Source organism: Camelus dromedarius, chromosome 14 (assembly GCF_036321535.1).
Source record: "Camelus dromedarius isolate mCamDro1 chromosome 14, mCamDro1.pat, whole genome shotgun sequence".
NCBI classification, from domain to species: domain Eukaryota; kingdom Metazoa; phylum Chordata; class Mammalia; order Artiodactyla; family Camelidae; genus Camelus; species Camelus dromedarius.
Window position 1 is genome coordinate 48,224,371 of NC_087449.1, and position 127,527 is coordinate 48,351,897.

Here is a 127,527-nt window from a genome sequence, read left to right on the forward strand (position 1 = left end):
CCTTGCCAGGAAGACTGGGTCAGCTCTCATTTCTGGCACCTTAGGCTCATCTCTAGGCTGGGGATTGCCTCTTTGTTTCCATAGTAACAGTGAACAGAGGGGCCTCCTGAATCAGTGCAGGGATACTGCACGGGTACCTGCAGGTACACATGTGCCCTGAGAATCCCTGGGCTGGACAGCCCTTAGGTATGTGCACACATCTACCCACACACACTCACTCACACCCTTGCACATGAGTACACACCCATGCATGTGTGTGCACATCCATGCCCTCTTGCACGTGAAAGCACATGCACAATATGCCTGCTAACCAAGAAGAGGGCCAGAACATCACCCTGCCTGACGTGATCCACTCCCACAGCCACCCTGGCCCATTCAGGTGCAGGGAGGGTCTTGGGAAAATGAGGGACTTCACTTTATAATAACATAGTTATAGATACTTACTATGTGCCCAGGACTGCATTTTCCTTTTCACATATAACATCTCTTAGATTCCCCACAATGCCACTTTGAGACAGGTACCTGGTGAGGAAACAGGCTCAGAAAGGTAGAGTGATTTCCCTGAGGTCACACAGTAGCCAAGATTTGAGCTCAGGACTGTTTGGACCTCACCCTCCCAACAGACCCCTTGGTGCCAGACCTAAGAGCATTTGCCCTGGGACTACAAATACAGATAAGTGTGCATGGCAGCAGGTGGGACCAGAGCTGAGGACTCCAACTAGAATGCCAGAGTTCCTGCGCTGTGGCTCTGGGTCATCGGATTCCCTCTCTGGCCTCTTAGCCATTCTTGAGTCTGAAGAGTGAAGGGAGATCCAGGGGACCGCAAGGGGTCTCCTCCCACTTTTCCCAGTCAGCAGAAAAGGAATTTGAACAGCAAGAGCAAGACCCACTGGGAATCTCCTGCCAGTGAAGGCACCCGGGTTCGTTTGTGAGCTCCCTGCCCTCCTGCCAAGGCAGGAATCCAGCTGCCAGGGTCCTGGTCCCCCAGTCTCTCAGGCTGCTCAGGCAGAACTTGGAGAAAAGAGGAGGCCTAAGGCCAGAGGCTAAACCAGCCAGGTCATCCCAAGCAGGGAGCTGGGTGGTGGGATGCTTTCCAGGAGGCAGCTGTCAGCAAAAGGATGATCTGACAGTGAAAATAGGCTGCTGGGGAGGGAGTGAGTTCCCTGTCACCAGAGGCATCCCAGGTTGGTAGGCACTGAATGCTCCCCGGTTAGGAAATTGAAGATAAACCATGACTGAGTCCTACATCATTCTCCTCATCTTTGCCCTCAGAGCACCACTGATTGGATACCATTTGCATCAGGCACTTTAAGATACAGTACACCTGCCACCACTGCTAATATAAATAGCAGCTGCTGTGTATTTAGCCCTTGTGTGGTTGGTCTTCATTGAGTCCTAACAGATGGCTGGGACGTAGGGCTGCCTATTGTTAGGCCCATTTAGGGACAAGGAAACTGAGGCTCAAAGAGGTTCAGTGATTTGTGCACAGTGCACGGCAGCAACATTCAGCCTCTGCCTGGTTCTTGAGTCTGTGGTCTGCCCACCTGGGAGCTGGCCTCCTGGCACCAGGGCGGAGTGAGCAAAACCAGAGGCAGGGCAACCTCGCTCGCTAGGGCTCGGGGACCAGACGGAGACTTTCCGGTTCTGGGCCGCACAAGATTCATTATGGCCAGGGCGGGCGCCCTCTGCTGGCCATGCTCAGGTTTTGCAGAACCACGTTCTTTCAGGCTGAGGGAGACCTTCCTGTACCTGGGTGGTGAGAGGGTTCTTGAGCCTTGGACCGTCACTTCAGATAGTGGTACCTGAGGTCACCCAGCCAGTCAGGGGCTAAGCTGAGGTTTGGATCTAAGGGGTGTCTGATTCTCAGGCTCCTGTCTTTCCACCCCTCCTGGGGAAGGGTTTTTACTCCAGCAGCCTTCACTTCCTGCCATCCCCAACCCACATCTGGGCCCCCTAAAATAGGGCCTCTAGCCTCATTGCTCCTGAGGGATCTCAGTGACTGTGGTTTGTAGCTAAGAATCTGTCTCCAAAGGTAAATCTGGGGCCTATGGTTTCAGGCAACTTGAGGCATGGAGATGCCACTGACTGGCTGTGTCACGTTGGGCAAGATTCCCAACCTCTCTGAGCACTGTCAGATGGGGATCAGTTCCTTTATAGCCTCTAAATGACTGAAGAAATTTGAGGAAGTTTCCTTGACCGAATTAGAAGGACTTTACTCAGATATCTTCTCTTCCTCCTCCCTCCTGCCCCGCCCACCCCACCCCCTTTCTTTCTCTCTTCCTCCTCTTTTCCACCCCCTACTATCGCTTCCACTCTGTGCTGTGGATATTATCATCTTTTTTTTTTTCAAGAGGAGGTATTTGAGGCTCAGAGAGGTGGAGTAACTGGCCTGGCAACACCCAGCCAAGTGTTTTGGCTTAGAATCCAGACTTTAGAGAACTGACCCCTTCCCTGTTCTCTCTTCATCTCCTCTCTCCTTACTCATCACATCTTGTCCAACAGAAAGTGTCCCCAAATCCTCCATCAGCTTCTCTCCCTGTCCCTTGTCACCACTCAGGCCAAGAACCATCATTTCTGGCCTGTGACTGCAGCAGCCTACTTGCCTCCCCACAGATCATCTGGCCCTGATTTCTGCAGCCTGGTTTACACACTGAAGCAGGTAAAATGACCCTTTTAAAATGTAAGTCAGATCACATCACATCTTTCTTTGACAGTTTCCATTGCAAGTAGAATTAAACTCCCTTCCACACCCTCAGCCCTGTGTTTTCAATCCTAGCCACCTTCATTTCCTAATTCTTCCTCATGAAGCCCCAGTCTCACTGGCTTCTTTAAGTTTCCTGACCATGCCAAGCTTGCTCCTACCCCCGGACCTTTGCACCTGCATTTTCCGTGGCTAGAACACCCCCAGTATGTGTTATGCCTGCCTTGTTTTCCTTCTTAGTTCAGATGTCACCCCCTCAGACCACACTACTTAACATTCCCCCACCCAGCCATTCTCAACCACATTCCTCCTTTTTTTTCACAGCCCTGTGGGTCTCTGAAGATACTTAGTCATTAGCTCACTTGTTTATTGCCTGTCTCTCCCACTGGAATGTGAGATCCATGGAGGCAGGGACCTTGTCATCCTGTTCACAGCTGTGTCCCCAGGACCTAGCATAAGACCTAGCACTTAGGAGCTCAGTATGTGTTTGTTGAATGTATAAAGCCCTCCCCAGCCCTGACTTCTCTTGCAAACTCAGAGCAGTCCTTCAAATCCAATCCTATTTTTCCTGCTCCCACTGTCACAGCTCAGCGCTTGTAGCAACCCCTCCCACTCCTCCCCGCCACCCTATTCTGCCTCCCTTGCTTCCTCTCCAGAGACACAATGCTCTCCTAGGCCTCAAGGACCAACAATACCTTTTTCCCTCTGTCCCCTTCCCCTCATTTGACTAATTCTCACCTGACGGTTGGTACTAATTAACTCAGGTGTCATCTCATCCCAGAAGCCCTCTCTGCTTTCCTTTTAAGTTCATGCTCTCTCCTGGCCCCTGCAGATTCTTGGTAGGGACCTGGTCCAGAAAGCAGTCCTCTCATTGTATTTTAAGAGTATCTTTCTCCTTAAGGAGCTCCACAAGAACTTGGACCAATCTGGTTCATCACGATGTCTTTGGCACCCAGCCCCAGGCTGGCCTGGCACAGGCATTCAGGAAACATTGAGCTGGGCTGGCCTCATCGTTGCTGTGATGGGGACTCTGGGGATTAGACAGGCCAGATCTTCTTCTCTTTAAGACTCAGTGTCCTCATCTGTAATACGAGTATAACAATCCCAACTTCTCAGGGTTGTACGGATTCAAGAGAAGCTCCTCTCTGGTATGTAATTTGCTGGTACGTGGAAACTGTTGGGTGACGAGTGGGTCCCTTTGCTGGTAATGGTCTTGGGCCTCTGTAAGCAGCAAACTCCCTCAAGTCCTCCAGGGAAGGAAAAGGTATATCCTCTACTGAGCCCAGGCCCCAGATCCCTGCCCTGAGGAGCCCTAGAGTTGAAGGGAGGATATAGGCAGACTGGATCAAGCCCTGGACTTGAAGCCACATGTCTGAATTTGAGGCATGACTCCATAATTCACTGGCTGTGTGACCCTGGGTGAGTCCTCATACCTCTCTGAGCTCAGCTTCCTACCTGGAACAGGAGCCGATAACACTTACCAGACTAAGACTCAAAATAACACGGACAAGAAGCCAAGTTCTTGGTAGGTGCTTGATTATTGTATCCCTAAAGCAATCTCCTGCCCTTCTCTTGACTCTTCTTGCGATTTGAGGGTGTATCAAGGGGGCCCCCCAGACAGAGCCATGACCGGTCTAAGTGGCAAAGAAGAGCTTTCCCATTCAAAATGGTGACCTGGGATGTGGCTGGGGCACCTGCAGCCTAGGCTAAGGACTGGGACTCTGGACAGCTCTGGACACTCAGGGGGATCCAAATGCTTGTGACCTCACCAGGTACCAATGTGTAAGTGACCAGCCCCCTAGGAGATGTCTGTGGTGCCCTCCAAATGCAACTTTGGAGGACAGAGGATCCACCCCTCATCCCCTCTCCAGATCCCCATTCATGCATTCATTCATTCTTACACTGCTATGTTTCCAAGAATATTGCACAGAGCCTAGTACATAATAGGTCTCAATAAATACATTGGAAGAACAAGCTTTTACATTCAACACACATTTATTGAATGTCTACTGCTCTTAGCCCTGTGCTAAGAGATGGTGTACAGATGGTGCACATAAAGGAACTGGTCCTGAAAGCTCCTTCCCAAGATCACCCAGGGGGCCTCTAAATCCTCCCAGCTCTTCCCATCCAGAACCCCACTTCCACTGGTTGCCAGGCTCTAGACATCAGGACTTTTCCCAGAATTGAGGTAATGCCCAAGCACCCCTATGCATCACGGGGCCTGGGAAGGTAGCAGCCCCACAACCACAACTTTCCAAATCCTCTCTGCCTTTCCTGCCGGGTCCTCCAGCCACGCTTTCCCATCCCTCTCAAACCCTCAGACACAGTCATCTCCCCCCTCCCAGTGCCCTACATCTACCTGGGTTATACCTGACTCGGCCAGCAGGTGGCGCTGAGATTCTCTTTTCCCCGGCGCTGAACTGGACTCCAGACCCCACCAGGACCCTGCCCCTCCCTCCTTTTCTCCCCAGAAGGGACAGAAGTGCACTCTGTGACCTCTAACCAACCCCTCTCCTTCCTGCTGGCTCCTGCGATGGGGCCTAAGGAGACTCCAGTTTCTCCTACAGGCCCCGAGTTGTCTTTTCCAGCCTTGTGGGTGAGGAGGGTCCCTGGGGGCAAGCTGCAGCTGGTGGGGCGGGGCTGCGCGGGGTGGGGCTGAAAGCAGCTGCCGGGAGAGAGAAAGAGAAAGAAGAAAGGAGAGAAAAAGAGAGAAGAGAGAAAGGAGAGGGAGAGAGAGGTACTCTGGTTCCCTGTCTCCTATCCCAAACAGGTGCAGGTCCCAACTGAGGCTCATCCCAGGATAAGGTATGTGGCTGAGGGAACAGAAGGGGTTGTGGAGCAGGCCAGGGGGTACAAGGTGGGGGGGGGGGGGCTAGCCAGTTAGATCCCACTGCTCAGCAAGAACCTCTGAGCCCCCTCCCATCTCACCCCTTCCAAGGTGACCAAATAGAAACCTGAGGGGCCGTACAAGGAGTCCCAGGGTGGGCATTAGATGATGAAGGCTCTACTGCAGCTCTTGACTTACTGTGTGAATTTGCACCCAGCTCTTTCCACCTCTAGACCTCAATTTCTTAATCTAAAATGGAGGCAGGCCCGGGGTGGGCTGGGGGGGATCTTGAAGGCATTCTGTGGGATAGCTTTGCAAGAAGTCCCCTTTTCCAAAAGAATTAGCCCTTCCAGGGGCTTCTCAAAGACCGGAGGGCCTTTAAGACACAGAGGAATGCCCCTCTAATGGTGGAATTTCAGATAGAGGGGAAGGGGGCTCATTTGGAGGATGGGTGGCCCCTCCATGTCAGGGCCCTGGGGCCCTGGTCTATGCCTATCTCTTCAGCCTTGTTTCCCTGACTGGGATTCAGGGTGGAGAGTGACACAGGGGTTGGAGGGAGGGCTTCCCCAGCTGTCTGGCACTCCAGAGGTCCTCTCATTAGGGAGAGGGTGGTGGGTGCAGGGTGAGGGCATTTCTCTGCCACTCCAAGATCAGAAAAAGAGTGAATTGGGCAGAAGGGCATGTGGGACCAAGATGGGGATAGTGGTAGGCATATGGATGTCTCCAGGGTAATGAGGGAGGGGTCACCCAAGCCCTTCCTGAACTGTTGGCTGCTGGCCACATCTCTAAATCCCCCTGCACTTTAGAGTCCTTAGTTCAGTCACTGCTCACAGCCTTCAGCCCAGCCAGAGGTGGGGATGGGGCTAGAGCCACTCCTCCCTCACCCTGCTGTTGGGAAGAGATTTTTCCAGATTGTTCTCTGTCTGGGAAGGAGCGGGCACAGGCAAGTTCTAGGATCTCAGGGATCCCAGGGTGAGAAACAATGTGGTCAAGCACACGATGGGGAGTCAGATCAGCCTGTGTTTAAATCCTGGCTCTGCTGTGGGTCCTTGGGCAAGTCAGGAGTCCAGGCTGCAGTCTCCTCCTATGCAAAGAGGGGACATTAGAGCCTTACAGTGCTGTAGTGAGAAGTAAGCGACATGATGCAAGCAAAGCCCCTAGCAAGAATCTGGCACCTCGAGATGATCGCTGTTACTCTCATGATGGAGAGAAAAAAGGAGACCCAAGAAGGGGAAGGACTGGCCTGGGGTCACAGAGCCTTTAAGCCCTCCAGTGAGTCAGAGCACCCTCTTCTCGGCCCCATGGTAAACACTGAGCACCTACAGCACCTACTCAGCACCCCCATCCCCACTAGGATTGTTCCCCTCTGCTCACTCCTGCCCCAGCCTGCAAGGCCTTGGATCGGTGTGGAGTGAGGGGTGGGGACCCTCAGGCCAGGGAGGGGACCCCCAGGCCAGGGAGGGGAGGTCATTTTTGGGGTGGAGTGCGGTGAGAGCACAGAGGAGCATCTCCGTGGCACTTGCCCTCCCTCTCCCTCGGGAAAGGGCTGAGGTGGGGGCCAGGTCAGGACTGCGTAGCGGGGAGAGGGGCTGCGAGGCTGGGACTGAGCACAGTGGCGCGCGGAGAACCCGGCGCAGGCTCCCGCACAGGCGAGAGGGTGGGATCGCTAGTTCGGGAAGCCAGGCGGGCCAGGTCGCGGGCGAGCGGGGTGGGGGCGGCGTGGGGGCGCCCTCCGCCCCTCACCCCGCCCCCGCGCCTCTCCCCGCAGCGGGGGCGCCCCGCCCCCCGGGCGCCCGACGTGGACGCGGCCGCCGCCGCCGCCACCGCCGCCGCCACCGCCGCCGCCGCGCGGGAGTCGCTGTCCGCGGAGCCGGCATGCAGGGGGCGCGGGGCGGCGCGGGGCGGCCGGGCCAGGCGGGCCGCGGGCCGGAGCGCCAGCGCGAGCGGCCGCCGGCAGCCGGAGCCGCGTCCCCCTGCGCCGCCCCGGGCCGGCCGGCCGGAGGAGCCGCCATGCACCCCGGGCCGCCCCGCGCCGCGCTTCGCCTGTGGCTGGGCTGCGTCTGCCTCGCGCTGGTGCAGGCGGGTAAGGGGGCCCGGGCGGGGGGCGCGGGCGGGCGGCTGGGCTCCTCTGCCGCCCCAGCCGCGGGAGTCCTAGGGCCCCTTCCCTGCTCCCTGAGGACCCTGTCTCTGGCACGCTCACGGCTCCCTTCGCCCCACCCCCAGCCGCTTCCCTGCCTTCTTGACCCCCAGACCCGACCTCTGGCGTCCCAACCCCTTCCCACCACACTTGCCCTGGGGTCCAGGGTCTTGGGATTCCCAGTGCCCGCATCCCATGGCCCTGGCCCCAGGCCTTTCCTTCAGGAGCCCAAGCTCCTTTTTCTGGGCCAGGGAGCAGCTGAGGACACCGGTCCCCCCACCTTGGGCCTCTGTCCCTGTCCCCAGAGCACTGCAGGCCAACTTTGCAGGTCGGAGCGGGATGGGGTCCTGGTGTGAGGGGGATGGAAGTCTGCATAAGAGGGTGCTGGGGCACGGACCCCGAGCCTGGAGTTTGGCCTGCCCCCTGGGGCCTGGCCTCCTCCTTGCCCAGCCTCTCCTGATGCCCTGTAGCTGTCCCTCCTGGCTGTCGCCACCTTGCTCATGTCCTCCTACCAGGCTCTCCTTGGCTCAGTGCTCTCTCTCTGCTTCCGTCCTGTCTCTGATACCCACTTGATATCCTACTGTCCTGTCCTTCTGTCTGCCACCCCTGTCTGTGTCTTTTTCTCACACCATGTCTGGCTTTGTCTCCCCAGGCCCCAGGCTCAGTCCTTTGGGGGTCCACTCGTCTGTGGGGTGAGGGGTGCGGCTCAGGCTCAGGTCTTCTTCCCCGTCCAGCACTTGCCCCTTGGGGGATATAGAGGCTGTGTGACTCCACTGTCCCTCTCCTAGAAGGTTCCTCCTTCCCTGACCCCCACCATCTCCATCACTGCCTTCTCAGCTGATCCCTTTCTTCCTCTCCCCCCATCCAGAAGGCCCTCCCTATACGCTTGACTCCACTGAAGGGGCCCTGCTCTGAGTGACCCCATCTTCCCCTGCTGCCTGCCCATCTGCCTCTTGGGGATGGCAGGGTTGGAGGAGAGGCCCTTCCCCAGGCTTCATCCTGCCTGGGTCTCCACAATACTGGGGCTTCCTTTCCTGATCCTCACTCCCATCCCACGGCTCACTCAGCTTGGCTCTTCTCAACCTCTGGGTCTTTCTCCTTCCCTCAAGGTCACTCACTTGACAGTGCTGTTCTGTAGAAAGAGCACTAGACTGGGAGGCTTTTCATCAGACTAACCTTCAGCTCCTCCAACCCCAGCCATCTATGTCCCCCCTTACCTGTCCGCCCAACCTCTCACCACCCTCCTCCATTAGACGTGGCCCATCAATTTTAGCTTAAGCCTTAGTGGGGCCACTTGTGGCCAGCAGGGCCTCCTGCCCGGGGTACCGGCAGCCTGGGGCCTCTCAGGCCCAGCTCTTCAGCCACTAAGGCACTGAGCCCCAGGTGCCAATCCCGCTGGAGGCCTGGGTTTCTTCTTTCCCTCACCACAGAGCCTTCCTCAGGTTTCCCTTTCACACTTATAAGACAGTGAGCCTGGGCCTCACAGCAGGGGTGCTCAGGCTCCCGTGCCTCCCCACCCCAGACAGCCCCTCGGCCCCAGTGAATGTCACTGTCAGGCATCTCAAGGCCAACTCTGCGGTGGTCAGCTGGGACGTCTTAGAGGATGAGGTGGTCATTGGATTTGCCATCTCTCAGCAGGTAACCGTTGAGGCTCCCTGGGAGGAAAGAACACATCAAGATAGAAGTGGAGAGTGGGGGAGGAAGGGATGCAGAAAGAGCAAGGAAAAAGGAATGAGGAGCAACAGAGACTGGTGGAAAGCTGCACCCATAGCTGAGAAGGGAGGCCCCAGAAAGGGATCAGTGAGGGAGGGCTCAGGAGCCTCTGATTGGAACCTGGGCATGAAGAGCATGATTTTGATCTTAAACAGACCTGAGTTTGGGAGCTGGCTCCAGTTCTCGCTAGATGTATGGCCTTGAGCAACTTCCCTGACCTCTCTGAACCTGTCTCCATATCTGTAAAATGGAGATGATGGAATGCTTAGTCAGGTTGTGGATGTTAGGGATTTAGCCTGGTAGCCAGGTGGGGCTTCATGACACTGGAGAGGTGGGCAGAAGTGGGGTTGGGGCCTGTACCCTGAAAACAGGGGGCCTGGCTTTTGCTTCTGCAGAAGAAGGATGTGCGGATGCTGCGCTTCATTCAGGAGGTGAACACCACCACCCGCTCGTGCGCGCTCTGGGACCTGGAGGAGGACACCGAGTACATCGTGCACGTGCAGGCCATCTCCATTCAGGGCCAGAGTCCGGCTAGCGAGCCGGTGCTCTTCAAGACGCCACGCGAGGCTGAGAAGATGGCCTCCAAGAACAAAGGCAGGCCTGGGTGGCTGTCAGGAAGGACAGGGGTGCGGTGAGGGGTGGTCGGGGTCAGAGCAGGGGGCAGCTTGAGGAAAGCTTGTTCGCCCCCATCCCTCCCCCAGCCCCTGCTGCCTAGTACAGTGGTCCCCGAGAAGAGGAGAGGTTCACTCTGGTCCCAAGACAATGGGATACAAACTCAGTTTTATATTAAGTCCAGTCACTGCCACCAGAGTAGCCGTCAGCATGTTCTTGAATCTCTTTTTGTTAGGTGTGTGGGCTCCTGTAGAAATAAGCCCTTAATATCTTAGGCTTGGCCCTAGAAGGGCTGCTGGGGGAGAAAGGGAGCCCTGGACTTAGTGTCTCTCACCTCACAGATGAGGTGACCATGAAGGAGATGGGGAGAAACCAGCAGCTGCGGACGGGCGAGGTGCTGATCATTGTCGTGGTCCTGTTCATGTGGGCCGGTGAGTCTGGCCCCAGGCCCTTCTTCACTTAACCTCGGGGAAGTGGAGGACCCTGACCAGACCCTTCTCTCAGAGAAACAGAAGGTGAGGGGCTTGTAGGCAGGGAGAGAAAAGGACTGAGGAGCCCACGTCCTGCTTTGGGGACCAGATCTGATCCCTTCTCTAACTCACCCCTCACCAAAAAAAAACAGCATCTCGGTAGCTGTCTTGTAGGAGTATGTGAGTGCTTGCCCTCCCCTTCCCTCATGAGCGGCTCAGGCTCCGGGGGGTGGACACAGCCACAGCCTTTGCCTTCCAGCGGCTACAGCAGCCTCTCCTTCCTCCCCTGGGTTGCTGTGCCTCCAGGTGTTTCAGGCCTCGGCAGACAGCTCAGGCTTGGGACACCCTCTTAACTCACTCATCCTTCTAGACCGGGCTCTGAGACCACCTCTGTAAAACTCCCCAATCCATCCATGAGAATGTCCCTCCTGCCTCGCTGCTCCCATAGCACACGGTGTGACCCTCTCTAAATGTAACCCTTCCTAGATAAGTCTTTCTCTTTTCCCACTTGTCTGTAAGCTCCCTGAGGATAAAGGCCATCATCTTTGTACTCAACTCAACCAGAATTTTCTGAACAGCCACTCCTTTCCAGTGAGTAATGCTGAAGTCGTGACTAAGAAGAGCCAGGTGCTTGTAAGGAACTCTGTCGGGGAGACACCAGGCTCATACTTAACTAGGATTCAGTGTGATGAGTGCTCTAATGGTACCATGTAGGGGAGCAGAGGACAGGGAATTGATTCTGGGGCTAGGAGGAGAAATCAAGAAAAACACAGAGAGGAGGTAAATGGGAGTTGAGCTTTAAAGAATCAGTAAGAGTTCACCAGGCAGCCAAAAAAGGGGCAGGTATTCTGGGCATGGTGTGTTCAAGAAGCGAATTAAGCCCAGTCTGACTCAGTGCAGCTGCGACCCGGGGAAGGTAGAAAGTGGGATAGTTAAGGGATGGCGAGGCTGTCAGGTGGACTGCAGTCCTTTCTGAGGGAATCAAACACCACATCAAAGCTGTATTAGCATTGTGGTTGAGGGGGCAGGTTCTGTTGTAGAAGCATATGGAAAAAAATGTTCTGTAGGCACACAGAAAAACAGGCACTTGGAAAAAAAAAATGCAGGAAAAACAAAGGATTGTACAAAAGGAGAGGTTTGCTTAGGGTGCATTGTTAGACTCGGCCAGACAGTATTCGTATAACCATAACAATATAAACGTAGTGAGTTAACCCCAAATTGTGACGTAATTCTGTTAGGATGATGAGGAGGGAAGTAGAGGGAGTTGTTAGGCTTCGTCTACTGTGGTGGGACATCAACAGATAATCTCTAAAACAGATACATCAGTAAATGGCCCTATAAATCAGGTATGCAGGCAATAATGGGGAAAACACCCACAAGAATCGGGGTTGGCTTCCTTAATACTACTGACTTTCAAAAAGTATTACTGGTTTGATAGCAATAAACATTTAGCAGAGTGCAGGCTATGGAGTGCACAGCCCCAGCTCCACTGTGTGAGCTTGAGTGGGTTATCTAGGCTCTGCCTCAGTGTCCTCACTCGTCACCTGGGGATGGTAGGACCAGGTGCCCTCAGAGACTGAGCTTCAGTGGGATGGGCTGTCGGCGCACAGCACAGGGCCTGGTCCATGCTAGACAGGTGCTACTGGTTTGGTTTCCCCTGGAGGAAAAGGGGAGCCCTCTGAGGTTTAAAAGAAGGGAAGGGAGGAGACACAATCAGAAATATATTGTAGGAAGATCAATCCTGCAGCAATGAAAGGGATGGCTGGTAGGGGGACAGGTGGACATAGGAGCCAGGGGACAGAAGCAGACTTTTGTGGAAGTACAGGTGAGAGGCCACCTGGAGCCCAGTACCCACAGGAGCTCAGCAAGGTCTAGTGGGAGTGAAGTGGCTTTGGCTTTTGACTGCTCTCCCTTGTCCACTGTAGGTGTCATCGCCCTTTTCTGCCGCCAGTATGACATTATCAAGGACAATGAACCCAATAACAACAAGGAAAAAACCAAGAGTGCATCAGAAACCAGCACACCAGAGCACCAAGGCGGGGGTCTTCTCCGCAGCAAGGTGAGGGCAGGACCTGGGCCCGGGTGGGTGGCCCTGTGGCTTGCGTGCTGGTTGTCCCTGGGCTGCAGAAGGGGTCAGCTCAGGGCCTGGCATGGCTGCAGCTGGGCAGAGCCAAGCTTGGCCGCTGCCTGTGTGACACAGGGGACACTGCAAATTGATTCTGGATCCTCTCCTTTTGCAGGGTGCCAGGGGCCAGTAGGGGTTTAAAAAAAGGCAACGAACGGGGAGGGCAGAGTTCTTGGTTGATGCGGGACAGCACGAGGAGGGGTTCTGGGCTCATTCCTGCTCCCGCTGTGCTGAGTGACCTTGGGCAGGTGCTTCACCTCTTTGTACCTTCATTTCCTCTTCTGTAAAACAGATATGAGAACCTTTCAGTGCTTGCTCTGAAGAAAGACATTGAGGATGGGAGAGGATCTCATGGTTCTGACGTTGATTATCCAACAAACATCTGACCCTCCTCCCTCCATCTCCTTACACCCTTTGGCTTACTGTCCTCTCTCAGCTTCTCTCTTTCTGGCGCACTTTCCTGAAGCCTCTTACTAGCCCCCATCTCCAGAAGCACCTCAACAATGTCAGTGTCTGGGGCTGCGCTCAGAGGCAGATCTGCAGGATGTGAGAGAACCAGCCAGCGGGATGGCTCTGCTGGGGGTGGACTGGGTACCAGGGGCTGTGGGCCCAGGATCCAGTCCTGGCCATTCAGCTGAGTGAGGCCGAAGGCCGGGTTTGAGAAGGCAGAGAGACAAGACATCCAGGGAGGGCTTCTCCTTTCCTTCCTCCTGAGACAAGAGCCTGGCTTTTTAGGCTGCAGCCCTGCTGCCCCCTTCCATCTTGTGTCTTCTTTCTGTTTCCAACCTTGTGAGGAGTCTATTCAATTAGCCCTGGCCGCTTCTCTCATTTTTTTCCTCCCAGTTTCCAAACAAGCCCTCGGTGAACATCATCGAAGCATGACTGCCTGTCTGCAGGGAGAAGGATTTCATTTTTCTTCTCTGCTGGTCCCCAGGTCCATGGGCACGGGGAGAGAGAGGACTGCCGGGCAGGGGGGAGGCACAGCTAGCTGCACAGGTCTCCCTCTGCTCCCCCATCCTAGTCCGGTGAAGAAGGCTGAACTACCAACCCAAATTCTGCAAAAAATAAACAAGCCACAAAACTATAAGGCCTGGCCCCATTCTGGAAAAGGCAAAGCTGCATGAGACACAGCCTTCTTTCTGCCTCCTCGCCTCTCCTGGACTGGCCTCTTTGAGAAAATGCACAGAGCTCCTGGGAGATGACAAGCACCTAGACTGACAGAAGCTGTGTCTTTCAGGGAAGCCGTGGGGCTGCCTGCCGGGCAGGGTCCTGGCTGCCATCAAGCCTTTGCTGGATCCAGCCATCAAGGACTTGTTTGTGGTGCAAAGCACAACTTGACGAGTGTGTAGGGTGTTATCTGTTCTCTCTCTTTTGGAAAACACAATCGAAGGGCTTCACTCCATAGGGCAAGATTCCCCAAGCTGGTTGCCTGCATATTCTGTCTTCTTTGGCCCTTATTTTGACTGTGAGATCATCAGTCTGGGGTCTGAAGAAGACAAAGTGGGAAAGAGACCTGGAAGAAATTGGCCCCGTTTCTTTAGGAAGAGTCTCTTGGAGTTGCAACAGTGCTGGCTTGCACAACTGAAAAGGTACGTCCACGTGGGACAGACATCCTGGGGGCTGCTAAATCACACCCTCTGGGATGGAAGCTGCTGGAAGGCAGGCCTGAGCCATTCACCACGGACAGTCAGAGCAGTCCTGGCCTCTGGGGTCTCCATATCTTGCCATCTCATCCAGGGTTCTGTGAAAGCTACCCGGGGTCCTCATGTCCTTCCCTAGAGCCTGAGTGGTGTGAGGTGACAGGTCTCTCTCTCCACTGCCTCTTTCTGGTTTAAAAAACAAATGGTGCTTGCTAAGGGAAGGCAGACCCTTCCCTCGGACTGACAAGCTATGACTGTTGAATGCCTGCGTGGGAAGAGATGGACCTCTCCATCTTCCGTTGGTGGCTGAGGACGGGAGTGTGGGAGGACTGCACCTGGCACACAGTAGGTGCCCAGTGCATACCTGTTGAACTGAATGATAAGAGCAATGGCCCCCAAGCCAGAGAGCTGAAAGCCATTACCCAATGACCGCCCCTTCCTTCCGGTCTATAAGAGCTCTCGGGGCTGGGTCAGCTACCACTCTGCTTTGCCCGAGCGTGGAGCACAGGGAGGGAGGAGAGACAGGGTAAAAGGCAGATGTCAGCAGTACTAAGGGCTTCCTCATGGGAGGGCATGAGGTTCCACTCATTGTCTTGTGACTTCCATCCCTGCTGAACGGGGCTGCAAGGCCAAGGCTCCTTAGGGGAGAGGTCCTTACCTCTGATTCAGTTAGAGCAATAACCACTTTTTAAATGTAAAATAAAAACACAAATGAAAAGGCACATCCTTGTCTTCTGGTAAATGCCCAAATGTTGCCCTCTTTTTCTGGCAGTTGGCAGCAAGTCAGGATGTGTGGAGGAGGGAGTCAGTTCTCTCTCTCCATTTTGGCCTGCAGCTTCTTAGGGACAAGCCTGCCAGGCAAGCTGGAGTTGGAAGGGAAATCTCAAACAGATGGGGGTGCACGTGTAGGAGGAGAAAATAGCTATTACTGAGCACCCCCCCCCCCCCACAAGCCAAGCTTGGGCTGCCTCACCGCATAGGTATGCAGGCTGGAGCTCAGTTTTTAAAACAATGGGTTTTCCTCTCTGGATGGGGTTGGTGTTTTCCCTGGCCTGAGGAATGCAGTCCTGCTTCTCCCCGGGGGAGGGGGAGGGGGGCTGAGGGGGGAGAGAAGAGGAACCATGGAAGCTGCTTGCTGCGGCTCAGAATTCACAGCATGCCATTCGGGGCTGTTAAAGGAACATCATTATGATCCCGCAGCAGGCTGAAAGGTAGAGTAATGGTGCCGGTAGCCAATGAGAAAATCAGTAAATGGGGCACCTTGAACATTCTGTCCAGAGCTGGGAGGAGCTTAGAGAGAAAATGTCAGGTGAGCGGGGCTTAGGGCAGGCTGTTCTGGAAGGTTCTGAGAGCTGAGGGAAGCGGGTCTTAGAAGCTGAGTGGGAAAGTGGGAAGTGGATTAGCACACAGAACTCTAAGCCAGACCTCAGAGAGGTCCTTCCCAGGCCCTCTGTCCCTGTCTAGTGCCTGCCGACGGAGAAGCCCCAGGTCAGCATCAGGTGTAGACAAATGTCAGTGGGGTCCAGGGAGCCCCGCTGATGGGACTTTCCTGTTTTCACCTTATCTGTGCCCGTGGCACATCCTCTGAGGGTGTGAGGGGAAAGGAGTGAACAACACTCCTGGCTAACTAAACTCCATTCCCTTTCATCCCCTCCCTAAACCCCCAAGTTCTACAACAATTGAGCTTTTCCTGAATCAGCTGCAGTTGCACTGTAGAACCCTGCAGCTGTGACCTGGGCTGTGGTCCTTTCTTCACCCCTCACTTAGAGCTGCAGATTCATCACAGCTTGGGAAGGGCCCAGGCCAAGTTCTCTGAGACTAATAAGAGAATGGACTTGCAGACCGCAGCAGGCCCACGAGAGGAACGCTGGACTGAGAGGCAGGAGACCCTGCATCGTCATCACACCTTAGGTCAGTTACTTCTCTGACGGAGCCTTGGTTTCCTGTCTGTCAAAGCCAAAGGGGTAAGACCCAGAGGACTCCCAGACCCCACCCACCAAGGCGGGTAGGAGCCAAGGGGCTTCCTCATAGGAGCAAGAGGGCGACCCCAGGGTCTGAGGAGAGGAAGGGGGACTGCTGTTTGCAGGGGCAGGAGTCCTTTTTTTCTCTCTAGTCTTGTCCCAACCTCAGCTTTTCAGTATGGACCTCTAGAATCCATTTTTAAGACTTCCAGTTCAGCCTTTTACAGAAATATGTAACATCTCACCATTCCAGTCATGTGATGTTTCAGACTTCTACTTTTATTTCTCATCTTCTTTAAACCTATTTGACAGTTTCTGGATTTTGCTTTTTAAAAAGTAGCCTTTAAGAAAAAAACGCTTCTGTAAATGGGACACTGCCCTAGCTCCAGCCCCACCAGGCTCTATTGGCCCAAACCCTCAAATGTGATATGAAGCTAAATGGAAGGACGTCTTCATATACAAATAATTCCTTAATGATACAGCTTTTCAGGACTATTATACAGACAGCTTTAAAGGTCATCCAAAAGATTACATTCTACCTCTTCTCAACGGCTGCTGGGAGGGCCAGATTTTCTGTCTGTGTCATGTTCCAGTTGTCGTAGGGGGAGGACAGGTGGGGAAGATTGACAAGACAGGAGCTTGCTCGTTGAGGAATTCCACCACTGACCAGCTGATACTTCCTGTGACAAGTGGACATTTTTCTCCTGACAGGTGCTCTGGCCTATAAAGCAAGCATACCCTAGAACCAGCTTAGGAATGATTGCTTTCTCTTAAAAAAGCAGGACAGCACTAAGCAAAGCAGGGAATTCTGCTTTCTAGTTTTAGGTGGTTGGGACTTTTTCTTCCTGTAAAATCTCACAACAGGCTGGTCAGAGAATGAGCTTTTAGAGAAGTTAAAATTCTCCTCACTTCTCTGCAATGTCAAACAAACTGAGGGTAAGGGACACCACCATCTCAGAGAATTTCAGCCTGGTTGGTCTCTGAAACTTTTGCTGCCTACAGTAACACATTGCTAAAAAGAAAATAAGCAATTGCTGGACAAAGGAACATCTGTTCCTGACAGGACAAAATGGATACCACCTATAGGTCAAGAGAAGCTCAGATTCAGACAATACCAAATAGCTGAGTATTCAGCAACATTTATGTTAAGCCTTTTGCCTGGACTGTAGAATACATACTCAACAAAACTTACAGAACAGCAGGACAGAGAGCCTGTCCAAACATGTTACTATGTATTTACTCAGCACGAGTTCACATTTTCAAGCACTGGCTAATGCAGGTGACAAGCTATTACTGCCTCCCATTTCATCCTTGCTCCTGGGGCAAGTATAAGAAGCTTAGGTTCACAAAAGGGATCGTAGGAACGCTGTGTCTCCCACATCTGCCCACTCTTATTCCAACCTTCACCCCAGGTTCTAGTAGCAACTTCTGGAGAAGTTGGGTTAAGAACAATTATCAGTTCTGGTTTCTCAAATCCTTCTCAAAGGGAGAATGCCCCCAGGTAGCTCAGTTCTTCCTTGATCAGTGCTGGCTCTGGAGAGGCAGAGGGACACTGGGGTCAGCCTCACAGCCACGGGAAAGAGTGCGAGGCAATGCGTGGGTGATGGAGCTGAGCCCTCCTCCCTCTCTGCAAAAACAGCAGTGCAGTGGTATTTCAGGCTCTCCCTATGTCAGGCTCCTGACATGCACTATATGTAGCTGCAAATCCCAATCAACTTCAACATTTCTTACCTGCTAGAACGCTTTTCTCAACACTGTAATTTACCCTCAAAAGAACAGGGAGCACGCACCCTCGCCTCCCCAGAACCACATTCTACTAACTACCGCCCCCTCCCACCACCCACTAACCTACCTACGCAAAGAAGGAAGGAACCCTCTTCCTTTAAAGCCCGCAACAGACGGCCACAGTACATAAGCCACTGACAAGAACTTTTATTTCTTTTTAATGACATTAAACACAACTGCTTCAAGGGGAAAAACATGATAAAGAGGAGGCACCAAACTTCAGTTTCATAATTGATCCTGACAACAACTCAAGTAAATTGGGGTCTGCCTTAGATGCAAAACTATAGGTTATTTCAGGCTCTATACTTACAAGTCAACTATGTAAACAGCCAGTTTCTCGTCTGCTTTAAGACCCCTGTGGTGAGAATGTCATCATGGATGAAGAAAAGCTAGGCAGGCAGTTAAATGCACACAACCAATACTAAAATAAAACAACATGGCAAGAATTCTACGTGAGACTTAGCGGCCAACACCAAATGTATGTAGCTTTAAAAACAGATTAAAACTCCAGATTCTACCCACTACCATCTTTAAGGCGAACATGCCTAATAATAAGTTTTCTTTGGCTTTTTCTTCTTAAAGAATACCATGTTAACCGCTAGGGAACAGTTCTCTCCTCCCCCAGTCCAACAGATTTAATTAAGCTGCTAAAGCTTTAGAAAAACAGAATTATTTGAGCAAAGAGGAAATGTGATTGTCACATTTTCTAGTTAACCCGTCACTCATTTGATTTGGCAAAGGCGATGCTCCCATTACACATCAGACTTAAACCCTCCTGTACTAGGAAGGCAGGAACACAAGTCTTAGTCTTTTGGCTAAGTAAAAGGCTGTCCCTTTACTTCTTGGTTATCTGTAGGGAACAAGATAACCGCAATGCTAGTTACCCAGCTACAATTAATTCTAACTATGCTATAGTTCCAAAGACAGATGCTTGCTTGTCTTACTTCATCAGGCTAATTTAGGGAAACCTGGAAAAGTGTTATGATAAATACCAATTGAAATAATAGATTCTGACTCTTGCTTTTGAACAGAACTTCTCCTTTGCATTTTGGTCCCAGACTCTAAACAAATGTTCAAGGAAGAGAGAATCCTTGACCAGATAGAAATAGTTTACATCCATCTAAATTTACTGGAAACTATGACCGAGCTTTTCCCAAGTCAGTTTCTGAAGCAGGGTAGGATGTTTAAGATGGGTTACTTGCATACAAAGATGGAGCTGACTGAACAACGAAACCAGACAGAGGCAGCGAGCTCAGTACCACAGGCTGTGCCACAGCAGCTGGGTACCACCTTGACAGAGAGTGAACAATAACAGCACAAATGCCGACTGCAAAATCTCCCAAGAGATGTCTAGAGCTGTCTGTAAAGAGAATAACGAACTCCTAGGACATCCAGTAAGGTGGCTGCACAGAACCTGTCAACTTGGGTCAGAATACCAATCCTTAAGATCAGGTAATACTTTGTACACAGGCTTAATCAAAACTATATTAGATCCACTTTAGTAGTTTTGTAAAATTGTACATCAGAGGTTTGACCAAGTGAGGAAATGGTAGCATCCAGGATCAAAAGGCACCTCCTGTTAACTAATAATACAGACAAAAGACTGCCTCTCCAGAGTCTCTCCCATAGGATGGAGGCTCACTGATTAACACAACAACTCATACTTGAAGCTGGGGTTCAGCAGATGAAACTGAAGACCAACTGTCACCTCTCAATAGCACTGGCTTTCTGGCCTATTATAGAGTCAAGACTCCAGTTGGGCACCTCTTCAGTAAAGAGCACAGGGATGCTGTTCTTAAGAGGCATATCTGTGTCTAACAGGATATAGGAATATGCCGGTAGAGCCCAAAGGTCACTGAGGAAAAAAGAAAGGCAGAGAAGGCGACTAGTAACAAGACCACAAACCAGCACAAGCTATTTGTTAGTCATCGGTCTTCTGTCAGTTAAAATGTGTCAGATTTGTAAACACTATTGTGCAAAACAAATTTAATGAAGAATGAAAAAAAGCTAAAAAAAAAAAAAAGGCAGCTAGTAGGTACACAAAAGAGGTTTATACTTTTAATTTGTCTTTTCAACTACTTCAGAAGTCCTGGATTACTAACTTTAAAACACTGACAGATACTTAGAGATTCAAATAGAAAAGTAGGAGGGATTGTTTAAAGTGACTTGTATCCATTTTATAAGTCATCAGCAATAACTAACACTGGCTTGCAGCCTGATAAAGAATCCCTTCCTCACAGGAGATTAAAGGATGACTTTTTTTGGGCACTAGAAGCAGACTTCACCTCTCTGCAGAGGTGGGTGTTTTGCTTGAGCCTGGGTGTTTTGGCTCAATGCTGGCTTTTAGGGAGGCAGCCACCTTCAATGTAAATTTAAAAATTAAAACTGTATCAACTCAACATTGCCTAAATGCATGCACACACACAAACAGAAAGGACCTTATACAAAAAACTTCAAGTCAGCAATGGGTATTTCCAAAAGGTAACAGATTCTTTAAATAAAAATGTTGTGAAAAATAAAATTCAAAATCTACAGAGCATGAAACAGTAGAAGATAAGATGCTGCTCTGAACAGGAACCTTGATAGGGACCTTCACTGCTGACGGGAGGAGGCAAAAGGACTATGGAAAATCCTGTAGACACTGGAATCGGTGGTGGCTTCGCATGTTCCTGTCAACCCACTGAGTCAGACTGTATCTTTGCAGAGACTTCTGTCGGAACCGGGCGTAGTTCCTATCAGGAGAGAGGGAAAGTGAAGAGGACAGATGAGACTTCAGCTGTATTGGCTATTTGCACACAAAAATGGCCAAGGCAACTATTTAAAGAATATTGTTACTTTTGGAAATTGGACATTCATTTTACTTCAATTCTCTTAATTTTAGAATTTGATACTATTTATATGAAAGTCACACAATAAGTGCTATTTCCTTCCAACTTTCAAAGCTACCCAATTCCCATACAGGCATTATGGTGATATAGTCCAAATATACACATGTTCCAAGAAAACTCAATGTATAATGTATAATAATATTTAAGCAGGAAAAAACATGTTATCTTTCTGGAAACATTTAGAGGATCTATATTTCACTGCTTGTATCAGATCTGTACCTCCAGCAGGACCTCACTGTCTGACACAGCTCAAGGTTGCTCAGAACACAGCAGTTAAAATTAGAATAAAATTCCCAGAGAAGGTAAGTCATCACGTGAGTATCACATTGCAAGCTTAGAGACTGAACAGACTCAAAGTTTCTTAAGAGTCTCCTTTACTCATGTGCTGGGCTGAGGTTCTGAACAGGACCCTCTGAGATAATTTCATCCCATTCTCAACTCCAGCTGTTCCAAATAACCACCTGGAAAGCTTTTTTTTTTTCTTTCTTCCCTAAGATATACATTCTTGGCCCCTCTCTCCACCCCTAGACCCTTGGACATCTGTATTTTTAGACATCTCCATAGGTGATTATAGGGAGCAGCCCAGGTTGAAAATAATTTTAACAGTACTTGACATTTATCTAGTCCTATCTGCAAATCCTTGATGACTTCTTTAAACATCCCATTGCATTCAATGCTAATGACAATCCTACCAGAAGAGTTCTCTCATTAACTCTTTGTATAGGTTAGGAAACTGAGCCTTAGGTAAAATAACTTGCCCAAGGTCATATAATGGAATAAGAGCCTGGATTTGAATTCACATCTGACTCCAGAATTTAATAACCATTACACAACACTGCCTTTCTGAGAACTGCTGTCATTTTGGCAACTACAGAGGAAACACTAAATTTAAAGGCCTTGATTTGGAAGTACGTCTGACATATCTGAAAAACAGCAAAGAAGTCAGTGTGACTAGAGCAGAATAAGCAAGGCCAAATAATAGCAGGAGATGAGGTCAGTAAGCTAACCAAGTCAGCCTAGACCAAAGCACATAGGCCCTTATAAGGGATCATGGAGATGGGAAGCCACTGGAAGATTCTGAACAAAGAAGAGAATCTGACTTATACTTTAAAAGAATCCCTTTGGCTTCTGAGTTGAGAACAGTAGACAGGCAAAGGCAGAACCAGGGAGACCATTTAGGAGACTTGCAACAATCCAGGTGAAAATGATTGAGAAGTGGTCACGTTTTGGATGTATTTATTTGGATATATGTAGAGCTTATAGGATTTGCTAAAAGGCTGGCTATGGAGTGAGAGAGAAAGGAGCTACAGATGAGTAATTGGATTTCTAAGTAATTGGATCAAAGCAGCTGAGTAAATCTAAAACTACACTGCATCAAGAATCCAGAAGATGTCAGGACTAGAAAAGCCCTTTGACATCAGTTAGTCCAATATCTTAACTTTATTGTTGTGAGGTCCAGAGAAGTGACTTGATTAGATCAAAATCATACAGGTAGTTACAAAATACAAAGCACTTAGAACCCAGGTTTCCTGAATTTCAGTCCAACTCTTATTCCATCATACTACATCAATTCTTTTTCCATTTCCAGAATTAAACAACAATTACAACCCCCAACCCTACCACGTTTCTCCTGCAGCCAAATTCCACCCTTTTCCTCCTCCTTCTAATCACCCACTCACCGCCTGGTGAGGTCCGAAGGATGCTGCCATTTTTGGTTATGCATGTGATGAACCTGATCCATCAAGGCACACAGCTCCCCCAAGGTACCTGTGATACAGAGGGATCAGTGGTTAGGAAGCAGCTCAGCGAACTACCACATCAGCCTAAGTCAAAATGTGTGCTTTCATGGAAAGAGAAAACAGGCATTGGTCTTAATACTGTTTATGATTACCACAAGTAGTCAGCACAAAAACTATAAGCCAGAGAGGGAAGCTTGCTCTCAGATGATGATGATGATGAAGGAGCAATAATGACAGCCACTATTCATTCATTCAACATTTATTAGGTCCTACAATGTAAGAGGAACTTTACTGGTCTCTACAATACGGTGCAGATAAGACACCGTACCTGCCCTCAATGTAGTTTATACAGGAGACAGGCAATTCCAAAAGTTGTGGTAAGGGCAGCGACAGGAGAAATACATGCTGTTATGGTGAGCACAGAGACTGGGAAGTGAGGGTCGGAGAATGCTCTCTCCAGGGGAAGTAAATCATAAGCAGGACTCTAAAGGAGGTATAGGAATTAGTGAGGTGAAGGGGTGGGAAGTGAGGCTGTCCAAGAGAAATAGCTAATACAAAGGTGCAGAGACACAAGACAGCAAAATACATTCAAGAAACAATAGAAGTTGAGAACAGAAGGCAGGTGGGGGCTTTCTGCTTAAGAAAAATCACTGGAGGCAATTTCTCAAATGCCTGGGAGCCTGGCAAGGTGCAAGGCACTTTACATATTATCTTACTAATTCTGAAAAAATATCTTGTATGGAGATACAGTTTATTGACATTGTTTTAGAGACAGGAAACTGTGGCTCAGGGAGGTAAACCTGCCTTCAACACTTATCAAACTGGATTCAAAACTGGCTCCTGTTTGATTCCATGCTTTTGCTACTATTTGCTTTTTTTTGGCTTATATTTGCTATTTTGCTTCTAATGGTTATTTTGCACTTACAAGCTAAGACTTAGGCTGAAGCTCACAAAAGCAAAAATTATGGTTAGAGAGAATAAAATAATTTCCCTGGACCAGTGGCTCTCAAATTTTAACATGCATCATAATCAGCTGGCAGTATAAAACAGGTTGCTAGGCCCCAACCCCAGTTTCTGATTCCATAGGTGTGGAGTGGGACCTGAGAACTTGCTTTTTTAACAAACGCCCAAGTGATGCTGCTGCTGCTGGTCTGGGAACCACACTCTGAAAACCACTGCCCTAGACAGTGGAGACCTTTCTTTCAGCTGGTTTACGTACTTCTCATTACCTCATCTACCCTCAGGAACTAAGAGTCATCTAACTAGGCTACAGGCTATCTTTTCAAGTTCTGGTAAAATATATTTACTTTTAGGACCAATTTAATTTAAGTTTGTAGGGAAAAAGTATATATTTTGGAGGTAAGGCAGACTTGGGTTAAAATTCCAATCTAGCCGCTAACTAGTTCTGTGACCCTGAGCAAATCATTCCACTTATCTATGACATGTGAATAATAATAATATTTAGGTTGAAGTTGAGTATGAGGAATATAGTACATAAAAGACGTGGCATACTGCCTGGCACACAGGCAGTGTGCAGTAAATGGTAGCTACTGTTATAATAGTGTTACAGCCTCAGGACAATATTAGTTTACAAAGACTTTTCAAAATCCTGTGCAAATCATTCATTTGTTTGTAAGAAAATAAATGCTTCTTAAATGGATCAGTCTACACAAAAACTATGACATGTTTTATAACACACAGCAGAAATTCTCTAACCATAATGAGATGACACTTTTCAGGCATAAGTTATAGATTTATTATATTAAAAGTTTCTATGCAGTTAAAAGAAAAAAGCACAACCAAGGGCAAAAGACAACTGAGAAAATGAAAAATATATCTGAAACACAGTTGCAAGGGTTTAATGTTCTTATTCTACAAAAATAAGTCTCATCAAACAAATCAAATAAAAGAAGTCAAGGACATGAATAGGTAATTCACAAAAGTAATATAAGTAATCAATAAACATAATAAAAAGATGGTCAATCTCACTAATCTGGAAATAAAACATTAATTTTACTTCTTGAGAAGGAAATACAAATCAGAAATTAGTTTTCCCTTTAAGAGGGAAATAGCTTTTGATTAGAAAATCCCTTGCCTGTTTGATTTTAGCTAAAATCGAAGCTCTCTATTCAAACTGTCTCTCCTTTACCATACTTTCATGTCACTCGTGCCCCACTCCCTCTAGCTCCCACAAAAATGACATCTCAGTTGTGGGGCGGAAATGAGCTTTGTAATAATTTCAAGATACACTTTTCCTGCTAAAGCATCACCAAAGGAGGGCTGGTGAGATATGAAAAGTCCAGCGTCCAGTCTCAAAATGGAACAAGATTATCTGCAGACCATGTCCTTCAGCTCACTCATCTCTTACCACCTAGATTCAGTAAAACTATCCTGACAATGGAGACTAAAGATATACTATAAACTTCCTACAAAAAAACCTATTCACTTTAAACCAAAAGAAGAAAAAGACTGATCAATTAGTCCCAAAGAGCCTTCAAGTATTCAACTGCTAGGAGTCATAATCTAGCAGCAGCAACTTACCTATAGTATTTATCATGCATCTATCAGGCACTATCCGATGTGCTTTACATATATTAACTCGTTACACATTCCTTACAACAACCGTATTAGGTATTTCCTGCATTTTACAGATGAAGAAACTGAGGCACAGAGAAGTAACTGGCTCAAGGTCACATAGGTAGTGACTGAGCCTAAATTCCAACAATACAATACCATCCTAGGGTTGAGTTTCCTTAAAAATGTTCTAGGACTGATATTTCATTGTAGGAATTAGAAAGCAAGAATCACACTGCAATATCTCTTGTATACCCAGTTAGTACCTAGCACAGCGCTGAGTAAACAAAGGCTCAATAATTAGGTCTCAGCTAATACACCAAGAAGTGTTAGTTTTCATTAGCACAAAGAACTTACTGATGTACCAGGGTAACCTTTATTATTAATAAGGCTTAATGATCTAGAGATAATGGGAGCTAATATTTATTAAGCATTTATTATATGCCAGGCATTTTACTAACTGCTTTGCATGTATCCTATCATTTAATCGTAACAATCACATGAGGCAAATACTATAATCTCCATTTTATTCACGAATAAACTGAAGCTTAGAAAAGATACTCATCTATCTATCATCTAGTAAATGGGAAAGCCAGGATTTAAACCCATGTGGGGCTATTAATCCAAAAACCTTATTTCAGCTCATAGCTTCAATCTCTTCTTCCTCCAAATTTAGAGATGCTAACAAGAATGGAAATATCTGAATTTTCTCTTCTCTTCATAGTTTTAACAGATGGGCTTTCTTGGACCAACAATCAGTACCATGGATTTATTTTAAGTTGTGGCTAAAAGGTGGTGAAGATAGTCCTTTATTTTGTGGCTAGGGATGAGATTAAGAGGGAAAAAAAACCCTCAACATTTCAGGAATGAGATCACTTCATATAAACCATAATCTAGAAATATGTAGCTGACTGATTTGGGAGAAAATTTGGCCTAATAACTCTCCTTAGTAGCTTAAAAGTGAATCAGTTTTTCTAAAGGAGGAGATAATGCTGAGTGCTTGCTATGCCAATGGACCTCTGACAGGTTTTATACATCACTTCACTTTGTACCACATGACCCAAGAACAGGGAAACTCTCCACTGGCTAATGACCTAACAGCTGGCCTGGCACCAAGAGGTGATTAAGTGAATCAGTCAGATACTCTCCTTTGGAATGTGAATGTGAACTTTAGTAATGAGAACAAGAGAGAGAATCACACACACAGGCAGGGCTCTAGGAGAGAACGGACACTTGAGATTGCTGACTGAGAGCAGCAGAAGCACTAGTCATAGAGACAGATGACTAGGAGTATCAGAACCACTAGCTCAGCTGGGGAAAACCTATTGAATAGGGAACAAAGGCCCCCATTTCTGAGGGGGCCTGGCTCTACGGCTGACTCTTTTTACTGTGAGGCCTAGCTATGCTGTTGAGCCTCCAATCTTCATCTTTTCCTGTAAATCCTTAAACTCAGTTACTTAAAGGCAATCACAATATCTCTATTCAATGCAATCAAAAAATACCTAATACAGGGGAGGGGATGAAGAGAGAAGGAAAGAGAATAATGTGCTACAGGAATAGAGGCTACTGCTTCTACAGATTGATAAAAGTAGGAATAAAAAGGAAAAAAATTAAGTAGAAAGCAAGAATGCAAATGTGTCAACTTTAGGTCAACAAACTGCGATGATCTAGTATAAACCTTGATTAACTTTCTGTGCATACAAGGCAAAAAACAAAAGAAACAAAAATTATTACATAACTCATTTCTGAACTGTTATATTATATAGAGGATACTGAGTGATATATGAATGTCCTGAACAGTAATGGCAATTGCAGAATCAGAATTTACACAACCATTGCTGTTTATGATCTTCAGTAAAAAAGCAGAGACTTCCACTTCTAATCATAATGAATGGCTTACCTCCATTGTAAACAACTAGAGACTGGGCAAAAATGTATGAAACAACTGTTTTCAGACTTCTTAGAATTGTGATCCCTAAGGGAAGGGAAACAACTGAGGTAACCCTTGAAACTTGAGTCTATAATTTTTCAAAATTAAAAGTTTTTTTTTTTAATGAAGGCAAAACAAACATTTCGTAAATTAGTAAACAAAAGCATAGAGACTTCACCAGCAGACTTGTGCTGTAAGAAACTAAAAGGAGTTTATGAGGAAAGAAGAAAATATGAGATGAAAAGGAATCAGGAACACTGGAAATGGTAAATATGTGAGTAAATATAAAAGGCCTTTTCTCATTAAAAAAGTCTTTAAAAGATATAATGTATTATAAAAGCAATAATGTATTAAAGACTTTAAAATATATGTATATGTGAAATGTGGGAAAATAAAAACAAAAAAATGGCGATTTGGAAGAGCACTGTTGTTAGGGCCTTATATTTTATGTTAAGCGGTATGTTATTTGAAGGTAGACTGATTAAAGTTAAAGATCTATAGAGTAAACTAGAGTGACAGTTCTCAAAGTATGTCCCAGGATCCCTGGGAGTCCTCAACACTCTTCTGAGGCTTCACATGGTCAAAATTATTCTCAAAACAACATGAAGATGTTACTTGTTCTTATTACTTGCATCCTCTCAAAAGTGTACTGTGGAGTTTTCAAGAGGCTACATGATATCATATGGAATACAGAACCACATATGAGAATCTGGTAGTCCTTTATTAAGCCAGACTTTAAAAAAATGTAAATTAGTAAATTCCTCTCCCTAAAGTTTTGGTTTTGTTTTGAAAAATAGTTATTTTAATAAAAACATTATGCTAATATGCAATGAATTTATTGTCTTAAAATATACTAATAAATATTTTAATAATTTATCAGTTATAACTTTTAATATGGTTGGGTATAGATATAACCCACACACTCTGAGGTCCTCAATTTTTAAGAGAATGAATAAACTGTAAGAGGGCAAATGAATCCTGAGACCAAAAATTTTGAGAACTACTACCCTGGAACAACCAATGAAAATAAAAGAGGTACAGGCAATAATAAGTCAAGCATGGAGATAGTGGAATACTAAAAAATACTCAAAAAAAAGGGAAAAGATGAAAGAAGAAACAAAGAACAGGTAGACAAATAGAAAACAACTAGTAAGATGGTAGACTTAAATCCAATCATACTGATAATTTCATTACATGTGACTGGACTAACATGCAAATTAAAAGGCAGATTGTGAGACTGGAAGGAAAAAAGCAAGACCCAACTATATGCTGTCTACAAGACATCCACTTTAAAAATAAAGATATGGATAGGTTAAAAGTGAACGGATGAAAAAAATACGCAAACATAAGTCAAAAGAAAGCTGGAATGGCTATATTAATATCAGACAAATTAGACTCCTAAACAAAGAGTAATAGTAAAAAGAGACAGTTCATAATGATAAAGGGGTCAATTTATCACAAGGACATAATCTCCATAAACGTTTATGCATCCAATGGCAGAGTTTTGAAATACATGAGGCAAAAATAATAGAATTGAAAGGAGGAACAGAAAAATCTACAACTAGAGTTGGAGATATGAATACTTCTCTTTTAATAAGACAATCTGTAAGGATAAGAATTGAACATCACCATCAACCAACAAAACCTCACTGAAATTTATAGAACACTCCACCAACATCAGAATGTATGTTTTCAAGGACATACTGAACATTCACCACTATAACAACATATGCTGGCCTATAAAGTAAGCCTCAGTATATTTAAAAGGACTGTAATCACACCAAGTATATTCTCTGACCACAACAGAACTAAACTAGACATAAATAATAGAAAGATAGCAAAATACTCCCAAATATTAGGAAATCATGCAACACACTTTAAATAATCCATAGGCCAAAGAAGAAATCACAAGGGACATTAGAAATTGCTTTGAACAAAATTAAAATGAAAAATAACATATCAAAATTTATGAGATGCAGCTAAGCAGCACTTAAAGGGAAATCTGAGACTTTAAATGCTTACAGAAATTAGAAAAATCTCAAATCAGTGATCTAAGCTTCCATATTAAAAAGCTACAGAACAAGAGCAAATTAAACCCAAAGTAAGTGGAAAAGACATAATAAAGTGAAAAGAAAACAGCCAAAAACAGTATAGAAATATGAAACTAAGAACTTACTCTGGGGAAAAAATTAATAAAATTGATAAACCTTTAATTAGATTTGTTTAAGGAAAAAAGACAAATTACCAATATTAGAAATGAAACACTGAACATCAGTACAGGTCTTATAGTAATTAAAGGAATAATAAGGAAATATTATGAATAATTTTATGTCAATAAATTAATCAACTTAGATAAAATGGACAAATTCCTTGTAAGACCCAAATCACCTAAATGGACTCAAGAACATAAAGAAATCCTGAAAAGCCCTATATCTATTACATCTATAGTGAAGAACTCCACCAAAAAGAAAACTCCAGGCTCAGATAATTTTATTGATAAATTCTATCAAACATTTAAAGGAAGAAACAATACCAATTCTGCACAAATTAAAAAAACAAAGGAGAAAACAATTTCTAACTAATTTTATAAAGCCAGCATCAGCATGACACTTCAACCAGAGGTGGACAATTTATACAAGAAAAATTAAAGACCAATATTCCTGTATGAACAAGACAAAAAAACCATTAAAAATATTACAAATTGACTAAAGGATAATTCACCAAGACTAGTGAGTTTATCCCAGGAATGCAAGTTGGCCTAACAGGAAAAAAAAAAAAAAATCAATAAATGTAATACACCATATTACAGAATAAAGGAGAAACACCATATGGCCCAAATGCAGAAAATTCACTTGATAAAATCGATCATTCATTCACGATAAAAACTCCTACCAAACTACAAATACAAGGGGAACCTCCTCCCGTCATAAAGGGTATCCATGATAAATCTACATCTAATATCACACTTAATGTACTAGAGGCCCAGCCAGCACTGAAAGACAAGAAATAAAAGGCTTATAGATTGGGAAGAAATAAACTGCCTTTATTTGCATATAATATCATGTTAACATAGAAACTTCTAAGGAATCTATCAAAAAGTTCCAAAAGTAATAGAAAAATTTAGCATGGTTATAGGACAAGATATCAACATAAAAAATCAATTGTATATCTATATGCTAGCAATGACCAGCTGGAAACTGAAAACTAAAATTTTTCATTTGCAACCACCATGAAAAAGCGTAAGATACTTATGAATGAATTTAACAAAATTCATACACAATCTGTACCAAAACCTACTGAGAAAGAAAGAAATAAATGGAGAAATATATCCTGTTCATGGATTGGAAGACTCAATTACTAAGTTATGATGTCAACTTTCTCCAAACTGTTCTATAGTCAACACATCCCAGTGAAATACCCAACAGGTATACTATAATCAAGACAGTATAATGCTGACATAAGAAAAAACACGTATCAATGGAATAGAGAATTCAGAAATAAACCCCATGGAAAGGATAATCTTTTCAACAAATGATGCTAGAACAACTAGATATCCATATGAGGTGGGGGGCAAAGGTGGAGGAAAAAGAACCTAAGCCTTTGCCTTACAAAGACCATAAAACAGTATAATCGCTTTGGAGAACTTTTTTTTCTTTGGGTGGGGGAGGTAATTAGGTTTTTATTTATTTATTTTAATGGAGGTACTGGGGATTGAACCTGGGACCTTGTGCATGCTAAGCATGCATTCTGCTACTGAGCTATACCCTCCCCCCCAGAGAATGGTTTTTGACTCAGCAATTCCACCCCTGATTATTTAACCTAGAGAAATGAAAACACATGTTCACAGAGAAACCCATATATGAATGTTCAAAGATGCTTTATTCATAAAAGCCAAAATCTAGAAACAGAAATGTCCATCAACAAATGACCAAACTGGTATATTCATACAAAGAAAAATTCAGCAGTATAAGCACAGAACTACTAACACATGTAACAACATGGATGCCTATTTAAAGAAATTACTCCAAGTAAAAGAAATCAAACACAAAAGAGCAACTACTGCTGGTTCCATTTATATGAAATTCTAGAAAAGACTTATCTATAATGACCAAAAAGAAATCAGTGCTTTCCCAGAGCTGGAGTCAGGCCAAGGACAGACTGACTGGGTTAGAGCACAAGGGAAATTTTGGGGGTGGTGGGAATGTTCTATCAATCTTGATAGTTATATTATCTCACAAGTGCATACATCTGTTAAAATTCACCAAAATGTATTGCATGTAAAGCATACCACAATAAAGCTGATTTAAAAAGAGAAAAAAAGTTAAGGCATACTTCCAGATAAACATAGCAGGGTGAGTTTATCTCCTCTTTCTCCCTCACTAAATTAGAAGTCTTAAATCAATGATCTTAGCAACCATTTAAGAAACTACAAAAGAGCAAATGAAACTCAAAGCAAGCAGAAAAAAGGAAGTAATAAATATCAGAATGGAAATTAATGAAACAGAGAAATCAATGAAACAAAAGCTGTTTTTTAAGAATAATAATGTTGATAAAGTTTTTTCCAGACTAATTAGAAGAAAACGGAAAACACAAATTAATACTAAAAATTGGAAAGATCATCACAGATACTATACAAAAGGACAATAAGGGAATATTATTGACTGTATATCAATAAATTTAACAACTTAGATGAAATAAACAAATTCTTTGAAAAATGACCAAAGCTCACCCCCAAAAGATACTAATTCTATACAAATTCTTCCAGAAAATTGAAGAGGCGGGAATACTTCCCAGTTCATTCTGTGAGGCCATCATTACTCTGATACCAAGACCACACAAAAAGATTAGAAGAAAAGTACAGACCATTGTCTCTTGTGAAGATAGATTTATAACAAAATTTTAGCAAATCAACCCAACACATTATTACAAGGATAATACTTTAAGACCAAGTGCAGAATGCATGAGACCAGGAATGTAAGATTAGTTTAACATTAGAAAATCAAATAATTCTCTAACACTATATGATTATCTCAATAGATGCAGAGAAAGTATTTAATAAAACCCAATAGCCGTCTCTCTTTTTTTTAATAGCCATCTCTTAATAAAAACTCTAACCAAATTATAAATATGAGGAAATGTCCTCAAGTTGATAAAGGGTATCCAAAAGAAACATACAGCTAACATAATAGTTAATGGTGAAAGACCAAATATTTTCCTCCTAAGATCAGCAACAAGTTACTTGTATTACTTGTATTCAACATTGTACTGGAGCTTCTAGTCAGTGCAATAGGGCAAGAAAAGTAAATAAAAGGCATCCAAATTGGAAATGAACAAGCAAGTGCATCTGCTGATGACATGATCATATATGTAGAAACTAGAATCTTCAAAATAGGTACTAAAATTAGTAAGTGAATTTAGCAAGGCTGTACAATATAAGATCAATGTTCAAAAATCAATTGAATTTCTATATACTAGCAATGAACAATCTTAGTAAGGATGAGAGTAATTGAAATTCATACACTGTTGGTGGATATATAAAATGGTACCACCACTTTGGAAGACAGTTTGATAGTTTCTTAAAAAGTTAAACATATACTTACTATATGACCCAGTCATTTTACTCTTAGATAGTTACTCAAGAGAAATGAAAGCATATCCATACAAAGATATGTACATGAATGTTCATAACAGCTTTATTTAAATAGCCAAAAATTGGAAATAATCCAAATGCTCATCAATAGGTGAATGGATAAACAAAATGTGTTATATCTGCATAATGGAATATTACTCAGCAATAAAAGGAATAAACTTCCAAGAAAATGATGAATTTCAAAGTATTTATCTTTTGAGAAAGCAGCCAGGCTCAAAAAGAGTATATACTATGTAATTCCATTTTTATAGAACTCTAGAAATTATAAACTAATCTATAGTGACAGCAGATCAGTGGTTGCTCAGGGACTGGAGGGGGCAAGGAAAGGCAGGAGGAAGAATTACAAAAGAAACTTTTGGATGTTATAGTATGTTTATCTTAATTGTAGTGATAGTTTCATGGGCATTTCTATATGTCAAAATTCAACAAATTGTATACTTGGAAAACTTGTGCAGTTTATTTTATTTTAGTAACTCATAAGAAGAAAAAATCTTGAGAAATAAGAAATTAATTCATAAAATAAGAACATGGTAAGAAAAGGGAATAAAACAGAAAAGAACTCTTAGAAATCGTAAATGTAAAAATAAAAAATTCAAAAGAATAGAAAACAGAAAGAGACAGAGGCAGAAAAAGGAAAGAAAAGATAACAGACTTAGAAGATCAATTCTTGAAAGTTCAATGTCTAACTATTAGGAATTTCTTAGAGAATAGATTATACAGGGAGGAAACAATCATCAATTAACATAATAAATTCTCAGAACCGAGAGATATATATCCAAATTAAAAAGGCCCACTGAGTATCTAGTATAAAGAATGGAAGGAAAAAGAAAAAGAAAGACCTGCACTAAGATCTCAATAATTGGTACAAATTATCAGAATGCAATGGACAGATAAAACTTTAAGAACTTTCAGAGAGAAAAAGACACATATCGAAGAATAAAAATTAAACTCAAACCAGACTTCTTAACAGCAACACTAGATGCATGCCTTCAAAGTTCTGAGGAAAAATGACTTTTCAATTTAGAATTCTCTATCAAATCATCAGTCAAGTATGAAGACAGAATAAAGACATTTTCAGATATGGAGGAGCTCCCAAAATTTATCTCCTGTGCACCCTTACTTAGAAATTCTCAGAGGATGTGCTCCACTGAGACACAGATCAAGAAAGAGGAAGAAATGGAATCTAGGAAACAAAATTTAAACCAGGAGAGCAAAGGGATGATAGCTCTGTAGCAGGTCTGGAGAACAAACAGTACAGATTGGAGCAAAAGAACAGAAGGCTCTAGGAAGGTCTCCAGAAAAAAAATAAAAAATGAATTGATAGATTACTGGATATGTTACTGAGCATTCTGTGGGGGTGGGGGGGGTGGAAGAGGGAACATTGATAGGGATGTAAGTCACATTTGTAAAAAAAAATTAAAGATAAATTCATTTGCAGTTTTAAAAAAAATGAGGTAATTAACAACTTCAGAAAAACAAATAATTCAAGAAAGAAAAATGAAGCGATAGTACTATACTACCTGGCTTTGCAGTGAACAATATTTACTTAGTTGTAATACAAGCAATGAATACTAATCTAACAATCATTTGGATAGCTACTACCAGAAAACAGAAAATAACAAGCATCCATGGGGATGTAGAGAAACTGAAACATTTATGCACTATTGGTGAGATTGTAAAATAGTGCACTATGTTAAACAGTACGGAGGTTCCTCAAAAAATTAAAAATAGAACTACAATATGACCCAGCAATCCCACTTCTGGGTACATATTCAAAAGAATTGAAAGCAGGGTCTCAAAGAGATATCTGCATACCCATATTCACAGCAGCATTATTCACAATAGCCAAGAAATGGAAGCAACTCAAATGTTCACTGCGGGAGGAATAAATACACAAAATGTGGTATATACATACAATGGAATATTATTCAGTCATAAGAAGGAAAGAAATTCTGGCGCAAGCTATACCTTGGACGAACCTTGAGGACATTATGCTAAGTGAAATAAACCAGTCACAGAAAGACAAGCAACTGTATGACTCCACATTTATGAGGTATCTAAAGTAGTCAAATTCATAGAAACAGAAAGTAGAATGGTGGTTATCAGGGGCTTCTGCAGGATAAGTGGGGGAAGGCTAGTTATTTCTAGTTATTTTTTAATGGGTAGAGTTTGAGATTTGTAAGATAAAAGAGTTCTAGAGATCTTTTTCACAACAATGTGAATAAACGTACTACTGAACTGTATACTTAAAATGGCTAAGATGGCAAATTTTGTTACTTTTTTTCTTTAATCACAATTTAAAAAAAAAATAGATGAATGGGGTCATGTCAGAAGACAGGGGACCACATGAAGGAATTCTCATTGGTTAAGTGTGGGACAAATTGAGCATCAAAAAGAATAATGACCTATAATTGATTAGAACATATTGATTTTTAATTCATGAGGTAATTGTGATAATAAAAACATTAAAATGTTTATACAAAAATGCTAGCTAATAATTATAGAAAAAATGATTTATAAAATGAACATTTTCTACACAACTCTGTGTGATGGCTGATTAAGGCAAAGATCATCAATGAATGCTCAAACCATTAGGTGAACAATTGTTGTGGAACATGATATTCATATGATACCAAGGCATCACCCCGCAGATGATTTACTAATTACAAAGGGGAAAATGTACCTTCCAATGGAAATGTGGCAGTTAACATTTTAACAAAGTGATCAAACCTAGCATGACTATTAGTAGAACAATCTGTCATTAGGTGCTGCTTCCTAATTTGATACAGGATGAATATACAATGGTACTTATGAATTATTCCAGCAAAAAATGCTTAATCTGAATCTCACACCTCCTCCAGACCCAACTTCCAGTTTACAGGAAATACAGGGGGTGGAAGAACAAGTTAAACACCACCACAAGGAAACAGTAAGACACAATTCAGAATGTGGGACAATCTACAAAACGAGTGACCTAGATTAAGAGAGACTAAGGAGACAATAAGTAACACATGAACCTTGACTAGATCCTGTTTGAACAATTCACAAGAAGACATTTTTGGGAAAACTGAGGAAATTGGAATATAGATTAGATAATAGATAATTTTAAGAAATTATGATTAAATATAAATTGCCAATAAACATGAGAAATGGTTAACCTAATTATTAAAACAAAATGTTAAAATTTACCTATCAAATTGGTGACAAAAATTAATACAATTTTTTGGGGGCAGGACAATCTGGAAACATGTAACAAAGTTTTAAAAATGTTTATATACTTTACCCAGCAATTCCACTTCTAGGCATTCATCCTACAGAAATAAGAGTTGTACATAAACATTTATGGACCAGAACGTTCACTGCAGCATTATTAATGAAAATGGACATAGCCTAATTATCCAAGATGAAGTAATAAATTATGATACTCTGTATTAATTAAAAACCTTAATTTGAGATCTTTAACATGGAAAGGTCCTTAAAATACATTAAGTAAATGGAAGAGAGTAGTTATTTTTTGTGATCTTAGAGGGCAGAACTAGGAACTACCACTAGAAACTACAAGCAAGCAGAGTTTGGCTCAGTGTAAGGACTAACGCTCAACAATGAGAATTTTCTAAAAAATGAATGGCCTGCTTTATGAGGTAATGAGGTTTGCACTATTAGAACTCTAAGGAAAAGCTGAATAGTCATTTGGCAAAGATACACAGAACAGACTGATATGTTAGGCGATTAATGAGAAGATCTTAATGGTCCTTTTCTACTCTAACAACTTACAATCCCATATAAAGTTTTCTCTTAGGTGGGATGTCAGGAAGAAAGTGGTTGGTACTTCTTTGTAAATGCTTAATTAAAGACCCATGTGGCACTAAACCAAAAAGAGATTATATTAGAATGATGCAGTTGAAGGATGATTTACAATATTGTATTCTGTATTAAAAATATACACATTATTGATAAAATGAAAGATGATTAACTTAATGGAGAGGGTTCGAACTAAATTGACAGAAACTAATTTTGAACATGCCCTCTATTAATTTCTGTGTCTAATAAGGAACCTGAAAAGTTATACTTTTCCAAGGTAAATAGCACTAAACATCTCAAAAAGAAAGACAGGAAGCACAATGCTTCTGGCTGCCCTGTGAATTCATATATAAAGAGCGAGAGGAAGAATATGCCCACATTCCCCCTGCAATATGGTATAAAATATCTTTAAGTTTTGGATGTATGAATACTGGGCAGTGGAAAGTGACACACAACTTAGTATCACACTGGGTTCCTGGAAGGCAGGAGCAAGGCCTATAACATTTTTAGAGTAATTGGTAATGTTGAAAATTCTTAGATGCCAAAAAGGAATCCCCTAAAAGATGCACTTTTATTATGGAAATTTTCAAATATACACAAAAGTAGGGGATAGTAAAATGAGCTTCCCGGTCCCTTAATACCCATCACTCAGCTTCATTAACAGTATTTTTGTAAGGCTGTTTTCTCTAATTTTCCAGGTTGGGATTTTTTGTTTTGTTTTGTTTTTAGATTTAAAAACAAACATCTGACATTAAAGTATTTCACCTATAAAAACTTCAGTATGAGAAGATACACTTTCTTGCTAATACTAAATAATTCAATAAATGTTAATTGCTATGGTTAGGTACTGTTCTATGCATTAAACTACTAACATGTATAATTTTCACATAAACTAAGCCTCATTATTATCTCCACTTTATAAATGAGAAAACCAATTTCATACTGGCTCAAGGTCACAAGCCAGTAAGCAATAGTGCTAGGATAAGAACCCAGAGTTAACTCTAGACCAGACTTTGTTCTCCCAACCACTAAAGTAGGCTGACTTTTCTCTACACTAGTTATTCTAGCTGTTTCTTATGGGATACAGATTGTTGTGAGAAAATTGAAGAGGGACTGCTGAATGAGGAAGGGATTAGAAAAGATGCAGAAATATGAGCAGCTACTCAATGCTTATCTTGTGAAATTTTCTTTTCTAAATGTCCCAAATGAGAAAGGAAAATGTGACCAGGTATCATCTGTGTCAACTGCCTAGTATATAAAAGAAAGTAAGTCACCTTACACAGGGAAAGCAATGATCAAATCTCTTCCACAGAGGTTGAATATAGACAAACTTCTTTTAATTTGCCCCTCCAATGACAGCGGGGGTGGGAGCAGGGGGAGAGTGTGTCTAGTTCCACAAGACCTTTAAAATAGTTCAAGCAAAGAGATCTCACAAGCAGAGGCCTGAGCAATCAGTATGAGTAGCATCTGATTGCTTAATGAAATCTTTGACCAAAAAGAAAAAGAAAAAAGGACATGGAATAAAAACCTGGCTGATATCTAAGAGTTCTAAACCCTTCATTCATAGCCTTATACAACAAAAAAGAAAAAAATTACTAAATAATTCAAAATTTGTCAAAGAAAGGGGAGTTCTCCTTCAATCTTTGGCCAAAAATTCTTCTAAAACTCTCCCTACTGATTTACAATAGATCTCAGAGTAAGTGAACTAAATTATCTCTGTGGAGCCTGTCAAAGGCATCCTCCGTCCCCATCTTCTGCTCTGCCCAAACGCAAACAGAAGGGCTCCTTCCCTGCTCCTACTGCACTTTATAACATAATTCTACTAGAGCACTAGTCAATATTGCAGTGTAATTATCTTTTCCTCTCTGGACTATCAGTTCCCAGGGATCCAAGTCTCTACCTTACTCCTGCTTACGTTTCCAATCCCTAATCTTCAAACCGAGCACCACTGAAAGTTTTGCTGAATGAATAGAGACAGAAGCTAAAGATGACAGAATATGGAGTGATTTTTATGAGAACGAATTCTTTTATCAGTATTTTCTAACCTCTTTACCTTCAGTACAGCTCACGAGTTTTTCCCTTTGGGAGTTATCCCATCAGCCAATAGTTCAGGATGAATGATAACATGGTCTATAGTCTCCTGAGGGCTGGAGAAAGAATCTAGCCATTTTGGTTTGCAATAGCTTTTAATGAACTAGGGAGAACTCAGACTGAAGGATCTGGAAGGTAATCAAAGTCTTTCAAGAGCTTTTATTCAGATGCCAAGATGCAAGATGGCATTTGAAATGCCTACTTTTTACATTTAAATGCTGAAGGCAACAGGGAAAATAATCCCAAATGAAAAACTAATGATTACTAAGCAGTGCCTGGTCATCTACTTCTATTTTTCAGGCAAATAACATCCCTAGCTTTTGGTTATAGCCTTTACCATTCAGGAGACACACTTCATGTACTGGCATGAGTCTCCTTGGACCATCCCCCTAATATTGGCTACCCAGACCACTTTAAGGATTACCTGGATCAGGCAGTCCCTTTAAGTGAAAAATCTTTGGGTAAGGAAATTATCTTTCTCACCAACTTAAGATAATTCAAGACACTCTCCCAGTTTAAGCTATATTTCACTGGGGGAAAAAGTCCCATTGCATCTTTTCACATGCTATTCTTTGGTTACCATGTTACCTTGGTTAGAATCCACTGGGTCTTCTATATGAGCGATAACATTCCTGAGATAACTTTGCTTCTGCTCTTCTAGATCTGACGGTGAAAACGTTGAAACATGAGTCCTTGAACAAAATAAAACCAGAAGGAAGAAAAACAATTATTAGAACCATGAGTATAGTGCTTTCTTTGACAGAGAATTCACATACTGTAGACAGGTCACAACAACTAACTCAGAGGCAAAAGAAAGTGTTAGTCATGTAGTAAGAAGTTGAAATCAAGTATGGAGTTGAGAGAAAAAAGAAGAAATAGATACATCCTCCTATTAACAAGGCATAGCAAAATGAAGACAATCTACTCCATATAGAAAGAAAGCATTTGTAGAGTAATTCAAGGTTAGTCAGGAAATAGCTAACTTCACAGAGCTTCAGAAAAACTGAATAAGGTAAAAACCAGAAAGAACCAGCTGGATCTGGCAATTAAAACATTGGTGACCTTGACAATAACGATTTCTGGCCCTTGCTCATACTGATTACACTGTACAGAGGAGTCTGTGGATGAGAAAGTTTATTTATTACTGTTCTAAGCAGCCTGACTTGTGTACTTTGGTACAATTTTCATTGTAAGCAATTCACAAAGTTCCCTCAAGTAAACAAAATATAAGGAAAAAAAACCACAAAAAACAAAAAAAACCCCAGAAAACTGGAATTGGGGGTGGTAGTCAAAGGGGACCTTAGCCTTATTTGTAATATTGAAAAAATTTTAAGCAGAATAAATTTAGTATGTTATCAAAACTTTAAAAAAAAGTCATTGTAAGGAAGCTAATCTGTCTCAACCTAAAAAAACAGCTTTGTTAATTGGAAAGGCCCATAAAGAGACACTGCCATCTTCTAGCAACAAGAGAACCAACTGAAAAGGTGACCCAAATCTGCAACCTCTATAAAATTTTTTCCCTAAGGACAGTTATATGCAAGTTGGGAGAGATGACTAAATGATTTTTACATAGTTATGTTTAACATTTTTGTTAAAATTATTCTAACTTTCTATCGTATCTGTGACCAGGCTTACACACACACAGGGAAAAAAAATCTTACATTTATATAGTGGTTTCACTAATTTTTTTTTTTACTCTTCAAAATAACCTTGTGAGGCAGCAGAGAAGGCATCTCAGCCTCATTTTATTGACAAAGAAACAGAGGTCAGAGAGTATTTGACTTGTTAATATTTGACAGTTATTGATAGTCCCAGAACTTCGAAGTATGCTTACTCTTGGCTACAGTTTTTCCCCCACATTAAGGACAAACTTAGAAGAGGAAGAAAGCAACCAAAGAGAGCCAACAGAAATCAAAATATTTCACTATACCTTGTTTTGGCTTGTAGAACAGGAATGACTTTGCCTAGTCTTTTCTCACGGACTTTCAGCTTCCCAGAATCCTTGTCAGGAACATCCTGCTTCTTTTCAGAGCATAAGGAATGAAGAAGTAAAGACGGCCCTTAGAAAACAACTGAAAACATTACTTTTGGAAATATTCTTGAACTAAAGTCTACATAGGCACATTCTTGAGCCTTACTGTGTACCAGGCACTAAGATGCGTGCTTTAAATGAAACAGTGACGGTAATCTCAAGGGCAGGGGACAAAAAAAGAAACCTTAAGTGGTATGGATTATTATACCTATTTGGCAGATTGGGAATCAGGCTCAAAGAGGTTAGGTAAACTGCCCAAGATTTTTCAGCTCTTCAGTGGCTGACTCAGAGCTGGTTTATCTAATATGTATAGCATGGCAACCAAAGATTGAGACTTAGGCCAAAACCCAAAGAAAGGAAAAATAGTAAAATCATCATCATCTTAGTTTATTCAATGTTTAATAATATGTACCAGTTACTGTAAATATATTCATTAACCTTTACTATACTATATAGTATAAAATATAAAGTAATATTTACTCCAATTTATAGATATAAAGGAATTGTAAGGAAACAGAGAGGCTAAATAAGTTGCCTAGGGTCACAGTGCTCGTCAGTATTCAAATTCCAATTTATCTGATACAAATCTCTGCTATACAGCTTCTGAATGAAAATATTTTATTCCTCTCTTCACTTTGAAAAATATACTTACTTTGTTTGATGAACTGGAAACAACTGGAAACCTCATTTCACAACTTGATTTATGTGATCCATTTCTCCATGATGACCCTATATTAGAAGAAGTCTCTGAATGGTCCAAGATTTGAGAGAATCTGAGAAGTGCAGGTTTCTTACTGTCAGACATATTTTTATTGGAGACAGTTTGTTGAAAGTTATTGTTTGAAGAAGGGAGTGGGGGCCTATCATAGACAGAGTTACTGGGGCCGATCCCTTCAGATTCTGTGCAAAGTGTGCTCTCATTTGGGCTAAGCTCATCTTCTCTCAACTCTTCTCCAAGGGAGGAGGGTTTTCCAATGTCTTTGGATGTATCAGTCTTGTCCTTATCAAGTACAGCATCACAAACTGTTGGATCAAATGGTGCAACAATTGTTATTTTTATAAGATTATTTTCTAGTGCAAAGCGTCTATTCAATGGTTTTGTAGGAGTTGGTCCATGACCAACTGATGTACTTAGTTGAGGTAGTTTGAAGAGGCCAGGGGTCTCAGCTACTGGTCCCAAGCTGTACAATGATTTTTCCTCTTGGGGAGCATCAAGTAGAATTTCATTCCTCCCTTCCTTCTCAACATTCCTGCTGTCATCTTTAAGCAACTTTCCTCCCCAAGACAAGTGCTCATTTGATAGGTCATCATCCTTTAAGAGCTCCTGAATCTCTTCCTCCGTGAAACTGAAATGGCCATCATCTTCTCCATCAGACAGCTCCAGCAGGGAGTCATCCAGTCCATCCTCATCCAAGGAACCCCAAGAAAATGGGGCATTGTCTTTAGGCAAGAGAGAGGTACCAGAAGATTGTTTAGAGGGCACTAGTGAGCACGTCATATCTGGAGAAACAAGAGGCAGTTTCACTCATGAATAGGAAATACACGCACACCAACGCCAATCTGCTCTAAAGAGTGGTAGTGTCTAAGTGTTTCAAATTCTTTGCACTGTGACTTGTAACATGAAAAACAGTTTTAAGGTATTTAACCTTACCAGAATCATGGAAATATTCATCAGAACAATGGGATTTTTTTTTTTCCTATCAAAGTGGTAAAACTTAAAATGACACAATAATCTAGTTTGGTGAGAATATGAAAAACAAAGACCCTCACTAAAGATGATAAAGATGACTATCAGTGAGAGTATAAGTCAGCATAATAGTTTTGGAGAGTAATTTGGCAGTAGCATTTGACCCAGCAATCTTACTTCTGGAAATTTATCCTGCAGAAGTAATTATACAAAGGTACATGGATACATTTACAAGGATGTTCAAAGGAGAATTATTCATAACATCCAAATATCAGAAACCACCTAAATGTCCATCACCAGATTGCTCCAGTAAAATCATGGTACATTCATGCTGTGGAACACTTTACAACTATTTAAAAACACAAAGAAGTAGATTTGTATATACTATCATGGAATAATATCTACAACATACAAACAAAAGAAATATATATGCAAAATGTAGACTTCCACAGTTTATACTTTTTAAAAAACAAACATGTATTACTTTTGAAATTAAAAAAAAACTTTAACCATACAAGAAGATAAAGAATTGTCTTCCATACTGTGTGGAGCTGCTGGCGTGATCTCTGCCTTTGCCACGAGACCAAATGGAAAAGGTTTCAGCTCCTGTTAGATGTTCCTTTCGGGAGACTTGTCAAAATGATTGACTCCCACCTTCCTGCAGGCACAAAGAAAATTAGAGGATCTTCTCATCACTTTCAACTCTAATTACAAAGTCAACTGCATTATGCTTTAAGGTGTTCCATCTATTAATTTTGATCTTGATTTTTTTTTAAATACCAGAAAGTTGGATTTTGAGTCAAGAACATCAAAGAAAAATCTTTAGAGGAAAAATTATGCAACTAAGGAACTACTTTTGTTCCTCCCAATAATTTATACTTTCTTAAGAATATCATTTGCTCCAGTAAGATGAATACAGGCTTGGGAGTCCAAAGACCTGGGTTGTAGTCCTGGTTCTGTCACCAACCAGCTGCAATAATTTGGGCAAGCCTCAACCATCTGTACTTGTTCCTCTTTTATAAAATGGGGAAGGGATGGAGAATGGAATTTAGGTGATAGTCTAAGATTCCATCAAGGTCTAAAAGTTGTAATCATGACCATACATACAAAAGTCTTGTTTTCAACACATATATAAATACAAAGAACAGGTCTCAATCAATACAATACAAAATTGATGGCTGTTACAACCTGCAGGGGGGAAGGGAGTTCAGAGAGGACAAGGGGACACTCCAGTATTTTACTTTTTTACTTGAATATCTGCATATTACTTGTATAATTAAAACCTAGTGCTTAGATAGCTGATGATAGACCTAATCTCTAATTATTTTCTAGATGGGAAAGGTGATAAAAAGTTGATACTCATATATCACATGTCAACATCTGAGAAGCTGTAAGAAACACTTAATAAACACTGAACTCAATAATATGGAAAAATTTTTGTAGCCTTTTAACTGTGAATTTCCCCCCACCCCACTTCCTTCCATACCACACCCTGAATTTTAGCTTTGGTTCATGCATTCTTTCGAAAAACATTTTCTGAGCTACTATCATCATCACACAGCCCTGCATTAGATTTTATGTCTCTATACGTTTTCTAAGAAATAAAGATTTGGTTTCCACCCTCAAAGAATATATAATCTTCCCAGGGAAACAACACTATAAGTTATGCACCAATATGAGAAAATACAAAATGGCATAGACAATAAAGTACTAGAGAAAGCGTTAGAAAGAAATGGCAAGGATTACAGAATTTTAGAATTAGAAGGGACCTAAGTAATGTATAGCATGGTGACTATAGTTAGCAAAACTGTATGTTTTATTTTAAAGTTGCTGAGAGACATCTTAAAAGTTCTCACCACTAGAAAAGAATTTCTAACTATGGAAGTGATGTATATTTATTAAACTTACTGTGGCAATCATTTTGCATCTTGTACATATATCAAATCATTATGCTGCACACTTTAAACTAATACAATGTTATATGGCAATTATACCTCAATAAAACTGGGGGGTGTAAGTTAAAAAAAAAGATTTGCTCATCTTAGAAATGAGGTGGGACAGAAAGGGAAGAAATATTAAGTACTTATTATAAACTAGGCACTGTAAGATACGTTTTAGAACTCTAATCCCTCAATATAACTCTGTAACACAGATCTTATCAAAAAAAAAAGTTTTCTGTTATATTTAACTTAGTGCTGCTATGCTATTATTTTTTTTTAAATCTTATTTTACCAATATTCCTGCAATTGTTGTGAGGGAGTTCTAGGCACTGAAGCAGGTTCCCTGTGAAGTGAAAATTAATTTCTCTGCCCAGTGACTAGTTTATTTTATAGAGTAAAGTTATTCTTTAGGCAACAGTAGAAAAAAATAAGTTTACTTCTGGAAAAGTTTTTTTCAAGTATGTGGTTGTCAAGCACAAGAATCACAGGCACTGGGATTAAGCAGCCACATTTCTGAGAAGCTCTTTCTGAGCCACTTGGGCAACTATCCAACTCCTTCCAAAAGGTCTAGTCCAAACACTTGCTTGTTCAAATGAAGAGTTCAATAGACTTTTCACTCTTGGGAAACTAAAGTTCAGAGGTATTCAGTAACCTAACCAAGTATACAGAGCAGCTATGCTAGAAAAGGATCTAAACCAAAGTCTAATTTCAAAAGCAATGTCTTCTCTTCTATTTTTTCTACCACCCTTGTGACAGACTTGCCCAGAGTCGGTCAGCAAATGGCAGAGCCTTCTAAATTCAGTACACTCCCTAATATACTATGAAGGATGCAGACAACAAAGAACGCAAAAGTCCCTTAGCAAAAATAATTTAAGCCACTTTATAATGCACAGGCTTCTCCTGATTTCCCAGATGGAATGGAAGAACGAGAAGTACTCTTGAATGCGGCCAAATCTCACTGGAAGAAAAATATCATTACTTGCAAACTTTACTATGCAACAGGACCAATTTTCTTCACAACCACTGAAAGCATCAATTCCTATGCCATATGACATCCAGAGGCACAGAAATGGCTCTTCTGAGCTTCTCTCAATGAAGGTTCCAACAGGTCTAGAAGCAAATCATGCAAAAAAAATACCACGTACATAATTTTTAACTTGCACAAATCATTCTCTTCACAATCTTATTTCCTCATTAAAAAAAAACTTTTTATAATAATTTAAAACATATACAAAAATAACATAATAGTATAATGAATCACCACATACCCACCATCTAGCCCCAACAACTATCAACCCACAGCTAATCTTGCCCCATCCACTGCCCCCTTTACCATATTATTCTGAAGCAAATCTCAGGCTTCACATCATTTCATCTGTAAATAACAAGAATTCCTTATCACAGAATATATGGCTCAGATTTCCAGTTATTTCATAAATGTCATTTTTTTAAATTAAAAAACTCAATATCCAAATATCGTCCATACATTGCAATCGGCTGATATGTCTTGTGAGTATTTTAATCTATAGACTCCCCATCTTTTTTTCCCTTGCAATTTATTTGTTAAAGAAACTATAACATAAATTGTGTATGGATACATACATATTGCCATTAAATTATAAAAACATGCACAGGAATAAAACATCAAATTTAGAATGAAGTTGCCTGTGGTGGTGGGGAGGGAAGAGGAATGGTAAAGGGGCATGAATAGCTTCAATTCTATCTGTAATGCTTTATTTCTTTAAAAAACACTAATAAGACCTAAAACAAAAATGGCAACATAAGATAAAGCTGGGTGGTGGGTATAACGGTATTCATTATTATGTTACTTCCTGTAACTTTATATGCTTGAAATATTTAATAATAAAAACATTTTAAAATTAAGAAGTCAGTAGGGAAAGATACAATGATTACACTCTGAAGTTTCAAATCTCCTCCCCTGTAAAATAAGGACCATCACAGTACCTACCTCATAAGGATGTTGCAAGAACTAAGTGAGTTCATGAACATAAGGCACTTAGTATGCTACAGGCACAATGTAAAAGCTAAAAAAGTAGTGGCTATAGTTATTATTTTACCCCATCATCATCACCTTCCCGACATCTAAAGAGACAGTCTTAAGGGAAGCATAGGAATGGTAGGAAAAGAGAGCTAAACAGATAGGAAACTTGCCCTGGTCCTTGCCTGTTGGGAAATTATCCAGTATGCTACAATCTCTTGTAATTTAACCCAGCATATTGTCAACCATCTTGTCACACTAAATTGATTGAGCACGTGGCTGTATGGACATTTGAAATATCAGGCAAATTCTGCAAATCTGTGGTTAACGAAGTATTTTGTATAGAGAGGCACTAGACTAAAATTCACAGACTTCCGTAATTCACTTGAAGTCTCTGAATCTCAGTACAGATGAGAACTTCTATCTGAAAAATGGGGGATTGTTACTCACTGTTAACTTCAAATAGATTATCATGAGAATCAAATGAGGGGATGTTTATGAAAACACTCTAAACCTAAAAGCCTTATACTAATGAAAGTTGATATTTAATGAACTTGCAACAGAGAAAAAAACCCCTAAAACTGAAGTGCTAAAGTGAAGTTCCATGAGACAGTCTTAGTACTTCTCTGCCATTCTACCATCACTTTCCTTTCTTGGCATTTGCTTTGTAGTGATCTAAAATATCAAGATCTCTTTATTCTTAAGGGAAAAATATTCTTCCCATCTCCCAAGTCTATCTCTTAATTCTTCTGCTCCCCATCCCTTCTGTGACCCTATTCTGTCCTTCCACGTTTCACTCACCTGTCCACCCCCTTCTTCACACTTCAGTTTACCACCCCCTCGCTCTGTTCTCTAACCTCCTGGTTGCAACCTCAGAAACTGGTTTCCTTTCTATTTTTATCATACCTAAGAAAACCTACTGCCTTAAAGCACAAAGCCTTATTTTATTTAGACACAACCCCATATCTTTCAGGGCTCTAAAACCAAGACCATTACTAAGTTGGATCTGACAGGTAAGGGCAAGGATTATTTCCAGAGACCTCCCTATTAGCCTTTGATTTCAAATCTTTCTTATATACCTGGGTGACACACAGCACCAAAGGCACTCAGGAGACTTGATCACTCCATAAAACGGGCAAACGTTTAAACAAAATCAAAGTGAACTGAAACTATCCGTAAGAATTCTGCAACTTCCTTTGAAGTAACTGTGAACATTGCAAGACAGATAAACAACCCGGGGCGGGAAATCTATGCTTTAAGTTACGTTTCACTTGGCTAAGAGTGCCAGGACTCTCCTCCCACATGGGCATAGAAACCAAATATTACTCAGCTACAGCAACAGGTTTCCTTTAAAAAAAAAATGTTTTTGAAATGATTTAGACAGGTTTTGCTAAAGCCTGGAGCCTCTCACAAATCCACAAGAAACTGGAAATCAAGTTGGGACAGCCGGCGGGCAATTCAATCACTCCGTCTCCAGGACCCACCTTGAGGTACCAACTGCCTGCCCTCCTACCCAGGAAGGAACTGGTGGCGCCTCCGGCTCTCGAGAGTTAGGAGGAAAGAGGGGAGGCCCAGTCCACCCTTTGTGGGATACGGCTCGGCCTCCTCCAGCTCTCCTTTAGAAGTACTACGGCCGCGGCACGCATCACCCTCGGGGCATGGCCTTCGTACTTCCCTCCTCCCGCTCCCCTCCTCCAAAAAGATGGAGAATTCCCGCCTCCCCGCGGAAGGCGGGAGAAGCGCGGGGTTGGCTCCCCACCCTTCAGCCAGCAGGGGCCAAAACGCCCCCCTGGCAGGCCTCACCCTTCGGATGGCCGCCCACCCACACCTCCGCTGGACCAGGCCCCCGCCTTCCCCGTGAGCGGGTCAGCCTCTTCCTCCCCCGCCCGTAAGGCGCGGCCAGAAAGACCGCGATCTTCTGCCTGGCAACACCCTCCCCCGCCCTGGTGTAGGGGGCAGAGGCATCCCCCCACATCCACCTCCATCTCCACCCCGCAACTCCCACTGGGCTAGGAGCACTAACGTCGCTCCCCCCTTTCAGGTAACCAGACCGCCTCCCTTTGCCTCGGCAAGGTGAGGAGCATCTATCGCCTGCCGACGTGGAGGTGGGGGCAGAGACACTCCCCCCTCCCGCCGCCATCACCTCAGTAACGAGAAAGAGCCTTCTCCCAGCAGGGCGAGGGCCTCTCAACCCCTCAGCGGGGCCAACGGCGTGCGCGACCCTCTGGAAAAGCAACAGGAGGCCCCATCCCCCTCCCAGCCGAGGAACGCCGACCCCCTCGTCCCTTCGGCTATTCACCTCCAGAAGCCGGGTCGAAGCTTAGGTGAACAGCTGCGCCTCACTCCGCCCCCTGCGCCATTTTAGAGCCCCCTCCCCGACTTTCTCCACCCCGAGGCAGCCGGGCAATCGCCAGGGGGAGGGCAAACAGTCAGTGATTGGCAGGAAGCCGCCCCGCCTCTCGGAGGGTTGCGCCCCGCGTAGGCGCCACAACCCCGCCCTCCGCACCGCCTACCCCACCTACTGGCTCCACCCCTTTTCATCTCATCGACCCGCTCCACTCTCCGCTGCTCCTGACTCTTTTCTGGCCTTTGGTAGGAGGAGGAGGGTCCAGGCCGAGCAAGCCGAGCGACGAGCTCAGCTGATGCAACCTAACCGGCCCCGCGTGACAGTTCCGGGCAGGCGGCGGCGGCGGCGGCTACGGTGACCGAGGAAGGGGAGGGGGTGCCGTGCTGAGCGAGGGAGTCGAGGGCGACAGAGCCATGGGGGACGCTCTGAGCCCTGAAGAGAAGCTGCACCTTATCACCCGGAACCTGCAGGTCGGACCTCGGGGTTGGAAGTGAGCCACTGGGGACAGGGGCCCAAGGCCCAGTGATCCTGAGCCTCGCTACGGGGTCGTAAGTGTGTGGGGCCGGGGACTCCGCACCGAGGCATCTCTGAGAGATTGTAGTCCTCACTGCCGGTCAGTCAGTACAGGTGCGATTATCTGGATACCACAGAAATCACAGTGGGCTCACCTGTGTGTAGTTACTTGTGTCAAGCCAGGGTTTGAATCCAGGGCTCCCACGCTACCTACCCTATTATGTGCCAGGCGCGGTGCTGGGGGCTGGGGACACGTCAGGGCCATCCCCTCCCGGAGCTTGTCTGGTGGAAATCAAACGTTTAAAATGAGCCATAACCCAAACACTTAATTACAGTCGAAACAAGTGCTGGAAGGTACTTTACGTGGAGATCTTTCTTGAAAGGAGAGGGCTGAGGGGGAGTGTCAGGGAAAGCTGAGGAAGTGACCTCTAAACTGCGCCCAAAAGGATGCAGATCACCTCTTCACTCTACATATGTTCCTGCTGTTTCCAGGAACTGCAGGAGTAGAAGTTAACCGGAATAGTCAGGGGTAAAAACATGTCAGGTAAAAGGAACCCAGATCAAGACCCAGAAGGGAGAAAGAACCCTGAGGTTCAGAGAGAAGGTTACCTTGGCTGGAGTAGAGGAAGCAAAATGAAGATCAAGATTTAATAAGTATTTATATTGCTCATTCCCTTGCCTCTTTCAGGCCTCTATTGTTCTCTTGTTAGAAAGGCCTTTCCTGACCGCTTTATTTAAACAACAAACCCTGCCCCCAGAACTGTCCCATCCCTTGCTCTGCCTTTGTTGTGTCTCCGTGGAACTTATCACCATCTGACATACTATATATTTTATGTGTTTGTTTAGGAGGCAGGGACCAGGTCATGAGGGCTTTGTAGGCTATGTTTAAAACTGGGGGGTATTCTAAGAGCAGTGACACATGGATTGGGCCACAGCTTGTTTTTCTCTTTCTATGAGATACAATTCGCATCCTATAAAATCTACTCTTTTGAAGTGTGCAATTCAGTGGGTTTTGGTTTTGTCATACCATTGTGCAATTATCACCATTATTTAATTCTGGAACATTTTCATCATCAAAAATAACCCATACCCCTTAGCAATCACTGCCCATTCCTCCTTTCACCCCAGCCCTAGGGAAACACTAATCTGCTTCCTGTCTCAAATTTGTGTATTCTGGGTATTTTATATAAATGGAATCATATTATACATGGCCTTTTGTGTCTGGCTTCTTTCACTTGGCATAATTTTTTCGGATTTTATCCATGTTGTTGCACTTATCAGAACTGTGTTCCTTATTATGGCTGAATAATATTCCACTATAAGGATATACCACATTTTGTTTCTCTGTTTGTCAGTTGATGGACATTTGGGGTATTTTCACTCATAACTTGATCTTAACCAGAGATTCTTGCATGCTTGCCCTTAGATCCTTTGTTTCCTAGCCTCTCTCCATAAAACAGTGGTGACTGGGGACAAATGACACACAAAGCTAGGGGCATTGACTTACTCAGGTCTTAAAAGGTAAGTGATAAGACCTTTCCTTGGGTAATGAAAAGTCTCCAAGTGTCCAAATAGTCAGAGGCTCAAAGGATGCAGGATTAGTCTCCAGCTGGCTTGAAACAGAATTCTAACGAGTCCTGCTAATAGGTGATGATTCAGATCAGCAAAACAATTTTTGTCTTTCATGGCTTCCAGCAGCCTCCCCAAACCATTACTTGAAGAAACACTAAAATCTTATCAGCAGCATACTGGCCTATTAGGATTTTTCTAATACTGTCTTAGGGCAAAAGGAAACTACTGAAGTATTTAAATATGTTTGGATTTTAAAGACCTCCCCGGCTTTCTTTTGGGACATGGGACAAGAGTAGATATGGGAGACCTGTTAAGAGGCTATTAACAGTAGTAATCTTAGTGTGATAGAATGGTGGCCAAGACTAGGTGGTGTAGAGGTAGAGAGAAGTAGGAGGAGTTAAGAGCTGTTTCAGAGTAACTTGTGCAACTCAGTGAATGATAGTACCATGTACTTCACTAGGTGTGAAACTATAATTGAAAAAGATGGTTGGGAGTGAGATAGGAAGATGAAAGTATCAGTTTAATTTTGAACATGTCAAGTTTGAATTAACTGGGTTGATAAAAAGTACTTGTTTTATATATGGGTATGAGCAGGAGATTTGGTAGTTACTAGATCATAAGTAGTAACCGAAGCACAGAAGAAGATCAGTTAGGGAGAACAGAGAGTAAGAAGAGAAGAGATAGGACCCCGAAGATTGTTAGTATTTAATGATTAGGAAGGAAAGCAGCTGCAAAGAAATCTTAGTCCCAGCAGCCAGAGAAGTAGGAGGAAAACTAAGATGTAAAATACAGGAGAACAAAAGAGGAGATTGTTTCAGAGGGGAGCAAAGACTAAAACGTATTCATTGAATTTAGCAACAAGGGGGCCATCTTAGCAAGAGCATTTTCAGTGGTGTGCTGCTGTATGGAGTTCAAACTAGAATGGGAAATAAGGAATGGAGACCAAAAGAAGAGACATCTTTCAAGAAGTTGGCCATGAAAGGAGAGTGTGTGATTTAGAGATAGCTGGAGAGGAAGATACGGCTGGGGACATGTTCCATTCCCCTAATGTCAGTGTCATTCCCCTGGAATGGTACTAGCAATAGCACCAGCTTAGGTTGGCTCTCACTCAGCACTGAGAGCCTGGCCGGACCTCCCTGTTTGCTCTGAGCCTGGACCCTCAGTGATACCTGCCTTTGTTTTCCTTGTCACAGGGTAAAGGATGAGCAAGGTGGGGCACCGGCATTAAACCAGCTCTTCTGCTTCCACAACAGGAGGTTCTCGGGGAAGAGAAGCTGAAGGAGATACTGAAGGAGCGGGAACTTAAAGTTTACTGGGGGACAGCAACCACAGGCAAGCCACATGTGGCTTACTTCGTGCCCATGTCTAAGATCGCGGACTTCCTGAAAGCAGGATGTGAGGTAAGAACTAACATTATAAACCAAGCAGTTGCCTTAGGGAAGGGCCAAAAGAGAGACTTTACTAGACTTGTCCCACTTGTTTGGAGGTACTTGGACAAATTCACATTTTGGTGGCCCCTTATCTCGTATGACCAGGTAACGGTTCTGTTTGCGGACCTTCATGCATATCTGGATAACATGAAAGCCCCGTGGGAACTTCTAGAACTCCGAACCAGCTACTATGAGAATGTGATCAAGGCAATGCTGGAGAGCATTGGTGTGCCCCTGGAGAAGCTCAAGTTCATCAAAGGCACTGATTACCAGCTCAGCAAGTAAGTGCTTGATCATCCGCCCACCTCATGGCTAGCTAATTACTGGCCTGGGGAGTCTAGGTATTCAAATCTGGGTTAGAAGCTATTGGTCTCTACCTGTTAAGAACCATTAAAAAATTTATACCCTTTGTCCTTTTAATTCATCCATCAAAAGTCTACTGACTAGTAAATGCGTAGGTATTATCTTATTTGCTGGAAATGTGAGTGTAACCATAGCAAAGTCCTTGGCCATGCAAACCTCAGAGCATATATATGGAAGAGTGGTGAACTGCTCAACCTCCCATTCTCCCTCCAACCTCAGCAAATAATGATAAAAGAAATGTGAAAGAAAAATATCTGAAATATTTCTTACCTCCCCCACAATTTTTACTGCTTCTTATCGTCAGTTTTATTCATATTTGTAATGTTAGCTATATAAAATTTTGTGTCTTAGTCTTTTAACCTACAATTTCCTAAGTAATTCCCCTCTGCTGCCTCAGTTTCCACATTTAAAAAATTTTTTAACCTGACAGATAAGCCATGTATCACCCTAATGATGACTTTTGCATTTAAACCCTTAGAACAACTTTTAAGGTAAACATTGTTTTAGCCTATTTCACAGATAAGGAAATAGATTCAGATCTAACTCTCCCAAGTTTGTGCAGCTAGTAAGCAGAAGTGCCATGATGTGAACCCAGATCTCTCCCTTACAAGTTGATTTCTCTTTTTACTTCATCTAACATAATTTTCTTTCTAACATAATTTTCCTACTTTTAAACATTGAGAGTTTTAAATAAAGTGTATACCTCAGAGATATTGTGGGTTCGGTTCTAGACCACCTCAATAAAGCAAATGTCATAGTAAAGTGAGTCACACAAATATTTTGATTCCCCAGTGTGTATAAAAGTTATGTTTACAGTATACTGTAGTCTGTTAAGTGTACAATAGCATTGTGTCTAAAGAAAAAATGTACATGCCTTAATTTAAGAATACTTTGTTATTAAAAATGCTGATCATCTGAGCCTTCAGCAAGTCATAATCTTTTTGCTGGTGGAGGATCTTGCCTGGATTTTCACAGCTGCCGACTGATCAGGATGGTGGTTGCTGAAGGCTGGGGTGGCCATGGCAGTTTCTTAAAATAAGACAACAACGAAGTTTGCTACATCGATTGACTCTTTCACAAGCGATTTCTCTGCAGCTTGCAATGCCTTTTGATGGCATTTTACCCGCAGTAGAACTTCCTTCAGAACTGGAGTCAGTCATCTCAAACCCTGCCACTGCTTTATCAACTAAGTTTATGTAATATTCTAAATCCTTTGTTGTCATTTCAATAATCTTCACAGCATCTTCACCAGGAGTGGTTTCCATCTAAGAAACCATGATCTTTGCTCATCCATAAGAAGAAACTCTTCATCCACTTAAGTTTTATCATGAGATTGCAGCAGTTCAGGCTCCATTTCTAATTCTAGTTCTCCTGCTATTTCCACCACATGTGCAGTTGCTTCCTGCGCTGAAATGTTGAGCCTCTCAAAGTCATCTGTGAGGGTTGGGAACGATTTCTTCCAGACGCCTATTAATGTCAGTATTTTGACACCTTCTCATGAATCACAAATGTTTTTAATGGCATCTCGAATGGTGAATCCTTTCCAGAAAGTTTTCAATTTACTTTTCCCAGATCCATCAGAGGAATAACTATCTAAGGCAGCTCTAGCCTTACAAAATGTATTTCTTAAATAATGAGACTTGAAAGTCGAAATTACTCTTTGATCCATGGGCTGCAGAGTGGATATTGTGTTAGCAGGCATGAAAACAACATTAATTTCATTGTACATTTCCATCAGAGCTCTTGGGTGACCAGGTGCATTGTCAATGAGCAGTAATGTTTTGAAAAGAATCTTTTTTTCTGAGCAGTAAGTCTCAATAGTGGTTTTAAAATATTCAGTAAACCATGTTATAAGCAGATGTGCTGTCATCCCAGCTTTGTTGTTCCATTTATAGAGCACAGGCAAAGTAGATTTAGCCTAATTCTTTTTTTCCCCCACTTTGTTTTGGGGGGGTGGGAATTAGATTTATTTGTTTGTTTAGTTATTAAAGGAGGTACTGGGGATTGAACCCAGGACCTTGTGCATGCTAAGCACACAGTCTATCACTGAGCTATACCCTCCCCACAATTTAGCATAATTCTCAAGGCCCCTAGAATTTTTGTAGTGGTGAATGAGCACTGGCTTCAACTTAAAGTTACGAGCTGTATTTGCCCATAACGAGAGTTAGCCTGTGCTTGAAGCTTTGAAGCCAGGCATTCTCTCTAGCTATGAAAGTCCCAGATGGCATCTTCTTCCAATAGAAGGCAGTTTCATCTCCACTGAAAATCTGGTGTTTAGTGTAGCCACCTTCATGAATTATCTTAACTAGATCTTCTGGATGACTTGCTGCAGCTTCTACAACAGCACTTGCTTCTTCACCTTGTACTTTTATATTATGGAGACGGCTTCTTTCCTTAAACCTCATGAAATCTGAAGCTAGCAGACCCCTATTGATGATACTATTGCAAAAAATAACAATTTGCTGAAGGCTCAGATGATGGTTAGCTTTTTTTTAGCAATCAAGTATTTTAAATTAATGTATATACTTTTTTTAGACATAATGCTATTGTAAATTTAATAGACTGCAGTACAGTATAAATATAACTTGTACATGCCCTGGGAAACCAAAAAACTCGTGTGACTCACTCTATTGTGATATTTACTTACTTGCGGTTGTCTGGAACTGAACCTACAATATCCCCAAGGTATGCCTGTAACATGAAAGATCACTGATCATAGATTACTATATTATAATAATGTTATAATAATAAATATTATAATAATGAAAAAGTTTGAAATATTGAGATAATTGCCAAAATGTTACACAGACACACGAAATGAACAAATGCGGTTAGAAAAATTGTGCCAATAGACTTGCTCAATGCAAAGTTGCCGTAAATCTTCAATTTGTAGCAAACAGTGTCTGTAAAGTGCAATAAAACGAGGTATGCGTGTACTAAGAAATTCACCTAAAATGCAGCCCAGAGAGATGGACAAAAAAAACTGTAAGTGGTTGAGATGTGGTGAAGGACTTTTGTTTCCAGCAATCTGACAGACTAGATACTCTGACCGAACTTCCTGCTGAAAAGCATTTTTAAAATGCTGGATAAAATATTTTTTAAGCTTCCTAAGTGCCTCAGGTAAATCAACTGATAAATTAGTCAAGAATACTCAGTGGCCAGAAACGAAGTGAAAGTAGGAATACAAAGAAATTTGTATTTCAGTTGATCGAAGATGTCTTTAAAAACACTGCTAATTAATCTATAACATGCCTTTATTTAAAAGAGCCGTCTAGATTTCAGAGACGCTAAGTGTTTTTTTTAAAATGTGTCCTAGAATCTGTAAAATATGATAAATAGAACACTGAAGACTGCATGTACCATGAGGGCCTCATTGAATTGTGTGTGGTTGAACTTCGGTTTTTGTGGCCTCACAGCTCACAATGGGGAAGAAAAAAAAGAAAGAAAGAAAAAGGTAAAAACTAGAATACTAGGCCAGGAGGTCTAATATTTGAGTAATAAGTGTTCCAGAAAAGAGAACAAAGTACTGGGGAAGGAATCATCAATGAAATACTAATGTAAGGACAACTAAAGGACATGAGTTTCCAGATTGAAAGGGTCCACTGAGTGCCTAATACAATGAATGAAAATAAACCCACGTTAAAGTGCATTCTCTTGGAAGTTCAAAGCACTAGGGACAAAAAGAAAGTATTATCCATACTTCCAAAGGAACAAAAGAAGTCATATACAAAATGTCAGGAATTGGAATGGTTTTGCATTTCTCCAAAGGAACATTGAAAGCCAAAAAACGAAGCAAAGCCTTTAAAATTCTGAAGGAAAAGAATTTCCAGCCTAAAAACCTTTATCCACCCAAACTACCATTCGAGTATAGAAGTAAACTACCTGAAAATATCTATCAAAAAAAATTATTTTCATGTTTTTCTTGGCCATCTGTGTTTCCTCTTCTATCAATCAAGTGTCTATGCAAGTGTTTTGGCCCATTTTTTAACTTTTTTTTTTTTTTAGGAGTTCCTAAAGTGTTCTGGATACCAAGTCTTATGTCATTAATATAGCATGGGGAAAGAGGATTAACCACTGGAACAGAATAGAAAGTTCAGAAATAGATCCTCACAGATAATGGAAGCTTGATTTATGACAGAGCTGGCATTGCAGGTCAGCAGAGAAAGAATAAACTTTTTAAGAAAAAGTAATGCAAAGACAGTTGGTTATCCATATAGGGAAAAAAATGATCTCTTTATGCAAGTGGATTAAAGATTTAATTGTAAAGGCCAAACTATAAAACATTTAAAAGCCAATATATAAGACAGTCTTATGATCGCAGGTCAGGGAAAATTAAACAAGATACACCAAAAGCACAAATCACAGGAAAAGATTGATGAATTCAACTTTGTTAAAATTAAGACCTTCAGTACATTGAAAGTAAGATAAAGTAAAAAGACAAGCCACCAACTGGGTGAAGATATTTATAACATGTATAACTGGCAAAGAGATAATGCCCAGTATTATATGTCAAAAACTACAAAAGCAATTGTCAAAAAAATGAATCAGTCCAGTAGGAAAAACTTAAATAGGCATTTCACAGAAGAAACCAAATGACTAGTTCACTTATGGAAAAATGCCTACCCTCCTTGGTTATTATTTTTTTAAATGTAGATTAAACTGCAGTAAGAAACCACTCATGCTTGCCAAATTGGCAAAATTTAAAATAATAACAATATTAAGTAATAAAACTGATTTTAAAAACCCGCTTTGGAAAATAGTTTGATGTTACGTTGAACTGAAGTTCAAGGTGCAAATCTCCTATGATCAGAAATTCTACTCCTGAGCATATATAAAGGAACTTGCACATGTATACCAGGATGCACATGTAAGAATATTTATAACACATTGTTTAGAGATACAACATAGTATAAAACTAGAAAGAAACACAGAAGTTCAGGCTCGTGGTTACTCTGGAGAAGGAGGAAGTGGGATAGGGTCATGGAGGGTTACATGGGAGCATCAGAAGTAATTAGGTCCCTTTTCTTAAACTGAGTGGTGGCTACTCTATTCTTAATATTGCTCTTTATTCCTTACATGTGTTTACGTTTTAAAAAAAAACCGAAAGATATAAAAGATACATTGAGAAATTCTGCTGTTTATTTAATAGGCATTCCAGAAGAGAATGGAGGGGAATGGCACAGAAGCTGTATTTCAAGAGATAAGCGAAGAAAAAGATTAATTAAAGCCATCTTAAGAAAGGAAAAATAAAAATAAAGTAGTATTTTGAATGAGAGGGTGGACCACTCACATGTTAGAAACTACCAGGCAGTGTTCTCTTTGAAAGTCTTAAGACTGGGAGAGTGAAGTAATAACGCGCTTTAGGATTAGACTGAGGCCTGAGCCCAGCCTTACAGCTGTCCGCTCTTGTTTCCCCCTCAGAGAGTACACACTAGATGTGTATCGCCTCTCCTCCGTGGTCACACAGCACGACGCCAAGAAGGCTGGAGCTGAGGTGGTAAAGCAGGTGGAGCACCCGCTGCTGAGTGGCCTGCTGTACCCGGGGCTGCAGGTAACGTAGGAGGGATGGAGTTGCCCAGTGACCTCTTCTGCACTGTTTCTCACTACTGGTCGCAAACCTGTCTCTCAGCCCCAGTTAGACTGACGTACTGGCTGCTCCTTCATCATGCTGTCGGCCTGCCTTCCTGTCTTCCTTCCCCGCACCCCTCTCCCCAGACTCCCTGGACCACTGTTTGACTTCTTCAGCTGTAAGTCTTCGCCTACCTGTCTGTCCTTTAAAACACTGCTAGGGGGATGGTATAGCTCAGTGGTAGAGCGTTTGCTTAGCATGAACAAGGTCCTGGGTTCAATCCCCACCACCTCTATTTTAAAATAAATAATTTTAATTATTTAATAAATTTAATAAATAAATAAATCTAATTACTACCCCCCGCCCAAAAAATTTTCTTTAAAAACACTGCTCATCTGACACATCTTCTTCATGTTAATCGTAATCCCTTAATTGAAGAACGTTAATTTCAGAGTGATGGGTAAAAGTCAATTTTAGGCATGATCCTATTTTCCATTAAGCAAAACAAACACATCGTACTTCTTGTGTGTGTGTATTTGTATGAGCATGGAGAGAGTGTGGAAAAATTCAAACCAAGCTGTTAATACTGGTTATTAGCTCAGGGAAGGTAGGATAAAAAATGTCAATAGACCTAGTTTTTCCTTTGTATATTTCTTGAATGATGTAAGAAAATCAAGCCTGCCCTTGGTCAGACATTCTAGGTCTGCACTGCCCACTATGGTAGCCCCTAGTCATAGTCCTATGTGGCTGTTGAAAGTAATCATTAAAATTTTTAATTCTTCCGTCTCATTGGCTGTGTTTCAAGTTGCTCACAAGCCACGTGTGGCCAGTGGCTAACCTGTCAGACAGCAGAGATAGAAAATATCTTCATCCTCACAGAAACTTCTATTGGACAGTGCTGTTCTAGATTCTAACTGCTTATTCACCTTTTTCTTCCCCTCTAGCCAATCGGGCACTGAATTTTATCAATTCTACTTCTTAAAAATCTGTTAAATTCATTTTTTTAAAGAGTAACTTATTTATTTAGGTTTTTGGGGGGAGGGGTATAATTAGGTTCATTTATTTATTTAATTTTAGGGGTAGTGCTGGGGATTGAACCCAGGACCTTGTGCATGCTAAGCATGCGCTCTACTGCTTGAGCTATACCCTCCCCCCATTCTTGCTCTACATCCCCACTAACTTGGTTCATCATTATTTCTCACCTGTACTCTCACCGCAGCCTCCTAGCTGTTCTCTTTGTCTTCAGCCCATAGGCCACCACTCCACACTCTACCCTCTTACTAGTGTAATTTTTCTGCCATGTGGGTCATGTTTCTTCCTTCCCTTCTTCAAATTATTCACTAGCCAGGATGATGCTAGGTATTCTCACATGCCATTCAGGGTCCTCACCAACTTTTCTAACCTTATCACGCACCATCTCCCACATCCCTTGAGGTTTGTGCTTTTGCAGAATGAATCACTTATAATTTCCTTAAACACTTAACACTTCTGTGCCTTCTTACATTCTGTTTCCTCTGCATGGTGAAAAACATCTATATATATCTATATATTCTTCAAAACCAAGCTCAGCCCATAATCTGATTCTCGGAAGCCTTCACTGCCACCTGTCTGACCAGATAGAAATAACCATTTCTTTCTTCATGTTAGCATCTTCCTTAAGTGAGCGTGTAAGTTAGCCCTTGGCACCCTGTATTGAAATGCCCTGGTTACGGGTCTCTCTCTTCAACTGGGTGATTGACTCCTTGAAGAATCTGGGTCTGTTTCATCTCTGCATCCACAGGGCTGGCACTAGGCCTGGCATGTAGTGAGTGATAATCAGTTAGTATCAATGATAGTTCAGTCTTTCCTGTTTTTCCTGCCATCTCATAGCACTTGTTTCTTGTGCCAGTTATCTGACACTTGTCACAGGCTGCCTTGTTCACTGGGTACCTTTGGCATGACTATAGTATTTCTTTCCCTCCTTCCCTCTGGATTCTGAGCTTCCTGAGGGTGGAGACGCTGCTTATTTTACCCCGTGACATCCATGTGGAGGACTGTTCCTTGCAGGCACTCAGCAAATGTGTATCTGGCTCTTGAGGCTGAATGCTGCTTATTTGCTTCCTTCTGAAAAATCTAATGGTTTTCAAAAGTATCTGATTTCTCAGATGCATACAGAGGAAATACAGTAGGAGTTTATGTTCATGTGTTTCTTTCCACAGGCCTTGGATGAAGAGTATTTGAAAGTAGATGCTCAATTTGGAGGCGTTGATCAGAGAAAGATTTTCACCTTTGCAGAGAAGGTTAGTGTTCTCTTTCCTCTCTTTTTCTCTTTTGAGCCTCAGGGGTATGCGTTAAAGTCTCTCAAATGTGCTGGTCCCAGCAATCATATTGTGTGGTAGGTATTTTTCTCTTTGTTTTGCAAATGAGAAAACTGAGGATAAAGAGAATAAGAAGGTTGTCACCGTTAATGACTAAGCAGGAATTAGCACTGAGATCTGTCTGACTCAAAAGCCTGGGCTCTTGCTGCCACTAGGAAGCTGCCCCCAGACCTGTATTTGCTTCTTTCCTAACAGCTCAGTTTCCAGGGAAAGGAACCACCAGTCAGAACCATTGTTCTTTCCCAGAGCATGTGGTCCATATTGCTCTGGATCTTCCATAACCACTCGTCTCTGAGATGAGGCTTAACAGGTTTAAAAGGAGGAAATCACAAACCCATGCTTGTTCTTCTCTGGGGAAGAACTCAAGTAAGTTGAAAAGGGCTATTGAGAAGTGGTTGGTATTTTTGAAGGCTTCTCAAAACCTCATATTGGCAAGAGTGTGGAAAAAACACTGCTGGTGGAAATGTAAATTCCTAGGGGGTGATTTGACGACTCTGAAATATTTCTACCCTTTGCCCTAATAATTATACAAATGTGTCCTCAAGGAATAATTTTAAAAGTACAACTTGAATTATGTATAAAAGTATTTATCATGTTATCAATTTAAAGCAAATCTAGAAATTATCTTATATCCAGTGGCAAAGGATTGGTTAAATCCATGGTGATAAATTCTCAGAATGGAATATTATATAATATTTTTAAATGGTTGTTAGATATATTTAATGAATGGGGAAATGTTTACAAAGCAAGGGTTTTTTTTAATTACTTAAGTATTTCTCATTTTTCCATTTTATCTCCTCTATTAATTTTTTAATTGAGCCTTCTTTTATTATTCTAACAGAGATATGGCCTATGGCCAGTTTTTATATGACTCAAAAGCTCTAAGAATGGTTTTCATATTTTTTAAGGGCTTTGAAACAAATGAAGAATGTGCAATAGAGATCACATGTGGCCCACAAAGCCTACAGTATTTATTACATGACCCTTTCAAGAAAGTTTTGCCCAGCCCTGCACTAGAGATTACAACATCTATCTCTGTAATTTAGTAAAGTTTGTTAGATATTTTTACCACTTCCCAAAGATGCAAGAACGTACAACAGATTTACCCCACTTAATACCCTCTTGCCCTTTGTGCTATAGTAATATATTTTACTTTTACGTATATTTTAAATCCCAAAGACTTGACTATAATTGTTTTTTAAACAGTCAATTTTCATGTATATTTACCCTTTCTGATGCTCTTTACTCCTTCCTGCTGTTCTGTGCCTCTGTGCTTCCATTTGGGATCATTTTCCTTCAGCCAAAAGACCCTCTTGTATTTTGGGATTACATTGCAGGTCTCATGGTAATGAGTCCTTTCAGCTCTTTTGTCCGAGAACTTTCTTTTGCTTTTGCTGGCTATAAAATTCTAGGTTTGCAGTTATTTTTCTTTTGCACTTTAAGGAGTTGTCCTGTTGTCTCTGGCTTTTATAGTTTCCATCGAAAAGTCACCTGTAAGTATCATTTGTTTCTCCTTGGCAGATAATATATCTTTTCTCTGGCTGCTTTTTTTTTTTTTTTTTTTTAAACAGAGGTGCCAGGAATTGAACCCAGGACCTCCCATGTGCTAAGCACGCGCTCTACCACTGAGCTATACCCTCCCCTTCTCTGGCTGCTTTTAAGGTTTTCTCTGTCTTTGATTTTCAGCAATTTGACTACAGTGTTTTTATTTATCCTGCTTGGATTTTGCTGAGCTTCTTAAGTCTGTGGGTCAATGTTTTCATCAAATTTGGTAAATTTTCCTCTTTAACTGTCCCCTTATTTCCTTTAAATATTTCTTCTGCCCTCCTAGAGATGATCATATTGAGTGAAGTAAGTCAGAGAGAGAAAGACAAATATGATGTCACTTATATATAGAATTGAAAAAAAAATGATACAAATTCTATTTACAAACCAAAAACAGACTCATGGACATAGAAAACAAATTGGTTACCAAAGGGGAAAGGACAGGGAGGGATAAATTAGGGGTTGGAGATTAACAGACACACATTACTATATACAAAATAGATAAACAAAACAATAAGGACCTACTGCATAGCATAGGGAACTATATTCAATTTCTTATAATAACATATAATGGAAAAGAATCTGAAAAGAAAAAATATACACGTATGTATATGTATAACTGAATCACTTTGCTGTACACCTGAAACTAACATTGTAAATCAACTACACTTCAATTTAAAAAAAAATTTTTTTAAAGAATGAAAAGGAAAAAAAATATCTTCTGTCCTTTCTCTCTCTCCTCTCCTGAGATGCTAATTTTACATAGATGAGACCTCTTGATCACGTCCCATGTGTCTCAGGGCCTGTTCTGTTCTTTTCCTTCCTTTGTTCCCTTTGTGCTTTAGTTTGGATATTATCTATTGACTTTTCTTCATGTTCATTCATCGTATCTTCTGTTAAAGCCACCCAGCATCACGCTGTGCCATTTTAGAACTTCCATTTGATTCTTTCTTATAGTTTCTAATTCTCTTTTACAGTTCTCCATCTTTTCTCCCTTTTGTCCGTCTTTTCCTCTATTTCCTTTAGTGCACCAATCGTTACTATTTTGACATCCCGATCTGCTTATTCCAATATCTGGATTATTTCTGTGTCTGCTTTTACTTACTGTTTTCTCCGAACTATCAGTCACTTTTTTTCTACTTCCCATTTCTAGTACTTTTTTATTGTGTCAGAGACATTGTAGATATGCTGTAGACACTCTGGATTATGCTTACAGAGTGCTATGTCTTCTGTAGGCTGTTAAATTACTGACTTATCACCTTGATCCTGTCAGGGGTTGGTTTTGGACTTTGTTAGAACAGGTCTATTTCAGTATGCCTTAATTCCTATGATGTGGACCTTGTTCTCAGGATGTGGCCTTTCTAGGATCTCAAACTGAAATCTCAGGATGCTCACAAAGCCCTCTCTGCTTTGATTGGACCTAAATTTCAACCTCTGTCTCCCCAGCACTGTGCAGCCTCTCAAACCTCTGCTCAGGTCTCCAGCCTCCCAGAGCTTGTTTTCTGCTGGGCTTCCTGGTGTCTCTCTGAATGCACACACAGCTGTGAGTCAGTCAAGCACTCAATGGAGAATGTTGACTTAGATTTTTAGAGGGGGCTCCCTTCTCTCTAGAACCCTTCTCAAATCCTGGCCTTCTGGCAGCCCTGAACTCCAGTCTCTGTCTCCTCTGCTTAGTCAGACTGCTGCTCTCTGCTTGGTCACTTTTTCTCAGTACTCAGTTTGAAAAAAATGCCATCAGGGAGCAAGCTAGGGTGGTGTGGGGTCACTCAACTTCCCTTCTCTCAAGATTTGTAGCCCTACACTGTACTTCCATCTTTTAGAATTGTTTATGGTGGTTGGGTGAATCCAGTAACCTCACGATGTAATACTAATAAAAAAAAAGAAACAGTAGGAGAAAAAAGCTTTGTTTATATTATGATTACCATTGAAAAGTTATATATTCAGTGGAGAAAAGATTGGAAGGAATATATCAAACTATTCGGTGGCTGGCTAAATTAGATGAGATTGGGGCACCGAGGAGGATTTACACTAATACCTGTTTTTTTGTGTTTCTTTCTAACCCCTCAGTACCTCCCTGCACTTGGCTACTCAAAACGGGTCCATCTGATGAATCCTATGGTTCCAGGACTAACTGGCAGCAAAATGAGCTCTTCAGAAGAGGTAGGTTGCCAACTCTGACTTGAGTTGGGAAATCTTTAGCGAGAGATGAAGAAATTGAAGACTAGAAAGAACAGTAACTTGGCTAACTAGAATTCTCAAATATTTGAGCCATAAGGAATCTTAAGTTACCCAGTTAATTCCAGTGGTTCTTGAATATTGAAGGACCCAGGAAGCAGTCCTGATAGAAAGCAATCAATTTTAATAGTTTTACTGCTACTGGTAAAAAACACAAGCAAAAGTAATGTCTTCACCCATAGAACTGTGATAAAATTCAACCTTGTTAGTGAGAAGGCTGTGGTTGCATTTCGCCAGTTAGCATCTTGATGGTTAGGGTGATGTTTCCTCTGCTCGAGGAAAGTACACTTCTATTTTGATCACTAAGAGCACAGAATAAAGGAATTAGTGGAACCCAAAGATGTAAAAAATGTTAAATGCTGGGTTCCCATACATGGCTGATCTTCAGAATCACCTGGGGAACTTTTAAAAGAGAGAGAGAGTTGATTAGACCCTGTCCTTAGAGATGCTGGTAACATGGCTCTGGGAAACAACTCAGGAATCTGTATTTTTTTTTCAAATCCTCGTAGTTGATTCTGTTTGGATTCTTTTTTGGGCGCTCATTGAGCTCTCTTAAGTCTGATTTCTAGATCTTTGACCAGAAACTGGTAAATATAAGCATAGAAACTTTTTAAAGGAATAAACTCATTCCTTTTTCTTTCATTAAAATGCTCCACGTGTCAGTTGCTTCTCTGATAAGGTGTTATCACTCATCCTATTTGGTAACATTCACCGTATCTTCATCCTGGAAACCAGTGCTAGCAGCAGTTCCCAGACGTGGCTGCATCAGCATCACTTTTTAAAATACAAATGCCTGGCCCAACCCCAGGAAATTCTGATGCATTAGGTTTGGGTGGAGCCCAGTAATTTATGTTTTTTTAAAGCACCCCAGGTGATTCACACCCGTCACATGTGGACCAGAGCTTGGTAACCACTGAACACAAAAATGAGCGTGAGCTCAGTCACTCTAAACTAAGAAACAAAGCCTATTACCCTAAAAAGGAAAAATGGCTCTAAATAATACATACTACCTGGTGTTGGTGTTTGTTGTGGAATAGGTATCCTCACATGTTGCTGGTGGCAGTGTCACTGCCTGTATGCCTGTTAGAAGACCGTTTGGGGCCTAGCAATTTTTGATAGCTTAAAGAAATAATCCTAGAGAAGGCAAAGGAAGCTCTGCAAAGATGTTCATCATAGCATTGTGTATAATTTGTAAAAATCAGCTCCCATAATCTAACAGTTTAGAAATTGCTAAATGAATTATGGTGTCACTAATAATTGGGAATATAAAATAGCATGAAAATTACATGTGAAGACTGCGTAGCCACTCAGAAGTACTTATGATATAGTCTCAAGTGAAAACATAAAGGGCATTTATTCTCCAGCTACAAATTTGTAACAATTCCATATGTTGCAATAAGGCCTGGGAAGAACAGAAAAAAAATTTTTCTTTTTTTAATTAAAAAAAATATTTTATTGTACAAATTTAATGCCTTTTCCATCTTATTTTCCCCCTTAACGGAGGCATTGGGGATTGAACCCAGGACCTTGTGCATGCCAAGCATGTGCTCTACCCCTGAGCTATAACCCCCACCCCCCAAAATTAAAATATTTTTATTTGTTGGGTGGCAGTATTGTGAGTGGTTCCTCACTGATTAATTCTGCTTTTGTTAAAGTTAATGTTTAAATCTTTGTTCAAAAAAATTAAAACACACAGATTAGTTGAGCACGTTCTCATTTTCAACCACAAGAGGTCCTCTTTTCCTCTTTGGCTTCTAGGAGTCCAAGATTGATCTCCTTGATCGGAAAGAGGATGTGAAGAAAAAACTGAAGAAGGCCTTCTGTGAGCCAGGGAACGTGGAGAACAATGGCGTTCTGTCCTTCATCAAGCACGTCCTCTTCCCCCTAAAGTCTGGTGAGGCACTCTCCATTTTCTCCTTGGAGGCCAGGCTGAAATACCAAAACCAGTGCCATGATCATACTTGTGGTTTGTCACAGAGACTTCCTCCAGGGGGTGGCTTCCCTGATTTCTCCGCTCTGATTTCTCATAACGTGTGATTGAAGTGGAGATAACGTTGAGCTGTCTGTGTGTTTGTTACCAGGTTAGGTTCTAAGTTGGGTGTCAGCATGGGTGGTAGATATGAAGGGGGCAGGCAGGCATTGTCAGACCAGGGGAATCCAAAAGGGATGTAAGACACAGTCCTTCCCTTTGAGCTTGGATGCTAGCTGGGTGTACAACATTGCCACTCATCCAACTTAAAAACAATAAAGTGCCGTGTGATGAAGTTCAGAATATGTGGCAGAAACTACAAATACCCACACATTTGGGCCAGGGAGGCTGACTTGCCATTATCAGTGAGTTTGTTGGCATGGATCCTTTTTCTTACAGAGTTTGTGATCCTTCGAGATGAAAAATGGGGTGGAAACAAAACCTACACAGCTTACTTGGACCTGGAAAAGGACTTTGCTGATGAGGTAATACCAGAGGAGTAATCCCCACTGTGCTCATACTGACACACCTCTCTGTGGTGGCCTAACCAGGTTTCTGGTTCTGTGCCACAGGGCTCTGTCATGATGCTCTCGAGGCTACAGATTTTGTTAAATTTTGTTAGATGAGAGTTCACGTGGTCCACGGATTGGATTAGCAAATGGCATAAAGCTAATATACTAGTGTCTTCATCATTTTGGAAAGGACTTAACCTGGAACAAAGGACAAAACCCAGCAAGCTGAAGCATTTCAGGGACAGATGCAAAATCAAGGTTCAGAAAAGAGATATAACTATAAAAGGACCAAATAGAGGATAATATTCATTTCGACAAACAGTTTAATGAAAGATTTACTAGGTGCCCATGTGTTAGGCACCGTGCTAGGGGCTGGCATTACAAAGAGGATGCCATCCTCATGAAGCTCGTAGTCCAGAAGGAGAGGCAGACATGTAAACAAACATCATTTACTCCTTACTGTACAGTAAAGATGTATACATGGTCCAGAAGTAGAGCAGGAGGAAGTGACTAACTGGCTGTCTGGGAAAGCTTTGTGGAGGGGACAACATCCAGACTCTGTTTCACTTGAGGAAGAGGTAGGTGTTCACAAGGAAATCTGTGAGGGAATACGTTGTGCACAAACGTGGTAAGGTGGAACAGCATGATACATAAGGAATCAAGTGGTTTGGTCTGACTGGTGTCTACAAGGTGAGGCGGGGCACCATGGGACAGGTAGGCAGGGCCAGGTCATAAAGGGAAAGAGTACTGACAGTATATGTGGGGAATAAAATGGGGGGTCTTGACTGACTCTGAATCTGGGCTGAATCAGCAATGTGACAGGGCTGTCAGAAATGGCAACGAGGTCTTGGCCTAAGTCATCAGAAATGTAGAGTCCAGAACCAGAGAGCTGATTGTCCGCTCAGTTCTCCATTGTTCCAAGTGCCTTCAGGGCTGTGCGTTCAGCCCTGGACTTCAGTTTTATGAGGTTAATTTGACAGTCTGGGGTGTGTTGGTGGGGAAAGGAAAGATGCCATGAGAGGAAGCAGATTGCAAACCATGTTACAAAAGCACAGTTGAAAGAACCAGGCATGTTTAGCTGGGAAGCCAGGTTGTGTTCAGCTGTCCTTAAATGCACAGAGGGCTCTCCTGGGAGAGGAGTTGGGTTTCTTCCTGTGGCACCAGAGGGCTAAACCAGGACCACAGGTGGGGACCACCAGGAGGTTGATTTAGGCTTGAAGAACTTTCCAATGACTGCAGTGTGGTGATGGACAGGGCTGTCTTACCTGCCCTTGTGTCCCTGTCACTGAGGTGTTCGGGCAGAGGCCAGAGGATAGAGGCAATGTTGTGTGAGGGTCTGAGCGTCAAATCCAAGGAAAGGACTCAGTGACCTCTGAGGTCTGAGGGCCCTTAGGCCCATATTTTGGATATTTGACAGCCATTCTCTGAAAGCCTTCCATCTGCAGTCTGAGGCAGGCCACAGAACCCACACTCCATTCCTCAGCCCTGTGAACAGTCCTTGGTGGGAATGATAAGAAGGCATAGAAGAAATGCTCTGGAGAAAGAGCCTGAGCAGCGTTCAGCAGCAGCACCTCCTGTGACGGTGGACGGGTTCTGTCCGCACTGACACAGCCGCCACTGGCCACGTGTGGCTGTTGAACCTCATAGCGTAACCAGCACAACTGAGGAACTGAACTTTAATTTACGTTTAGATATCCACACTGAGGCTTGTGGCTACCATATTGGACAGGACAGGTCTAACATTTTACTGTTTTTAAAAATGAAACAAAATGACTATAACTCAATAAAAAAAGTTAAAAAAAAAAAAGAAAGAAACATTCCCTGGGGTTTTGTACGTGGCAGAGCAGCTCCCTTGCTGCTGCAATCTATTAAGTCAATCAGTTTACAAGGGTCTGTTAAAAATTTTAATTAAACATTCCCAAGGAAATGAAGGAGTAGCACCAGAAACAAAAATGTGGGCATTGTTTTATTACAGGCATTCATGCCCAAGGGATACCCCCTCAGAATATCTAGAAGTTCCTTTCAGGCCAGCTTTGGGGTGGAAAAGCACTAGTCACCGGACACGAGAGGGAAAATGGACTTACTGGACTCCTACCATGTACTGGCACTACTCACCATGTTCACCCACATTATGTGATTTAATCCTCATTCCGGCTCTAGGAGACATGGGTGGTGTTATTTTCATTTTTTAAGTGAAGAATCCACAGCTCAGAGGGGTGAAGTGCGTGGTTCGGGGTCGCCCAGCTGGCTGGGACGCTGACCCCGGGCAGTCTAGCTGCAGAGCCCTTGTTCTGTCTTCTTGCCCATCAGCTCTCCCTCAGGCTGTCTCCCACCTCTGGGTTGCCCCTGTGAACGCCCCTCTGCCTGTGGACAGCACTGGTTTATGCCACTACTCTGAGCATAAATGGAGGGACTAGAAGAGTTTGACTAATAAATGCATTCAGCCTCTAAAACCCCTCAAGTTAGTATGGAATTCAGGATCCAAAGCCCTGGGTCTCAGACAAGTTAGATACCATAGAGCTTTCTCTGCTCTACCAGCTTCACAAGGTTGTCCAGAGGATCAAGTAAGACTCTACCAGGAAAACACCCTACATCCTATACGTGCATTATTCTTAGATTCAGGTGTCCCGTGGGCCTTTCAAGTCCCTTGTCTCACCTGGCCTTGTACCCTTGCAGGTTGTACACCCTGGAGACCTAAAGAATTCTGTGGAAGTCGCCCTGAACAAGTTGCTGGATCCCATCCGGGAGAAGTTTAATAACCCTGCACTAAAGAAACTGTCCAGCGCTGCCTACCCAGACCCCTCGAAGCAGAGTAAGGCCAGCTGGGGAGGGGAAGGGCCAGGGAGGGGTTGACATCATCAGGGTAGACAGCCTGTCAGTGGGCCTCAGAAAAGGCTCTGTCTTCAGCTGAGGCCCAAGAAACCAAGGGGTCTACAGTGCAGGAATGTCATGCCCTGTTGACTCCTGGAATGGAACTCCAGTCTTCTTGATTTTGGTTTGGTCGGTACTATGAAGTGATTATATCCTGCTCTAACAACACTGCTGAGCGCTGGCCTGAGCCATGTCCCTGATCCTGTCACAAAATGCACCCTTTCAGTTAAGGAGACCAGTTCAGTTAGACCAAGAGGGTCACGCAGCTGCTCGGACGGGGACTGCCCAGCTTCTTAGGGAAGCTCAGCTCTAGATTCGCCCAGTTACCTTCCGCATGCTCCTGACTGGTTCTTAGTTGGCCATCCCTGTATCCATGATGCTGAGGTGTTAACGTTGATGGTTTTGTGTGGCTCTCCCAGAAAAGACTCAGTACATACAAGCGGAATGCAGGAATGGCAGCATAGCTCCTGCCGGCCCCTCCCCTCCTCCAGCTCAAGACGCGAGGGAGAGAGGTGAAATCTGGCCTGTTGCTCCTCAAAGGCTGCCGGCTCTGTTTTAAAGGATGTGTAATTCAGTGGGTAGATTCTGGGGATTCTGCACTAAGTCCTACTAGTATCCTCATTTGGTGGGATCAGCAGCTGACCTGTCATGGGAAGGAGGAGAGTTCTGAGCACTTGGATTCTTCTCATTCCCAGAGTCCATTGCCAAAGGCCCTCCCAAGAATTCAGAACCAGAGGAGGTCATCCCATCCCGGCTGGATATCCGTGTGGGGAAAATCATCAGTGTGGACAAGGTATTCATTTTTCACCACATCCTAGAGAGGCAGACAGAGGTCAGGTTTGTCTGTTTCCATCTGGAGGAAACCTAGCCCAGGATGGGAAGTAACATCCCTGAGGTCATATTGCAAGTCAGAACTCGGGCATCTAATTTCAGGCGTCAGGCTTTTTTTCCCTTTGCTGTCTCTGGACCTAATGCAACCAAACAGAGCCAGGAACTCAGAGTTGGGAGAGGATGTTAGTCAGGGGGAACTTGTTTATCTCTCCAATCCAGTCTGATAGACTCACCTGGTCTCTCCCAGCTTGTCTGGACTAGCTGCAGGCCTTATCTTGAATCAGCCCCTTGGTCCTTCCTTCTCCCTGCCCCAGAAAATGGTGAAGGGAGAAGGCCTTCCTTTTTCCCAGAGACAGAAGATTATGCAACCAGTGGCCTGGGACCATTGGTGTGGGTTTCTTTCTCCCAGTATTGATTTGCTTTTCTCCATATAGACCACCCACCAGACTACTTTGAAATAGCTGCTCATGCTCTTGTTTCAGGTAGTTAAGCCAGCAGCTGTCCTCCCCAATCCTCCAGTCCCCCCAGGATTGAGTTTGACCTAAGGCAGCACATTACCTAATGATAGCCACACAGGCAGTTCAGGCCATTGTCTCTGCTAGAGATTCCTTCTGCCTCTAACACAAGTAATTAGGCTCCTGTTACTCAGATCTGCCTCTTCAGGGCCCCTCCTCATGTCTGCTGTCTGGGACCTGGAGAGTTAACTTCTGAGGGTTCCTCCTGAGCCTCTGTGGGGCATAGGAGTCCCCTTTCTGGAGTCAGAGGGTTCACCAGCCCCATGATCCATTCCATTATGAGACTCTCCAGGACTGACATCTCTTGCTGGCAGCACCCAGATGCTGACAGCCTGTACGTGGAGAAGATTGATGTCGGGGAAGCTGAGCCACGGACGGTAGTGAGCAGCCTGGTGCAGTTTGTGCCCCAGGAGGAACTGCACGACAGGCTGGTGGTGGTGTTGTGCAATCTGAAGCCCCAGAAGATGAGAGGAGTCGAGTCCCAAGGCATGCTCCTGTGTGCTTCTCTGTGAGTGAGGGCTTGGGCAGGGCACAGGACCTGGGGAAGCCAAGAAGAGCGGGGAGTTAGCCCATGGCCACTCCACAGGCCAGGTGGGGGCCATGGGAACACTACCTGAAAGATGAGGCATGGAGGAAGTATTTGTTGTGCAAGTACCATGGAGGAAGCACTTTATTAAAAACAGAAATTGATGAGTTAAAGCTGTGTGCATACTCACATCTCACTACTAGTAAGAGGTGGAGCCAGGATTCAAGGCCAGTTCTGATTGGCTGTTAGGTCATACTTCCTCCCCTAAAAGCCCAGATTTTGGAATCTCTTCTGACATAGGATTTCAGTTTAGTCCCAGTTAACCCAGTGCTGGTGATATCCAAAGACGTAGTACAGCAGTGAGAGACTGCTGGGGCTCTGGCACTGGGAGTGCCCTAAATCCCATGGGGGCCCGGAGGTAAAGGCTCCAATGCTTTGGCCTCCACAGCAGCTGGAGGCCATCCATAGCCTCACTCTTTTCTTGTCCTGTGTGTCTTCCCAGAGAAGGGGTGAGCCGCCAGGTTGAGCCTCTGGACCCTCCTGCAGGCTCTGCTCCCGGGGAGCGAGTGTTCGTGGAGGGCTATGAGAAGGGTCAACCAGATGAAGAGCTTAAGCCCAAGAAGAAAGTCTTTGAGAAGTTACAGGTAAAAAGCTGCACTTTTTCCCTCTTACCCAGGCCACCTGGACTGTGTCCCCAGACTGTTCTTACTGAATCTGCCCTTTTCCCAGCCAGGCCTTCCTGCATCAAAGCCCCTCTCTTCTTCATTCCAGACCTTTCTGAATGAGGCACCTAAGGAGCTTGAGGGCCCTCACACATACTGAGCACTGACAGATGATGTGAGGCACTGTGTGAAGGACTTGAGGTTTCCTCATTAGATCTTCAGTCTGTGATAGATTATCCCCATTTTACCTCGCAGGATACCTGCGAAGGCCACCCAGGGTCACCAGAAGTGATGAGGCCTGGCTCAGAGCCCTCCCAGGGTCCCTCCTGCCCACTCATTCTCTCTGCCCTGAGGGGCACTGACTTGCATGACCTGCCTCGAATTCATTCATTCATTCAGCAAACATGGAATCCCTAACATAAATGTCCGGCACTGTCCTAGGTGCTCCAGCTACATCAATGAATAAGGCAGCAGAGATTCACTGTCCTTGTGGAATCACCACTACATGTGTGACTTTTTCTAGTTAATACCTTGTTTCCTCATTTAGACAAAGTGTTTCTGGGGGGGCATTTAGAGTGGTGTCTACCTCTCTCCATCCTCCTGCAAATGGCAAATGGCTCTGTCTATTCCCTCTCCTAGTTTTCCACGCTGGTTTTTTGATTCCCTAATTTTTTTCTATAAAAATAAGTTTTGTTATATTTCTATAAAGATAGTTTTATAGCTATAAAAATAAGCTATAAAATAAATTTTCATGGTAGAAATGTCTAAAATGTAGGGGAAAACAAAATAAAATATCCATAGTCCTGCCACCTAGTGATACTGAAAAATGTCATTAGTGATTATTTCCTTCTGGGCTTTTTCTATGCATAGTGATAATATATTTACAGTTTAAGTCATACAATATATTTAGTCTGCTTTTTTAAAAATTTAACTTTATGCCTCAAAAATTTCCCCATCTTCTTAAATATTGAAAGGGTGGATCTTATAATACAGTATTGTATCATGACTATCAAATTTAACCAAAACCTGATTAGACATTGGGGTTGTTCTCCATTTTTCACTATTAGAATGCTACAATGGATGTCCTGGTACCTAGTTCTTTGTACTTATTTCTGATTATTTTCTTAAACTAAATCCCTAAAATGAACTTACCTTAGGCAAAAGAGAGGAATACCTTGACATGAAAGCTTTTCACAAACTGCTCTTAGAGAAATTGAGTCACTTTACTCTATTAGTAGTACCAGAGAGTCTTTGTTTTCTTGCCGTCTTGCCATCATCACTATAATCACTTTTTTTGGTTTATCTTGTCCAGACTGACTTTAAAATTTCTGAGGATTGCATCGCACAGTGGAAGCAAACCAACTTCATGACCAAGCTGGGGTCCATCTCCTGTAAATCGCTGAAAGGGGGGAACATCAGCTAGCCCGCCCAGCATCTTCCTCCTGTCTCTCATCCTGAGTCATCTGCTGTCTCCTTAATTTGCTCCGTCCATCACCCGTTTACCCATCTCTCAGGACACTGAAGCAGGAGTTTGGTACAGGACCTCAGTAAGGGGCAGCTCAGCCTCCCCAGAATCCAGGATCATCCTGTCTGGCCACAGTGAGAGGCTGGCCTCCCAGGCAGTGATGAGGGCCAGGCAACACAGGGAGCTCAGCTCTGCCTTCTTTCCCTGGCAGCTGACTTGAGAAATCTGGTTTCAATATAACAACTCAGAAAAAGTTTATGCCACAATCCTTCTAATTGGAAAAATATTGGTTCCCCGTTTTCCTAGAGTTATCCCAGCAGTGGTGCCTCTGGCTGGGATCTCGTGCCTGAACTGGGCTAATTACAGCCTCTCCCCAACAGGAAACTGTGGGATTTGAAAAGGAAAGGGAAGGGAAAACAGAGAACCTAGTGGTCTACCAAGTGGTTGGCAGCTTTCCCCAGTGCCTGCCAACCCTGAGGCTTGGGGAGGAGGTGGGGAGTGGGGCAGGATCTGCCCCAGGGCTCCTGGAATTTTCCTTGATCCTGCTAGGTGGGGACACTGCCTAAGGCAGCTTTGTGTTAACATCAGAAGTAGGGTGGATGGCACAGCCTGGTTCTTCAGAGAGGGTGGAGTAATTCTCCATAAGGCATCTCAAGCATCACTGTTGTAAATTCAAATAAAATGTCTGAATAAGGGTGTCTCGATGGGACCTGTCTGTGAGCTGGACCATCTCAGGAGAGAAGAATAGTGTATAGCAGCTTCTGGGCCCCTCACCCAGCCTAGGGTTGCTTGGATCTTGGACTTTTGACCCTGAAATGGGGGCAGGGGTAGACTAGGCTGGACAGCGGACACTCTGACTTTCCCTTTAGCAATGTTAAACAGAAGAGGCTCACTTTGGGGTCCAGAACATTTTCCCTTCTAAACGTGGGCCCAGACCACTGCCCTGTCCCTCCCCATTAAGAAGCAGCAGCCACAGCCAAGTTTTAATCATTTAATTAATTAACACCTTTGAATGAAACCCACACAGAGCTTTTCCATGTGTCTCACTCCAGCTTTGGGGCAGAGGAAATGGATTGTTTGTATAGACATATCAAAGACTCAAAAATTTAAAGAAATATATATATATATATACTTCTCTAACATTTTTATGGAAATTAAAAATCAGAGGCTTTTGGTCTCTCCATGTGCACTAGGTCAAGCTCATTTATCCCAGAGGACAAAGAAGGGTTGCCTCTTGGAGATCCTCCTTTCTCCTTTGTACTCTGTCCCACCCAGTGGGGAAACAAGCTCAGAAGATTCTAAGTGAAGATAAGGAGCTCAAATAACACAAGGAGGGGAGGGAAAGACACAAGGTGGGCTCCTTCCCACCTCCAGCAGCTCTAGGCTACTGCCAGGGCCTGGTGTTACAGAAGCTTTGGCCTGGTCCTGGTTCCCGGTTCCCAGGGGGTTGAGTCAGGAGCTCTGAGCTGAGCACTGCTTACTAACTAACTGTCCTCTTTCCCCTACTCACTGGGCAGGCTCAGCGCATACCCAGCAGCAGCTCTCCATTACCCAAAGGGCAGAGAAGAACACTGGTTTATAACGACAGGAAGAAGAGACTAGTGAGAGAGCCAGAGCTACCTGGGTTCTCAGACCACATTCCCCCTGTCCCCAGCTCTTGTACTGGGAAGGGGTCAACCTCTCTCCTGGGTGGAGGAGAAGCAGCTAAAAGCGAGGTTCCATGCCAGGCTCAAGCCCCAGTCACTATTGAGAAAAGAGGATCAAGACAGAAGGGGTGGTCCTGGTGGCAGCCACGCTGCAGTGGAAGGAGGCACTAGGGCCACCCCCGTGGAGCCACTGGGGCCAGTGGGAAAGCCGGCTTACCTAGATAAGTGGCACAGGCTGAAAATGGAAAGGTCATTGAAATTCCTGGAGGAGGGATGAGTAGCAGAGGCTGATGTCTAGGGGGCAACCACCCAGTCTGCCTGTGGGAGCAGAGTGCCCCCTCACTGACTAGGGGAAGAGTCTGGAACAGAATGTACCTTTGGCTTGCCATCCATGTCACTCAGCATCAGCTCCCCCAGTGGAGCCACCTGTGCTGAAAGGACATGCATGGAGCAGAAAGAAAGGCCAGAGAATGAAACCCATAGGGCCAGGTCTGGGCCCACTGCCCAAATAAGCTCTTCCTTGCCAGACCCACCCCTGCATCCAGGTCCGCAGGACTTCTGCTGAGCTGAAAGGGACCCACCCAGCTTTGCCATGGACCATGGGCTTCTGCCTCTGAAGAGTCGTGCCCACCCACCCCAACCTGATGAAGTGAAACAGGGCCAAGTGCCCACTGAGATGACTCCCTACTCCGTTCTGCTCACTGAGGACAGAGCGAACCTCCCCTCTGGTTCTTTCTCCCCGATGCATCTGGGACCTGGCAGACTCCCACTTCCTGTTCCCGCGTGGAGCACCTGGCAGAACTGGAAGGCAGGAGGGTGGGTGGTGGTACGTTGAGGCACAGAAAGGCTAACGCCCCCACTACACCTTTTGTGCTTTGGAATTCCACAGCCCCACTTCTGCCTCCAGCCTGGAGAAGCCTGTGGGTATACAATGATTTGCCCACCTCCAAGAACTGAAAAAAAGGAGCAAAGTGGATCAGAGGAGGGGGACAGATCAGTCCCAGCCATGGGCTGGCTGCTGGGGACTGATGCTGCTGCCATGTAAACAGGCCCTCAGAATGTGGTTTCATGGGCCCTGGAGGATGGACATGCAGCCACTTTTCAAAAGTGCTTTGATTCTGGAGTACAGTATGTGCATGATTTGGACATGAAAAAGAAAAGAAAAAATTTTAACTCAAGTGAGGTGTTCTGTTCCCAACTCTGTGGCCCTGAGGCCAGCAGGGGGCGCAGCCACCCACTCCCACCAGCTACCTCCTTCAAGATGAGGCTAAGGCCAAGACTGAGGCTGCAGCTGCCAGAGATGAATCCACTCGGGAAAAGGCATGAGAGCTGGATGACTTGGAGGGCAGGATCAATACCAGGCTTGCATAAATATCGAAGGCCGTGGAGGTTAAGGCTGCAGGCGTCCTCTCTATTAGGTTAAGTGTCCACCGTTATCCTCTCATCCTTGGAGCCACTCAGGTCCCTGAGATTGTATTCCTGGGATGGGTCAGCAGTGCCAGCAAGGTGCCTGGTGGTCAGACCAACTCTTTCTGTGGGTCTGTGGGGGGAAAAGAGATACTCAACAAGGGGCCTCCCAGCTTGGTTTTGGCCACTAAGAGCCCAGGGCACATCCTCACCCCTCACTTTATTGACCATGCCAACAGCACTGGGCTAGACATTTCACAAATGTTCCCTCTGCCACTATAACATATCACTGCCCCACACATTACAGTGAGGAACTTGAGGCTAGGGTGAGTAGATAAAATGGCAAAGTTGGAATTCAAACTTAGTAGGTCTGATTCCAAAGCTCCACACACCATGCTCCTTCACTGTAGCTCATCAGAGGTGACAGGTCACCCTTCCCAGGCACCGAGACCAGAAAAATCTGAAAGATCCAAAAGCAAATCCCTAGTGGCAGGACTTCTGATACCTATTTCCCATGACCAGTGATGGGACCCACACCCTACTGCTGCTCACTGTACCTGAGCCAGGCTGGCCCAGCTTCTGCTCCTCTGGGCCCACCAGCTGCAGGACACCTCCATTCTTTGTCAGCTCCTCCTTAGTCCTGTCCTCTGCATGAGGGAGCCCGTTGGTAGGAGGAGCAGTAAGGGGTTCAGCCCGAGGAAAGCAGGGGGAGGGGGGTGGGGGGACTCCCCCAGAGGGCTTGCGGGCCACGGGCGGGGGAGCCTTAGGTGGCTTCTTTGGGGCCTGGGGTGGCCGTTGCTCTGAGATGCTCCGTAGTTCAGCTACCAGGTTCCGCTGGAGGTCAGCCTGGGCCTCAGGGGACACAGGCCGCTCCAGCTGCAGCTTCTTAGTGCCCTTGGAGAAGATGAAGCTGGCGGTAGAGGCAGGGGACCGTGGCTCTGCCTCAGGTGGTCCATTGGGCTGGGCACTTACAGGGCCCACACTGGCCGCCAGACTGGAGGCCTTGAGTCGCACAGCAGCATGGAGCCCTGAGGAGGGGGCAGGTGCTGGGCTGGCCCGCCCTGACAGGGCTCTTCGTAGTGGCTTCTGGGGGGGTGATGGCCCTGATGCTGGATTTGGAGCCACTGTGGGGGCGCCCACAGAGCGCAGCCGAACCATCTGCAGGAGTGAGGGCGTGACCAGGGGTGCACCAGCATCCTCCCAGGGGAGCCCCCCACCCTTGCTGCAGCCCACTGGTTCCTTTCGAGGAGCCTTGGCCAGAAGCCCTGTGACAGAACCAGCAGGAGGTGGGGCTGGTGGAGCTGGAGGAGGGTCTGGGGTATCACAGGGCTGGCTCTGGAAAGAGATAGTAGCTGAAGGGGGCTCCAAGGGTTGTGAAGGGCCTTCAGGCTCAGGGCCAGCCACAGAGAAAAAGGCCTCCTCTGGTGGAGGGAAGTCAGCCATGGAGAGGTCCTGCTCCTCCGGTGCAGGAGGTGGGGGTGGGGGCCAGTTGGGATCTTGGAGGGACTCCTCAGTAGTCTCTGGGGCAGACAGGGCCTCCTCAACCACCTCTGGCTTCTTAGTGGGTGGTGGGGGTGGATGATAAGATGGGGGTGGGGATGGTGGGGGTGACGGGGCTTTGGAGGCAACAGGAGACGCCTTAGGTGGGGTCAGGGATACCTGGGGAGTGGGTAGGGACTCAGGACTGGCAGCAGTGGTAGAGATGGGCCCAGGGATCACAGCCAGGGCAGCTGGAGCAGGGTCAGCTTGGTTAGGGCTCTTGGGCTTTGAGGGAGGTGGGGAGAAGGGTGCAGGCACCTTGGGGTGAGGAGGTATGACGAACCTGTCACCCAGGGCAGTTGATGTGTGTGGACCAGAACGATCTGAGGGGGCTGGATCAGAGGAGGAGGAACAGAGAGACGTGAGAGAGGAGGACACAGAAGCCCCAGGAGATCGGAGGGAAGTGACACGCTCTGGTTTAGGGGGTTGGATCTTGCCTGGGGAAGCAGAAGCCCCTGCTAGACCCTTGGGAGGGAGGGTAGGGGTACCACTTTGGCTCGAGTATCCACTGGAGGGTGAGAGTGTCCGTTCTGGGGAGCGTGGGGGGCGCCGGGAACCAGCTGGAGACAAGCCAGGCACCCAGCTACCTGCTAAGTTGGATGGACAGGGTGCTGCCCCCATCCCTTCTGACCCGCCCGTGGTGGGCGGCCGGGGCAGCTGTGGCTGCTGCTTCCGCTCGGGCTTGGGGGGCAATCCCAAGGGCCCATCAGGTGTTGCTGAGCCACGCTGATGGAGCGAGTGGGTCCGGCGGGGAGGTGGCGGGGGCCGCTTCAGCTTACGTAGGGACACACTGCGGCCAGACAGCTGCCCACCACTCCGAATGCTGATGGTGTCCGAGGCCTCAGCAGTGCTGCCCCCACTGGGAGAGCCCCTCCCACTGCCCCCCTGGGGAGGGGGCACCACGCTATTGCTGGCCACAGAGCCCTCCGGCCGGCCCTCAGAGCCACCCTTAGAGGAGAGAGTGGAGCCGTCAGATACGATGGTCTCAGAGGACTGGGAGTGGCTCCAGTTGTCACTGGAGGAGGAAGGGTGGCGGCTGCGGGGCCTCGGGCTGGAGGCTGAGAAGAAGCGGCCCAGTGAGCGGACAGAGGCTGGGCTGGCTGAGAGCAGGCTGCAGCGACTCAGTGTGCGCAGGCTGCAGCGGCCCAGGGCCACCACGTCCACTGTAGGTGGCAGCACAGCATGCGGGATCAGCTTCGACAAGTAGGTGGCCTGGGGCGAGATGGACATGGCCGGGCTCAGGGGTTCCGGCGGCCCTGCCCCTCCTGTCAGTCCCGGCACTGCTAGGGACATGGGCCGGGTCAGTGGCAAGGGCCGGGCCCCCGTGGATCGGCCCACAAGGCTGTCATCCTGGTAGATACGGTCGATGTGGCGCTGTAGCATGGCCTCTGCCTCAGCACCAGCTTCTGCCTCTGCCTCCAGCGCCCGCAGGGACACCCTGGCCCCTGGCCCTGTGGCTACTCCCGCCGGGCGGCCATCCACTGTGGGGATGCGTACGGCCTCCCGTGGACCAGGAGGCCGAGGAGTACCTGGAGCCTCACGTTCGTTCCGCAGGCCTGGACCGGACAGGGAAGACGTGGGAGTCAGCAGAGGGGTTGGCCAGGGCTCCCCACCCAACACCTCCACATCGGGGGCTCACCGAGTTCCTTCTGCACATGCTGTGGCAGTCCCAGCACAGTGCTCCGCCGCTCCCGCCGACGCCGCCCTGACTTTCCAGATGATTTGGGAAATGAGTCATGGGGTCGGAAGGTGGAGCCTAGGGGCCAGTCCAGAGGAGAGAAACTGTTAGAGCAGGTCTCGGGGCAAATTCTGCAGAGCGCTACTTTTATAGAATATTAAAAAGAGCTCTGCAAAAAAAGATTTCCACAGTCAAGTAAGCATGGGCAAAGCTAGGTTAAACAAAGCTACATACTTCTTTTCTGCAAGCCTTCTGGAAGGCTTTACTAGGTCTATAATGGTAATTTCCATTTGGCAAACACCTATTGTGTGTTAGCATGCTAAGCACTTGGCATTCATTCCAGTAAGGTAAGTATTCTATCCTCATTTTTATAGAACATCAAACAGAAGTACAGAGGTTAAGGGTTGGCCCAAGATCACACAGCTGTAAATAGTAACACTAGGCTCAAACCCAGGTTTCCCAACTCTTAACTGGCCTGCTTTTCAGTTAATGTTCATCATGAATCTCCAGGAGGACATAGGGTACTATATTTCCTGAATTCACTGAGTCACAGAGCCTTGGGAAACACTAGATTAGGAGGAAAAGGGGAGGCTGCAGGTGCTGGGACCCAGATGGTGGCCACCACCCCTCTCCCCTGTGCAAGAATCCCAGCTGGTAAGCAGACACCTTTGCGCTGGATCATCTCAGAGCGGATAGAGAGAGCGTCCTCTGCCGTGGAGCTCTCGGCCGTGAAGGACGTGGTCTGGCTGCAGAAGGAGATGCTATCTTCATCAGGCCCGGTCCGGGAGGACTGTTGGGAGAAGGATCAGGCCTTGGCCTCAGACCCAGAACCACCCTAGAGGTGTGAGTGGGGCTTACCCTTGCCTCCTCAGGCTCCCCTTTGGAAATTTCAACCCAGGTTCACCTCCCTTTCCTCCCACCCCCACACCATTGTCACCTAGTACTGAGCAGGCATCAGCTAAAACAATCCTGGACCAGCCCTCAGGGGGCATCTAGTCTAGCCCTTCATGATACAGAAAGGAAACAGTTCCAGAAGGCTGCAAAGACAAACTTGCCTGAGATCACCAGGGAGGGAAGGGTAGAGTCAGGACTGAGCTGGGGGCAGGGCTCACCTGGATGCTCTGGGTGTCTCCATGGTCCCAAGCACCCTTGTTCAATTTCTGTTTTTCTGGAAGACACCAGAATGGTGTACTGAGCAAGGCACCAGACCTTAGGAGCTGAGAGCAGCACTGGAGGGGAGGAGGCAGAAGTTACCTTGGTGCTGTAGGGAACGGAGCCCCTCCTGGGCCTGCGTGTGCAGCTCTTCCAGGTGAGGTGGTCGCCCACTGGGGAAGAAGACATTGTCCTGGTGCTCATCCACTACAGACACTGGCCCCTGGCCGGGCCCTACACTTAGACGTTTGTCACTCTCAGCCTTGGCAGAACCTGGTGGGATGGAGGAGGAAGGAAAGTGAGGCCCAAAGGCATCTGGGCCCTGGGGATGCACAGGCCCCACAACAAGGGCATCCACAGTCCCCAGACTGCACAGGGCACCTGCACATACATGCAACACCCACTTCCCCATCTACTCAGGACACAGTTCTAGGGTATACATTCAACACACACAACCCCCAAGTACATACACAAACTACATCCAAGGATACATTTATCTGAGCACCACACCCCACAAAGGGTACCATACCCAAGGCCCATATGCCCATCAGATATCCACACAAGACCCCCAGGCTTCAATATGTATACAAACAAACAGCATCCAAGTATAACCACATCTGTGTACCCGCACCAGAGCACGCCCAGCCCCCAGGTGTACACACGATACCCACAATCCCCATTCTGTATAGACGCAAACAGTAGCCAAATATACACACAACTGTCACTCAGGGCCCCATGCAAGGAACCCCAGTGTACACAGAGCCCATAACAAATACATTCCTCTTGTCTCCAGATCCCGAAAACTTTACAGGAAAACAACCCATCTTTTTGTACACCCCCTTGGCCCAGGTCCAAGAAAAAGACACCACGGGACACTAGGAATGGGTGGGCACTAGCAAGGGTCATAACCAGATTCCCAGGAAGTCCTGGGGTATGGACCAAACCAAGGATATGGTCTCTTGGGTCCCCTACTCACCCATGTGGCTGTCCCTTAGTGGAAGGATAGGCAGGGGAGGGGAGAAAAGGGATCTGGGCCCCTCCACTCCCAGATGAGGCAGCCCCAGCCTCTCTTGGGGGAACAGTCCCAGGCATCCCCCTCTCCTGGAGGCCCAGGCCCCTGGCACAGAGGAGCCAAGAGATCCATTACAAAGGATCTTATTACAGGCCCCGCCCATGAAGGAGCTGGTCATCCAACCCTAGGAATAGGGAGCTGTGTCAGCACTCTGCAGCTCCAGACCCCCTTTAAATGGAACCCACAGCATAAGCAAAAGCTCTGGGAGGGTCATGTGACCTTGGCAGCACCTTGTAGAAGGACAGGAACAAAACAAGCCCTTTAAACGGCCACGCCCCAAGATCCTGGTCTTCAGCTGACACCTGGCCTGCCCTGTCCTCGGTCCTCAGCCCATTCTTCAACAGCCAAGCTCCTGCCCAGGGAATCCTCAGGAATCCCACAAAGTCAGAGCTAGGAGGTTTCTCAGGGACCATCTCCCTAATCTCATGAATTTACAACTCCAAAAACAAGCTCAAAGTTCTTGCTTAAGGTCACCCAGCAAATCGGAGTCAGAACCAGGACTAAACCCGAGTTTTCCACTCAACCTGGGGGTCCTCTGACCCCCACATCTTACTCCAGGCCTGAAAGCCCAGTTCCTAGAAGGAAGCTGGCATAGGCCCCTCCCACCAAAACTTCACCCCCAGGTCTCTAAACATGTGTTTGCTGATCTGCTCCACCCCCAACTTCCAGGGGTACTACTTTCCTCTCTACCCTGCTCCCCACATCCCATCCTCCCCACACACTGAGCTGACTTGGGAGGGGGTCCCCTACCTCTTGGAACTGAGGTACTGGAATGTACTCAGTAAAGTGTGGGTACCCCTGGAGGAAAGCAGTCCTGCTGGAGGACTGCGGGCTTCAAGGTCAGACACCTGGAGCCATCCTCCAAACAAGAGATCAGACAAAGGCAGTGGGAAAGCAGCTGGACAAAGGCACCACCGCGGACAGGAGTCTGGCCTCATTACTGGCCCCCATCCCCCACCCCCTTACCTTCCCCGTCCTTGATCCCCCATTCTACAGAAGAGTCTGGCAAATGGGGGTGTCAGGGATCCCTCATCTTCCCCCAGCCACACCCACTCACCCTTCTTCTTGAAAAGGCCGAGGAGCGCCGGGAGGTGGCGGCCCAGGAACACCACCATGACTGCGGGCGCCACTCGGATCGTCCCCTACTTCGACCTCTCCAGAACGCCGGGTGACGCCTTCACCATGACCGAGCGCGAAGGGGATGAGTCTGCGACCAGCTGCAGAGCGCCGGCTCCAGGCAGACGAGGGGGAGGGGCTGCTCTCCAGGTCCTCCTCCTACCTTCAGCGCTGATCCCGCCCATCCACCGACCCCGCCCCTCGAGTGTCCTGCATGGGCACAAACCCTCCCAGACTCCGACAGGGAAACTGAGGCCCAGAGTCTCTGGAGAACCTCTAGGAGTTTCAAAGATATAATTCCAGGGGCAACCCACTACCCCTGTGCCTGAGTCCTTTTCTAAGCAGTCAGGAGCCAAAGCTAAGGCAGGGGTCTCAGCTGCCAGATGGTAGGTGGAAAAGCTGCTAGACTAGACTTGGCAAGGTGCCCACCCCTGCTGTCCTCCTGGCTGGTAAGGATGATTCCCTGGGGAAGGAGCTCAGAGCATGGAACAGCCAAGCAGAAGCCCAGGACTCCTGGCGGGGATGGCAAGGCCACTGGCAGAGGTCCCTGGAGGAGTAGAAGCCAGCCCAGGACACAGTGCTGGCTGGGAAGCCAAGGAGATGCCCAGAGTAGACTCACAGTGGCTGGTGCTAATAACCCCTCATGTGTAGGTTCAGCCCCAGATTTTCCAAAGGATTATTTTTCCCACTTTGGTAATGTGTAAACTCTCCAAGGTCACACAACAGAGACAGGCCTTCAGTGCAGACCTCATGCTCCTCCACCCCAGGATTCTTCCCATTGGCCTCATTCTGTGCCTCAGTGACTCTGTTGGATCACCAGGCAGAGCAGAATGAGCCAAGAAACAGCTCAGAGATGAGGGCAGTAAGACTGGGGGCAGGAGGAAGGTACTTGGAGGGAAGTCAGGCCCAGGTTCAAATCCAGCTCCATCACACACAAGTCATGACCTCATATGGAAACAAGGCCAATAACTCCTCTATAAGACTGTTGTATCCATTCATTTAATCAGCAGATATTTATTAAATTAGTACTAAGGGCTACAGCTAGCGGAGAGCTTTCATCTTGTTCACCAGTATATCCCTAGTGTCTAAATCAGTGTCTGGCAAATACTATGTGTTCAATAAATATTTGATGAATACATGAATTAGATAAACCAGCAAAATAATTTTAGATAGTGAGGGCTGAGGAGCTGTGACAGGAAGTAGGTGCCTTTAGGGGGCATCAAAGAAAGGCCACTGGAACTGAGACCCGAGAAGGAGCCAGCTAGGGCAAGTGCTGGGCACAGAGCTTTCTAGAAAGAGGCAGCAATGTAAAGGCCTTGAGGCAGGCGTGGTGGGCTTCCCAGAACAGAGAGGAGGCCAGTGTGGCTGGAACGTGCTAAGCAAAGGAGAGAATGGCAGGACATGAGAAGAGGCAGGAGGTAGGTCAGGTAGGGCCTTGGCAGAGTCTGGATTTTATTTAAAGAGCCCCAGGAGGTCAATAGTGAAGGTTAAGCTGGGTATTGACAGTGTTAAAAGAGATTCCCCCTGGCAACTCCGAAGAGTAGCTGAGACAGTGGACGAGAAGGCCTGTGAACTGGAAGTGCTGTCCCCCAAGCTCACCTGAGGACACCCCTCTCTCACAGCGCCCTTCTCTCTCTGAGTCCCTAGCGATCTAAGAATTCGCAGTGGCTCCCACCCTGCAAGACCGTTCTGCTGGTCCTTCCCCGTTGCTGAGCCACTTCTCAGGGACCACTCATGCAGACAGCCGAGCCCTGGCTCTCTGGAGAAAATTCTGTGGGGCTGGATGGTATATATCCACAGATCACTGAAATCTAAACACCACTCCTAAGAAGTAGGCACTTTTATCTTCATTTTGCAGATTAGGAAATGGAGACCAGAGAGGGCAAGCATTATAAAGCTGGTAAATAGGGGGGCAACATTTGAAATCAAGACCCACTTAAATCCAAAAGCCATGTTCTGTCCACTGTGCCAGCTACAAACCTGATCTCTCCTCTGAAGAAGGGTTGAATGACCCTATATCATCCCTGCAAATTTGAGGCTTCTTGACCACATTGTCCCCTCTTCCCTCCTTCGTAGGCCAGACTCATCCACCCTTCTTATTAGTCCCACTCAAACGGAAAAGAACAGTAGACTGACACTTGTAGGCTGATTAATTCATGCCAGGCACTTTGCCAGGAACTGGTGGAAGGCAGTCTCTGCCCTCACAGATCTGACAACAGCACTTCGAGGTGGGTACTCGAAGATACTCTCCTGGTAACTGACCATGGGTCTATGAGGCTCAGAAAGCTGGGTGACTTCCCACGCTGTGGCTGGCCCCAAAAGTGGAGCCTTCAACCATGCAGGATACAGCCATGCTCAGCTTACCTCAACCAGCGAAACTAAGGGCTGAGCTCTGCTAAGTCAGGGGACGGGGAACATCAGCTCAAGGTCCCAGGCCCATAGCAGGCAGTCAGGGCCACAGCTGCAAATTCCCCAGCCAGATCCAAGGCTCTCACACTTGATAACATCTGGTTCCCCCAGCAACACCCTTCCCCCTACCCACCCAAGGCTAGGCCAGAGCCAGGCCCTCTCTGAGACACCCCAGGCACAGGTCTACACACCTGTGGCATGTTTGGGGGAGAGGCTCAGCAACTGGGGTCTCAGGTGGAGGGCAGGCACCTCACAAAGAAACTAAGGCCCGGAGAGCAGGAGGACCTTGCCCAAGGCCACATGGAGTGTTCCAGGACTTCCTGCCCGGCAAAGTCCAGAGGTGCAGCCTGGTGCTGAGGCTCACCATGCAGCTGCAGCCTCGGCCTCCCCTACCTGCGCTGGGGAGGAGGCTTCAGGATCAGAGAACACACCTTGCCCACCTCCCCGGCCACGCCTCCCAAGGCACAGGGCACATCAGGAAGCACACCTGCAAGTTCAGGAGCTTAGCGACAGCTCCCCAGCAGAGATGTGCGGCACACACCTCCAAAATGTCCCACTGGGCCATCCCTCCAGGTGGGTGCTCTCATGGTCACGTCCACAAAGCACACCCACGTCTCCCTAGTCCACGTCCTCCGTGCACATGAGTGTCAATGCACGGACGCACACAGGGCCCTACTGGGTGGCTATGTGTACATGAAGGCAGGTACATGTATCACCACTCGGGCTTTCCTGAGCCTGGGGACAGGAAGGAATGATGGAGGGAGCCCCCTGCTGTCTAAGGCCACATGCGGATGTGCGCATGTGTACACAAGTCTTGGCAACATCCTGCACCGGGTGAGGCCTCAACCTGTCCTGTTCCAGAGCAAGGGGCGGGGGCTGCGGCGCACCCACAGCCAGGCCGGCCTGACTCAGGAGAGAGGAATGAAGGGGGAGGGCTCAGCTGCCCAGGTGGCCTCGCTCAGGAGCCAGGAGGCAGGGTGTTTGGAGACCCTAAGTCTCAACCCCTCACTGTCCTACAGGTGGACAAACCAAGGTCCAGAGGGGGCCAGAGTCTTCCCATAGGAGCAGAAACCAGAGCACGCATAGATTTTATTCTCTTAGGGGCAAGACAAAGGAAAGTGGACATAACTTTCAGGTGGAGGTACTTTCCAATTTTCAAAAACTTTCTCTTCTACAGTCTCGCAGAACAAGAAACCTGAGAGGTAGGTGTGCGTTCCCTTCTTACAAATGAGCACAAGGAGGCTGGAGGGAAAGTGACTTGCTCAAGGTCACCCAATGAGGAAGTGACCAAGCCCACATTCGAACCTGGGTCTCACTCCAAATGCCTTAGTGATCCTAAGTCTCAGGAAATTAAGGGGGTGGGGAGTCAGAGGGGTGGTCCCAACCTCAGTCCCTGCCCAAAGTGGGGGAGCTCTGCACCCCATCTGTGCAGAAGGGGAATCTCCGTCCTTCCTTTTCTCAGTGTGAAGCCCCACCCTGGCCAGGGCAGAGCTGACAGGCCGGTTCTACGGTAAATATTGGGGGGCAGGGAGTGCCTGGGACAGGGAGGGGAGGATCCCCTCCCACAGGCGCCTGGGGGAACGGGCAGTAACACAGGGAGGAATTAGCTACCATGATATTAATAAATGTCATAATGAGTTTCCGGGTCAGTATCTGTTACTGACAATGACATAATAATCTCTTTCGGCCAGCGTGCAATTCTGACTTTCCAAATCTCTTTCCTTTGTTCCTTCAAGGCATGATTATCCTCATTTTATAGATGCCGGAGAGGCAGCCACCATAAAGTCAAGAGAGAAAAAGGCTGGGAGTCAGAAGGTCTGGATTCCAGGCCTTGGACAAACGAACCAGCCTCTCAGGGCCACAGTCTCATCTGTAAAGTGGGACTAATACCCACCTCATAGAGTGCCTTGGAAAGTTAAAGCCACGCAACCAAGTGTAAACACAAAGTCTCTGTCGTCATCAGGAGCCTCTGCCTCTCCAGGATCTGAGTGCCAACTGAGACACACATGGTCTCACTAAATCCTCCTCACCATACAGAGACACTCCCCTAGGGTTAGTGACTTGCCCAAGGTCACACAGCTAGCAATGGTAGTCGGGATGTGAGCCCAGCTCCGACTGGCTGCCAAAATCATGTTCTTCCCATGCCACCAGAGGCCTCCTAGCCCATCCACTTCCGGAGTGCTCTTCAAATCTCAAGTGGAGTTAAGAACCATTGTTAAGATAAGGTTTGATAAGGGACACTTAACATCAGCTCCAGTATCAGCTCCTCAGTGGCCTAGTCCTGTCTGGCAGCCCTAACACCCCTGTTTGGGAGGAAAGGGAATTCAGAGCCCAGATCAGGCATCCCGCTGCCTGGGAGTCAGGAGTGCTAGGCCTGAGCTCTCACTGCCCCTCAATTGCAGCATGATCCTGAGCCAGGCCCTGCCTTCTTCTGGACCTCAGTTTCTTCATCTGTGAGGTGGGAGGGTAGGAGAGATGATCTTTAAAGAGCCCTTAGCATGCATGACTCTGCCCCTAGAACGAGGGCAGTGGTCCCACTCTTTGCTCAGGGCCTGGGGCACAAGGGGGTTCAGCTTATCTCAGATCCCTCAGACCAGAGAGGGCTGGGCCAGTGCCTTATCTGAAAGCCCAGGGTTCCCACAAGCAAGTCTAGACATACAGTTGGTAACAGGTCTCCCCACCCTAATAAATGGGAGGAGACATAGGAAGAAAGGGGGCAGTGGAGGTAACAGGAGCAGGCCTTCCCCCAGCTGTGGCCCCTGATACTTCAAGCCCAGAGGCAGGGGAGTCTGACTCCACCAATGACTTAGTCAATCTCTTCATCTGCAAAGTGGGAACAATAAACCCTACTAGGAGGAGGGCAATGTGTGTAAACCTGACAGTATAATGCATGGGAACAGGAGGAGGGCAGAGTGGTAGGGGTACTCCCTGAACTTCCAATTTACATCCTCCACCAATCCCCTAACTTCCCAGGACCAAGCCCACAGCTGGACTGGAGTGGGAGGGTTGAGTAGGATGCCTGAGAGCCAAGGCCAAGCAATCCCAACCAGGTTACGGTGTCTTTCCAGCAGTGGGGAGACCTCTCCCCATCCACCCTCATCCTTGTCTGTGGTCTAAGGGTATTTGTAACATAGGATCGAACAACTCTTCCTTGAATCTTGGTTTTTCCCCTCCCACTGCCCACCTGCTCCCTCTCTGAGCTGTTGGGGGCTTCAATGTTTAGTCCTCAACCCCTCCTCCGCCCCCTCCACCACAGTGCTTCCTCCATGTGTGCTCTCTACACAGTCCAAATCCCTCAGGGCCTCAGGCTTTCTTTGCCCAGAGGACATGCAGGCCCCTTCATCATAAGAGAAAACCCATCTATCCCTACAATGATGACGAGCACAGGCTTTGGAATCTGACAGGCTTGGGTTTGAATCCCTGTTTGGTAACCTTGCTGAGTGGCCTTGGACAAGAGATGTCACTTCTCTGAGCTGCAGCTTTCTCATCTGTAAAATGGGGAGAATAATAGCTTCTAGCTTGTAAGACTGTTGGACGACAAATGAATTCATCAATGTAAAGGGTTTAGCACAGGGTTTATCTCTGTATTATCTGCTACCATCCCTAAGCCAAGCAGCCCTCTCTATCCCTTATCCTGAACATCTGATTAATCCCAGGTCCTATCACTTCTCCCACCTCCTCCACAGTGTCTCTGCAGCTGCCACTCCTCTCCACTCCCACAGCCCTCACCCTGTCCCCAGCCCTCACCTCATCACCTCTCCCCTAGATTACTGCAACAGCCTCCAGACAGTTCTATGAGTTTCTACTCTCACCGCCCCACCCCGCCAGCCTGTCCTGAGTGCACCTGCCATCTTCCTAAAACACTACTTTCGTCAGTTCCTCCCTTGCTCAAACACCTTCACTGGCTCCCTATGGCCTGTAGTCACCAGCCCTCCCTGCTTGCCTTGCATTCTCTCCCCTATCCTTTCACAGACTAATCAAATGAGTAAGTTCTCAAGCCCCAGTCCCATACCTGGGCCTGTAACAGCAGAGGCTGAGTCCAGGGAAGCCTTAGAATCCTCAGTGTAAGTAAAACCAAAAGGATTGAAGTTTGCATTCACAATGGAAATTTTTCTCCTCCCAAGCACAAGGAAGAAGCCTCAACTACTTTTCTTTCCAGCCTCCATACTCTGTCTCAACTCCATGCCTTTGCTCTTGACCATACCCCAGAGTTGAAATGCATCCCTGGCCAGGTTCTCTCATTTAATCAACAATTTAGGACTAGTTCCAACCCTATCGTTAATTCAAAGACCAAATTAAGACCAGCTCCCCAGTTTTCTAAAACTGACCTCAACCCAAAAGTCTTTTAATATATAATCTAGACTATTCTCCAGCCCCCGCACTTTCTTCTGTGTTGCCTTGACATTGCTTTCTGGTTTTAGGAACACCTTTAAAGCCTGGTTGACCCTTGAGTTGCAGCAGGAACTGGAAAAGCACAAGGGGTGCTAGAAGCCCCATGCGTCTTCCGCAAGGGCCAGTGAGCAGATTCTGTAAACACAGACCTCTTAATCTCTCTCGCCCCCACCACAAATGGTCACAAGTCTGGACCCACAGTTGGTTCTCAGGAAACCATGAGATTAGACTGGCCATGTGAGGGCAGATGAAGATCCCCAGCCCCAGCCCCAGCCCCAGCCCCAGCCCCACCCCACCCCACCCCCATGCAGATTTCAAGAGGAGAGACAGGTGGGCACAGCCAGATTTCGGGATTGCTGCGACAGGGAGATGACTGGAAGGTCCAGGAGTCTCTTATCAACCCACCTTCTGAGGAATCTCAGAGAGTGTACAGAACTTAATTAACCCTTTTCCTAATAATCATGATTATTCTTCAAACCATTGCACACGATGACCTTGGACAAGCCCACCTACCTTCTCTAGACCTTAATCTCTATCCATGAAATGACTAGCCAGAACGGTAAGGGTCCCAAGAAGTCACCTAAGCTATGCTGCCCTAATTTCGCAGACAGGCCCCTTCTAGGAGCCAGAGAGGTGCAGGGAAATAAAAGCAATCTGCTCAAGGTCACAGAGCCCATACCGGAGCTGGAGCCGCACTGAGAACCCAGACCCCATAATTCCCAGCCTAGGCCCTGTCTATTGCCCCCTGCTTGGAGGGATGAGATCAGGCTTAATTCCGAACCTCTAGGAATGTGGGCCATCCTGGGAAGACAACAGTGGATTCTCCCACCACAGCAGGGAGCTCCCCCAAGCCACCTTCTTCAGGATTCTCTCACTCCCAAAGACCAACAGATACCCGACTCTGTTGGAGATCCTTTATCTTGTGGTTTGGGGAGTGGATCCCCCACCCTGCCCCTACCCTATGTCTGGCTTCACCAGGTGAGAGAACTAGGCACCCCCGACAACTCCTCCTCCAACACCCCTTGGTACCCGGGGATACCCTGAATCACCAGACTCCCTGGGGAAAACCAGAAATCCTGGCTCCCAGCCCTGGGGTTGGAGGCCTTCCCCATTCTGCCCCCTCCCCCCTGACTTGGAGGATGGAATGTGACCCGCGGAGGGATCCCGCAGCACGCCGGGAAAGGCTGCGTTCCAGCTCGGTGGCTGCACTGAAAGGGGGGAGATGCGGCAGCGACCACGGGGACCGCGGGTGGGGGGAAGGGGTACAGAGAGAGGCAGTGGCGACGCGGACGGGGGTGGGGAGGGAGCCCAGAGAACCAGTCCGACTCCCGATCACGCCAGATGGAGGCGGCCCGAGTCTCCAGCCCCTGGTTTCCTGCTTCTCCCCTCCACCTTTGTCTCCCCTCCCTCCTGCAAACTTTCAGTCCGTGGGGGTTAAAGCCTGGGGAACAAGTGTGCGTGAATGTGTGTGTGTATAAGTGCTTTAGGGTCTGTCTTTGAGCCTGTGTGTCTAGTTGGTCATGCAGTTTTGAACCTGTGTGTACATATATGTGCCTAAGACGTTGGGCAACTGTACCTGCATGACTGATGTGTACGATTGTGTCTAAATCTGCGCGTGTGGTGTAGTTCGTGTGGCTGTGTAAACCTTATACACAGGTATATGTACCTGTGTCTCAGGATCTGTACGTCCCACAGCGATGGTGTGTGTGTGAATATGTATGTGATTGTGTCTGCATGGCCGTACATATGAGTGGGTGTTGTGCATGTGACTGTGTAAATTGTGAACATGTACGTGTGCCCGTCCGTGGGTATTTTTGCGTACCTGTTTCTGTGTGCCTGTGAGGGTTAGGGTCTGTGCGGGGGATTCCCGGCCCCCCACACTCACACCCATCAAGCCCCGGGAGGGGGCAGCACCCGCGGCGGCGGCTGCGGCAGGGAGACCCTCCTCCCCGCCTGCCCCGCCCCCACCCCCAGCCCCTACCTGCCGGCCGCTTCGCCGACCGCCCGAACCGCCAGAAGCTGCGGGCCCGGGGGCCGCTGGGGGCCTTCCTCTTGTGGTGTGAGTTGCCCATGGTGGGCGCGGGAGCCGGCGCGGGAACCCTAGCGCAGCCCAACCAGCCCGGCCGCCGGGCCCGCAGCCACAGGAGGGAGGCAGAGAGAAGCGCGGGCGGCCACCGCAGGCGCCCCCAGCCCCAGCTCGGCCACGCCCCCGAGCTCTGCAGCCAATGGCCGGGGCGGGGGCGGGGCCGGAGGAGGGGCGGGGCCTGGCGCACGTCCCATAGGCTCCACCCCTCGTAGGACCTGGGAGACCTGCTGAGCCGCCCCGCCCAGAGTGCTCTGGGAAGGGCCGGGCCTGTCCAGGTGGGGCTGGCTGATCGCTCGCTCCCCCAACTCAGGGGTTGCCTCTGAGATCTGCAGTGGAACCAAGAGAACAAGGGGCCCAGGCTCCAGACAGGCGAGTTACGGAGCCTTGCTGCTGGTAGGGCCCACCAACCGCCACCCTGTGAGTGTTACGTGTCTGTCTGTATATCTCCTGTCTCTGCTTGTGTGTACAATTATCTATCTGACTGTATTTCTGCAGTAATAGTATTCAAATTAATAACAGCATCTTTTATATAGCGCTTTGTGCCAGGCACTGTTATAACTGTTTTCATGAATTAGTTCATTTCATCCACAAAATAATTCTGTGAGGGAGGTACTTATACCATCCCCATTTTACAGATGGAAAAATTGAGGTTTCATTAAGTCAACTGATTAGCTCAAAGCCAAATAGCATTAAGCTACAGAGCCAGTACTCAAACCCAGACTGACTCCAGTACTCACTGCTCCAGGCTACCCACCCCTCCACTTTATCTATGCCTCTGCAAGACCTTGAAGGAGGGCATGTAATTGGGCATTTGTAATTGTGTGCTTGAATGTGGCTATATAGCTGTGTATCTGTGACCCTGAACCTATGGGTTCCTCTCCGTATAATCATCTACATGTGACTGCATGTCTGTATCCATTTAATTGAGTCTGTTTATATAGATCTGGATGTGTACTTTTGTGCATCTGCCTATATAATTGTGACCGTCTCTCTCAAGGTGGCTGAATATCATTGACTTTTTTTTTTAATATCACTGATTTTTGTGTATTTGAGTTGTAACAGCCTGCCTGTTACATGTAAGTGTGCATGTAAGTGAAAATGTGTCTATAAGACTGTGTAATTGCATGTGCTTTTGTGTATCAGTATGACTGTGCAGTTGTTTGTTGTTGATATGCCCATATCTACATTGGCGGGGGGTCTATGTGTAAGTAATGCAGCATATAGGTAAACATACGTGGAACCACCCATGTCTACGTGCATCTGTGGAGTTCTCTCTCATCTCTCCTTGTACAAGTCTTTGTTTTTCAAAGCAAGCTAAGTTTCACCCCTTCTGAAAGCCTTCCAGGCTGCCCGAGGCCCCCACCCTTATGTCCTCACAAGTGTCTTGTATCCAGGGACCTGCCCAGGGCCCCTCACACTGGGCAATGACTTATCTTTACCATCACTACCCTGTCTCTCCAATCAGAGGCAGCATGGTGGAGAGAGAGAGAGCATGCTGGGCTGGGAGTCCACAGCCTTCAGTTCTAATCCCCTTATGGTCATCCTTTCTGCCACCTAGGCAAGCCCCTCCACTATAGCACACTGCCTCTTATGCCCAGAGGCTCCAAGACATCCTGCTCCCTCCCTGTAAAATAGGAGAGTTGAAGTCACACCCTCCCTGAGGCCCATCTCTTGCTAAGAGACCGAGGTTGAGAACAGTGCAGTCCCTGAGGAGCTGGTATTTTATTCATATACCCAGGAAATACTTATTGAGCATACACTGTATACCACACTGTGTGCACCAGGCTCCCTGCTTTGCACAGAGAAGAGGGTCTTAGTGTCACAGTCTGATGAGACCTCAGAGATCTGCTAGCCAATTCCCTTAATTTACAGATGGGGAAACTGAGGCCCATAAAGGGGAAAGATGGTATAGGGAAGCAGAGAGACATGCAAGGGTAAAGTCCAAATCCTTTGGCATGAACTGAGTGAGGACAGGCATACAAAGAGCTTAGAAGGATGTCTGGAGGGTAGCAGGAGGCCCTGCAGGAGCCCCCCACCCACCAGTTCAGCCTCATCTCAGACCACAGCCCTCTCATTCTCAGAGCACCAGCCACACAGAACTGCATGCCACTCCCCAGTGCACATCTCGGGGCCTTCACACATGCTCCTTCCTCTTCCACCTTTGCCTGTCCTCAAGGCCCTGCTCAGCAGTGTCCTCCTCCATAGTGTCTTCCTTGCCCCTGGTCCAGTTCAGTTCTCAGCGCTCCCAGGCATTAGTGCTGTCCTCAGATACAGTACTGATCACACCTCAGGGCTCCCCAGCACCCTGTGTAACACATCCCAGCACTTGTCTCAAGACAGGGGTTTGTTTTGGTGTCTCCCTTTCCAACCAGAAAACAAGTTCCCCAAGGGCAGTGATCTTCTCACTCCCCTTAGTAACCCCAGGCTCAGCACAGTACCTGGCACATAGTAGGTATTAAACAGAAACTGGCAGAAGTGATGATGATGGCACTTAAGTACTGATGGAGGTGAACAGGCACAGGCACGAGAGTCCAAGGCACTCTCCCAGTCTTACATTCCTTCACTACAAGGGCTGTGCTTGCTCCAGGATCCAGGAGGAAGCCTACTGCCAAGAGCATGGGAGAGCCTGGGATAGGACTGGCGGGAAGAAGTAGGCGGTACTGAAGACATACAGACCAGAACTCCTGGAACCAAAAGGCAGGGCTTGAGTGTCTCCTGACTCTCCTGGAGACCAGTAAAGGCTTCCCTTGGCTAGGGGCTTGGAGGAGAGGGTGTCCTTAAGCAGGCAGGAGGCTCTACTTGGACTAGATCCCACCAGCAGCCCCCGGGCAGCATGCACTTTGCCAGAAGATTTGGGGCTTAACCTCCTGGGAGGCTGAGCTATCGCCCCTCCATGCCCCCACAGAGCACTCTGTGAATGCAGCTGGCAGCCTTTGATGAACCGGCCCCCAGGACAGTGGAACACAAAAGCACAGAGTCCAGGGAGTATGATAACGGGAGAGCTGGACAAGGAGTTCAACCCTCCTGCCCAAGGAAGTTACTTCCGCCAACTTCCTTCCCCGAGTCAGCCACAGGGTTGGAGGTGGCCATGGGGTCTGCAGACGGGAGGTGGAGGTGTGTATACCTGCTCTCCCCACCCCGCCACACTCACTGCGGCCTGAACAATATACAGTGCCTCCTCTCATGCGTTTTCTTCAGCATGTGACAGGCCAGGAGCAGCTGAGACAGCTTTGAAGGTTTGGGAAGAAGGGAATTTCCCAGGGGCAGGTAGGCGATGGGAGGTTCTCCCCCTGCCCTCTGCAGACCAGAGTACAGATTTGCCGGCCACAAAGTATAGCTGCCCCAGTGCAGCAGACCCTGCTGGCAGCCCTGCTTCAGGAGCAGGAGAGGGAGAGAGTAGGGTGGGGGGAGGACCCCCCAGCCTGAGGGGGGTTTCCAAGAGAACCTGGGCCGTGTGCCACAGGTGGGGATTTGGGCCTCCATGGAGGGGGAGAGGGAGAGGCTGTTGGAACAGGTTCCTGAAGGTGACGGAAGTAAGGGAGGGGATGGATGAGGCTTTCTTGGCTTCCTGCTCCTCTCATCCCACCCCTGGTAGAGGCACCTCTCTGGGAAAGGATTTTCCATTTGAAGTTAGAACAAAGGAGTGGGGAAGCTGAGGTCAGCCTGGCAGGGGTGGGCTGCTGTTCTGCCTCTAACACCGTGTGGCCTTGAGCAAGCCACTTCCTCCTCGGGAACTCAGTGGCCCATGTGTATGTGACATGAGGGCCCCCTGTGACATCTCAGGCCATCCATTCTGAGTGCCCAGCATCTGGAGATGTCCATGCTCTGGAGGCCCATATCAGATCACGCACCTACCACCCAAAGCCAATTAGGGCCAGGCCCTGTGCTGGGCAGTGCAGAGGGAAAAGTCTGTCAACATGGCTCCTGCCCTCAGGGTGTCTGGAACAGTGAAGTATGGCAATTCCTGTGCCCCAAAGAACCCAACAGCCAGCAGGTCCCAGCCCCCAGCAGGAGCCTTGCCTAACTCCAGCTCTGCAAATCCCTCCACCCCAGCTTCCCCTCATCCTTCCATCTTAGCTCAGGTATCACCTCATGGGGAAGCTGTCTCTGATCCCCACCTGGGGTTACTCTGTTCCCTCCTTAGTCACACTTCTTGACCCTTAATTACTTGTTCAGTGTCTGCCACCCTGCCTCAAATTGTGAGGTTCATGAGGACTGGGACCTTGTCTTTCATTTACCCTCAGGACAGGGTCTGGAACATAGTAGGTACTTATTACTAATAGTAAATACTTAATAAGTATTTGTGCAATAAATTAGTGAGACCCCTTCCTCTCCCATTTGGACCCAAGGCAGACAATCCTCATCCCTTCAGAGGGGCCTGGAGGAGGTGGACCCAGACTCCTCTGTGGAAGCCACTCCCCCATTGGATGTGTCCCACAGCAGAGGGAGCCCTGCCCACATCATATCAGTCCAGGCCCCAGGCTAAGGACACTGAGATAGCCCTACCCAAGAGGGTAGCCAGGAAAGCATACCCTGTCCAACTCCAAGTCTCTTCTGCACCCTGCTCTAGGGCCTGAGGGCAATAATTTCCCCAGGGGTATCACAGAGATTATGACACTGGACCAGGCCTTGAGGAGTTCCCTGGATAGAAAAGTGAAGGGAAGCACATCCTAAGTGGGGGACAGCACATGCAATGGCACAGAATGTGGAAATACATGGAGTGTTTATTGGAAGGCAAACAGATGCCACCCTGACCTCAGAGAGGCAAAGTGCCCACTAACCAAAGAGCCTTTGGGTCCTCACTTTACCTTAGAGCTACACAGGCCCCTTCCTCAGCAGGGAGAGATGGCATTATTCACACTGCATTCTCCTCACTCACCTTCCTGTGATGTCCGGGCCACTGGGTCCCAATGTTGTATCCAACTGACTGGCCAGAGGTGGGCTCTCCTTTCCTAAACATAGCTCCCACCCCCAGGCCCCCAGGCCCCCAGCCCCTACCAGCTTGCTCCTCCAGCCCATTCTCAAACTCATAGAATTCTAAAATGAGAAAAGGCCATTAATGGTCAGAGGCCATTAAAGCCTATCTTTTTGTTAAGACAGAGTGTCTTGCCAAGAGTGGGGCAGGAGCACTCGGCAGAGCAGAATTCAAACTCAGGAGTCTCTCCACAACCCCACACCAAGGACAGTTCTCCCTGAGTGAGTGGCCAAAATTCATGGGATTACATCTGCTAAGTCTGGTGGGGGAGCTCCTAAATTCTCACTGTCAGTATCATAGCCATCCCCACCGCCCCCCAGCCACTAGTGGCCCACTGCCTGAGAGAAACCTTCAGGAGGGCTGTATGCTCCTTTCCCCAAAGTTGGTCCTAAGATTCTACAGCACTTACTCCCCTCCAGAGTCAGAGACACATCCAACCTCATATTATCTTGTTTAGAGAGTGTGGCCTCTGGAAGCAGACTGAGTGGTTCTGTCACTGCCACACTGTGTTCATCACTTCCATGCAAGGGGGAACCTTGCCATCTTGTCCCAAACATTTGCATTACCCTGAACAGTGCCTTACATTATATAGCAAGGAATAGGTCTTCTTCAAATGAATGAAGCCGAGTGACTCTGACCACCTTACTTTCACCCTCTGGGCCTATTTTCTCACCTATAAATAGTAATAACTGACTACTTCCCAGGTGGTTGTGAGGACAAGGGAAGACAGTCATAAAAATGCCTGGCCAGGGTCTGGCACTTAACAGCCTTCATGTTCCTCTTCAAATGAGCCAGCACTCTGCCCTCCTTCCAAACTCTGCTCACCTCCTCCAGGAAGCCTCCCCGGATTATCTGCAAGGCTCCATTTCTGGCATCTGTCCCTGAAACACTTCTCCCCACATGCTTGCCTAGAGTCCAGGTGATATTCTGGGAAATATGGATTCCTGCTTGTTTTTTTCTAGTACCTGAGTCCTCTGTCAGAAAAGGAAAGACTCCTCCTTCTGTGGATCCCCCCTCAATAATCATCATCATGGGCATCTGAGGTGTAACCAAACAGTCGTTTTCTAAACATGGGTCAGGTTAAACTGAGCTAATGCCCAAGTCCTCAGCATCACAACGGCAGCAACCTGCTGCCATCTGGACCATGCTCCACAGTTCACAAAGCACTTGAATGTCTGTTATCTAATTTGATCCTTGAAACACCCCTGTGAAGTCAGATTTGTTATCTAGAGGGGTTAATAACCTGCTAGTGTCACATGGCCCAAGATGGGCAGACTAGGGCCTAGGATGGAGTTGTCCTGTCAGCCTCAGAGCCCATCCCTTCCAGACTGGGTCCTTACAACTCAGATAATTAAACTCACAAACACAATAATAGCAGCGACCCCTTACATTTCTGTGGTGACTTCACGTTCATATAATTTTCACATCATACAATTTTCACATCCTTTCTTGTGAGACTTGGAGAGACAGAAAGCTCACAGACCCATCAAGGATATGTCCAGCCAGAGGGTCACACCTGTGAAAAGGTCCCCTCTCTTCTAGAGACAGTAATGGAATAAGTGAGGCCACAGGGAAGTTGCTTGCCTTGTGTCATGGGGCTTGCTAACCACTGAGCCAGGATGTGGACTCTCATTAATTTGCCTGACTCTGATACTCTTCCCACTCTGTCAGTTCCCTCACCTTTCTCTGGGCCTTTTCCTAGCTGTAGACTGGGCTGAATAAAAAGATCTTTAAGCCTTACCCTCCTAGTCCATGTCCTTGGAAGAATCATGAAGGCAGGACCAGTTTTGGAGACAAATGATTTGAGTTCAAATCCCAGTTGAGCAAATCAATCACTCATTGTCCCTAAGCCTCAATTTTTTCATCTGCAAATGGGTGCAAATGAGATAATGGATACAGGGCTCTTGGCACATTCAGAATAATCAATAAATGTCAGACTGCCTCTCTTTTCTTTCTAAGTCTGTGCAGGCCAGTGAGGAGAGCAGGAGAGTCCAGGAAGACAGATGTTCAAAATCTATTCCAAGCTCTTTTCCCATTTATAATAGGAGACTCAGAATAGGGAAGCGAAGACCTGCATCTGTGGGTGTCTGGTTCAGCCATTGGGATGGGGGAGATAATGACCTCCCTAGCAAAGGCCCCTGACCTCCCAGGAACTTTGTGTGTGCCTCCTCCCCATCTCCCCCAACCTCCATTCTAAACATTTTCCCCAGAAAGAGTTAAGCCTTCTTTGGGCTTCCTTTTTCTGACCAGCGGTGCCAGTGGAGATTAAGAGAGATCGGATTTATTTCTCTTAATAAACAGAAAAGAAGTTTGGCCAGGCAGGTGACAAGGAAACAATTGGAATAATAGGAGGTGGGAGCAAAAGGGAGCAGGATTTCCTCCAGATGTACCTGGGGCCACCCTCAGACTCAAGAAAACAACAGCCAGGGGCAGGGAGGTGTTGCCCACGCACGTGGGCCCAAATCAGGCCAACCTGCTGCCCAGAAAGCCCAGCGCTACCCAATACCAAACACAGTGGCTGGGGGAGGCCAGGCCACTGACCCAAGGAGCCCTAACCCAGGCTGTCAGAGCAGAGACCTACAGTCAGATTTCCCAGCCCCTGCCTCCAGCATGGTCTCCCAAGGGAAAAGGGTCCACTGCCCTGGGGTACACCACTAGCCTTCTGTCTCCAGTTCTTACAGTCTGACCACAGTCCACCCTGTTGCTATTCTGACCCATGCCCCCTTGAGTGAGATGGGGATGACTTGAGACTGAATCCCAGTGGGGCACTCCTGGGACAGACTTCACATATTGTTGGGGCTGCAGAGCCCTTGGAAACACCCCTTACACAAACCTTTCCTCAGGGCCTGGCTCAGCCATCCCAGCCCCAGTACCCAACTTTTATTTGTGGCTGGGCCGCAGGGGAGCAGGGCCCATGTCCAAAAGGAAGATGGGGCCGGATGCAATCACACAAGAGGCTTTTCACCCTCTTCCTGACCCCCAAAGTGTTCCTTCCAATTCTCCTCCAGAGAAGGTGGTTAAAGGACACTGGGAGGGTAAATACAGGCAGAATGGGATGGGCCAGAACACACCGCCATTTCCTCACCTCTAGCACTGCAGCAGGAGCACAGGAAAGGTAGACTTCCTAGGATGGCAGGCCCCAGGGGAGCCCCACCCTCTTGCAGAGTCTCATGCTCTCCCCCTCAAGCAGGAGACAGAAACAGAGAGGAAGATGAGGGAAGAACCAAACAAGCGGCCAAACAAAAAGTGACCCCAGTAGGGATGGGCCAGGTCAGCCACCCCTCCCCTCAGGCTGCCCCTCCATCAGGCCATTGGGAGCCTGGACGCAGGCAATTAGCTGTAGCCTCAAGTACCCACCCCCGCCCAGGTACAGCCTCTCCAACAACTTGGGGGCCTCAGTTTCCCCCACCTGCAAGCACACTTCCAACACAGAACGTTTCTACAAGGCCTAGGGGAAGGAGTGGGAGGAGTGGCATTGGCAGTTGGCTCACATCCTGAGCTCACCACCTCAGGAGGTGGATGTTTGCGGTTTGGCCCAGGTAAGTGGTGAGGGGGGCTAGGTGGGAAAAGCTAACACTGTTAAGAACCTAAAGCATGTTATGCTCCGTGCTGGGTCCTTTTGGGGGCTAGAAACCCAGATTCACCTCGACGTCTGATACACCTTTTGAGTGCAGTTGACCTTCCAGACCCAGGGGGACCCCCCCACCAGAGATGCAAGGCCACTTGCCTCTCCCATTGGCCCCACGCCAGAGTCAAGTCTCTGACCCCCTGACTCAGCAGAGGGCAGAATCTGAGTGAGCCTGGGGGAAGGGGACTGCCTCACCGTCCCAGGAGCCGGGCGGCCAGCACTTCCTGCCTAACCCAGGGGATCTCTGCCCCAGCCAGGGGACCCTTGCCCCTCGAGCGGGGCAGGGCTGAGTCTGGGATTCTGGAGACGGGGCGGTGCAGAGTAGGGGTGCTCAGGCTGAGCCCTGGGCTCTTCGATCCCCCAGCACCCGAGCCTAGGGAGTCGTCCCCCTCCCATATGCCGCGGACCTCCAGCGGAGCCACCCTGGCCGCACCCTCGGCGCCGCCTGGAGCCTGCCCAGGTGCCCGGCCGCCTTACCTCGGCCTTTGCCCTTGGCCCTCCTGGCCTTGTCGTCCGCCTTCTTGGCCCGGGGGGCGGCCGGTTCGGCGCCCTCGGCCACCGCCGCCTTCTTCTTGCGCCGCTTGCTCCGCAGCCAGCTGAAGGCGCGGCGGAGGCTGGACGCGCCGGAGCGGGACTTCTTCCTGCGCGGGGGGCCCCCCGGGCCCCCCGGCTCTTCGGCCGCAGGTGCGGCGGGGGGCGCGCGGGCCGCCATGGCGCGGCGGGCGGACCTGGCGGCGGGGCTCAGGCCCCCTGCAGCGGGGAGCCCATGGGCCGAGGGCTGGCGGACAGACAGCGCCGCCGCGAAACGCGCCCGGAAAAAAGTTTGGGCGGCGGAGGCAGAGCAGGCTAGGAGCGGGCGGGCAGGCGGCGGGAGTGGCGCGGGAGGGGCCGCGGGGCGGCGGGCGGGGCGCGGAGGCGGCCGGGAGGGAGCGGCCACGGGGCGGGGGCGGCGCTGCCTGCCGCCCCTCCAAGCCTCCTCCGTCCGCGGCCCGGGTCCGGGAGCTCGTGGGCTGGAGGACTGCGAGGTTGGGTCCCTAGGGAAGGTGGTCCGGCGCCCCAGAGCGGCGCCAACTGGCCCGGGCGGAGAGGGCGGGGTCGCGGGGCGGGTCCGGGAGGGGGCGGTACTGAGGTTCTGTCCCGGCGGGGACACTAAAGGGAGCTGCGTTCCGAGAGGGAGGTACTAGGACTAGGGTGGGGGGTGCTCAGGGAAGGAGGGAAGAGAAATGTTGGAGTTGGATTCAAAGAGAACTTAGTGTCCTAAGTTTGGTCAGGGACGAGATGGGGGATTCTGGATTCTTTTTCTGAAATAAGGGAATTTTGAGAATGCATTCCAGGACCCGGACAGTATTGGAAGTTTTGCTCTAGAGATTGAGACTTCAGAACCCCCTGAGACCTGTGACCGACAGTGGGCCTTCCTCTCTCATCTGGCTGCTGGGAGTGGTCTCTTTGCTCCTTTCCCCTTCCTCACCACACCTTCCCCCAGCCTCCATCAATCCTCCTGGGTTCCTACTTCATCCTTTGGTAACTGGGATGAAGAGAGCTGTTTACCCTTGGGCCAGGCTGTGAGAGCACTCCTGCCTGGGTCTGGATTAGGGCTGATCTTGGACTTGAACTCACAGCTTTATAAAGTGCTTTGAGATCCTTTGCAGGTGCCAAGTGTGACTGAGGAAGCTGGTAAGGAAGGAAGCCTTTAAGAATCATAAAAATGCTGTGCTTGTTTCCTCCAGGCCTCTGGCTCTTTATTGTAGCTGACTGAGCACTTTTATATCATCTGATCCCACAACAAGCTACTAGGGAGTGATACCCCCATAGTATAGAAGGGAAATTGAGGTCAGGAGAGGATAGTGATTATCCAAGAGCACAGAAGTGGTCCACAGCAGAGGAGCTAAGACCAACAATCTAGGTCCTATCTCTCTCTGGCCCCCAGGAGGTAGAACTTACCCTAGGGGCCAACTGTGGGATCAGGGCTCTTGGACTCCCTGTCTGGGTCCTCAGAAAAGCATTGTGATCACCCCACCAGTTAGAATTTGTCTTCATCACCTGACCTGACCCAAGTCACATAATAGCTTTCTCCTGATGCTATTAGGCTTCCCTCGAACCACAGGGAGACTCAACCAGGCCAGTCAGCTGTGCCACAATGTAGACAACACTCACTGCAATATTGTAGAATGATTAGAGTGTGCAGTGTGACCTCTCTGACCTGCCTTGGCTCCCTGAGTTCCCCCAGGGGCTCAGCTGTGGCAAACCTGGGCCATCACTGACACTCCCCCAGCCTGGGGGCCCTCGGGCAGACTGCTGTCCATGCTAGGGTTCAGTTTCCCATCTAACCACCATTCATTCGGATCCAGCCCACAATCCCAGAGCACCCATTCTGGGTCAGATACTGTGCCATGCACAGGCATCACAGTGGGCGCTGTCCTCATGGTGCTCTGCCCAGCCCAGCACTAGCCCTAAGGACCCTACCTCTCATTCCATTAGTGAGTATGGGAGGAAGAGTGTCATAGGCAGGGCTGAGACTTAGAGAGAGAGTGATGCTCAGGGCCTTGCCCTGTTGGGTAGTCTGGGTGGGTTGGTAGGGAGGACAGAGGAAGACAAACACACTCTGGCTTTTGGCAGGGGTGATCAGAAGACGAAAGTTGGGCAGTCTTGCCCCCCACCAACCCTTTGCACCTCCTTTCTTCCCGGTGGCCAGGACTGGCTACACAGTTTGCAGAACCCAGTGCAAAATGAAGATGCAGGGCCTTTTGTTCCAGAATTTTTCAAAATTTCAAGAAGGGCAACAGCAGAGCATTCAACTAAGCATGAGGCCTTGTATGTGACACCCATGAAGTTGGTCCTGCCAGTGCATCAGCAAAGGCTTCTCTCAAAACACAATCCCTGGGAGTCAATGCATAGATTGGGTCACCTGATTTGGAGGTGGGGAGAGGAGAGAGGAGTGAGGAGAGGTTAGAGCTGTATTCCCCTCACTTCTCCTAACTCTAACATCCAGACATTCTTACCTCCCATCTCCATCCTCAGGCCAGCAGCCCATCTTTCCTTCCTGTCCCCTGGCCTAATGGACAGGCATGTTTCTGAGCCCCCGAGGGCTAGCTGAGAAGGGCTAGCCTGCTCCTCTGCTCTCTGGATGCATGATTGTTCAGCTCAGCTACATTTCTTTGCTGGCCCTCTGGGCAGCTAAGGAAATTGACTTCCCAGCAGCCCCTGTCCGCAGGGCCCAAAGTCCATCCTGGAGTCAGGCTGTCACCTGACCAGGCAGGAAGCTGCCAGCCAGTCCCCAGGGAGGAACCAGCAACAGCCAGGCTTGGGGCAACAGCCCCCAGGGCCATCCAGCTTTGCTCCCTTTCTTTTTAGAAAACCAAGGACTACCCCATGTTGCCCTTACACCCACCCAATGCTCCTTGACACCCCCTCCTTGGAAGACCTGCCTCCCACAGGCTCCAGCTTTGTCCCCTGCTGAGACTGACCTCCACCCACAGACTCCAGACCAGGCAGCCAGGCCAAGGTGTGGCTGAACCTCCCCACACCAGGAAGGAAAAGAGCTTATAAATCACACACCCACTGGTGGGAGCCCCTGTGGCTTCCCTCAGTTCTTAGACCAGTCAGAGGACAGAGCAGTTCTGCAAAGCTAGTTGACAGATTAATAATCCTTCTCTTCCATGGACAAGAAAGCCTAAAGAGAGATGAAGTGACCTGCCAACAGGCACACAGCTACCTCTGGACAGAAGTGGAATTTAAAGCTGATATGTGTTCGTGTGTGTGCGTATTTCCTAATGGATCACTTGTTTGTGTCCCTGCCCTACCCCCGCTGCTTTCAAGGGTTGACAGGGTACACTCTGGAAAAGGAAAGTGTTTATCCTGGGGCCACAGCTATGCCTCCAGAAACCTCCAGAAATGTTCTGCTTAACTTCGAATGCACTTTTATGCATTCTTTCTGGGAAAAGGGTCCACAGCTTTAGCCAGATTCTCAAAGGGGTTCCTGTTTCAGAATGAACAAAGAACCTACCCTCTGATCCTTTTAAGCGGAAGGAGAAGATAGCTAGGGGCTTATTGCATCTAATGCCCGTCACCTCTCTTCTCCCTAACCTGGGGATGGGGGACCCTGCAGGTCTCATCCCCACAGTGGGCAATCCTGTGCCCCCTACTCTGTGACTCTTGGCATCTGTGGCAGTGTGTCAGCATTTCAAACAACATCCATCCCTGCTGAGATCTTTGATCCTCCCAGCATCCCTTAGAATCAGGCTCCAAGCCTAACTCCACCCATTTGCCCTGCTGGCTTGAAAAGTGAAATAATGCCCAAGGTGTTAGTGGTGTGTGGCTGGAGTGGAGATGGAGTTCTGTGGGCTCCTAACTCTGAGCTGCTGCCAGCTCCTGGGAGGCTGAGGGAGGGAAGGAAAGAGAGAGGGGAGGGAGAGACAGAAAGGAGAGGTTACTGTTGCCACTGCCCAGTCTCCATTGTGGATTGAATTCTGATTCCTTGCATTCTTTTAACAACTATCTCCTGAGCACCAGCTCTGTGCTTGAGGCTTCCAGATTGACCAGTTAGTCTGTAATCAGATTGTCACTCTCTGAGCTGTACACAGTATAGACAAGTGGGTTTCAACCTTTTTTTTTTTTTTTTTAGCAGTGGAGCTTTTATTTTTCCCTTCAAACAAAAGCCACCTGAATTTTATATGACAGATAAGATGGATAAAAACAATGCTTTATACATCCAAATTTATTTTTGTAAATCAAAATGTATAAATGTGTTAACTTACCATAACATAAACCGATGGAAGACTGACAGACCAAAATTTTGAAACCCTGAGTTACAGGTGATGGCTGCGGTTTTAATGGAGAGCCAGTGTTCAATTAATTTCTGCAGCAGTTTCTCTTAGTTGGTAATTAGAAAATACTGCAATGCATAGACAAGCAGGGGCAAATGGTAAGAGTTTTAACAACTTGGTAGAAATATCAGAAGAAGTTTGATTCTGAAATCTGCACAGAAATGGGTTATCCAGCCTAGCTTACTGGCTTGTTAAAAGTTAGCCTAACCTGGTTCTCATCTCAGTCCTGCCACTAATTTGCTGGGTGTCCTTGGGCAAGATATTTGCCCTCTCTGGGCACCAGTGTCCCCATATGAACATCCAATTTCACCTAGAAAAGGAGAGTGTGTGTGGAGGTATTAGAATGTGTTGGGGTATGTGGGGTGGGGCAGCACACATATATGGAAGCTTCATTACTCATCCTTACCGCCCACTCTATCCCAGCACTGGGCCTGAAGAAGGGGCCACAAAACCACCTAACTGCCCAAGTTCGAAGTCGTAGGCGAGTTGCCATGGAGACATGCTTTGTTTCCCAACTGTCTGGCTACATCTGACAAGCACAGAAAACCAGGCCAGATGGACACTGACCTAGGCTGAGAGAGCTGGGATTTCCTGACCCCAGATTCACAGGGCTCACTGCTCTCCAAGGAGAAGGATCAGTTCTAACCCCCAAAACAGGGGGATGACCTGCTTGGCCTGCCAGCTGATAAGGCTTCGTGTAACGAGTTGCTGGGTGGGGCCTTCCAGGTATTTGCAGACACCCACTCCACCAGTTCTGGGCAGTAAAGCTGGCCCTGTGCCCAAGGACAAGGCTGGGAGGGAAGTGCCCACACTCAGGGCCTTCTGGAAGCTGGGGGAGAGGTCAAGATGTGTGTGGGCAGAGCTGCGTGCCCATGATCAGAGGGAAACATCTGTGTGTGGATTCTCAGAGACATCCGCCATCCCCACCATCCACACAGGGGCCTACACAAACACACTGAGACACAAACACACGTTGACACACCCACATGCACACCAGTTCACACCAGCGTACCCAGGTACATGGTACACACACCAAAACACAAACCCAGATACACACTGACCCAGCTAGATACCCACAAACACTCAGGTACACTAAGACAGCTTGATGTCTTAACAGATGTAAACACACACAGATACAGAAACATACCCAATGATACAGACATGCTGATACACCAACACACATAGATACACAAAGGCCCACATTTCCTGATGCACACTCATACGGACATCCACTGATACAAAAACAACACTCACAGGTACCCACCGGCCAATAAATCAGAGAGAGACAAACAGGAGGCCTTGTTACACAGATATGAACAGACAATTACGAGGAGCAACACAGATACACAAATACCCAACACAGATCCAGGCAAGAGGAAGAGACAAGAAGGGAACTAGCACTTGGTGAGGGTCAATTCTGCACAGGCAGCATGAAAGGAGTTACATCTGTAGGATCTTTTTTAAATCCTTCCAACAATTTGGGGTTGGTAGTATTATCCCCGCCTTTTAATACATGCCCCTAAAAGGCCCAAACAACGCAGAAGTAAATAGGGTAAGATGTGAAAATGCCTCTTCACACACACGTTCCCCACCCCCACCCCACCACTATTCATGTCAGTGGGCAGTATGGATACAGTTTTTCTATGCATTTATACACAAGCATTTAAAAATACCACAAGTTTCAGGAGGGTATATAGCTCAGTGGTAGAGTGTATCCTTGGTATGCATGTGGTTCCTGGGCTCAATCCCCAGTACCTCCATTAAATAAATTAAATAAATAAACCTAATCACCTACCCCCCACCAAAAAATAAATTTAAAAAATAATATAAGTAATACAAGTTTGAACATTTTCCACAAAACCAACTCAGAGTGATTAAGAAATGTGACCAAGGCCATAGAGCTGGTTAGTAGCAGAATCAGGATTTGGATTTAGCTCTGGCTCACTCTAAAATACACTTTCTGCTGCCTCAGCCCACAGACAACCACAGAGACACAGATTCACAAAGGGGAGGCCCAGAGCAGGGGGAAGGGCTGCACCTCTGGGCTGGAGAGGAAGGGAGGCCCAACAGGCTCTCTGCCTGATTACTCTGGGTCCCTTGGGTGGCTTCGCTGGCTAAAGGCGTTGTCCGTATAAATTCCTGTTAAGGGGCACATGTGTTCCTGGGACGGGAACCTTTGAATCATTGACCCCAGGTGAGCAGGTGACTAAGTGAGCAGGCACAGCTCCAATTCCAGCTTCCCCCAGTCTCCCAACCTCTCTCTCCCTCAATCCCTTCTCCACGGGCCCCAAAGGGCCCTTCTTCTTGAAGGCTAAATCTGGATCTTGTCCCTCCGCTGCTTAAATCCCTTCCTGTTGACTCCAGTAGAAATCCCAGGCTCTTGGACACACAGGGCCCTTCACTCTCCGGCACAACCTGCCTCTCCCTTTGGCAAAGCACTTGTCCTTTAGGACCAGATCAAATGTTCCTCTGGCTGAGCATTCTCTGACTCCCCCATGCAGATTACCCCCCACCTCACGCCACCCCCCAACCCCCACCCCACAGTGTGCTCAGCAGACATCCCCCATGAGGCTCGTAGTCACCATCATGGCATCTCTGCTCACAGACTGACCAGCTTCCAAGGCCTGCCCTAAGTGTATGACATAATTGTCTCCCTTAATCTTTACAATAGCCCTAAAGAGATCAGAAGTATTGTTTGCACTTCACAGATGGTTAAATGGAGGCCCAGAAAGGTTTAAGTCCCTTCTTGAAGGGCTGCTTTCCTCAAAGTTGTGTTCTTGGTGGGGAGGGGATAGCTCCATGGTAGAGTGTGTGCTTAGCACGCACAAGGTCCTGGGTTCAATCCCCACTACCTCCATTAAGGAAAAAAAATTTTTTTAATTAAAAAAAGTCAGTCCTTGGCCAGGTCACATACAATCACGTAATAGCAAACATGTTTCCACTGCCCTCCCAGCTAGACTAGAAGCTCTGCAGAGCAGGGACTGGCCTCCTTCTGGTGCCAGCACAGGCTTGGACAGTGAGGAGGGGCTCAGTGAATGGTTATTAAATGAGGTCCCCACCCACTTGCTGTCACCCTGAGTGACAGAATAAGGAGAGCAGAGGAGATACCTTGGGGGGGTCAGGGCACCCTGGGAGGGCGCCTGCTAGATGGGATTCCCCAGGAAGCCGCTGAAGGCAAGAGTTCCCTCAGGATCGGGATGTGGCTGTTCCTAGGGCACAGGGATATCTGTGCAGACCCTGCTGGGGGAGCAGGTGTCCTCTAGCTCCTCCACATATCCCTTCCGTCAGGAGCTCTCAGCCAATCTGTTATTAAATATTTACTGTTTCCCACTCTGCTCAGCTTGGTGCCAGGCCCTGGAGGAGGGGACCAGAGAGCAGGGGACAGGGAACTGCAGACAGTTAATGACCACCTACCAGGTGCCATAGAATCCTCCCAACAGCCCTGCAGGTTGGGTTCTCAGTCCTATTTTTGCAGCTGGAGAAATGAGGCTCAGATAGGGAAAAGACACTGGTTCCAGATCACACAGCCAGTGAGCCAGGATCCAGAGTCAATGTGTAGCATCTCTTCCCCTGCAGCCTACCCCCTCAACCCCAGAGCCAGAGAGGATGTGGGCTGATTCGGAGGAGACTCAAGGAGGCCACTTTTGAGGTGGGGCTGTGGCTGGAATACAGCCTGCTCTGGCGGATTTTTTACAACAACAGCTTGCATTTGTCCAGCACTTTCCCTTCCATTAGCTCATCCAGCCCTCCCCAGTGTCCCCTCGGGTGCCTATTATTATCTCTATTTGACAGATGAGGGATGGAGGCTCAGTGAGGTCGAGTGACTTTCCCAAGATTGCACAGCACATGCAGGGCAAAGGTGGGGAAAACTTTCAGACCCTAATCCTCCTCCTGGGTCTCCCTGCTGCCCCACTGCCTCCATTTCTGCCTCCTTCCAGCAGTCCTCCATGCTGCCCCAAGGGAGCTCTCCAAAATACTACCATGCACCTCCACATCTAAGGACCCAGCTAAGCTCTGCTCTCACACCTCACACTGCCATGCCTTTGCCAGTGGCTGGTTCTTCAGCTCTCCCTGACTTGTCTACCTTTTAAGCTCCTACTCAGCCTACACATGCTGACTCAAATGCCTTCTCCAGGAAGGCTTTCTGGATTGGATTTCTCTGTGCAAATAGAGTATAGATAATATCCTCTAATTAAATTGCTTGTCTCCCTCATCAGACTGTGAGCACCTTAAGGGCAAAAGACAATGATTTTTCAAGTCTATCTTCCCTGCACATAGATTTGCATTCTCAGTAGGAACTTGTTGAATAAATGAATGACATGACGAGGGCTGGGCCTAGTGGAAGATGGTGGGACATTAATAGAAATAGGGGCATCAAGAAGAGAAGCTAGTATTTGGGGAGGAAAAACAAGGGATAGGATTTTGCTTTTGGCCATTTGGAGCCTAAGGTGCCACTGGGACATCCAGCTGGACAGGCGTGGTAGGTAGGAGTTGGGGGTGGGGTGGGGAGGAAAACTGACCAGGAAGAAAAGATATTCACAGCAATTGCCAGTGACTGAATAATAACTATGTGCTAGACCCAGTGCTGAATGTTTTATGTGCATTATCCCATTTGATCCCCAGGAGATAGGTAATATCAACCCATTTGATGGAGGAGGAAGTTGAGGCTCAGAGAGGTAAAGTAACTGATCCAAAGTTACATAGCTAGTAAATGGCAGAAGCAGGATTTAAACCCAGGTCTGCATGGTGCCAGAGTCCATGCACTTAATCCCTCCTTCATATGGTAGACTATGGAGGATTGAGTTTATCGAACACATACCTTTAAGGGGAGAGTAGGAAGCTGAGATCAGAGAGAGAACCATTCAAGAGATAAAAGGGAAACCAGCAGGGAGGTGTTTGAGGCCAAGAAAAGAGCTCCAAGCAGGGCCAGGTCAGCAGTGCCTACTGTCCCTGAGAGATCAAGCTGGGTTGGGTGAGGGATTTAGCAACTAAGAGGCAACCTTCCAGAGAGCTGCTTCCACGTGCTTCGAGGAGTCAGTAATAGGACCTGCCTGAGTGGGAGGTGAGAAAGTGGAGGTGGTTGGCTAGAAAGAGAAGCAGAGAAGAGGGAAGGAAGGGAGCACCCTGTGGGTATGTGGGTCTGGGAGGATGGGGCAAACAGGTTCAGGCTGGCCTGGAAATATTGGGGAAGGGATTCAAGCAGGTGGGAGGAGGAGGGGGTGAGCATCTGAGCATTTCAGGTTGAGTCAGCAACTGGAGTCAAGGACATCCTCTATCTTTTCCTGACAGCTCCGCGAGATCATCCCGCCTCTTCTTCCGTTCCATCCCCATCTTGCAGGCCCAGCCACACTGGCCTCATTCATCCTTTCTTCTCCCTCCCCTACCCCGCCCTCACCGCTCCCCTGAGTTGGTTCAGGACCAGCCACCCCCACCTCCAATCTGCTGTCTCACCCTCCCTGGCCCAGCCTGGTGAGGCAGGCAGGGAGGAGTTTCCAGGCAGGAAAGGGCTGAGTCACTCAGCCACACATCTGGTCTCAGATCTTGATACCCAGATGGAAGGGGCAGGAAGGAAGAGGACTCCTCCCCGACGAGCTCTCCTGGCCAGTCCTCTCTTTGCCAGCTGAGTAGGGCAGGCTGGGAGAGGAGAGCCCTTGTCATATTAACAACAAGCATTAGCATTTGCTGGGCTGCTTCACCCACTCCAGCTGGGGTCGTTTGCTTCTGTGCTTGCTTTTAATGCTTAGAACAGCCCTGAAAAAGTGTCTCCATGGCACAGGTGAGGAAACTCAGAGACAAAGTGGCTTGGGCAAGGCCACACAGATTTGGAGAGCTCTGGGCACACAGGCGGGGTTGATGTTTGGAAACAATGGACAAAGGGGCTGAAGGGCTCAGGTGAGTGGGTGATGCCTGCAAAAGCTGGGTCGGGGAAGGCACTTGGCCCATGCTCCTGCCAAAATGGCTCCTTTCCAAGCCCCTTGGAGGGCAGACCCTCCTTCCTCCCCATTCCCTCTGCCCCTGCTGTTGTTGGCTCAGCTCTGAGCCACCCCTACCTCATTGCTCAGTGTCTTTCATCTTCTCCTCACCCTGTCATGCTGAGAGGAATAGCAGGGGCCTTGGCAGACTCTGTCCTGCCATCCTGCACTCTGCCAGGGCACAGTGTTCCCATTGTCTTGAGTACGGAGAGGTGTCCAGGTCCTGGGAGGGGGCAGGGCAGGGGTCACGCCAGGCCTCTCCTCTCTCCTCAGGCTGCTCAGTAGCCTTCCCCAGGGCCCAGGCCGTTTGTCCACACGACATCCAGAATGACATTGGGTAAGTCACTGACCTCCTTCCAGCTGGGGCAGCCCACATATACTATACAGAAGAGCACCCCAAACAGCATTCTTCCATAGACCCTGGACCATGTCTGATATTAACTTTTCATTGATTTCATTGCATTTAATGTGGCTAGAGTCACACACTTGCCGTGTGACCTTGGGCAAACTTCCAGTCTTCCCTAAGTCTTGGTTTCTTCCTCTTTAAAACAGAAATAGCAATCATAACACCTCCCTATCAGAGTGGTCGTCAGGTTGATTTAGATAATGCCTAAAGCAGGTAGTGTTGTTGTTTGTTTGTTTTGTTTTTAAGATACCTTGGGGGCAGGGTATATAGCTCAGTGGTAGAGCATGCTTAATATACACAAGTTCCTGGGTTCAATCCCCAGTACCTCCATTAAAACAAACAAACCAACCTCCCCCAAAAAACCAAAACCAAACAAACAAACAAAAAAACAAGAAAAACCACACACAGACACACACACAGACACACACAGACACACACACACACACACACACACACAGATACCTAGTATTATTGAGGGATACCTAGTATTATTGAGGGATTTCTGATTACAGATTGAATTCATGCTCAAAGAGAATCTGAGAGATGCAGAAAAGCACACAGTTGTAAATCAAAATCACCTGTAATTCCACCCAAAAGCACCTTTTGCTGATGATTTTCTTACAGAGTGGAGTTGCCCTCCCTCACCCTCCAAAAGAATGACCCACGTGCTTCCAGGCTGGGTAGGCAGTGTTGAGGGTGGATATAATCTGCATTTTCTGCATCTTCTCTGGGCCTCAGTTTCCCTGTCTGGAAAGGAAAGCACTGAAGTAATCAGGAAGACAGGTTTCATTTCACATCAAGTTAAATGGCTCTGGGTTTGGAGTGCCATGATCCATTAATCATGTCTGTTACAGTTGCAGAATGCAGTAGTGGTAGTATGTGTGTCTCCTGTGTAGCCACTGTGTAGTCTAAGAAATCCCTAAGAATCACTTCAGTTTTTAACATTCTAAGAAGCTTTCTCCCTTTTCATTCTACTCCCTGTTCAAGATCCTGGCTTCCTCTGGGGAATGTGGAGGGCATCCTTGCCCCTTCTCCCACCCCAGGCCTGTCCTCAGCATACTTCTGCGGACTAGCTCCTATTTACAGTTCTGCATTGTTGTACCTTCTCTGCAAAGCCCAGCTAAGGGTCTCCTCAAGTCAGTCTCCTAACAGGGGAGCTGGAGAGGGAGGAGGGTTTGGATGTTTTTCTTACTAAAAATAAAGTATGCAAAAGCATACATTCTAGAAGCCATTCCTCACCAGCCCAAGCTTGGAATTTGAATACTAAATGATCCCATGCAAATAAATGCAAATGAGCACATCTTCTCTCATTAGTAGCCCCTGCAATTCTTTGGGCAATAGTGCCTCAGCCTGATTTGGGTGGATGGGTCCAGGGTGTGAAGGCTCTGTGAAGGGGACCTGGGCTCAGTAAGGGGACAGAAACTCAGAGAGAGCTAGGGACTCTCTAGGGATGGGGTGGGCTCAATCAAGGGGGAGGTCCTCTATAAAAAACAAGGGACTCAATGGTGAGGAGGGTGCTGGGGAGGGAGTTCACTGAGGGGGAGAAATCTCAAGAATCTGAGGTGTGGTCTCACTGTCCATCCCTTTCTCCTCATTCCAGTCCTGGAGGCTTGCCAAGGGCTGTAACCTGAGGGGCAAGTGGGGTGGTCCTGGAGATCCTGGATAGGGCCATCCCAGGGTTCCAAAGGCCTTTCTGGCAGCTGCCTGCAGTCTACAGGACCTCAAAGGTGACAGAAAACTCCTAAGAAATGAGAAAACCTGGGAAAGTTTTCCTTGTCCTTCATGGCCCCAGGCCAGACCTCCCTCTCACTTGTCTCCAGGGGCTCACTCCCAGCCCTGGCTCTCTAGCCCCTAGGACCTCATAGTCTATTGCTGAGGACTGTTTGGTGTTGCTGAGGTGGGAAGCCCCATAAAAAGACCGGCAGGACCCCCAGGCAGGGCCACTACTCTCCTGCCAGCAACATCTGGGTCCCTGGCCTAGAGGCTCTATCTCACTTTTTGCCTCTGATATGGCTTACTTCTAGGAAAGTGGAACTTACCCCTATAATTCTATTGGTTCCCTGAGCTCACTCCTGATTGGTTATTTCCTTCACTCCTGATTGTTCCATTTCCCTAACTTCTGATTGGTCCGTTTGTAGTACTTTATTTGTATGGAGCTCACTCCTGATTGGTTACTTCTCTCACTTCTGATTGGTCCATTTCCCTCATTCCTGATTGGTTATTTCTCTCCCTCCTGATTGGTCCATTCCTACAAAGCTTGTTCCTAATTAGTCAACTTTTGTTATACCTTATTTGCATATGATGTTGCAAAGTGTAAACTGGCAGCCTATAAAAGTCTGTGTAAACCTATAGACAGGGTCCAGAGTTTGGGGTGTTAACTTTTCTTGGCCCAGCTGGCATAATAAACCTGAGTAGCCTGAGTTCTCCAACTCTCCAAGTGCCGCTTGGTCTCTCCCCCGGATCCAGGTTGCTGTTACAACTGAGCTGTAGCTCCAAGCTGTAACACTGAGCTATAACACATTTTTCTGCAACATTGTGTGCCTGAGTCCCATCACCCTCACTGAGCTCCCATTCGTCGAACAGAGCCCCACCCCCTCACTGATTCCTTATCTCCCTAATGTAGCTTTGTTGGTAAACTTTCAATTCCTAGAGGAGCCACTCGAAACTGCAGCCCTGGGACCAGTGTTGTGTCCACCCAGTCTCTGGCATAGCCATTCCGGCCATATCCTTGTCTTTGTCATGGCCCAGGGCATGGGCTGTGAGATGGAAGAGCCAGAGGCAAAGGGATCAATAATAGCCTGGAAGGAGAGCCCAGCTAAGGGCTTTCTTGGGCAGCTTCCACCATGACTAGTGGCCACTTTGCCAGTGGAAAGGATATTGAGATGATCCTGCAGGCAGAGAGGCAGCTCCCCCTCTGGTTCCCCAAGAGTCAAGCCAGGGTCTGGAACGCGAGCAGGCATGGGTCCCACCCCGATCCCCTGAACAAGAGCTGCACTGTGCACACCCCTCCCATCCCCCCACCCCTCCCCTCAGGCCAGGCCAGGGTCAGGCAGGGCCACACATGGAGGCCAGAAACAGAAAGACACCCAGGCAGCCAAGGAACAAGGGAGAGAGGCTATGAGCTACAGGGTCAGAAGTCTACAGTCAGACCTGCAGGCGGAGAGGCTGTGGCTTATACCCAGAGTCCAGAGTGGCAGGGGTGGTCACCGGGTGTTCCAGGCATTTCCTGGACACAGGAGCACAGGAGGGAGACCCATGTCCAGGGAGGTTGGAGGTAAAAGTGATCCTGGGTGGCTCGGACAAGGACATAGGAATCACAGGCCCCACAGCACAGCTGCAGACTTCAACAGAGCCCCAAGGCTCCTTGGCTGACTCCACACAGTCACCACAACTCAGCCCTGCCAGCCCTGTGTTGGCCACTAGGGGCAAAGAGATGACAAGGCACTGTCCCCCTCTTTGTGGAAGTGGCTGAAATCAGGGTCTGGATTCAAGAGAGTTGTTTATAAGTTAAATGCACGCCTCACCCACAGTCCTTTCTAAGGGTTTCTTAGGTCATTGTACTATGAAACAAGTGGCCCACCTGCCCTGCCACTGACTGGACCAGAGGTGGGCCTGGCCTGGCTCTCACTCAGCTGGCCAGGGGCCCGTGAAGTGGTCTGGCTGGAGACTGCCCTCCAGGAATCAGATTCACTGAGTGAAGCAGATCTTCTCTCCAGGAGTAAGGGAGCAACTCAGAGAGAGAGAGAGCCGGGCACAGGGTCATGAGGCTGCAGGAGCCAAGTCCAGCAAGGACTCTAGACATGCAGGGCGTGCAGGAAGAACAGAAGTGAAGGCCCGAATGACCAAGCCTCGAGCCATGGCCAAGACTAGAGTCCAGGTCAGGGGAGCTGTTTGCTTCCTGAACACCCGTGGGAGGGAGACATCGGTGTAAGGCCCAGAGGTTCAGGCACTTCCCTGTCTTCCTTACTTCCCCACGTCCCCCAGGACAAGCCCCGCTTCCTGAAGCACAGGGTGGAGTCTCCCTGGTCCTTCTCATCCAAAGGAGTCAAAGGGACACTGCCTCTCCATCCCTGCCTCTCTGGCCTCTTCCCAGCCTAGCCAGCCCGCCCTGGGATTCAGAGGGAGCCACAAACGGTAGCAACAGTCCTGGACCTGAAGTCCATTACCATTATTGTTTTTTTTGTTGTTGTTGTTTTGTTTTTTAATTTGGGGGAAGGAGGTGATTGAGTTCATTTTTTTTTTTTTTAAGAGGAGGTGCTGGGGATTGAACCTAGGGCCTTGTGCATGCTAAGCATGCACTCTACCACTTGAGCTATGCCTTCCCCCCATGGACCTGGGGTCCAAAGGTGAGATATAAGTCCTGTTTTTTGTCAGGTATCTGCCTCTCAGAGCCTCGGTTACCTCCTCAGAAACACAGGAGTGCAGCCTGCTGCTCCAGGGGCTGTTGGGAGGAAGAGCCCCATTCCGCCTCCTGCCCAGGCCCACCCTTCACACTGCCTCCTGCCCCATGTCCCATTTCATTGCTCCCATCCCTGTTCCAGAAGGGCATCCAGGACTTCCACCCATCTGAGACCCTCACTCCAATCAGTTCCCTCAGGCTGGGAGGTGACCCCAGACACCGCCCCCCGCCACCCACCACCACCCTGTCCCCAGAGCCGGGGGTTCTGATCTCAAAGGGGAGCCTCTGGGGACAGAGGTCAGAGGAAAGGTGGAATTTCAAACACTTGTGACCAGCCAGCAGCCGTGCCCACTTAGTCACGATTTTCCTCAACCCGGTTCCTCAGTCCACGGGAAGGGACCCTGAGACAGGGAGCCAGTTAGAACAGGAAGTCCTGCCAGGACGTCACAGGGGCTCACGTGAGACTATGTCACCTCAGCTCTGGGTGTGATGCTGCACGGGAACTGTCTTGAGCACCTTTCCTCCTTTCTACTCAAGTCTCATCACCTTTGTGCCTTTCTCTCGGGGACTAGTGGCCTGTCAGCCCCGGACTGACCCCCCACCCTCACCCCTACCCCTAGAAGCATGAGCTCCAGAGCTAGAGAGACCTGGGTTCAAGTCCTGGCTCAGCATCTTCCTGCCTGTGACTTGGGCAAGCTGCCTGACTTCTCTGAGCAAGACTGGAGTGGGTGAGATGACATGGGAGGGGCTAAACAAGCTGCTGGGGGTCCCTTAGTGTCAGGTCCTTTTCTCTTTCCCAGAGTCCTGGTCTGCGGCCATTGATGGAGCTGGAGGAGGCCAGGCGTCCTACCTTGAGCTGTAGGAGTCATGGGATCAAATGCGTGTGCCCACCATGGGACCTGCAGCGGGTCCCTGCAGGACTTTGAGCCTGTGTTTACATTTGTCCAGCGGGGGTACAACAGGCTTAGCTAATGTCAGGTCTCCTCTGGTCACAGAAAGCTTGATTGGGAAGAAGGCAGAGTAGACAAGAGAGGGACTTCCCTTTAAGGCAGGAGGCTGGTGGGGGGCAGAGATGGCAGGGAGGTGAATCATCTGGAAGAGAGCAGGGCACAGGGGCTGGGCTTTTCTGAAGTGTCAGGGGTCAGTGGGAGGGGGCTGCTGTGCCATGTGGACTCACAAAGGCTCAGACCTATTCTGATAGGACTCTGCAAAACACACCCAGTCACCCACACCCTTGTCCACGTGGTCACACAAAGGCACCCTGGAAACACACAGACACAGTCACACACTGCTGTGCACTCAGGACATTCAGAGTCACCCCCAGACACAAAGACACACTCAGAGACTTTCACAAACTCATCCACACACATTTTTACCTTCAAGAAGAGCCACACAAAGGCACACCTTCAAAGAAGCTCCTGTCCACAACATCCACACAGACAAAAGGGCAAATTCAAAGACACACACAACTGCACATTCAAATTCACACAGACACCAAAAGGAACACACTCGGGCACAATCCTACCCACTCCTGCACGCCCAGGGGCACACAGACATACTCAGATACACACTCACACGTGCTGGCACACAAGCTTGCACCCTTGAGTACTTCCTCACACTTGTTGTGTGTACACACTCCTGTATGTTCTGGAACATTCACAGATGTTCGGCCAGGGATAGCAGGGTCAGGTACACTCACACAGCCTCCCTCACCCACCCCAGCAACCATCCCCCCACTTCAGCCAACTAGGCTCAGCTCTCTCTCCACCCACTTCCCACTGTCCTCTGGGGCCTCTGGGGCCTCCCTCTGGAGCTGGGGGAGGGGATGGGCGGGGCTCGCCCTGCTGATGTGGCAACGCCGTTCACCTGCAGCAGGCCACACCCTCCAGGGAGAAAGGCTTAAAGGGGCAGGAATCCCGGACTCTGTCCCCACCAGGTCCCTGCCCTTGTTTCTCTGATGGGGAAAGTGAGGCTCAGAGAGGGGTCAGATGGTGAATGGGACTTGAAACCAGGACTCCAGTGCCAGGAGCTGGTGGGGAGGGGATGCTGGTTCTGCAAACAGGGACGACTGGGTTCCAGGCCCAGGCCCGCCTCCTGCCTGCCCTGGCCGGCTGCCTGTGGAACCTGCTTCTCCTCACTGTTCCCATTCTCCCTACTAGGCACTCCCATCCCCTGGCAGTTCGGTCTCCATAGCCAGCACCACAGACCTGAACCAGAAACACACAAATACACACACACACACACACACACACACACACACAAACAAGTAACTGCCCATATTGTAAAATGACTATAACACAATAAAAAAAAATGTTTAAAAAAAAAACAAAAACAAAAACAAGTAACTGCCCACCCTGAGGACCCTATCTCCCTAGTGTTCCTCAAACCTGGGCGAAGTCAGCCTGTGCAGTGGGAGGCCCAACTCTGCTACTTCCCAGCTATGTGACTGCTTTTCTCTGAGCCTCAGTTTCCTCATCTAGAAATGGGGTGATGATCACACCTACCTCCCGGGATTGGATTGGTGAGAGAATTAAACAAGATAATAGAGGTGGAGGCTGCAGGGCCAGGCCTAGGGACTCTGGACAGGCTTGGTGAATGAACTGAAGACACATGAAGGACTTGTCAGATACACTGATTTGGGTCAGGTCCCCTGTTGCTGAAGCCTTTCTGATCCTGGTGCCTTCTAGGGGATCCTGCAGGTCCAGCCTCTCCCAGATTTGCTGTTAGTTTTGCTGCTGCTTCCAAAGCCCAGCAGCCCAGCCCAGCCCTGATCACTGTCCCATGGTGGGAGGAGGGCCTGGCTGGTGGACAGGTGGCAGGGGTGGAGAGTGGTTGAAAGGGGGATACATGCCCGTAGGAACCACCAGTCTGATGGGGAATATCCAGTTCAGCTCTTCTCTTGGAGTACCCAAGAGGGTACTCTGACCTGGGGGCCCTAGACTATCCAGGTGGGGAGAGATGGCCCTGTCCCAAGGGCTCCAAGACTTATGTGGGAGACAGTCTAATCCAAGAGCTCCCAGGCTGGTAGGGAAGACACTCCCTGGCCCAGGCCTCCAAACTACATGGGGATACAGTTCCCCTGGGGGTCCCAGTCTGATGAGGGCAGTTCACCCTCTCCTAGGGGCTAGCAGGCTGGGAAGGGAGACACAACTCTTGTTCTCAGGGACCCCAAGTCACAGCAGAAGAGAGTGAATACATACCTATAACACAAAGGTACCCAGAAAGAGAAACAGAGATGAGCACAGATGAACTCAGCTCTGTGTATATGCCTCTTGCATATGACTGTGACTCTGTGTGTGCATGTGACTCTGGGTGTGACTGTTGCCTCTGTTTCGGTGACTAGGCATGTGCCTCTGAGCTGAGGCTGTTGAGAAGTCTCAGTGAGTGGACCCAGGTGGATCTGATCACTCATTCAATGGACATGCATTCATTGAAGGATCACTTTGTCCCAGTCACTGGGCTCCACGGTGGGATGCTATGGAGCCTTCAATAGGTGTGGTGTCTGCTCTTGGGAGTGTCACTGTGTAAGGGTGGTAGATGCAGCACTAAAGCAGTCCCCTATGCTGCAACCTGCTTGGAAGCACAGGGGCCTGCAGGAGCATAGGGAGGTGGACTCCCTCGGAGAACTGATATTGAAGCTGTGCCCTGAGTAACAGGCTTCAGGGCTGGGGGAAAGGGTGTTCCAGGTAGAGGGAACAGCATGTGCAAAGGCTGTGGACCTGGGGAGAGAAATCCCAGGAAAGATTTTCTGGAGGAGGTGACTGGATGGAGTCTGGAAGAGGTAGGCAGGCAAAGAGAGGGGGCAGAGTTTCAGTTTGAGGGTGGAGGGGGCTGTGGTGGGACGAGCCAGAGGAAGTCTGCTAGCCTGAGTCTGTACCTTGGGATGGACAGATAGTGTCCAGAGGAGCCTGAAGGTGTGAGAGTGAAGCCGCACCTCCAGAGAAGAGAGGAAACACTGCTGAGTGGTGAGTTTAGGGCGTGAGCTCTTGGACTGGCCTCTGGGCTGTGCTAAGAGAGAGGCCCAAGGAGGGAGCCTGGGAAAGGCCACCAATGGATCCTCAGCTGTTAAGGGAATTTAATAATAGCTCCCTCACAAGGTGGAGGTGAGAATTACAATAAATACACTTACCCAAGTTACTCTCCAATGAGCTCTCCAGGAGCTCATTTATTCCTCTCAAGAACTATACTATTATGGTTCCCATTTTAACGCTGATGAAGCAGGCGCAGAGAGGCCCAAGGTCACAGAGCAGAACGCGACAGTGAGCTGTGTGTAATAGAACGCCGTATGGGACTAAGCCTGGCTCCTTCCCTTGAGTCCCACAGCGTCCCAGCACGCGAATGCGTCTCTTAAATCGATAACAGCTGGTTCCCGCTGGATCTGGTGCTATTACTATTATTATTGTTTATTATTATCACTGTGACGCAGAAGAACATCCTTGATTCATCTCAGGCTTGAACATCCTCGCGGCCCGCGGTCTCTGAAAACTCCGGGCCCAGACGACCCCGCGCGGCAGCGGTGGGAACAACAACTCCCGGGACGCGGTCGTGGGGGGTCGTGTGGTGGCGCCCTCTGGAGGCAGTGTTCCACATTGTTGCCAGAGCCCGACCGCCGAGCGCGGCACACTGCACCGGTGGTCAGCACTGAGGGCGGGCAAGCTGAGTGCCCCCAGACAGCGGTCCCAAAAGGCGGGGAGGAAGGAGGAAATAAAGGGATTAACACTTACCTGCCACTCTTGTATACCAGGCAAGGTACTGGGCATTTCCTCCACATTTTCTCATTTAATGCCCACCCAACCTAGCTGAGGTTCTGGGAGGTTAAGTAACTTGCCCAGGGATGCAGAACCGGATTTGAACCCAACTCTGCCCCAGTGTGTGCCAGGAGCTCCTCTCCCGTAAGTCCGAGAAGGAAAAGGCCACCAGACCCTCACTAGGCTGTAAGTCTCTTGAAGTCACGCACAATGACAATGACAATGATGATAAAAAATAATTCAGTCATTAGCAGAGCAGTATACTGAAATTGAGTGCCACCATTTCCTGCTGTGTGACTTTGGACAGCCAAGATGCTTAACTCCTCTGAGCCTCAGTTTTACATAAACATCAGTAAATGAGGTTTATTACAGGACTTACGCTCTATTTTTTAAGCTTTTTTTTTGAAGTACTGTCAGTTGCAATGTGTCAATTTCTTGTGTGCAGCACAATGTCCCAGTCATGCATGTAATACATATATTCGTTTTCATATTTTTTATTAAAGGTTGTTACAAGATATTGAACATAGTTCCCTGTGCTATATAGCAGAAACTTTTTTAAAAACTATTTTTATATATAGTGGCTAACATTTGTAAATATCAAACTCCCAGGCCTTATGCTCTAGGGCTGTTCTGAGGATACTTTGCAAGACAAAATGCTTAGCTTAGCATCCAGCGTGTAATAGGTGCTCAAGAAAATAGCTAATACCATTTGCTCATATGGTCATTATTTATTTAAAACCTAGGGGTTAGGGATTCAGCAGTGAAGAAATACAGATTTTTTTTCTTGCTTTAATTATTTCCTAGTCTTGTGTTTCTAAGATCTAGCACATTGTCTGGCTTAATAAATGTTGAAATGAATGAACTAATAAAGGACTGACTGAATGAATGAATGAATGGACATACTGCAGTCAGTCAGTCCCTGGTTGCAGTTTCAGGGAAAGTAAGAGGAAAAAAAGGGAATTTTTTAAGTTATAGTTAAGAGTGGAGGGTACAGCTCAGTAATAGAGTGCATGCTTCCCATGCATGAGGTCCTGGATTCAATCCCCTGCATCTCCATTAAGAAAATTTTTAAAAATAAAGTAATAGTAAATATCTCTTGGGCACTTACATTGCATCAGGTACTCAACTAAATATTCTCAGTTCATCCTCACAGCAAACCCTGAGGTCAAAAGCATTATTGGATTTTACAGAAAAGAAAATCTCTGTGAGATAAGAGTGATTTTCCTGGCAGATTTTAGGTGTGGGCCTGCCATCTCCAAAGCTTGGACTTGAACCTGGCTCTCTTGAAGCAGTGTGCTGGAGGGCCTTCATGGGGCATCTCTCACCATCCTCCTCCCACCTCTAGCTGGTTTGCTGGAGCTCTTGGCACACAGAAACTCAGCAGAATGATCTCCATCTGCCCCAGTAATAATGGGGGATGTGCTACTTTCGGCTTTCAGAGCAAGTTCACTTCCAGTCCTCCTGTGCTGAACCTCACATTTCATTGCTTTTCACAACAATCCTGTGAAGAGGGTATTAGTCGCCCATTTCACAGTCTGGGAACTGAGGTTCAGGGTTGCCTTCCCAAGCTTATGTAGGGCACACTCTGGGGTATGCTCCCCCTGCTGCCCTCTGGAGCCTCTCTGCTCCCCAGCTCATCCCTCTGCCAGTCGCTCCCTCACACTCAGCCCCTCCCTGACCCATTCTCCTGGTCAGGGTAACTATAGGCCTAAGCCTCAGAAAGTGAGCTAAGAGTGACCTCTTGGGTTGGGACCCTGCTCGGAGTTGTGGCCAGGAGCTCACTGTTCACTTACAATGGGATTTTAATCAGTTCACAACTTTGTTTTTTAGTAGAAAATGGTTTTTAAAAATTTAATTGAGATATAGTTGATGTACAATATTATATAACTTACAGGTGTACAACATAGTGATTCACAATTTTTAAAGGTTATATATACTCCATTTATAGTTATTATAAAATATTGGCTATATTTCCTGTTTAAATATATCCTTGTAGCTTATTTATTTTATACATAATAGTTTGTACCTCTTAATCCCCTATCCCTATCTTACCCCTCCTCCTTCTCTGTTCCCACTGGTAACCACTAGTTTGTTCTCTGTATCTGTGATTCTGTTTCCTTTTTGTTATATTCAATAGTTTATTTTTCAGATTCCACATATAAGTGACATCATACAGTATTTGTCTTTATCTGTCTGCCTTATTTCACTTAGCATAATATCCTCCAAGTCCATCCATTTTATTGCAAATGGCAAAATTTCATTCTTTTTAATGGCTGAGTAATAGTCCATTGTATATATGCATCACATCTTTACCCATTCATCTGTTTTTTTGAACATCAAAATTTTCCATTTATTTAAAAAAAGTCCAATTCAGCACTAGCAAATACATTGAAAAATACTTTTTGTTTTAATAATTTAATACCCATTCATCTGTTGATGGACACTTAGGTTGCTTCCGTATCTTGGCAATTGTAAATAATGCTGCTATGAACACTGGGGTGCATGTATCTTTCAGAATTACTGTTTTAGGGGTTTTTTTGGACATCGACCCAGAAGTGGAATTGCTGGGTCATATAGTAGTTTCATTTTTAGTTTTTTTGAGAAATCATTTTCCACAGTGCCTGCACCAATTTACATTTTCATCAACAGTGTATGAGAGTTTTTTTTCTCCACATCCTTGCCAGCATTTGTTATCTGTGGTCTTTTTGATGATAGTCATGCTGACAGGTGTGAAGTGATATCTCATTGTGGTTTTAATTTGCTTTTCTCTGATGATGAATGATGTTGAACATCTTTTCATGTCCTTGTTGGCCATCTGAATGTCTTCCTTGGAAAAATATCTATTCAGTTCTTCATCCCATTTTTTAATTGGATTGTTTGTTTTTTCATGTTGAGTTGTATGACCTTTAATAAATTTTAGATATTAACCCCTTATTGGTCATATGGCTTGCAAATATCTTCTCCCATTCAGCAGGTTGTCTTTTTGTTTTCTTAATGGTCTCCTTTGCTATGCAAAAGGTTTTACGTCTAACTAGATCCCATTTTTGCTTTTAGTTCCTTTGCTTTAGGAGTCAGATATAAGAAAATATTACTATGATTTATGTCAAAGAGTGTTCCACCTACATTTTCTTCTAGGAGTTTTATCGTTTCTAGTCTTACATTTAGGTCTTTAATCCATTTTGAGTTTATTTTTGTATATGGTTTGAGAAAATGTTTTAATTTCATTCTTTTACATGTAACTGTCCAGTTTTCCCAGCACCAGTTATTGAAGAGATTGTCTTTTCTCCATTGCATATTCTTGCTGCCCTTGTCATAGATTAATTGACAGTAATTGTGTGGGTTTATTTCTGGGCTCTCCATTCTGTTCTATTGATCTATGTGTCTGTTTTTATACTAGTCAGTGCCATACTGTTTTGATTACTGTAGCATTGTAGTAGTTCACAACTTTTCTGAACCTGGTTTTGGGTGGTGATTTAGAAAAAAGTTCTCCCCAAATTCTCTGCCAAGGGCTCATCTTCCCTAGGTTTAGTTCTTACTTTAGTGGTTTCAGCAGGAAACAGGGGAAGACTCAAAGCATTTGCCAGAAGAGGGTTTAAAGAAGGAACAATTTACAGAGATGAGGGAAGGCACGGTGAAACACCCTGGGGCTCACAACAGTGGAACAGTCACTACTCCAAGGGCCTAAAGAAGTAAGGGAAGGGAACCTTGTTAGTGAAGCTGGCGGGAGTCATGCCTGTGGGTACAGGCCACCCAACAGGAGCCGTGGCTTTTAGTGGAGGAACAGAGTACCTGCCTGAATCACAGTATCTCACTCTCCTCCTTCCCTCTGATCTCCTGGCAGTGTCTCCTAATGGCCACACTTTACCTGAAACCATAAGATGGAGGCCCAGGTGAGACTGTCAGCAGGAGCCAGTCCCAGGACATCCCAGGACACAGGGCAGGGCAGAGAGCACTGAAAATGGAAGTTAGGCAAAGAGTAGCCAGCCCAGCCTGGGGGCTCTCTTCTCTTCCTGGACTTAGCTTTGCAGAGGGGCTGAGAGACCAAGTGGCCGTACTTCTCTCTCCAAGCATCTGTGCCTGATGCTGGAACGCCCTTTCTCTCCTTCCAGGCCCAGATTACTTCATCCACAAGGCTGTCCCCTGTCCTGGAGTTAGTCTCTCCCATCCCTGGTTTCCTTGGTTCTCAATGCCTAGCACATCACTCAGCTCAGTGATTTGGCATTATTCTCTGCATGGGTTTGTCTCCCTAGGGGACAATTCTAGCAGTCTTTATACTGTGAGCTCTTTGCAGGCAGAGGCCTGGGCCAAAGAAGGCCATTTGCTCTAACACAGGGCCTCACACAGGCCAAATGCTCATGTTTGCCAAGTCAACTGCATCCTGTGGCCTCACTGACCTCATTCCGCCTTGGTATACACAGTATGGGCACATGTGCATGTCCATTTCCCTAAGTTCACTGGGTCTCCTTAGTGGTGAGTGGCCCAGGCCTGGCACACAGCAGGTATCAAATGTTGCCTGGATTGGCCTAGGTAGGACCATCCATCTTCCTTCATTCATTCAACAATTTTTTTTTCCAACAATTTTTTTGAGATCCTACTAGGTCCCAGGTCCTGTGCTGGGGCCTGGGGACACAATAGTGAATAAGAAATACGAAGTCCCTGCATTCATGGGGCTTCTGTTCTAGTGGGGGAAACAGAAAAGGAACAAATGGAAAATGAGCAGTATTATTAAAGATGGGAGTACATGCTGTACAGAAAATAAACGGTAACGGGACACACGGTAAGTGGATAGACATTTATGAGGGGGAGGCGCACGTCAGGGAAGGCCTTTCTAAGGAGATGACAGGTAGGCTGAGACCTGAAGAAGAGTAGAAACTGGGACATGAAGAGCTGGAAGGGTGTTCTAGGCAGAGGGAACAGCAAGAACAATGGCCTGGAGGTGTTCCTGGGACCCTGGGGGATTCAGATAAAGAAGGGCTAAGGGAAGGTGGAGAGGGGTTAAGGAATTCAGTCTTGGGGACTGCCAGGGGCCAGGTCCTGAGCTAGGGGTTGGAGGGGAAGAGACAGCCCGTCTTAACGTCACACTCGCTGCCTGTTGCCTAGCGTGGCAGCAAACAGTGCTGCTGGCAGGCCCTTCCCTTGCTCTCTCCACACCCCCTGACTGGTAGCCGCTGTCAAACGACCAGCCACTGAGGCTCTGCCAACCTCCTCCCCTGGAATATTTTAGAGGTAAGTCAGAAAATGACCAGCAGCCTCCAAAACCCGACTTTTTCTCGTGCATACCATACAAGGGTGTATTTGGATGCCCTGGGTGTTAATCTCCCACCCCCTCGCACTAGACAGAGAGATCTAAATATACTGTCCGAGGCAGCACACTCAGAAGCATGGATTAAGGACCACATATGCAGGCCCCCATCACAGAGACAGGACATCTGCTTGTGAGCACCTGCTCCCACACTCACATGCTTCAGTCCCCCGTCACTTGTAGGCACACAATCACACACACACAACCATACACACACCCCAGCACAGTCACAACAGCTGGCCACATGGACACCCCACAACCGGCACAATCACCACACACAAAATCACATCCCTCCCTCCCAGATCATACAGTCACATGTCCACATGTCCACACACAGACATGTACCCCACACGCAGAGTCGCACGTGGACACACAATCCCACAATCTCCTCCTCCAAACAGCACACGCACAACCGTGTGTTCATACAGCCCACAGGCTCCCAGCACGGCCGCACCACTGCCCCACCGCCCCACCCCCACCCCTTACTCAAGGCCTCTCAGAATAAACACATCCAGCCCCTTCGCTTGTTATAGAGTGCACGGCATTCTTCTGCGATTGAGTCAAAGATCTACCCAGACAGAGGGGCTAAGTGGAAAAAAAGGCATCAGAAGGGAGAACGCTGGAGGCCCAAGTCTGGGAAAGGGCCGGGCAGCCTCTCGCTTAGGGAGAAAGCCTTCAGTGTTGGAAGTCTGACCCTGACATTGGTGGGCTAAGGACTTGGGGGAGTGGGAATGTCCTGGAGTGGACAGAAGCAGGGCAGGCGGGGGTGACAGGTGGAGCAAGCGGAGAGACCCCAGGAAACCTCGCAGGCGGGGGTGGAAAGCGGTGTTAAATATGGACTCAACCGTAAGAGGCTTAGACCCCTCCCCCGCAGTCCTCCCACCGCCCTTCCCCAGGCTCCTGACTGTCCCCAAAAGCATGGGTGTGGCGTTACTCCTCCTCCCCTAACCCTAGGCAACAGCTGCGGGGCACAGCGCTCAGGCGCGGGGGGTATTGAAGGGCGCCGGCCGGCGGCGAACATCCCCGAACTCCTCTGGGCGGCGGGCCGGGTGCTGGGTCCCTCGAGGTTCCCAACCCTACCCCCTGCCCTCTTCCCGGCCGGGCCGGGCAAGAGCTCTCCTGGGCCGGCAGAACCACCTTCCTCCCTTGCCCCCGGCAACTAGGACCCTTGGAAGGGAAGGGTGGAGAGAAAG

At 47.0% G+C, this 127,527-nt stretch overlaps 4 protein-coding genes across 21 annotated transcripts; 2 read left to right on the top strand and 2 right to left on the bottom strand.

The window, feature by feature from the left end:
• The first annotated feature begins 7,495 nt into the window (after window positions 1-7,495).
• On the top strand, window positions 7,496-14,947 carry FNDC5 (fibronectin type III domain containing 5). 3 transcript variants are annotated; one of them, XM_064493804.1, is made up of 6 exons: window positions 7,496-7,611; window positions 9,188-9,303; window positions 9,774-9,972; window positions 10,332-10,421; window positions 12,386-12,519; window positions 13,429-14,947. In XM_064493804.1, the coding sequence occupies exons 1-6, from the start codon at window positions 7,539-7,541 to the stop codon at window positions 13,465-13,467; spliced, it is 651 nt and encodes a 216-aa protein (XP_064349874.1). In that variant the 5' UTR covers window positions 7,496-7,538; the 3' UTR covers window positions 13,468-14,947. The 3 variants fall into 3 exon arrangements, with proteins under 3 accessions (XP_064349874.1, XP_064349873.1, XP_064349875.1); XM_064493803.1 differs by having other exon boundaries at window positions 13,520-14,947; XM_064493805.1 differs by lacking the exon at window positions 13,429-14,947 and adding an exon at window positions 12,878-13,422.
• Window positions 14,948-18,103: 3,156 nt separating this feature from the next.
• On the bottom strand, window positions 18,104-48,851 carry S100PBP (S100P binding protein). Of its 10 annotated transcripts, XR_010383894.1 has the most exons (8): window positions 48,602-48,851; window positions 42,879-43,021; window positions 41,329-42,176; window positions 40,575-40,666; window positions 39,233-39,336; window positions 36,036-36,063; window positions 22,539-22,626; window positions 20,685-20,703 (listed from the first exon to the last, which is right to left on the bottom strand). XR_010383894.1 is itself a non-coding variant. In XM_031464656.2 (7 exons), exons 2-7 carry the CDS (start codon window positions 42,901-42,903, stop codon window positions 20,592-20,594), a joined length of 1,266 nt encoding a protein of 421 aa, XP_031320516.1. In that variant the 5' UTR covers window positions 42,904-43,021; window positions 48,602-48,851; the 3' UTR covers window positions 18,104-20,591. The 10 variants fall into 10 exon arrangements, 9 of the variants coding, with proteins under 9 accessions (XP_031320516.1, XP_031320511.1, XP_010974362.2 ...); XM_031464656.2 differs by lacking the exon at window positions 36,036-36,063 and having other exon boundaries at window positions 18,104-20,703; window positions 40,575-40,663; XM_031464651.2 differs by lacking the exon at window positions 36,036-36,063 and having other exon boundaries at window positions 18,104-20,703; window positions 48,602-48,774.
• Window positions 48,852-48,905: 54 nt separating this feature from the next.
• Window positions 48,906-74,282, top strand: YARS1 (tyrosyl-tRNA synthetase 1). 4 transcript variants are annotated; one of them, XM_064493808.1, is made up of 13 exons: window positions 48,906-49,139; window positions 51,988-52,134; window positions 52,270-52,445; window positions 57,949-58,078; window positions 60,295-60,375; window positions 64,066-64,158; window positions 65,992-66,127; window positions 66,602-66,687; window positions 69,391-69,526; window positions 70,281-70,378; window positions 71,246-71,439; window positions 71,960-72,101; window positions 73,432-74,282. In XM_064493808.1, the coding sequence occupies exons 2-13, from the start codon at window positions 52,096-52,098 to the stop codon at window positions 73,540-73,542; spliced, it is 1,422 nt and encodes a 473-aa protein (XP_064349878.1). In that variant the 5' UTR covers window positions 48,906-49,139; window positions 51,988-52,095; the 3' UTR covers window positions 73,543-74,282. The 4 variants fall into 4 exon arrangements, with proteins under 4 accessions (XP_064349878.1, XP_031320509.1, XP_010974363.1 ...); XM_031464649.2 differs by having other exon boundaries at window positions 48,906-49,119; window positions 51,928-52,134; XM_010976061.3 differs by having other exon boundaries at window positions 48,906-49,119.
• Window positions 74,283-74,561: 279 nt separating this feature from the next.
• Window positions 74,562-101,528, bottom strand: NHSL3 (NHS like 3). Of its 4 annotated transcripts, none has more exons than XM_064493806.1 (8): window positions 101,162-101,528; window positions 81,109-81,279; window positions 80,967-81,022; window positions 80,521-80,644; window positions 79,816-79,932; window positions 77,195-79,732; window positions 77,030-77,097; window positions 74,562-76,770 (listed from the first exon to the last, which is right to left on the bottom strand). In XM_064493806.1, the coding sequence occupies exons 1-7, from the start codon at window positions 101,394-101,396 to the stop codon at window positions 77,066-77,068; spliced, it is 3,273 nt and encodes a 1,090-aa protein (XP_064349876.1). In that variant the 5' UTR covers window positions 101,397-101,528; the 3' UTR covers window positions 74,562-76,770; window positions 77,030-77,065. The 4 variants fall into 4 exon arrangements, with proteins under 4 accessions (XP_064349876.1, XP_064349877.1, XP_031320507.1 ...); XM_064493807.1 differs by lacking the exon at window positions 101,162-101,528 and adding an exon at window positions 91,977-92,126; XM_031464647.2 differs by lacking the exon at window positions 101,162-101,528 and adding an exon at window positions 83,136-83,340.
• Window positions 101,529-127,527: the final 25,999 nt, after the last annotated feature.

Bases quoted from the DNA above. Each gene is read 5' to 3' on its own strand.
- YARS1 (XM_010976061.3), top strand. From the start codon at position 49,063: ATGGGGGACGCTCTGAGCCCTGAAGAGAAGCTGCACCTTATCACCCGG. The intron at 49,120-51,987 runs GTCGGACCTCGG...CTTCCACAACAG, and splicing joins TTATCACCCGGAACCTGCAG to GAGGTTCTCGGGGAAGAGAA. The intron at 69,527-70,280 runs GTAAGGCCAGCT...TCTCATTCCCAG, and splicing joins CCCAGACCCCTCGAAGCAGA to AGTCCATTGCCAAAGGCCCT.
- FNDC5 (XM_064493803.1), top strand. From the start codon at position 7,539: ATGCACCCCGGGCCGCCCCGCGCCGCGCTTCGCCTGTGGCTGGGCTGC. The intron at 9,304-9,773 runs GTAACCGTTGAG...TTGCTTCTGCAG, and splicing joins GATTTGCCATCTCTCAGCAG to AAGAAGGATGTGCGGATGCT. The intron at 9,973-10,331 runs GCAGGCCTGGGT...CTCACCTCACAG, and splicing joins GATGGCCTCCAAGAACAAAG to ATGAGGTGACCATGAAGGAG.
- NHSL3 (XM_064493806.1), bottom strand. From the start codon at position 101,396: ATGGCGGCCCGCGCGCCCCCCGCCGCACCTGCGGCCGAAGAGCCGGGG. The intron at 80,645-80,966 runs GTGAGCCCTGCC...TTCTCCCAACAG, and splicing joins GAGACACCCAGAGCATCCAG to TCCTCCCGGACCGGGCCTGA. The intron at 79,933-80,520 runs GTGTCTGCTTAC...ACTGGCCCCTAG, and splicing joins TGAGATGATCCAGCGCAAAG to GCTCCACCTTCCGACCCCAT.
- S100PBP (XM_031464651.2), bottom strand. From the start codon at position 42,903: ATGGAAGACAATTCTTTATCTTCTT. The intron at 39,337-40,574 runs GTATAGTGAAAT...ATTTTGTTCAAG, and splicing joins GTTCTACAAGCCAAAACAAG to GACTCATGTTTCAACGTTTT. The intron at 20,704-22,538 runs GTGAGTGGGTGA...CTCTCCTGATAG, and splicing joins CCTTCGGACCTCACCAGGCG to GAACTACGCCCGGTTCCGAC.